This window comes from Pelecanus crispus, chromosome 6 (genome assembly GCF_030463565.1).
Source record: "Pelecanus crispus isolate bPelCri1 chromosome 6, bPelCri1.pri, whole genome shotgun sequence".
NCBI classification, from domain to species: Eukaryota; Metazoa; Chordata; class Aves; order Pelecaniformes; family Pelecanidae; genus Pelecanus; species Pelecanus crispus.
The window spans coordinates 23,927,054-24,071,232 of NC_134648.1; the positions used below are offsets into that span (position 1 = coordinate 23,927,054).

The following is a 144,179-nucleotide window of genomic DNA, read 5'->3' on the forward strand; positions in this document are numbered from 1 at the left end:
AAACAGACCTGGTGTGAACAGAAATTGTTCCATGAATGAATCCAACTAAAATTTGGTTTTTGCTTTCTTTAGATAGGAAAATATTTTATCAGTGACTATAAATCTGATGTAATCCCTCTATCCTCTCATATTATATATATACAGGGAAAAAAAGTAACACAGTATGCAGAATTATCATAATATAGATACTAGTACAAAACCAAACACTCTTCACAGCTGGCTTGACTCAAAATTCCTCAAAATCAGTAGAAAACTTCCCTTGACTTTGAAGGGCTCTGGTCAGGTCCATATTAGGCATAAGAGCCCCTAAGGATTTATCTGTAGGTACAGTTAACAGTTTGCTTATGCAAATATCAAGTGTTTCCTGAGTCGTGTGAATATTTGCATTTTATAAAGCTCACCTGCCCTTCTAGAGCTTTAAATGTTTGATTTAATTATTCCAACATGCTGCATAGAAGGGAGAGTGGATGAGAAAGGATGGGGACTAAGGAAAAGGAGAAAAGAGTGGAGACAAGAGAGAGAAGTTGAGGTAGAAATAAAGAAGCAAAATCAAAAGGAAGAGAATGGAAAGACAGTGGGAAGGAGAGTGAGGGACATAAGAAAGAGCACATCCTGGAGACGGCCTGGTATAAGTTTGATTTACCTATTGTTAAACCACAAATGAAAGAAACAGAAACGGGAATACAGAATGCTTAGTGCAAAGATGGCAGCTCATGCTCTGATATATTGGTTTCCAGGTTCTTGTTGTGTGGTGTGTCCTGGGAGGGGCAGAGACAGACTGAAACCACCTACAGAGAAAATGTGTCTCCTCCCCTCAGTTCTCCCTGTATTCCCCCCCCCCCCCCCCCTCTACACAGCTGCTTATGGCTCAATTAGTCACTAATGCATTCAGCATGTCTGTGCTGCATGCTTGGACGTCTGGTGGCAGCTGCTGTGTGTCGGTTTCCTGCCCCATCTCCAACAGCGACATAGTAACTATCTGGGTATAGTGGTGTGAAAGTTGTGAATGGGGACTGGTACTGTGATTTCCTGCCTGTGCTCTGCTGGGAGCCATGTGTGTCAGCCTGGGACTGAGTGCTTTGGGATGGTGCTAGGAACAAGAAAGCTGATGGGGCCACATGGTCTGCTGCAGAAGAAACCTTGCTGCAAAGAGTTTCTTATGGCCTACTTGAGCGATTCTGGCTGCTAAGATTTTTGTCTGTGTTGGATTAGTGAGTTGTTTAGGGATCTGGGGGAAACCAGTAAAACAGGCTCATGAATCCATGCGGTAGGTGCCAACCTGGGTTGCTGCCTTTTTCAGAAGTAAACAACTAAGAGCCATTGTTCATCTTCCTAACTCTCTGCAGGACACAGGCTGTAAATTACATCTAGGAACAAAAGGTTGATGGGAGTAGAACCGGGTGCCCAACTTCCCAAGGGAGTGCTTTGCCCTCCAGCCAAAAGAGCAGCTTTTCTGGCTTAAACCAGCACAGGCTCTTCTTATCCCTTCCCATCAGCACTCAGAGCTGGGAAAAGTGTGCAGTACAGGATTTGCTACACTGAAGCATTTACAACCGTTTCCATTACAAAACCTGGTTTCAGGGTTGATCGTGGAAATTAAATCTGGTCTGAAACGCAGGAAACATGATTGCAGTCTAGGGACACAGGAGGAAATCTTATTAAAAATACCATATCTTATTGAGATTACAGTTAAACAGGTATAAAATCCTCCCTCCTCCCCTGAAACTGACTTACAGCCAGTCCCCACAGACCAGCTGTAGTCTATGCAGAATGTATGCTGCCATGACCAGAGAGAGACCTAATGATACTTGTGCTTTTTCTATTCACCAAGACTATGTTCTTCAAGTCTCTGTAACAAGCTTAAAATTTCCACCAAAACATGTTCAGAAAAGGATTTTTTAAATAATAATAATAAAAAAGTCTTTCTGCTGATAATAGAAAGAAAAAGTTTTTCTAATTAGGAGCTTCCTTTTTTGAAGTTTCTGATTTTTACAATAGAAATGCCAGCTATTTTGACAGAAACAAAATTCCATCCTCCCCCCCCCCCCCCCCTTCAATTGTTCCCATTTGATAGTGAAACCAGTCTCCATTGGTGTCATTTTTTGTCATTGTAAGTTCAGGTACATTCACTTTCTGGTCTGTCCACATAATGAAATCCAAATAAATATATATTATAGGGAGAGGATGCCCCACTGAATTCAGTGGAATTTTGGCCTTTGACTTCAGCTAGGCCAGAATTTCATCCTCGATGGTGATTCCTGAAAAATCATCTCTTTATATTGCTGTAAGCCATGCATATTCCTTTTCTAGGGCTCCAACACATGTACTCCCTAATAGGATTTTTATCAAAATTAATTTGTGCTGGCTACAGTTCACCTATGCGATAAAATCACAAATGGCTTATTGTGGTGTTCCTGTCCTATATTGCACCATCATAGATTCAGTATCCGCTGTGTCAAAGGCTTCACAGAAAAACACTTTTTGAAATTCTGGGGTTTTGTCAGTTTTAGTTGTATTGTTTCATTCTCTTTTGAAAACTTAATTAATTTGGTACCATTTATTATTTTAAAAATTTTTTAGTGCCAGTAATTTAACTGCTCGTTGCCAAGGGAGCAAGCAAATTCCAAAACCTCAAATATTTAACTATGTGATTTGTATTGTTAACAATAATGTCATAGGAACAAATCCGCAATGGGAATAAACTGATAGGCTCAACTTAAAGCAATGCCCTGCTGCATTTCCTCAGCTGAAGACTTGTTTTAGGATTTTTCTGTTCCTATATACTAAGATTATCCCAAGCTAAAGGAAAAGTTATGTATTTCTCACAAAGAAACACCCAAAACAAAAAAAAAAAAAACTTTTCCCAGACCTGTACATCTTCTGTGACTAAAATTTCTGTGTAGCATCAGGCCCTGCACTGAGGCTAAATTTGGACTGCTGTCTACCTCAGGCCAACATATTTTAGGGGAGAAATTCCATGTTTGGGTGGGAAAGAAGGAAATATTTTTGTGTCAGCTTTTTTATTTATTTGTTAGTTGCAGTTCTTTGAAGTGCTCAGTGCATTGGAATGCAAGTGTGTGTGTCCTTAGGCTGGCGTGTAAGCAGGCAGATGGCATGTGAAATGGACAAACTTACTTGTTATATACATACAGTTCATTAATTATTTCTGTGGTTTATCACATGAAATTACATACTGTGGTGAATTCTTTTTCTTGTATACATCTGTGTTTTCCTTTTGCATTAGGTACTAGCACATCTATGCACCTGGTCTCAACATGCCTAATCTTAGCCCAATTTTACAGGGCAACAAGCAATAGAGAGACTTTCTAAAGTGGAATAACACCCACCCCTGCCAAACACAAATAGAAGTACTGAGAAGTCTAAGATGCATATCGAATAATATTCAGTACTGAGAAAACAGCCTGTTCATAATCTGATGTCAGAAGGGCTAGAATTAGAAACTTCAGACCATGAAGAGACTAGGAATTTCCACTCCTGGTAAAATAAGACTTTTGCCTCTGTAATACTTGCCCACATCCCTGAAATGGACATTATTCTTGATTTACCTGTGCCAAAGAAAACTTATTTTCATTTTTTCATTCCATATAATTGTGAATACAGGACATTAACAGAGAGGTATTTTATGCTCATAAAAAAAATAAGACTCAAAGGTACCTAAATTTTAATTAAGTATTGCATTCTTTTGTTTCATCCATAGGGGTGGATTTTAAAAGTCATTTAGCAATCAAAGAAAAGCATATGCTTAGTAAACTTACAACATGCATTAACTGTGCACCAACATTTTAAATCCCACTAAACCTCATTCATATATTTTGATGCCAAAATATCTATAGCTACAAACATACAGGAATTCACAGAACTATTTCTTTCCACTACTATAAACAGTAAGGTGTATAGGAGATTGGTTTTGCCTTGCTTTTAAAGCCATTTGTTTCAAAAGAAAAAGTAGTGTATTCACTAAATAAAATGTGTTTTTTCTGTAATTTAAAAGTTGCTAGCTTCTTAATAAAAAGATTTTCTCTTTAACCTTGTCCCATCAGATATTCTAGACCTGTAGGAAAAGCCTGTTGGAACCTATTGCTAAAAATTTGGCTGATTGAGGAAAGGATAGCCAGCCATCTCTAAGTCAAAAGTCAAAGAAAAGGCAAAGTCCTGAAAACTTCTTTGAGTAATGTTCTTGTGCCTGTGGCTGGAAAGACCTGTCTGTATTTTTCCATTGTTTGTGTTAACAGAGATTAAAAATTAATTAGTAAATTCTTTCAAGTGGGAGGATTGACAAAATGGTAATCTGATATAGAACTATTCATTTAAAATTTGCCGAGTGAAACTGAAATCAGGGCGTTACTGGCTGTCAGTCATTGCCACATGTTGGTTGTTAAAGGTGACGTACTGGCTTTGGTGATCCCTGACCAACCCCTCATTCCACTGCACACAAACTACAGTCACAATTCTGCAGCTCTGAAGAGAGGCCAGTATGTATGGAGACACCACGAGAAATCGCTAAGGCACACAACAGACATGCCTTTCACTTATCTACAGAGGCTTTGAGATTTTCACCAGGGATTTCATGTGGCATCTAGAGTCGCACAAAACCCCACAGTGCAATGAATATATGTCCCTCAAGAACTGAGACCTTGTCTGAATGTCAAAGACTGTCATACGTTCTCATCCTGTTTCTCTGCTTTGCAAATTGGGAATAGCAGGAATAATTCCTTCTGTACCTCATACCATCAATATAATAAAATAGCAACCTTAGTCCTCAAGTATCACTGCTGGCACTGGCATTAGTTACCACTTCTGTTGGAGCAGCCTGTGCAGAGAAGCCAAGAATGGGCTGTGGGAGACTGAACTGCCTTGACTTACCTTCTGCATGAGGTTATCCTCCAGGGATGAACAGAAACATTTTAGAAAGGTTCATTGCAGACCCAGCATTTTGCTTTCTCTAAACTGAACTGCAAAAAGAGAAAACAGTGAGATGGGACAAAATTTTTTTTTTTTTAGTCTAGTCTACCCTTTTTAGTCTAGTCTACCCTTGATTGGTTTAGAGTGGACTTGGTAGTGTAGGTTAATGGTTGGACTGGATGATCTTAAAGGTCTTTTCCAACCTAAACGATTCTATGATTCTATGAAAATAGGCAAAATATTTTTGGGAAACATCCAGGCAGTTGTAGATGCTTTGCTGGGGTTCAGAAACTCTAGTGCTTTATGTTCACGTGGTTTGCAATAATGAGGACATTTTAAAATGCAGGAGGGGAATCTTATAACAAACAGTGCCTTTCTGAGCTAACTCAGAAGAGATTACACAAATTTTCTTGCAAGCACAAAAAGTATAACTTTTGACTGTACTTGTGTAAGAAGAAGAGGTTTAGTGCCTCTTTAAAAAAACTTGAGTGTGGCTGCTTAGTCAGAACTAGCTCCCCTCCCACCCCCCTTCTTCAACTGCTGGGTAACTTTTGTTGCAATATGGGTGTGACTTTTGATGGAGCTCCCCCTCCCAGTTATGTCATTACTTCAGTTCCTTTGAATCAGAATAAAAAGTGCAGCAAACTTCAGACTCATTGACTGCAGGCTTAACAAGCGTCGGGGCTTTTCTCTCCGCAGCTTGCAAGAATCTCTGGTTTTTGCAAAACAGTTCCAAGAAAACAATGGCCAGCTTCTCATTATGGGCAACTTTTGGATTATGTTTGCTGAAGCTTTGTCTAACAGAAACACGTAAGTTTTTTATGAATGAAAACACTTATGGTTGCTAATAAGTTTATGCTTCAGACAGCAAGAGCTCCTCTGCTAGATAGCTAGCAGCTGTCTTGCATCTGTCTTTATATGAAGTTTTATTATTTGTAAGAGTTATCAGAGATGCTTTAGAACTGTAACTTCAGTTGTCGTGGCCTGTACAATCACGGAAAACTATGTATTGCTTGTAAAGGGCAATTCCCTCAATAAAAAGTGAACTGTAGATCATTGAAGTTAAGTTTAAACTAAGAACAGAAGTATATTAGGGAATTTAGAATAGCTCTGGTAAAGCTCAGTTCGACAATGTGACTGCTGCTACGTACTTAGTTTGCTCTCCCAGCTCTGTTTCAGACAGTAGAGAAAAGAGGGGGGATGGGGGAGATGGGGATGGACACCGCCCCACCACCACCATACAACAACTGCATTCTTGAGTTTGCATGGGCTGAACTAACAGCTAATACATACTGCAGCCTTGCTGAACAGAAGCAAAACTGCAGTGACCTGTGACTGAAATTTGGAGAGCTTTTATGCCAAGCATGCTTGTTTCTGACTTCCTAAGGTTTCTTTGGGGTTGACTGACAAGATTTTGGAACAAAGGGGGTTAGAAGTGACAACAAAATTCAGTCGTTTATCAATTAACTTTCTGTAGCTTGGTTATCTGCTTAAAATATTTGTATTTAAAAATGAAACATTAATACAGAGGGAAAAAAAAAATTGTATGTCCGAAATGACAAAACGTTTTTGAAATTTCACATGGTGCAGGCTCAACCATGTTTGAGGGAAATGACCATGCTTTTAACAGACTCTCACTGTGACAGCAACTGCCTCGAGGCATTTTGTGGTTAGGGATAACAATTACACTTCTACATTATTTTTCTACTCATCAGTTCCAGAGTCTAACAAAATATATTTTTCTTGGCCATTGTCACCCAAGGGCTCTGTGTGTGTGTGTGCATAATAAATATATATCTCATTTGTTTGAGCAGCAGTGGATACTTCTGTAATGGTTGCAGTGCTGCCGGGCTGTGAATGGGTGTGTCAGAGTGAACAGTTCCCAGTACATCTGTGATAGCTGAAGAACTCTTACTGCTTTTCTTTCTAAAATCATCTGTCCATTGTACCAAAGTGCTCTTGCTAAAATCAGGTATATGGATAAATCCCTTAGAGAAAGGGCAGGGGTACTGTAGGCAAATAAAGTATGTCTGAGATGTGTTTAAAACCTTGGTTTAGTCCAAGTCTGTATGCTGTATAAGTATTATAATTATTTGGTTACTGCCTGCTCAACCGATTTCTCCTTTTATGAGCTGCCAGGAGCGTCCTAAAGAAGCAGAGTCTGCACTGACTCTGGGAGTAATGCATTTTTACAGGGAGACATAGCAGAAAACCCCATCATATAGTCTTCAGCATAGTTACAAAAAGTATGTCAAACCTCACATATGCCCCACAGGGAAGTTTCTTTAATGGCTTAGCAAGGTATTAGACTATAGCTACAATATATTTCAGTTGGTATGCGGTATATTCCATCATGACTTTCAAGTCAGTAAGGACTTCAAAACAGCAGTTGATGGTGGTTTTATTTTCTTTTTTAAACCAGTGGCTTTGCTGTGTATCACAGAGTTGTGGCCATTGCTGTTGGGAAACACCTTGCTTGAAAACAAAATTAAGATCTGCTCCTGAATTGGAATTTTGATTCTTTTACTACAGAATTTGGCAAAATTAGAAAGGACCTGGGGTTACTGTTAACGTGATTACTAAAGGAAAGATGAAATATAGAGAGCAGCTGAAAAACTTATTCATCCTGTTGTGCTGTTGTGACCATACTGTCACTGACATGTGAGTGAGGTGTACTCATGGCATAGTCATGACTTTTCTTGTCTAAGAGTTTTCTTGTCTAAGGAGTCTGGATCCAGGAGGATATAGATGCTGACATGATGATTCTGGGGGAGATTTTCCCCTCTGAGCATTATGTATTTGTAAAAATATTTCTCTCAAAGTTTTCCTTGATTAACACAAAGCAAATCCTATAATTTTGACCCCCAAACTGGAAGAAGCTGAAATAGAAGTAGTAGTAAAGATGAAATGAAAAGAGGGAGAATGAGTCCACCAGTGGGAGGGAGGAGCTTAGCTATTAGCACTGCAGAGGTTGCCAGAGGCTCTGTATGAGGTAAGGCTCTGAGACAGGGCTACTATAGCTATCAGTCAGTCAGAAAGGAAGGGACCTGTCTGCCTCTTGGCTTGTATATCCATCATGCAAATTTGTAAATAAAGCAGTTTGAAGAAGCTCTTTGTGCTAGTTTGTTTTCACTTAGTCCTTACAGTGTGTATCTTGGCTATTTTCCCAAAGGTGCAAAGTAACTAGACTTTAATAAAGTTCACTTGAACTTCCATCATCGTTTAATGGAAAGGTTATGTACCTGCCCTTGAAATACTCTCACACATAGAGCCAACAAACCATGGCAGAGGATTATCTTGCAGTCTTTGGAGAAATGTTTGTTGATTCCTTAGTTACTGATGTTCACCACAATGCAGAACCATTACCTTGAAAACAGGAAGTCAGAGAAAGGCTTAATGAGGAAAGATAGCATCATACAATCAAGGAAGAACTTTTTAAACTAAATTCTTTTAAAACCACTGGTAGTTCTAGCCAAGAGTAAATGAAATGTTCCCCCATACCTGGTGTGTCTTTCTTTCCAGAACAGTTCCCACGACTTTTATAGGCCAGGACTTGAAGACAGTGTTAATATTGCATTTACTCATCTAGCACCTCAACATGCATGAGGTTCTACTGTAGCAAGAATGTGCCAGCAGAATGAGATGTCCCAAGATGCTGACAGACAGGAATAAACAGCAGAGAGAATCATGAGCTCATTACTGCTAAAATACTTGTAGAAAAGTTGGGTTCTCAAGAATTTCATGAAGGGGTAAAAAAAATGCTTTCATTGAAGGATCACTGTCATTTCAAATGAAAGAACTTATGGAAGAAAGCAGGAAAATATAGCGAGGAAAAATGACTTATCCTCTCCTTATATAAGAAGCTCTACATATTTTTTTCCCTGCTTCTCTACAATGTATTCCACCTTTAAAGGACTGCTTGGGTACTGGTGATTGTGCTACTGGGTAAGAAGATGGAGTAGAAAACCCCTGGTAACTCTGGTTCTTCTTTGATAAAAGGATAATTTGAATTCTGAATGTAGTTGACTGGTAGTGGAATACCTTGTAGAGAAGCAGGGAAAAAATGATGTAGAGCTTCTTATATAAGGAGAGGATAAGTCAGCCCAAGAACTTAAAAGTTCTTTGTTATTCCAGAGATGCTGTAAGAAGGCTTCTCCATTTGCTTTCTGATCTTTTTGCTTCACATTTCTGTTCCTGCACTAGTGGATAAGTGTTTGAAAATAACACTCAAGATAGAAGATGATAATTCTCAACTTCATATGACATATATTCCTTTATTTACAAAACAGTGATTTTTTTTTTTTTTTTTTTAAAGAGAACCCTGTGTGATGGAGTCAGGGAAGGTGTTCTGCCAAACTCTCCTCTATAAATTGCTTTTTCCAGGACCAAGGCTAAAAGTACATAGTTACCTGTGAACTGTAACTTTCACAGAGAGGGTAATCATGAAACAAACGTGACCCACCACAGTAATTTTACCTAGTTTGAAAACAATACAACTTTGTACTGGAACAATTCATGGTGTTCAAAACATGTGATACTTTAGCATCAGCTGGTAACTGAGAGCTTGCTTTATCAAATTTCATTTTGCAGCACTAAATTCTTAGACTAGAGAAGTTCAAACTTCCAAGTGAAGGCCAGCAAAGTGAGAGGAGCAAGACAGAGGTTGGGTTTGTCACCAACATGTCTCTGATACATACATCATGGTTGCTACCAAGTAAAATCCATATCCACAGTCTATTTTGTTCTTTGCCTTTACCTGTAAGGGTTTCGTTGCAATATATCTGGTGGTTTGGACTGTTCTCCGTGGGTTATCACCAACTGTAGGCATGAAGCCAGTTTGGCATAGCTGCTAGTCATTTTCCAGACTAGACCAGAAGTTCATCAGCTGTTAATACACAGCAATCTCACACTCCCAGGGAGGTAATAATCATTTCAAAGCCATCAGACACTGTAATTATCAGTGACCATTATGGCTGCTGCTAATACTGGTGGCAGAGAGGATTGTGTCAGTCCTAAATGTTTATCAGTTTCCTCCCTGCCAAATCACAGGCCTCCCTACAGTGGCATCAGCAGTAATATCAGGAGCAGCTGGCTGTGATTTTCCTCCCTTGCTGCAGCTGCCAGAGCTGACCCCATCCAAGGGACAACAGAGCAGCTCATCATATGAATGAGTTTGCAGGCTGTAATGTGAAATGGCAACTGAGAGAAAGAGGGGTTTTCCTTGGAGAATCTTTTCAGTCAGACTGAAAGTTCAGCTAATTGCGATTTAAAGTTCAAACCTCTGTGACTGTTTCCTACCTAATGAAACCTGCAGTCATTTTTTGAGTCTGTGCTTACAATTAAGAACGTATTTGAACTTCCTTTTGCAAGCACTGGCTTGGGACTTTCCAGTTCCTCTATGTGACAACACTGGCTGCATTATATAATGCAGCAATCTTATTTCAGTACAATAACCTTCAACCCACACATTGTGAAACAGAAAAAAAAAAGACAGAAAGGAGTTGAAGAATAATCTACAATCTTAGCAATTATTAACATGGAAGCTCAAGCAACCACGCCAATTCAAAGTAAAAATCACAGAGAAGACCTGAATTTTACTTACATTTGCAGTTTGAAAAATACATTGCTTCACTTTTTTCTTTCCTTCTAATGATGACTGAGCTAGGCTAAGTAGCTGGAAGGTCTAAGAGCCTATGTTGTGCCTTGCAAAGAAAAAAAAAAGAAAAACAATCAGACATGCAGCAGCTGTGGTAAAACTTCCGTCTCCATTTCTGCTAATGATACAGTTCCAAAAGCAATGTGAGATGGTTATAAAAGAGGTTGCCAGGCTACAGGCTGACAGCTGCCTCGGAAAAGGGCATTAGCCAGACACCATCAACTACACGATTAATATCTGTTTTACTGAATATGTGCTGTTGTAAATAAGCAGCTGTCCTTGACAGAACATATAATAGTAAAAAAATCTGCTGTGTCATAGCTTTTGTTGATTATATATGTTTCACAGTGGCAGCATGTTAGCAAAACAGGTTCTCAGAAGTATGTTTCCCTAGGGGGCTTTTTTATTGTTATTTTTGTTAATGGATAAGTGTCTGTAAAGAAGGAGGGTGCGGTATGTATGAGTAGATGTAATGAATAGTTTCTTGCAGCATTCCCATACAGAAATGAAAAGTTAACTGGAGCTCAGCATATGGTCTATGGCCACCCAGGACCCTGTGGGCAGATGTGAGTGACCTCTGCCCAGGCAGCAAGCAAGATGCTATCCAAATCGGGGTGTAAAAGTCAAGCACCAACCTTAAGTTGGCAGCTTCTCTGAGAGAATATATCTTGCCACCAGGGAGGCTTATCAGCAATCACACTTGCTGGAGCAGCATGACTGCAGCCATTTTCAGAGAGCAGGCAGAGCCCACATGCCCACTCAAAATAGACTAAGGAAACTGGCAGCTGCTTTTTCTGCAGCATGTAAAGGCAATAGTTCAACTGTGCTGTAGGGGTAATTGTGATGGTAGTGATTAGTCGTTTACCTACTCTTTGCCATAGGCCGATGCACATCATCTAGGTAAGATGGAGTATCCCTATTGTGGAATGAGGAGACTAAGTCACTGCAACGGGCAGCCAGGTCTTCCCACCTCCATCATGGTGCTCTGGGTGAAGCTTCTGCACAACGAATATGGAATAGTTAACTGGGCAGGTTCAAGGGAAAGTAGTATTTGCCAATTATAAAGAAACATGATTCATTAATAATGAAGACACTGAGGATGAGGCCTGAACTCATCTTGATGTTTTGCTTTCACTCACTTCCCTATTCTTCCTCCTCTTGCTTGATTAGGTGCCCTCCATTAAGTCACATGTCCTTTCTTTTTTCCATCATTCACTCAGGCATGTAAGTATAGAAAAAAAGCCTCTTTTGCTAACGAGTCTTCATATTTATAAATGTAGGTTTTTGTTTTCTGTTCCTATATATTGCTTATGCATAAATTTGACATATGGGAATATTTAAAACATGGAAGTGAAATAATATGTGTTCTGTTCAAATCAACTTCTCCAGTAGCAATTCTATAAAAATCAGATTAAACTTTTCTTTGTCACTGTCATGGTTTAGCCCCAGCCAGCAACTAAGCACCACGCAGCCACTCGCTCACTCCCACTACCCGGATGGGATGGGGGAGAGAATCTGAGGAGTAAGAGTGAGAAACATTCCTGGGTTGAGATAAGAACAGTTTAATAATTGAAATAAAGTAAAATAGTAATGATAATAATAACAATGTAATAATTATGATAATAATAACAATCTACAAAGTAAGTGATGCACAATGCAATTGCTCACCACCCGCCAACCAATACCCAGACAGCTCCCGAGCAGCGATCGCTGCACCCCGGCCAACCCCCCCCAGCTTATATACTGAGCATGACGTCATATGGTATAGAATAACCCTTTGGTCAGTTTGGATCAACTATTCTGGCTGTGCCCCCTCCCAGTTTTTTGTGTACCTGGCAGAGCATGGGAAGCTGAAAAGTCCTTGACTAGCATAAGCAGTACTCAGCAACAACTAAAAACATCAGCATGTTATCAACATTCTTCTCCTACTAAATCCAAAACAGAGCACTATGCCTGCTACTAGGAAGAAAATTAACTCTATCCCAGCTGGAACCAGGACAGTCACTCTGACATTTTTATCCTGTTTACTTGTGCGTGTGCTATCTATACACACATTGAAGATTGGCAGTTATTTTCAGTTCAAAAGCACTTGATTCCTGTTAGACAATAGCAAATTTTATTAAAAAGTTCTTATTCAAGGCTTATCTTTTTATGATTAGGGATGTTTGAAGCTGTTTGGCAAATGAGAACTGACTTAAATCTTTTGTCTTACTGTCAAACTTAACACTTCTTTAGGTTCAAGAGCTTTAAAATTGATTTAATAATTAATGGAAGAATGATGTCTTAAATTTAGTCAAGTTTCTCTCCTGTTTGAAGCAATACTTCCTAGTGATAACTATCAGCTACCTTCTTGAGATCTTGGAGGTATTTGTACATAAAGGCTTGATACTTCGGGAGAGCCAAGTACTGAGAGACATAAAATGACCCAGCAAGTCAGAGGAGGAGCCAAGAGTAGACCTACTGTCTCTAACCTGTAGGTGGGCCACCTGGTTCACGATGCCAGAAAGTCATGTGGCCAGAATTCTACAAGTCTAGAGAATTTTGAGTGTCACTGTGCAGCAACTATGTGTATCCAGGTGGTACCCAGGTATATCTTTTAAATGTCCACTTCTTCTTTTGAACAACTTTTTCTGTTTCTCACACCTATTTACTGTTTTCCCCACTAACACATTTCCATCTCTCTGCAGCATCTGGTTGAAGCAATCCAACGAATCTGATAGACTCTTGTCAGCCAGTGTCTGTGATAAAAGGTTATATGCATTTGATCCAGTAAAACTTCTGCTCAGCAGCTTAGTCATTCTCAGGCAAAATGAAACGTAGAGACTAAGTTCTTCTTCCAAGAGACAGGCCTCAGAGAAGACTCAAATGACAAGAAAATTCTCTTATTTTTTATTATTTTCTTTTGATTTTGGCCTACTGTGCTGGCAACTCTGACTTACTGTCATTGTGTTCAACATTAGGCTAATAGGGCAGGAGCATCCAGTGATTGGTATTCAGAAGATTGGTATTAACAAAATACCGCTAGCAAGAGTCACTTTGCCTTCTTGTGAGGAGCATAAACTTTTCTAGCACAGCAAATAATACTTTTCTTGAAATCTCATATCAAGCTCTAAACTCCTAAACTCTTGTTTTCCAGAATGTAACAAAATTGTTTTATAGCCTACAGAGAATAGATACTTGGTGGTTCCAGTTCGTCACTGAATGGGCAGAGCTAAGGTTTTAGACAAGCAGCTATCCAATTCACAATTTTTGTATTAAAAGCAGTAACAAGCAGATGTTGTAAGCATGTGAGACACCTTCCCATGGTGACTGCCTAGAGAGAAGTTTCTTTCCTGCTTTTGTGGCTTGCCTTAGAAAACCCTGGATCTATTTGCTTGCTGTTGTGGTGTAAAATGTTGCAGAGCTCTTCTTAGAGTGTGTATGATGACTTTTGTGTCTCCTGACATTTCTATTAGATCAGTCCTATTCATTCTTTTTCTTATGACTGTATTTCATGGCTGCTTGTTTGGTGGGAAAAGATCACAGTAGTTTTGCTTTATTTTCTCAACGTCTCCTTGACCTGCCAAGTCTCACCCATTATCTAGTAGGGATATAGTTTGTGTTCACGCTGAACAGAGCACAATATTAACTGACTTTTAAAACAGTGAAACAGAGGCAATCTTAGAGCATCATGGAAAGGTAACACTGGCACAGTTATTCATTTTTTTCAGAGCATCTCTAGGTGTAAGTGCTAGACAGCATTTTCTGTCTCTGTGGGTTCATGTGGATTAGAGAAAAGCCCAGTCATCCAGTTTTCTAGGAGGAGGCATGTCCTGTGACTTAGAGATTATTAAGACCAATGACTGAATCCAAATTTGTTTTCTGTTAATTCTTTGCTAAGAGTATATTTTTATCCAGGTAGTTCATATAACAAGTAGTTTATGTTTCTTTCTGGAGCTGGAGATCATTTTTCTTCTTTTATATTTCCAAACAGCTCCTATTATTTATATACATGCCAGTGGGGGTCAGCCCTATCATAAATTAGTGTAGAGTACACAATATATTACATACAGAACAATGCAAGACTGGTAAAACGTTGCAACAGTGCCGTTAAAGATCAGTGGAATTTCTATCCAAAATTTTGCATTTGCAAATGAATGAATTCTTTAATTTCCTTTGCTGAGCAAAGGAGGAAAAGTTAAAAAAATTTCTACCTGGCTAGGTTACCCCTCAGAATAAAATATAGTCAATGTTATTTTCTTCAATTGCCTCTATGTTGTCACAATTCCATTTAAAAAGTGTAGCATAGACATAGCATTGAAAGTCTTGGGCCCAACAAGGGGTATATCCATCAATAACCTACAAGTGTGTTTGTTGATAACATCTACTTGATGATACACATCCACATCTTCAAAGCTCAAGGTGGGCATTAGTAACAAAATGCAGTGGTCTCTCCTCAATATATCCTACAACACCTTAAACATTTGAACATTTCAACATCAACATGTATCTGAGATGTATTCCTTCCACTTGTCATCTGCTGGATTCTTCCGAGTACCATAGAAGAAGAACTTGAATTCTTCTTGAAAGAGATTTGACGTCTTACAATTTCTCAGTGTGTCACTTCAGAAACAGGTGGTGTCTCTGATGAAATTTTGTTCTGTATAGTGTTTCTTTTTCTTGCATTACATGGAGTTCATATAAATATTACAACACTTGGTCTAGAGGGGGTTACTATCTTATCTGGTGCCTTTCACCAACACATTCAACACACTTGGAATCAAGCTGAATGTGTTTAAATTACTGTAGAACTTCAAATTTCAAGTCTAGATATAGTGTTATTTAACAGAGCAAAGATGATCCCAGCTAATGAGAAAGAAGTGAACTGACAAATATGCTGATAGCAGACAATAATAACTAGGTTTTTTTGTAGCCCTTTGGAAGTCAGTGATTTTATCCCCACCTCACAGGTAGGGAAACAGAGAGAAAACAAAATAAGTCACCCAGCAATGTAGCTGTAAATAGAATGTTTTCTCCTAAGTTCCAGCCTGGTGTTCCATCAACAAGATTAGTGCCTGTTTCACTTGAATTTCAGAAAGCAGCTATGATTTCACACACAGAGCTCTTTTAGCTGAAATAAGCATTATTATTATTCATAAGAAAAAAGTCCTTGTGCAAACATTCTTCTACTGGTGCAGAAGTGAACAAGAGTACAGAGGACCGGAGCATTCTCTGAAAGCTGTTATCTTAAACCCAGGAAACTCTCTTCAGTTACTGTTTGGTAATCCATCATTGAGCCTGGGTATGCAATCCTTACTTCAGCTGGGCAATCCATATGAGGAAATACTGTTTGTAAGTAAGAGCTAAGTATTTTCCTAATTTTTTAAACACCCTTACAACCCATTGTTTGCAGACCTGCACCAGATTTATTAACAGCATCAGTCAAATACTTTATCTGACTTTATTACTCATAGCGCTCACCTTATGGCAGTTTATTGACACCAGTCACAATCATATTACTGTTGACTCACAGCAATTGCAAGACAACATATTAACACCTTTTTTCCACCCCTGACATGATACAAATATATCCACAATGATAGTCATAGTAACATGTTCAAGTCCTAATGTAAATCTGCCTTTTGCTTTTTAACTTACTGGTTTGATACCTTCAGTTGATTGCTATATTGGGAGATATCTCAATATCTCCCATCCTTACAGAGCAAATAGTTTTAAGAATCAGCTGAATTAGCAGTGTTTCAGGAATCAGTATAGTAAAGTGTGTCTAAGACATGCTTTCAGACTCTTAAAAGACAAATGTGATCTATACACAATGACTTGTAGCAGATCATCTGGAAAAGTGGTTCAACGCTGTCCCCCCTACTTCTGCTGTTCCTAAGAGAGATCTCTGCTTTGTTTAAAGAACTTCCTGCTTTTATTTTTTGCAAGTACGTGATGAGATCGCCTTATTACTGATTTCAGGGCCCTTAACTGGCTTGCTTTCCTTTTCAGCTCTGATACAAGCTTACTGGTCTCAATCCATCTTTTGTACTGTATATAGCTCACAGTTAATAGTCATTGTCATGTGGTAATAATGGGCTACACAAGATCAGTTTTTTGCTTTGTCTAGTGTACTTGACAGACAACTCAATGAATTTTGCTTCAAGAATGTAATTAATTTCCTTGAGGGGGTAAAAATCTTGTGGTGCTTTATTAATAATAAATTACTACCTATCTAGGATTTTCTATTTATTAAGATGGCTTATTCCTGATTTGCTATTTGAATTGACTCTTGCTCAGAGTGAATCTGACTTCATGATGCTTTCCAATGTTATGAAACTCACAGTACCTGAACTGAGGTCTATCACTATATCATTTGCCCTTCAAATATTGATTTAATTCTGGATATTTTTGTCAATCCTAGAAGACTACTAGAATCAACGAGCATCACAGCAAAATCACTGGCTTCACAATGATTCCAGCACTTTTGGGAGACAATGATGCTTCACTGTTTGAGGATGATTACATACAAACAGTAGTGCATTGCCCTTACATATCTCCACTGCCTAAATACATGTAAGATTTAATGTACTATTTGAATTTACAGAATATCGAAGCCATGCTATCAATGCCTCTTTCCCATTCTTCCCTCACGCAAGTGAATCTTCACTGCCTCTTATGAATTGTTAAGTTTATTCAAAATTTTTTAAAAAAATAGGAAAAAATAATTAAACCCAAGGCATATCATTATTCTCACCACATTTGTGATAGCAACAGCATTGTGTACATGCTAATGTTAATCACAAACTCTAGTTATTAAACATACCTTTTTACTAAACCAATTATAAAAGATTCAAAGACATTAATGAATCAAAGAATTATTAAAGAAATTTAACTGAACGTCTAGCTTGGGATTCAAATAACCTGCATACATCTTAGGAAAGTTTTTTGCTGGTCAGTATTTTCAGTATAAATCTCAAGATTCTTGAAACTGTAGTGTATGGATGGATAGAGTGACACTGAGTCCAGAAAATGGAAACATTTTGCCACCAAAAAATTCCAGTAGAAGTTGCCTGCTGGCCTAGGTAACCTGGTTACAGGCTATGGGATCCCTGCCCTTCTGGTATTAGGGCAAAACAGAGGGAAAAGTGGGTGTGACAGTGTTTTCATCCATTGTCAGAAGCTTGCACTGATTTAAGATAGTGTAAGATATTTCCCATTGATTTCTATACATTCTAGATGAGATTTGATTAAGTAGATTGTGTTAATCATTATGATCACAAAGTGATCATTTCCACAGGTAGCTTTTGAACCATGCTTAATTCAAATCCCAAGCCAAGTCTTTCTGACAATGAAAATCTTAAGTTTGGGGTTTTTTCACTCTTAGTCTGTCCTAATACCTCCAGAGTAAAATTTCAAGGCAAGTGAAAATGAAATGTGCTTTTCATGAGTGTTATTTTTTTCAATACTGTGTGTAGTATGCTTCCCAATGATCCTAAAAGCACCATGGTTGCCATTCCTCTGTTGAAAATGTACTTATGGCTGGGTACTTCTTGGGTTTTTACAGAGAGGAACAAATTGCGATCAACTCACTCTCCATCTCTGAAATTGTAGTAGCTTGTACACACAGCAGGATATGCAACTTTCGTCTTTCATTATTGCCTGTGAATTAAGCTCTTCAGACTTCTTCTGTGATCTGTTCTTCAGAGAATGCTTTCTTCCAAGACCATTTCTTTACTTTCTTTTTCATATTCAGCATTTCTGATCCTTCAGATCACACCATTTGTAAGGTCTTGTGGATAGCAATGACCAGACAGCACTGCTAGCAGAAGTTACTCAAAATTACATTGTGGAAAGAAAGCAGGTTTTAGTGTAACATCACAAACTGAGTTAGCTGCTTTTTGCTAACCATTGATTCTAATAAGTAACTTCCTTCAGTTTTTGGTTTTGATTTGATTATCCCTCATCCAGGAATTCGTTAGGACTTAGAACTCTTCCATATTCTGGAGACTTTCAGAATGAAGATGATACTATACCTTATTCTGCTTTTTTTGGTGAAAATTAAAAATATACAAAAGTAGCATTTTATCCATGTTTAAAACTGCAAATTTCCATACAAAGGTTACAGCTGTATTCTTAATCTGAGAAATCTGAATTCAGTATGAGTCATTAAATCATGCATTAAATAGGAGTTTTTAGTCCTACAGTTTGATTTCTAGCAGACCAAATTCAACAGATTATTGGACAATATTCTAATCAATATGCAATTAACTATGATCCCTGATTTTAGTGTTAAATATTATGCTATTTTGTACTGTTCTGTAAGGTACTTCCTTGTAAATTTGTACAAGAAACTTCTACAAAAAGGTTGGGTTTCATCTTAATTTTCCCAGACACTTGAAAAAAAAAAATTGAGAGGGGTTGTGAAAGAAACTGGGAATGAGTTCATCTGCATTGTGGGGAAGCTGAGTTTGGAATAAGTACCGATATGTCTCCTGTTTGGGCAGTCCTCTCCTGCCATTATTTGTTACTAGGAAGTCTGCATGGATCATTTGTTCTTTGACATGACTTACATTGTGAGGCATATTCTAAGCAGCCACCTTCTTTTTAGTATGTCTGCCAGACTAATGTTATCTTTAACTGGCTGGCTTTCAGAGCTTTTAAAAAGATTCTTGGGGTTCCTATCTCTGTTGTTTTCTTGCAAAGTGGCCTTGCTAAAGTCAATAGACATTCTACTTCTTATTCTACATCTTTTTTTCTCTCTTTCAGTTTTGGTCATTGCTTGCTTTTCCATAATGAACTTATTGTACAAATGAGTTTAAAATGTTGAGAATACTTATTAGAGGTTTTCCTGTATAACTCAGAGGAGCAGAGGAAATACAAAAAGCATAATTTTTTAGTTTAGAAATTGTTTTTTAAAAAAAATTTCAATATCATGTGAAAATTAGATTCAAATCACACCTGGCATTATTATTGAGCATACTGTAAATAATTAAAATTCAAAATCTGTCATTTAATTGGACTTGTTAATCATAGGTCTGATTTTGTATTAATTTCTTATCTAAATAACCACAGAACTTAAATCAGACTTCCTGTGAGTTGTCAAAGCTTAGATGGAGGCTGAATGTAAAAGCTGTAAGAACACAATGAAATAGCAATGTAATAATTCTTTGTTCTTAGGTCATTCTTTATCAGTAAATCTAAAATTGCTTCATTAAGGAGGTTAGTTGCAAACTAAGGTAAAGAGAGCTGAATTGGCTTATCTAGTTTATATCAGTGGGTAAATGACAGAGCAGGGAATAGGCATAAGGTCCTTTGAGCTCCAGGCTGGGGATCTGTCTGCTGAGCAGCGTTGTGTCTCACCTGCTTTTATCCCAAATGACTAAAGAATTTGCTTTCAGTCAAACAATGAAAATCTGACTCCAACAATTATTCACCAGCTTTGTTTCATGTATGTTTCTTCACCTGGATTGCATGGAACTGATCCGAACTGATTTGCTTCACAGTCCCTGCTGCTCAGCCTTTGGGGTTAGACTACTCATTGTACAGCCTGAAGCTTTCCTAGTATCGACAATGATGATTATGTTTTCATCATCTCGAGGGGGGCATATCTGATAACTGTCTAATTCCAGGACTATGATTTCACTGCCTGCAATTTTTCCACTGAGGTGCCACACAGCTGTACTATGTTCTAGTGAAGTCTGAAAACTTTCAACTCACTATTTGGTGAAAGTATTACAAAAAGAATAATATTAATGTCAGCAGCAAGGAAGTTTATTGTAAGTGATGACACTGTATAGGGTCACTCAGGATGTTTACCAGAGCAACAGTTGCCAAGCAGATAAAGTATGTTTGGAAGATGCATTCGCAGGCTTTTTTCTTCCCACAGCAACTGCTGAGGAATGAAATATATTTCTTGTACTAACTTGCATTTTGAGTGGCTCTATGCATACTTGATTCATTAATAGTGCCGCCCCCACGCCCACTTTTTTAAATTAGTAGCCAGGAAAGCTATCAGATTAAGAGACTGAAGATTTTTGCCCATTAGTGAATGGATATAGAGACAATGACTTTGGTGGCCAGTAGGCAGATTTGTTAAGAAGAACAATTTAGAAAGCAGTCAACTGCTTGAGCTTTGTCCCACATTCCATTTCCAATGTGCACTTACTGAAGTAACACAGAAATGTAAGGAATACTTATTACCATTTGGTGGAGAAAAGAGAACCTCCTGCTGCTGTGTATCCCTCTCTGGCTACTGTCTATATCCTCAGCCACATCTGTCCTTTTCATTTCAGAGATCCACTTGAGCCCACTTGGATCACAGGGTTAGCATGGCTACATCATGACTTTTCATGTAAACAACATACAGGAGAGTGAGGAAGCTACTATCTTATTTGCCTTTTCAGCCCAAATTACTAGGTACCCAAATATAACTGGGTATTAGGAACAGCTTTGGCACAACTTCAAAGAAAGGTCTGATTTTATACCTTTGGATCTATGGAGAGACATCTTCATTTTCTTGTCACCACACCCAACTACTAAGAATATGTTGTCTTTATTTATAGAGGTACTCCTTGCAACATGCAGGTAAATTCTTTTAAAGTGTTTTCCTGGACTTTACTGTCTTTAAAAAGCCAGGTGTGCAGAGAATTTTTTTTTTCCCTGGATACCAGCAATCTATTAAGGCTATAACTATGTTTTTTTTCCTCTCCTATGAAAATTTTCAAGACTTAGAACATTTTCCTATGCCAAACTGAAAAGAAAATATGAAATTTTTAAAAATTCTACAGGGAAATTTTGGACTGGGTTCCTTAAAGCATCTACTTGTATTGCAACATTGTACATGTTTAAACTTAACTTTCTTAAGTTGTCTTATTTTATTTTGTGCAAACTAATTAATTAAGTTTCAGGATGAAAGGCAGTTTCAAACTGAAAGTTTTTTTGCTTTATTTAAGTATCCACAAGAGATACTTCGAAAACTGAAAATATAGTTTATTACCACTAAATATGGAAATGTATTTTCTATAAATCATTTTAGGTTTCACAACTTGGCAGTACCCCAAGGAAAGTATTTCATCTGACAGCTCCCAAGAATCTGTAATGACTTACTTTCACTGTCACTATTTGGAGAAGCCTCACTTATGGTGTAGGTGGCTTATTTCCAGGGTTTTTTCTCTACTTTCTGTAGAGAATGGTGGCTAGCAGAGCAAGAATATCATAACTAGGAGAACAGAAAACCATCACCCAGCCACACTAAATGACTATACATATTGTTTGATCCTTGGTGCTTTTTTGTTGTGATGGTAAAGGACTGCAGCCTCATATACACATGCTTGCTTAACTCATGTGGATCCTGAAGAATTTGACTCCTAAATTTTGATCAGTGTGTAGTCATCCCAGTTTAGAGTACAATTTTGCCAGCACAATTTTCCTTTCCTCATCAAGCCCTGAGGGATTCAGGTATAGGTGTATTTTAATGATGTCAACATATGTCTATTAGTGACTGGGGCTGGGGTTAATGAATCATTTTACATAACCTAGCAAACAGCTATCCAGTGGTTTTCATCACTACTGACCTGGGCTTCAGTCTGACTTCTGACATAAAGGTGGAAGCCTCTGTATCCTATTACAGTTGTCTGGGCTGCAAATTGAATGGTTTTACTAATAGCCTCTAAAGAAATGGTGGAATACTCAGCAAATAATACCATCCATGCCCATGTGTATCATACTGTATTAGGTAATTGTTGAATTATATTTTTGTACATTCAAGTTCTCCCATATGTCAAAATGGCAGTAATTGGGCTATCTTAGCATATCTGTTGACAAAATGTCTTGGATCCTGAAATGTTTCATGAATCCATCCCATATGAAATTTTGTACTCAGAGGGCATTTCTGCTAGTCAGGAGTAAAATATACATTCTTATTTAGCCATGAAGTAGTTTTCCTGAGAAACATTTAAAAAAAAAAAGCCATCAACTGAAGATAAGTCTGAACTGAGAGCCGAGATCTGAACTGTCCAGACCTCCTCAGATCTTAGGACTCATATGGCTCAATTTCTAGACTTGCCTGGAGAGGAACTGTAGTTACTAGGAGTCTCTTTTAAACAGATGTTAGTCTGTTTCCAATATGCCACTTTTGTCTACTTCATTACTAACATGCATTAAAGCAGGTGCTAATATTCAAAATGTAGATATCACTGCTAAGCTAATGATTGTTCCTGTTCAGAACAGAATAATCTGTGATTATAACAAAACGTTTACCCATGTATATCTGCCTAGAGCTTGAAATCTGTTTAATAAATTTAGAACAAAGTTCTTAAAATAAATGTAAAAACTATATTCTGTTAAAGCAAACAGAGAATGAAAACTATCTGCACCACCAAACCCCCCGTTCTGTCCCTGTTTTCAGCCCCAATTTATCACATCCTGGTGATCTATCAATCATCTTGAACCACAAACCGAAAAGGAAAATCCCCATGAGAACAGCACACTAACATTTCCTGGTTGCCATGCAATACAGACTGTGGTTTTACCAAGAAGTCTGTTAACAACCTTGTGTCTAAGTATTCTTCTACAGGTTTCCGTTGAAGGGAGCAGGGTTTTTGCAAATCTTCCACTTCATTGCTTTGATGTATCTCTGCAGTTGTTAAAATAACATTTTTTTTTTTTTTAATATAAGACAGCATCCACTTTGAGAATGAAACCTCTAGGTATTGTCTTGAAAACAATGAAAAGCAGGGAGCAATGCATGAAACAACCATACAGTGGATCAAAAATCTTTATGGAAAATTGACTGTCGTGGTTTAGCCCCTGCCAGCAACTAAGCACCACGCAGCCGCTTGCTCACTCCCTCTACCTGGATGGGATGGGGGAGAGAATCGGAGGAGTAAGAGTGAGAAACACTCCTGGGTTGAGATAAGAACAGTTTAATAATTGAAATAAAGTAAAATAGTAATGCTAATAGTAACAGTATAATAATGATAATAATAATAATGATACACGAAGCAAGTGATGCACAATGCAATTGCTCACCACCCGCCGACCGATACCCAGACAGTTCCCAAGCAGCGATCGCTGCTCCCTGGCCACCCCCCCCCCCCAGTTTATATACTGAGCATGACGTCATATGGTATGGAATAGCCCTTTGGTCAGTTTGGATCAACTATTCTGGCTGTGCCCCCTCCCAGTTTCTTGTGCGCCTGGCAGAGCATGGGAAGCTGAAAAAGTCCTTGACTAGCATAAGCAGTACTCAGCAACAACTAAAAACATCAGCATGTTATCAACATTCTTCTCCTACTAAATCCAAAACAGAGCACTATGCCTGCTACTAGGAAGAAAATTAACTCTATCCCAGCCAAAACCAGGACATCGACTTCAATGGGAAGAGTTTGCATGAGTCAGTGTTACTCATTATGTATAAGTGTTGCAGAACCAGGGTGGACATGGAGATTGCACCTAGTTTCTAACAAGCCTCTAGTATTAATAATCAGTGTGTAACTCACATTTTCATGAAAGGACAATGCTCTTTAGTCTGTCTCAGCCAATTCTATCACACCAGTGGGCTCTAGCTAGCAAACTGTCTGTGGAACTGGAGTTAGTGATTTTGGCTGAAAAGTATGAACTGAACCTGGTTTAGATACGTGAGTGGCAATAGCAGAGTAGGGCTTGCATCCAGCTGCTTGAGACAGAGCACCAGAAATCCCAGGAAAGACAGGCAGAAATGCCCTGTGTGAAAGTTAAAGTTCTCCGTGCTCATAAAACTCAGTGCAGGCTTCGGGGCATTCCATGGCTTTGAGTTGAGTCACCCAAGTCTCATGGTCTGGATGAGGTTAATGATGATGATAACTCAGGCATGTCTAGTACTTTTTGCCTTTTTTAAGAGCTATTATTAAACAATTTTGTCTTTCAGCTGTAGCAAATCATGTGAATGTCAGGGAAAGATCATGGTCTGTCAGCTCCCAAAGCCTGCCAGCTATAAGAAGGGGCAGAAGGGAAGGTTTGGGTGCTGTTTGTGATTCTACTGTGAGTCCACCCTGAATCAGCTCCTTTGAAACTTCAAAAGGATTGAAGGGATCAACAATATTTTGGCACAAAGCATGAGTTTTGCATTGCCTTGTCTCTTGAAACGGAGAAAAAATCCATCTTTGCATAACTGTGTTCAAGCCAACTAAGTAATATCAACATAAAATGAACAGATTAGACCTTCCTGCACTATGGGAAAAGGTGGAATATGTGTTTAAATTTGGATTTGGGAATCATGTTTCTTCCTTAACTCAAAATCAGTCTATAAGCCGCAGCATGGAAAAAAGAACTGAAGGTGTTAATTTAGTTTGGACCCTGTCTTTTATTTTTGATAACTTTTGTATTGATATGACTAGAAATATTTTCATTAATTCAGTTAAGGGTCCCCATTGTCTGGATGTTAAAATATGAGATCACAGAGTAAAATCTCTGGTTTCCCTGACAGCTCTGGGCAGTATGGTCTGCATTCGTATTTTGCCATTTTTAAAATGTGGTAATTGCTGTCTTCACAGAGGAGATGCTGGGTTTATGCAATTTGCTTGGACTGTGAAATGTCATGTGAGTTTTAGGTACTGCTGTAGTCCTTTTTGCATGCTCACTGCTTCACAAACAGCAATGTTACAAACATTTTTAATAGTAGGTGTAGAAGATATCAAAATAAAAACAAAGCATGCTGTCTCAACATTACTTCAGGGCAAAGTGCCAACTAATCAGATGGCCTCAAAGCCAGTTTTGAGAATTTGATTGCCACATTTTTGCCTGGGGTTTCCGAGACACCCACATGATCTCCCACACTGCATGAGAGAGGCTTCCTGCAAGCTTTGGCCCTTTTGTATGTGCGTGCAGTGCAGTTGGTCAGCACATGTGCAATAAGCCTGATACTTTGCAGAAGTGTCCTGGTGTACAGTATGTACACTGTAGAACCAGGCTGAGCATTTCCATGGAAAATATATATGCATGTAACTGTAGCCCACAAGTATTTCTATTAAGCCTATTTGTGTAAATAGGCCTATTTATTTTCAACAGTTGGAGTTTAAGCAATTGGCTGCCTAATAAGTGGGATTGTAACTACGACTGGATCTCTGGGTAGTAATAGAGCATATATTGTAGTGTTTTAAAACCAGGAATGGGCTGAGGTTTGGTAACAGCTGAATCAAATTCACTCTAAACAAAAGTGAACTTCACTTATCTCAGTGAATCTGGGGTGAGCTGTGAGGTTCGAATGCAACACAAAGCAAGTGGATGTGGTATCTGCTTTTATAGTAAAAATTCTTCAGAAATTAGCCTAAAGTTATTGGAAGAGATGTTGATGTTCCAAACAAATCTAGTTCCAAAATAACCGAGCTTGTTACTTTTAAGTAATCAAATAGATCTTTGTGATCTGATCCCCAAATTTAATATTAAGTCTTGGGCTTCACAGAGTATGTTTATTATTAGCAAATTTAGGCCTGCCTTGTTCTACAGGGAAGAGAGAATCAAGAAGGGAAAACTAAAGAGAAGCCTTTTTCCTCTCTAGGTCATTTATGTTTAATACAGCTACTGACTGGACAACTTCTAAAGTAATGTCAGGCTTTGAATACGGAACATTTGGAGCCAAAGTAGAAGTCACTCACATGGCATCTGTGAGAGCAGCTCCATCCCATAGCAGTAGTCATGGGCCACATCCTTCTGTGCAGAGTAGCTATTCATTGTGTTGTCCTAAGAAAACATCTATTGAGATCTGCAACCTGAACATCTGTTGATTACATTTGTGACTTGTAGGTACATGTGGCGATAGCTTTGGAGCATGTGGTGCTGTTCAGTGAGGGGTGTGGCCACAGAAGGTCTCTAGTCCACCAGCTATCCCCAGGACCAGCGTTGTGCACATCTGCATCTGGCATTTGTGGAAGCACTGTGACTATTTCACAATCATGTGTGGGAACTTGCTGAGACTATCATTCTATGTTACTCTACTAGCTTCTTCTCAGACTGTGAAACTAAGCCCTGTTGCAAAACATTAAGTCCTCCAGGAAAGAAAAATGCATTTGTTAGTGCCCTCTTCCACACAGGTTCCTCATTCTTGCCTTCAAAACCTCTCATCACATGGCTGTTATCAGAGAAATTTTAATAGAACTATTTTTCCCTGGAAAAAAACAGCTGTGTGAAAATAAAGCTGTTGAGAAAACATGTTAGTCTTGCATAAATTTTACAAAACTAAAAATTATGTCCTCTTGGTATTTTTTTATAACATATGATAATAAAAATACTAAGAACTGTAATCATCAAGACTGTTAAACAGCTATGCAATGTATATCAATTTTGTTTACATTAAATGTTTTTGTCAGCCTAAATAATTGGTGGGGCAGATGGGAGAAAAGATGTTTTTTACATTCTTTTTGTGGAAAGGCAATCCAAGTAACCTTAATGATTAATTCTGTTCCCATTGTAAAAGTATTTAAGATTGGATGCACAGCTTTTGAGCTCCTTTGGACAAGCAGTCATCAATACTATTGGACTCCTACCTATACTGTGAATAATGGTTGTCTTCTCATACACCATACAGTCTGGATCTGATCTGGTATTATATCTCCTTGATTCCTGTTACCTGTGGAAAGGAACATTCCTTGCAGTTTACACTGGGTAGATACACTGTAGATAGAATAACCTCAGTTTACTAATGAACAAAAGCAATTGAAGGAAGAGTGCATGCCTTAATTGCTGTAATTTGCTTTCACATCTCTGCTATAGAAGAAAATAGACAGTCAAGCAAAAATGACATTAGGAAAGTTTCTTGTTATTTACACAGAATGCGTCAATGCAAATGTGCATAAATTGCATTTGGGTCTTTTAGGGAAACAGTTACTATATGGCATCTTTTATTTCAAATAGATGGTACAGACACCCCCTTTCAGTATTTGGAGAGGACTGTTCTATTTTTCCCTTTCTTGCAGGTGGAACTCCCATTAAAATTAAGATAAAAAAAAGTCATGCTCTTCTCTTCTCTTCACTGGGAATAATAGGCTACTTCAATTAAGTGTGCTTTGCATTTGTCATTCTGGTCTGGAGTTGCAACCACTTTTTTCTCTTGAGGGAAAGGTGAATCAGGTGCAAAGTTAATTCACATTGCTTTGAAGCATCCTGATCTTTCCCCATTTTCTTCATGCACATGCTTATTCTTATTCATAGTATTAGTATTATTAACTCTTTCTTAGCTGTTCCTGTTAAAAAAAGATGGTAAACAAATGTTTATTTTTCCTCTCATTTTACTCAGTCACAGACTTTCCTTGGATTATACCATTTTCCCACTGTACTTGTTACATTGTGTAGGCAGTATCTTTCCAACATAAAGATAAACGGAATGTGATCTCCTCAGAGCCTCTAGCCCTTATGCCTTTCATTCAGTGTCAGTAGTGAATTGTATGAGGCACTCCCCTCCCCTCCCGTAAGCTTTGCATGTACTGCTTGTTCAGAGTTCCCAGGCTGAAGGCCAGAAAACAAATTGCACAACATAATTATGGCACCTAAATTTTTTTTTATTCATTATTTTTATCCTCATACTGCTTAACATGGAAAGTTACTTCCATGTGCAAACCTTTACAGTATTATTAAATTAAACTCCATCTAAGACGTCCTTTAACATTAAATAAGCTTACTGCAGTGCATATTGAAACTGACATGGATTGGCATGTTTGTGTGTGAGCGTGAGCTCAGCAAGAGGAAGCCTTTCAAAATGGAGAGAAATACTGTCGAATGAACAGGGAGCAAGAAGTTCATTCATGTGAATTCTTATATAATCTGTATTTGATACTCCTCTATCTGCCCCAACAGGCTGAATAAGAACAACTTAAAGATTATCTTTCAGGGAATATTTAACACCATAATGTTATTCTACCTCAGAATATCTGTGCAGCTCACTTAGCTTTTGTCTCAGGTAGATCGTGCAACATCAAACCAATGCAAGCTTTCTCCTTTTGTCTAGCTAATAATAGGAACACATGCTTGAACTAGTTCTGAAACTGGGGATTGATGTATATATTCATTTAAAAGGATTCACTATGAACGGATCACAATAAGATAATTAAGGAATCTTATGAACTTAAAGGCTCTGATCATACACCATTTCATCTTTTAAAAAATCTGTTATGAATTAAATATTTTGTCTTCAAATACATTTGAATATTCAGTTAGTTTTGCAGTAATGTGGTTTCCAAGACTTTCACAATGTATTTACATCTTCTGCACGTTATTGTTAATGGTATGTTAAAAGTGCTAGATACCTCACAAAAACATTTTGTATTGCTATTTTTGGAAAGGCTGAAGATTTGGCTTGTGTCTCAGCCAAAAGAAGGGAAGTATGAAGAAGGTCATTGAAAGTGCTAGCTCTCTTTCTGAATTAATTGGTAGCTGCCACTTGCTGGTTTGCATTGAAAGCACTGTACTTGAAAATAAATAATTTCCGGGTCTTCAATGAAGCATTAAGTCCAGAAATTTGTAATTCCTTTTTTTTTCTTTTCTTTTGATAACAGAATTCAATGTAAGTTGCAGATATGGCGGAGTTTTTCATGTTGAGAAAAACGGTCGCTACAGTCTCACACGATCTGAAGCAGTCGAACTCTGCAGAGCTCTCAATAGTACCTTGTCAACACTAGAGCAGTTGAAGAAAGCTCATGAACTTGGATTTGAAACTTGCAGGTAAAGAAATTCTTGAGATGATAATATATCATGACAAGTCCATCCATCCACCCATGCTATTGTGTGATAATATCATGTTGACTTCATATAGCTGTTAATTAGACAGCAGTATCAGTCCTCGAATTATATTCTGTGATGAACAAAACATCTTTGTGTATGTGTGTGTTTCCTCTGGGTCCAGTAATAAATAAGTCCTTGACTACATATACTTTTTACTAATTATCTTTAAAAAAATCATAACCTCTTACAGAGAAAATCTAAAGATAATAAAAGATTGACAGTATGATAAACTAATTAGGAAGATGTTCAGATCATACTGTATCACTGACTAATTAGTAAGATATGTATCTGAAAAGTATTTATGATTTTTAATGACCTGATGTAAGGCCAAAGACTGAAGATGGTATGTACAGTACAGGGACTTCTGTCTTGTCAAGAAATGGTAAAAAGCAGCAAATGGTACTGTGGGGGATGAACTCCTGACATTCTAGTGGAAAAATGGCCACAGTATTAGTGCATTCTTATAATGTGTGAATGGAGAAGTTTCAGAAGACAGCCATAAAAATGATTAAAAACCCCAAAACCGTGCTGTCAAGTGACACCAATTAATTAGCCTCTGTAATTAATGATGTATAGGACAACAAATGCAGGTAATACAGACTCTTCAGTTTAGCAAAAAATAACTAGACCAAGAGACTGGAAGTTACTCACAGAAAATTTTGGATTAAAAAAATTAAGTGAGTACTAATACAACCAAATATGTAAGGATAATAATTATTGGCTGAAACGACTTACAAGGGTTGTAGTACATTCTTTGTCACACCAAAATTTCATCAAGATGAAATATCTTCCCCAAGAATGCCTTCTGTTCAAACAGTAATCAAGTCAGGACAGTCTTATGGTCTGTAAATATGTCAGAGTAGATGATCATGTCATCTTGCTTTACAAAATACATAATACACTTACTATGCAAGTCATCCTAAATATTCATATGCACAAAAAAGATTGAACTTAGGAGCTGTAAATTTGAAGTTTGTTTTGTTTTGTTTTGTTTTAAAATCAAATAACATCAATTCATGTTGGTAAACCATTATGAAGTTGAAATAAATTTCAGTAGATTTTCAACTTTAATGAAATCTCAAATAAACAGCAAATATGGAGAAATGGAATTTATCTTCTAACTGACTGGACTAGAAAAGTTCAGTGGACATTTCTCCAAAATTTTAAGACTTTCATTCTGGTACCGTTAGAAATAGTACTAGCATCAATAATGCTTGCAACTGTTTCCTGTGAATGATTTCATTTCAGTTTAGTCAGTGGTGCTTTACTTTTTTAACACCTAATGCGTGAATGTTCTTTCCCACTGCCTTACAAGTCCATGAGAACTGAATAAAGCTCCTTTCAAATTAGTAGTATTTGTACAAAGTAATTTGTAACCATGGAAAGACACATGTGCAGTGCCTTGAAAACACTCTTATACATATAAATGTCATGCACTGCCGTTGATGACAGCATATGGCATGTTCATTTTCACAAGCATTATGCCCTGGATGGTGGTGAAAAGAGGTGGGTAATAGTGGCAGGGAACAATGGACAGAAAATTCTTAGACGATTCTTCTGTGACAAGTGGGAATGTCATTTAAAATTGTACCACATAAAGACTAGACACAATTCTTTACTCTGAGGGGAAAGTCCTGCATAACATAGTAGGCATGTTCTTTCTCTAATGTTAGCATATGAACATACTTAGCATTCTGAGTTGTCCAGCACTACACAATATGGAGAGAATAAGGATCAATTCCTAACTAAAAGCCTAGGGGTAGACATTTCTAGTTCTAGCAATTATGAGTATTCTGCAATGTGGAAAGTATTTTCTGAAGTTAAAATATAAAGATAATTGAAAGAAGGATTAGAGGGAAATGGTTTTTGCAGTGGGGAGCTGTAGTTTTTCATTAATGTTACAATTCTCCCTAATTCACAGTGTAGCAGAGGACAGGTTTGGACATGTAAAGCATGTAGATAGGATTTGTTCCTCCTTTGCTTCTGGCCAGCCGTCCTACCCTCGTACTTTCATTTGTTGATCCTGTGCTAGAAGCCCTTGTCAGTAAGGCTAGGTTCTTATCAAGCTTTAGTAGGAGAGAAAAAATATACTGCATATAGTCATCAAAATACATGTGGAATGGTGAGTGAATAAGATGAATCAACAGACCATAACACAAGTAAGTGATTAATGGATTATAAAGTGTCAACATCGTAGGCTCAGTTGGAAGTGTGAGTAAAGCAGTTTATAATTCCACCTACAAGAGAGTTTCAGAATTGCAAGTTTTCAGAATTGCAAGTATCTGCACATTAGACATGTAAACGGAATGGGGCTCACAGATAAAAAACTGCAAAGCTATGAAATTTACTCCTCCCTGATAAATTGTATCCCTCAAGAAGTAAAATAAAACCCACACCAAGCCCCCATTCTCATTACCACTCTATCACACCTCCCAGCTAAATACATTGGAGTTAATCAGGTGTTACAAGATTGCAAAATAGTAATATCACATTGTGCATTATGTAGCTCTGTTAACCACAGTCTTCACTGAAGTATGTGAGCTCTGTACACAACAGCCAAGTTGTTCAACTGAAAGATACAGTAAGAATTTGTAGATGAAAGAGTGTTGTATCTGAATATTTTACTAACCTGTCAGCTTTTTCACAGTGATGTGTCTTACAATCATTCCCTATAGTACCATTTGCTCAGGTACTATAAACTGAGCCCCCAACATTTCTGTGTGAAATATCCCTGAGCAGTATGTTATGCTCAAAGCAATGAAAATGTGACTTGTGAAGAAAAAAGAAGCCAGTCTTTAGTGTCATGTAATACAACCTCACACTGAATAAAAAGTGCACTTGCCTCCCAGTCTCTCACTTCCACTGCCTTGCTCTGGAACTGATTGTCCTAGCTAATATGGTGCTCCCTTAATTCAAATGAGTTTAGCTCTAGAAATTACATGCAAAATGGTGTTGAGTGGCTGGAGACTGATGTAGCTACATGTGAGAAAGGAACACCCTTCATATACAAAAAGTATGCATAAATGCATGCACTTCTAAAAAATAATGCAAGATGAAAATAATGGCTTCTTTGTAGCTTCTTCATGTTTGAGATACCTAGACCATTTATGCCATCTGCTATAATATGTAATATGGTGTATTTTCCTCTGTTCTTCACAGGTATGGTTTTGTAGTGGGAAATATTGTTATCCCACGAATCAATCCCTATCATCTTTGTGCAGCAAATCATACTGGTATTTACAAACTTTCAGCAAACACAACTGGTCGGTATGATGCATACTGTTACAATGCGACAGGTATGTATAGGCTTTTATGATGTATTTTAGATATAGATTAACTAACAATAACATACATAATCTCCTATTTAAGGTACTGGAATGAGGGTTTCTATATTAAATATCACCTAGTTTTCACCTGAGAAGAAATACATTTTGTCAGCCTCTAGAAGTGTATCTATAATGCCAGCAATGAATTTGACCCATTTTGTCATTAGTGTGTTTTGAACTGAACCAATTTCTGCCCTTGGGACAAACTTAGTAGCTTCAGAACGGTTCATTATAACATCTTAGTGCAGTGAACCACTGCAGCAGTGAATCTAAAAGGCGTAACTGTTGTAGGCAATGGCACTCAGCTCTTCTGTTCATGCACACACGAGCTTCTATAGCAAACAACAGTTATTTGTGTTAAGGGATGCTAGCAGTGTCTGCCACCTGCAGCAGCTCCAAGGCCTGGAGTGGCCATGCCAGGCCCATGGACAGGGCTTCTGCTCTCCTGTTTGCAGGTTCATCCAGTATTTTCTTTCAGGCAAATCTCCATTCAGACATTAGGCATAGCGATTTGAGTCAGCAGCAGACCAGTTTCTTCTAAGGTTTTGAACTTTTTAATAGTTGAAAATATTTTAATAAATTATTAGGAAAATGTAGATAATCTTGTGACAGATGCTGAACACAGTATTTGAAGATAAAATCTGAATTAACTTCCAGTGTCTTGAATTTCAGTAGATTATTACATTCACAGTGGAAACAGACAGATCTTACAGAAAGCTGTAGGCAAAATTCATTGATTATTTGAATGGCAGTGACATTTTTTTATTTTGTTCTTGGTGGTAATATCATTAAAAACCATCTTTGCATTGGCATAGTATCAGGCAAGTTGCCATCCTCTGTCACCCATGGGTGACTCTTCTGCTACAGCGATGTCCATCCCCACCAGAGCTTTATAACTCCTCCCAAGTCTTATTCCCTTCTGGCACTATGAGCAGGTGGCTCACACACTGGACATGAGCATGGCACTGCAGCCTGCAAGCAGTGCTCACCAGACCAAGGCACACTCTGCCTGTGCAGAGCCCTCCATGGAGAGGACAGGGTCCCTCTGGCTAAAAAGGATTAGAGCTGCCACTGCTGCCATGACAGTGGGGCTTGTCTGCATTGAAACTGGGTCATAAAGCTATTTTCACTGATGTTGATTGCAACCATTTCCTGGAATGGTTATGGAAATGGAGAATCTCATTGTTAGCTGACAGAATAACCTTGAAGTGCCCTACCTGGGAAGGAGCAAAAAGGGAACATAGGCAGATCAGTGAATAATGTTTGATTTGGAAATTTGTTTTCAGTTGTCTACATCTGAAGCTGATGTTTTGTGATTATGTATAATTAATATGGGTATACACATGACTTTTTTCTCAATTTTCTCAAATTAATATTTTCTATTTTCTTCTTTTACAGAAACAAGGAACAAAACATGTGAGCCAATTGAAAGACTAAATACTTCTTTCCTCAACAATCAGGGTGAAATAGGTACAGTATTGATTAGAAAGACCTGCCACTTGTTTCATTTTTAGGATCTGGTTACCTTTTTTTACATAAACATTTGCTAATATTAAAAATCAAGCCAAACATAAGAAAAAGAAGTCTAGAGATGTTCAACACCAATAAAGCAATTAGTCACTTGTGTTCCTCTAAATCCTGTAGAGCTTGGTTTGTCTCAAGGTGCTACCAAACATTTTTTATATAGGTATTTGACATTTTTTAGCACCTCAGAACTGGTAATGTTTCTCTGACATATAGGAGTGCTTAAGACAGCAACCTTTCTACATCTCATTTGAGCTGCTGGTTAGAAAAGCAGCTGAAAGTGGAAGAAAAATCTCATAATAAATTATTTGTCCCGGTTCTAAAATTCTGATTGACTTTAAAGAGGCCAAGATTTTATGTTCAAAACCAAACTGTCTCATCAAAATATCAAAATATTTGATGGAGAATAGGCCCTATATGTTTGACAAATTGTTGTGGTTTAACCCAGCAGGCAGCTAAACACCACACAGCCTTTCGCTCACTCTCCCCCTCCCCAGTGGGATGGGGGAGAGAATTGAAAAAAAAAAAAGGTAAAATTCAGCTGTTGAGATAAAGACAGTTTAATAGGACAGAAAAGGAAGGGATAATAATAATAATATACAAAGCAAGTGATGCACAATGCAATTGCACACCACCCGCTGACCAATACCCAGCCAGTCCCCAGGCAGCAGTCGCTGCCCCCTTGGCCAACTCCTCCCAGTTTATATACTGAGCATGACGTCATATGGTATGGAATAGCCCTTTGGTCAGTTTGGATCAACTGTTCTAGCTGTGCCTGCTCCCAGTGTCTTGTGCACCTGGCAGAGCATGGGAAGCTGAAAAGTCCTTGACTAGCATAAGCAGTACTTAGCAACAATTAAAACATCAGTGTGTTATCAATGTTATTCTCATCCTAAATCCAAAACACAGCACTATGCCTGCTACAAGGAAGAAAATTAACTCCATCCCAGCTGAAATCAGGACACAAATATATACATCAGCGTATGTGCATTAGGCATAGTTTAGTGATGTATGATCTAGACAGATTAGATAGGATAGCAAAAATGGGTGAACTAATATTAATCCACAACTGTTTCTCTATTTTTTTTGTTATAGGACTTAAACTGTTTAGCATTACTGAAATATAGCTACGTAGCTCCTTGATACTATCAGCTGCTTAATTTCCTCTTTCCAACAGTCATTGACAATGCAGATGGCTCACGTTATAATGCAGATGGCACGCGTCATAGCGAAGAGTCCCCAACCTCAGGCGTGGATGATGAAAATGTAGGTAGTGGATCAACACATGACACAACTCCCATGGACATCTCCGTCAGGAGATCCAGCCCCTCATATTACGGAAGTGCTACTCCAGTCTCACAGCTGCCAGATCATTCTTCTGGAGGGGGTGAAAAAGAAATTCCTAGAAAAGATTCTGGTAAGGACAGTAGGTTGCCACTGTACCCCCTTTAAAATAACTGAGTGAAGGATTACATTGTTAGGGATATCATGGGGGAATGAGAAGCACTGTTTCTAATTTTTGTCCTAGAGAAGTAAAACCAGAATGCATGTCTTTGAAAGAAAACAGAAGCATTCTGAATTTCCAAGGATTTTTATGATTGCACAGGAGTACAAAGCAGCCACACATCAGCATAATTTCCCACATAAACCTTCCCAGGGTGTTGAAAATAGATGGTTCTAATAATTTGTGCTTGTTCTTATTAAAATATTTATTTCATTAAAGGCTCAAAAACATACCTAGCCATGAACACAGAGACATATGGGTATATATCCATAAGGATAACATTCTTATCTGTTCTCTAAAAGGATGAACTGACATTAAGTAATAAGAACAAGGAGGAGTTTACAGTACAAGTGATTCCTCTTCGTACCAATACGGGGCGGGAGGTGGGGGGGTGTTTAGGACATCTTACTACAGCATATTACAGAATGCACAGAGATATAAAAATGTCAAATTAAAATGTTATTAATATCTTCTTCCTTTAGGTGGTAAAGCCAAATTCTGTTCTCATGAAGCCCTACCAAATACAAATGCCATACTCTTTTCTAGGGCATTTTGTAGGGTGGCAAATTAGTGAATTAGAGTGCCTTGCCTGTATCTTGCTTTCTTCTGAAAGTGACAAGTATTTTATTTCATCTTTTATGTTGCTGTGTGGCTGAAATTATCAGAGGTCTGAAAGACTAGCTCCCATTGAACCTAAGGGATACAAACATAATTCATCTTCTAAGTACAGTACTGTGTGGCCTTTGACTACAGGCTTTTTATCAAATCACCAATAACTTACCAGTGAAGGATGCCAGTAGTTTGCATCATTATCCTCAATAAATACTGAAATGTAAAAAAAAAAAAAGCAGAAGCATTAGGATTATAAAATGACTTTTCACTGGTGGTATACTCATGATATGTTATGCTTGTTTTTCCATGTAGTTAGCATCATGAAACATAAATCCTAACATTCTCTTCCTAAGGAACTACGATCAGAGCCATTCCCCAATGTGTATGCCATGTATTTCAATTACTTGCTGTGACAACTCTTATCAACTCTGCTTACATGCAGAGTTTAGATTTTTGGACTAAATCTCAGAATATACCTCAGTAAAGAGGGGAATACAAATAACTTCACTCATTCCTCTAGAATCCCTGTCCAGATGGTATTTAGGTACAATTGGAGCTTGAATCACATGAACAGATCATTGCCAGAATGTCCATTATCACTGTAATACGTACTTCTCTTGAAATAATCTGTTTTGGTGATATCCTTACTATGTTAGTAAAGTAAGGCTATTTGGGGCTGAATTATATGAAGAACCTAGTCTGTATCTTTCTTCTCTCTTGGACCAATAAATGAAGGAATGAAGAATAATTGAAGTAGTTGTGAGTACTGGGTTGCAACTCAGTTAATGAAATACTAATGATTCATCCACCACCATACAGATGATGAAGTTTCTCCTGTATCACCTGACATCTCTTTAGTGACGGCAGCTGATGATTCCCCTGAAAAAGATGGAGGATGGTATCCTGCGAGTACTAGTAAGGTTTATGTATTATAATAACTACATCAAATATAGATTGCATTAAAACTGCTTTCTTCTTCCAGCAGGGCATTCTGGTAAGTGGTGAAGTATACATCATCTCCAATTTTGGAAAGACATTGAAAGACAGTACTTTGCAGACTGGTTAAGTCAGAAATAAATTTCCCTGCCTGGGACAAGGGGAGCAAAAACATTTGCTGTATGCTTACTTCAATGTTTATATATGAGTTCAGAAAGATTGTTGTTTTCTGTTTCCCACTGATTTTTATCACACCTGTTTACTCTATGAGGCGCCACAAATTAGTGCAACCAATTATCACTTGAAGTCCATTTATTTCTGAGGTAGAAAAGGACATTTTTGTCACTCTGTGATGAAAGTGTCTGTGATTCTAATATTAATATTTATGGTTGTGAATGTGGGTAATCCACATCAAAAAACCATGGCCTTGCTCACCAAAGCAGTGCTTTAAGTGGCAGTTCCAATTGCCAAGCCACTTGTGCACTACAAAAACTAATTTTGTCCTTGTTGGCAGTATGCATGAGAAAAAATTGGGGCCTGTCATGGCTCCACAGGCTTTGAGGGCTCAAAAGAACAGTAGAGATTTTCTCTGCTTTGTCCTTAAATAGCTGTACTGAGTGGGAAAAAATGCTTGTGATATTTTTATCAAATATGTAGTGCACAGCAGCTACAGTGAATATAAATCTTTTAAAGTCATCTTACATGTTTTAAAGTGGGACTGTACATATATTCACTCTAGTTCTTAAGTTTAGAGTGATAAAGATCTTTGCCCCAGAAAATAAAGTGAACTAAAAGGGAGCACATGTTAATTATACAGAGGAGATCTACAGAGACATGTTGTAGTAAAGACTGAACTGATAGAAATGAAAGTTTCTTCCTGCTGACTCTTTTTTTCCCACCCTGGAAGCCTGTGATAGTGAGGAATTTGCTTAATTGTTTGTTGGTTGCTGATAGATGGTCAAATAGTCTATGTGACTTGGGGGATGGTGCCCTTGTTACTGTATTTAGAAATCACAGGACAGAGTAAGAATGGTTGTATGTCTTACACAGCTAGCAAAAACTTTACTGAAAGACAGAAATAATTCAACCAAGCATCTTGTCTCAGAGGATGTGAAGGTTAGTAACACCTTATAAATATGTAGGTGGAAAAAAGAAATATCAGGTTGATTTTCCCCAAACCTTGAAAGAAAGTAGAGAATTTTCTGGTGCTTGTTTCAAGTGAAAGGTTTTGCTACAGAGTATTGCCTTGTGGGCAGGGAGAATCCCACCTGCTAACAGTGGGGAGTTTGTCTGGTTGACTCTGGTGGTGATTTTTCCTTCGTATTTATTTGCTTTTGTATGCATGTGTGACTTAGTGCTTCCTTGTACAGATGTTTCTGTACCCATTGCAAAAACCTGTGCATTGCTCCTAGGCAGGAAAGCTTTAGGTTTTCCTTTTACTACTTGATTATCAAATGTATTGATCCTAAATAAGTATGTCCCTTCCTGTTGCTAACAGTTCTCTCTCGTGGGCATGACTATTTTACAGAGGGAAAATTAGAGTTATTTAAGATTTTAAAAGATCAAAATAACTATAGAGCTATGTAATAAAAGATGTCGATACTGATATATTTGTATCATAGAAGTGATAGCATTGGCATGAATGCTTATTGGTTTAGGGTTGATAGTTTGATTCTCTGAAAAAAAAAGATCATGAAGATACTGCACCTGGGCTCTTCTGATAGTTTTAACTATTACTCAGTAACATCACTTTAAAGGCAAACAGACTCATTGCATTTAATTTTATTGCATTACAAAAGAATGAGTAATTTAGCACTCCTTTCAGAAGTTAAGTATAAACCATGCATCTCCATGAGAAGTCATCAAATATTCAGTAGCATAGGAGAAAGCTACATGGAGAACAAACAAAAAAGAAAATAAAGCCATGCCCCAGTGTCTGCTATATACATTGTGCAACAGTGCAGGCTCATTGGAATATTCCAGCCACAATTTAATTTCCCAGAGAAAAATCCCACAGACAGGATAGTAGAAAATTAAGAAATAACTAAAGAAAATTATTCAGCATATATCTTCAAATAGATGGCTGAAAATATATCTATCTAATTCTATAGTGTGGATTTTCCTTTGGTTTGGTTTGGAGCATTCCCTGAAAAAAATCTCATCACTGAAAAAAGTCTTACATCCATACTTTGGCTGATCTGACAGGAAAGCATCTGCATTGGTATATTGTATGTGGAAGGAAGCCATGAATACATATTCAACGCTTAAGAAAATGAGCTCCTAAGGCTTGCTGTAGAAAGCAGGTAGAGGTGAGAATTTTGCTGTGATTACAGCAAGTCAGATGGCAATTATTTAAATATTCATTTATTTTCTTGTTAACAGTTTTTGTGGCATTATCATTTTGTTCACAATTCTATCCCAAAGCTCCAAATCTGAGACCACCTGGGTTTTGATGGTCTGTCACTCAGAGATCAGATTTTAAATGTCCAGGTTTCCCATTTTCTGACATCAGTGTCGGAGTAGTACTAGTAGTACTAACTTTAGGGAGCAGGTAGTGACTGTGAGAAGAGACAATATTTATTCAGTCAAGGACAGCTTTTTAGAATGGCAAAATCTGTTCGGTTTTGCTGCCAAAATAGCTACACCTTGAAAAATTGCAGTTCCAAGTTTAAGTCCATACCCTTTGTACACTTCGCAGTTAACAGATAAACAAAACAGCTACTGCAGGCTGAACAACATTGGTTTATCCTGTCTTTATCCTGTCTTTATTCCTAGGTCTTGTATTTTCCAATGCTTTCATATATTGCATAAAAATTGATCAAAAATAGTGTCTACGATGTTAGTCTTCAAGGTATTTTTCTAAATTAAGTATTTATAGATTTTTTTCTGAATGAAAAAGAGTACATGATATCTTTTTTTCATCTTCAAGATATAGAAGTAATATGGTCTAAATGCTGATAAAAATACTGCTTGTGAGGAATGGCCAGAATAAAAATATTTCAAGAGAAACATTTTGAAGTATATTTTGCTTTCTTTTGGTGAATATATATATGACTTGAACTGCAGCTCTTCTTGCAAACTCTGCTTCTCAGTTTATTGATGAATACCTTTCTTTGCACAGAGAAAGGTTAAACTATCAGCTGGCTTGCTTGAGGGATTTCAATTTCTATGGTGTGCATGCCTCTATTAGCTTTGAATGCTTTTTGTCAAAATATTGGAGCGTATTTGACATAGATACATATTTTGATCTGTCACACCTAAAGATGCTATGCAGAATTAATTGACTTTACTGGACTTTCAGAGCTGGTAACACAATTTTATACTTTAGTATAATGTTTCAAACTTCACTTACACTAAAAGCATTGGATTTTTTTGCTGTTGGAGGAATGTAATGATACCACAGGTTCATACATTTGCCCTGCAACTCACATCCATCTCAGTGGCATAAGCATACTCAGGGTGCCGGTGCTGGTGGACTTGACTTGCTGGAGGAAGAGTGCTTCTCAAGAAATAATAAGATCTTGGTTGAATGAACCATGTCCTAACAGCTCCAGGGCCTCATCATGACAACCTGGAGAAAGCCACCACCCAAGCTCAGTGGAATGTGTTCTCAAACCACTGGTGGTGGTCAAATCCTGGAGAGAAGACGCAACAACACATGCAAGCAACAAAGGGTAAAGAATGTCAAGCTAAAAGGGTGCTTTCATTAGGGGCTGAATAACCAGAGCACCAGGGCAGCAAGCTTCAGAAGCATTAAATGGAGGGGGATTGAATGTGTAGTATGTGACACATTCTACACATTCACACATGTGAATGTCACTGCTTTTCGTTACCATGTGTTTGAAGCAGAAAAAGCAAAGTAGTGGGCTATCTCTCACTGGCTGTACATTTGGTAGCGATAGAACAGTTGTCCACATTGTTCATGTACTTGAGAGGTATTATGCATGTCCAAAAGGGATGAGTATGTAAGTACTTTTATGAAGGATATACTTGGATTTTTCTTTTTTCTGGTTCAGAGGCAATTTAGAAGTAGACTATTCCAATGAGAAGGACTTGTGGGAGAAAGGAAGAAAATGTTTTCAAGCCAGTACGCTATGCTCACTCTGCTAGAAGAGACAGAGTATGGTTAGGGCTGTGAGCATGCACAGCACACTGAAATGTAGCTAAGAGCCACATTGGGGCATCTTCAGCAGGGCCATGGCAGAGTGATGAATCCCTTGGGCGTGGAAGAACCGTGAGGGGATATGGACCATGGGAAGCACGGTTCTGTACACTCTCATCTGTGATTGTAAGGCTGCATGTAGGGGAGACAGGAAAGCACAACTGCTGTCAGCAGAAGACCTTGTGGGTTAGGGCTTCATGGCAGATTTAACATCATCACAGCAGATGTGACCTCAAGTGGCAATGGTTCAGATGACGAAGACTCTTCAGAGAAGATGATTCACCCAACAGTGCTTTGAGGCTGGGACAGGAGTATGGCCAAGGACCAGTATGCTCCAAGTACTAGTAAGGAACTTCCTTTCTCTTTGGATGGTTTCTTTCTTCTTTTTCCTGTCCTACCCGACGTTCCTCCTCCTTTGCCACACATATATTCTGTGAAAATTGGATGCTCTTCTCATCAACTGTTCCTTCAGAAATGTCTCTTTTGCAATTGGAAAAATCATGTGAGGTCCATATTGACAGAATTAATATTTCTTCTACCACTGCTTAAAATTCACTTCTCCATGCCTATTTGAATGCATGCACTCAGTCACGATTTTCCAAGGAAAAAAAAAAAAATCTTTTTTCCTATGTTTTTCTTTTTTGGGAAAACTGTTAAAATAATTCCAGTTCATGTTATTTAAAATCTACATCCATACAACAGTAGAATTCTTGTCTGTGGAAGAAGATGCTCAGCCACAATTTAGGGAGGCCAGACCCCAAGTGCCCTTTTCATGGGCAAGTGTCAGCAAAACAGTCTCATATTTGCTACCTTCCACTCATTTGCTATGCACTCTTCTAGCATCATCTCATTTGTTTTTTCACCTCAGATGTGTAGGCATGATGCAATCCCGCAACTCGATATTTTAATCCATAGCTTTATTTTCCTGATATGAATAGTCCCACAGTGATCATCCGATAGCTCTTTTTTAACTAAAAAAGCCATCCATACCTAAAATAATTTTGTCTCAAAACCAGAAAACCACCACATATGAGAATCAAAGCCAAATGTTGTGTGTCACTGAAGCACACAGTCTGCTACTTGGCCTTATGACCAGGGAATGGCCCCAGCCCTGGAGGTTTTTTTCAGTATAGATCTTGCCATTAATGAGTATATTCTAACACTCTTACTTGTACAAAGATAATAATCTGTTCCTTTTTGGTAATTTTAATTAATTAATTAATCAATCAATTAATTAATTAATGTGTCTTTTGTCTGTGCACTTATTTACTCGGTAGTGTTTATAAATCACTGTTTATAAGCATTTTTTATTTCTGAAGATAGTGGAATATTTGTGTTTTTTCAGCAGTGGTCTTTGTTTTTAGAAGAAAATACAAAATAAGCAAGTCATCTTGTTTTGGGATTTTTTATTCTTTTGCCTAAGTTTGGGGTATTTCTGATATTAATTTATTTATTTTTGAGACTCTGTATTGGTGACTTATTCCACATGGCGTATTGCATTCCATTCTATGGCCTAGGGGTGTCTGCATGCTCCATGGATCAAAATGTATACAGTCTCTGACCATAGACTCCTGTGGAATTTTTATCTGTTCAATTGTATTATAACTTTCCTGACTAATATTAGCTTCCTGGTGGCTGTCAAGGCGCTTTTGGTTTTTGCCGACCATAGCTTTTGAGCTCAGTGGTGGATATTCTAACACGAATCTGAGTACATCTTGGGTACTTAGCAAGTATGTTTTACATGTATTCAGACACCTACCATATTCTTTAGGTCCAGCATTATTCTTCAAACTTGAGTTTAAATGTCTATAACTGCTGTAATGGTTTTGCACTCCTTCTGCTACTCATTATTCTTCTATTGCTTGTTTTCCCCATTCTTCTTGGGAAACTTTGCATCTGCCCAATGCAAAGAAAAGAATGACTGGTTTGATGTGAAGGGATTTGATAAGAAAAGTAGAGACTACAGCCAAGCTATACATGAATTTCCATTTTCCATCACCCTTATGGCACACACTAACACTAGAGTAATTCTGGTAGATGTAGAGCGTAGTCAGCACTGCATCCTCCATTGTCCTAACAGCTGTGGACTTGCAACATGAAACACTTCTGGAAATCCCCACACAAGATCATTGGAACCCCACCTATATATAAGAGGAGCAGTATCCTAGCTCTGCTGGCAGGGGTAAATCAATTAAGCATTTCAGATAATATTCAGATTTGTGACATAATTCAGTGAAGTATAACACTGTTAGGGGTGCAGCTGGTTGTAATTCCCATACCATTAGCCCTCAGTTCAGTATAATACCTCTATATTATTTGTACTAGAGCCATCAGAGGTGGCATCTATAGCATTCATCTGTCATTACAAGTCTATGTTTTGCATCTAATCTTCATTACTTGCCACTTCTCCTCATTTCTCTGGGATTTTTAAACTTGCACTGCCAGTAGTGTAATAAAACTGAGCAGATTGTAACATTTGGTGACCCACCTTGGTGAGAAAAAAAAAATTCCTTTTTCCACTTCAAAATTTCTATTGTAAAATCTGAAAAGAAAAGATGAAAAAAAGGAGCTAGTGATTCAAACACATGAAATGGTGCTACAAAGGATAATATTCTACCTCCAGATGAATGTGAACATTTTGCTATCAGTGCTAGTGCCAGTAGCCAACTGAGACACCGAAAGTGTGTTGATGTTCTTCAAGCCTGAAAACCTCTGTAGACAAAGGCTTACAGAGTGCATTCTCCAGCTATTTTTGCTGTATACTTAAATAGTTTCCAGTGAAAAATTTTTTGAAAAGCATAGCTGGATATGAGCATTGTTTTTAGGATGTTTTGGCTATAATGCACAGCTTTACCCTGTTGAGGGGAGGTGCAAAACTGAATAGCTGGAGGCACAGCTATATACAGCTGGATTGGGGGCCAGCCTTGTAATTGCATAAAATTAGATTGTACTGAAAAGAAATACATTTCACTGGGACTTGTGGAAAGCCTTTTTATACCTCTGTTAAAACAAGCCTTTTCTACATCCTGTGGTAGTTCTTTGGATTTATACAATCTGCCTCCAATAGATAGATACCTGTCTTTCTGGTTCCGAGATTGTGTTGAACAGTGAAAGTTTATACAGTTGGCATCAGAACAGGTGCTATAATCATGCAAAAATAATTTTTGTGATAACTTTCTGTTAGTTCTGAAGTGTTGTTAGATCAGTTGTATTCATATATTAGTTAATTTAAACTTTTTTTTTACAAGATAATCTATATGTGTTGGGTTTAATTACAAAAATAATGCATTACATTTGCATGAGTTCCCTCTTTATGCCAATTTCATTGCCTGAATATGAAGATAAATATTCCTCCAGTTTTGCTCTTTTTTGGGAAATAGCATAGGTTTCTCTAGCTGGTGACTTATGGCATATGTGACAGGTCCATCTCATTCTTTGCATGCTCTGATTAAGGATGTTTGCTTTACGTTTAATATATCACTCATGGAAACGTTTGATACTTAAGGCAAATATATTTCAAACTGAGTTCTAATGCTCATCTTAGTGTTATAAGTACTCTTTTTTTCCTGGTGTATCTTTTCTAAGCCATTTAATGTTCATCAGAAAATCTCTTATGGTGGTGGTACTCCAGGTGATTTCTGACTGCATCTTCTGCTATGTAAACAACAGCAAATTAAAGAATGAGCAATTAATTTATTTTATCAGTAAGAGCTTTATTACTGACTTCAAAACAAGTATGCTTTTCAACTTCAAATACGTGAACCTACTTATTTCATTCATCCAGTCCCAGAAGAAATGACAATTTCTTGTCATTTACAAGCCAGCCTTGTAATTGTGTATTTGAGATATTAACTCAAAAGAGAAAGTTCATAATCTTTTTCACTTTTAAAAACCAGAATACACAGACTCAACAGTTAAGTTAGTATTAATAAATATGAACTAGAAATGCAAGTTTTTGTTTCTATGTGTTCTTCCACTGCTTCTCCTATAGCTTTTCTCTGCCCTTGGTCATTGGGATACTTTCTAGCACACTTAAATCTTCTGGTCCTGGTGATGCTTTTGTGTGATAGGGTTTCCGAAGGACTTTTGTTTTCTTTCATCTTTTATTTCACATGAAATGCAAGAATGAAAAGAAAAAGCCAAAACACAAAAGTCAAGCACCCTTGTTGTGTAGATCATGAAGATGAGAATAATATGACTGGTGTTGGGTATTTTGATCATTATTGATTCAATCATCATCTTATCAGCACTAGTTACAAGTGAAAATGAAAAACATCAAGGACCAACCCAACATCCACCATTACATAGTGTTCATTCTGGATGGATCAGACAAGAACAAAATCCTGCAAATACCACTGGAAGTATTGAACAACATGAATATACTGTTGCAGGTGAAAATGATAGTGAAAAGGAATCTTCTCATACAGGTAATATTACAGGTCACATCTTAGTAAACTATCAGGGTTTACTAAAGTTTTAGCTTTAGGATTTTTTTACTACCAATTTTGTATTCTGAGGCCATAACAGAGGTTCTGTGAATAAACCTAAGCAATTCTGATGTTATATTAAATTCTTTTTTTAAATTATTTTATTCTTCAGACCTGTTCCTGGAGGTTTGTTTTCTCTCCTATTTGGATTGCCTGTCAATACCTATAGTAGATTAATTCCATAACTGTCTCCTACATTTTGTGTTCTGTGTTATGCAATCACAAGGTTTTAGCAGGCTATCTGCCAGGGTTATATCTGTAGGAAACAGTGAAAATACATGGGAAAATAATAATGTCAGTTGTATTTTTCACATATCTGGGAGCTGTGTTCACTCCCCTGTTGCAAGTCATTATTAGACCTGGGTTGGTTTTTTTTAGTTTTTGTTAATATGGCAATTATATCTAAATTTTTTTATCTAAAATATCTACTCAACCCACTTTTGAACAGAGACAAGATGATATGGGTCATGAAGGGAAGAAAACAAAGCATAATGTAGAATAAAAGAGAGGCTTCTCTTTTCCATCAGTTGAAGCACTTGAAAAATAAAAGATCAAATTATGCTATAAAGCTAGTAACTGAAAATTGACATATATTAGTTTCTGTTCCTGTGAGTGTACTCAGTTTACTAGTTAATGACTGATTTGCTGTACTAAGCACTGCCAACAGTGAATTTAACACAGTCATCATCTGCTTTTGCAGATTATTAAATACAGGCCACTGAAGACAAACATATCATGAACTTTATTTGAGAGGCTGTATAACGTGGATCTATTCCTTCAACTAAATGTGATCTTATTAGCAAAAGTTTTGTGTAGCTCACTGCTTCAGCAGTCCCTAAACCCACATTCCTCTAAGATACAAAACCCCACGTGTTTCATCAACATCCTTTAAAATCTGGTGATGCAGTACAATGCATTACTGGTATATATATACAAACACTGTACTATACTATTCTATACTATACTACTATAGCAGTATAATTTGGCCTATTTGCAGTTAAAATTTTAACATGCTGTGGCAATTTTCTTGGGTTTTTTTTTATTCGGTTGGGGGGGCTAAGGGGGGGTTACGCTACTTAGAAGATTTGGATACTCTTTTGCTGTGATTATCTAAAAAAAGGCTACAGATTGGTTGATTTGGACAATATCATATTTTTCTAAATAACTGCAATATCAAATATTCTCCAGTTGAATGCTGTCTTATTTACCATACACAAATCTGCAGCATGTGCTAGCCTTCCCCTCTGTCGGACTTCCTTGTCTATTTTCCTGGAGATGCTGTAACTCATAAAGCAATGAAATTTTGAGGGGGAAAATTGGATATAGTCAATACACTCAAATTCTGTGATTACAATCTTGCTGATGGGTCATATTCTTGCAGTTATTTCTGCCTTTGCTGTTCTTAATTCTGCATCAGTGGATATTGGTTTGATATTCAACCAATACAAAGTCAACAGCATGATTCAGGGAAATACTTTTGAAAAACAATGATACCTTGATTGTGAAAGGCATGTGCTCAGTTTGTGGAAGGAGTCCATCCTATTGGTGACAGTAGGCAGCTTTTCTAAACATCAACCAGAATGAGAAGCAAATCTGCTTTACTTCTCTTTGCCATTAAATGTAGTAGACATGTGAGCAAGGCCTGTCATAGAGACAAGAACCGAAGAGGAGAATAATATGAGAAATGGATCTTTATATACTGAGTTCATAATTGCTTCACCATCATCATAACAGCTATGGCCTCCAACAATGGGGCCAAACAGAACGACTCAGCACAAGACCCATTGGCGTACCCAGGTTGGGACAAGGGAGAGGATTATGCCACACAACCTGCTATAATGGATAGAATTATTCCTTCCAGAGAGAATAATCATGAAAAAGAGTCTTCCACTACAGGTACTAGTAATAATGTCAGTTATGTATATTTCATCACTTCTGTCTCTCAGATGACCTGTCATGGAAATATATTGCATCAACTGGTAGAGAGGAGTAACTTACTGATCTCTTTAAGACAATGATATAAATTATAGAGTGATTAATTTTCTCTGTGCTCTGCCTGGATGGTGGTGAGATAGAAGTTTTCAATTTTAGCTCTGTATAAAACATTTATGTTTCACTTACCAACATCACTTTTAGTGCTTTCTGTTCCTTAGTGGCGCATGACTATGGAATTGCATCTGGCTCATTACATAAGTTCTATTATTTGGTGCTGCCAAACTGTCTTCACCATAAAGTTGAATTTGTACTTATTTATATTTGTACATCAACAGGTTAATGCTTTTAATTTGTGAATATTCATCTGGGGAAAGAGTGTTCTTGTCATAGATTTTATCAAAACATTTGTCCCTCTGGTTCGTAGAATGATGAGAGAAAGGAATTTACAAAACTGGCATGACACAACATCATGATGCAGTCTTGTATAACAAATACCTTTTCTACTATCTGAATATTCTAAAACATGATATAAGAAACACATGACTTATTCCTGAAATAAGAGGAAACGTAACGTTACTCCTTTATTAAATGGACAATGCTCATAACATATTTATGATTTTGTGACAACTAGTTAAATTTCTTTTATGGTTGCTGTGTGTTCCTCTGGTGGTATCTCTTCTGTCTCATTGCTCCTGCCATTATACAGCATTAGCCAGCTATTCTGAAAAAGCAGGGCAACATAGGTTACAAAGTTGGAAAGCTGATGAAAATGAAAATAAATAGAAAAGCCTGTTTCCTTTTCTTCTTTATGATCCAATTAGAATAAAAAATATAATGTCTACTCTGCATATGAGGAAGAGAAGAACAGTGTGGGTGGTGGGTTCAGTAAACACCATACCACAAAGTAATTCTAATAGTTAAAAATCCTTCAGTAATGCCAAAACTTGGAACTGATTCTGGGAAGAAACCTAGTCTTATAACTACCATGAACACAACAATGAATTATAACCATTTTCTGTAACTTGTCACCACTCACAGAGTCTTGAGCAACAAAGGAGAATCAGTGCCTGTAGAAAGGGTTCTTTGCTGTCAGTACTGATACCTGTAACGTAAAACACACTGTAGCAGCACTTGACAGTGTCCCTGAAAGCTGAGGATCTGCGGTCAGCCTGAGATGCAGGTCAGGGACTTCTCCTGACTGCTGTCTCTATGTCCTTTCCCTGTGTCCACTGTCCTTGGGAATCTTTTGGATTAAGTAAAACAGTGGATGAGAATAGCAAATGAAAATACCTCATCAACACATTGAGAGAGCAGTGATGGTGTACGGGAGGACAGAAGGTCTCCCTTTCCTTCCCCTTTTTTTGGTGAGAAAAGGGTAGCAGTGGTTTGAAAAAAAAAAAAAAAAGAAATTCTAAGGAAAAATTAGCATTTACGCTTTCCTTTTCTTCTTCAAAATCCATTTTCATCAGGATTATTTAATCCACAACACTTAGGATTTGCCAAAGAGCTATGAAAATGAAAGATTGTGTGGATTAATATACCGTTCTTTTCTCTACTCCCTGCTCCTGTTTTCTAGATATGGAAGAGATCCTGTAAAGCTTCACAGTTTGTTGTCATCAGCCTGTTAAGCTTTACATGGTTTGACAGATCAATTGCAAATATGAAAACCCAAGTACGATTTTGCAACTTATTCAAATGTTTTCAATCAAGTCATTCTAATTATTCCTATGTAATGACAGGCCTTCTTATACTCATTTTATTCTGAAAATAATATTTTTATTTTCTCCCTTCTAAATAGTGATTACTAGGTATTTTCAAAACTGACACTTTAGGCTACAGTTGTTTGGAAATGCATCCTTTGGTATCTCATTTTTCTTAGTGATATTAACTTTTGGTGGTGTAATTCTGAATGAATATTAACCTTTATTATTCAGTTAATATTTTGGAGCGCTTGGAAATTCTGAAAGTGCATTTAATTAAGCTATGCCTATTTCTTAGCATGCTTTTGTGACATCCTTACTCTTTTGCATCAGCAGCAGTGTTAGCACTGCCAGAATAATGTGTGAAGGATGTTCATTAAATAATTTCATTCCTTAGTTTTCCATTTGAGTTAATTTTAATTCCTTCTCCTGGGAGACCAGCACACATTCTTATGATCATCTCATGGAAAAAGAGAGATGCCTAAGTAAACTTTAAAAGACATTTTTTAACATGGTGATATTGTGAATCTCAAATAGTCAGGTCTAAGTGGCTGCTACCTACTCCTTGGAAAGCCTTTAGGTGCTTTAATATACACTGAAATTCAGGAAATGAATAAGCAACTATTGAAGTGATCAATAGAGTATTAGCGAAGGAACAGACAAACCCAAAATAATATGACATATACCGAAGTTCTTGTTTGCTTGTGGCTTTTTTTTTTTTTTTCTCACTGTATATTCTACATAGGCTAAAAAAGAATAAGGTAGAGCTTGTTAAATAAAAAAAAGAGGGAAAAATACATAAGGTGGCGTTTTGTAAACATCTTTGAAGTTAACTTAGCAATCATCACAACAGTCGCAGCCTCCACTGATTTTCTGATACCAGAAGATATAACCCATGAAGCGGGGGCCCCTCGCACCATGGTAACAGCTGTTGCCTCTCCTGATGGTGCCCAACACAAAGACCCAACTCGGCCACCTCTGCCTTCAGATAATGAAGCAGGACAGGGCACTGAAGGCATCACGCATCCCACAGATGCCCCTGGGGATGAGGTCCTGCAGAGGAGCACAGCTAGCACGAACAAAGCTGGTGATGACTTGCTTCTGATGGGTACCAGTAAGAATCATGGATCATACTCATTTCCCATCCCTGGTGCGAAATGAGATGTTACTTCTTCTGAAATTTACTCCTTTCCCTGTCTTTCTCATCGTGGGGGTCTACATTCTCAGTGTGGACTTGCAGTGCAAAAATCTGTGGTGGCTTCTGTGCTGCTGACAGAATTACCTTCTGGACAAGGCATAAGGGACTCCTTGCTGGTGCACTTGGCAGTTTCTGTCCTTTGCTGAAGCGTGTTTCTGGGTGACCTCCTGACTATTCTGCAAGACATGCACTTTGGTGATTCTGAATCCCTGGCCCCATCTTGCGCATCGGCGGGATCAGGCTTGATATGCTTTGGCAGCATGACTGGTGTGGTGAAGGTGCTCTGGTGGGTTAATCAGACGGCTTGCTCCTGTGACTCAGTAGCAGCACCATCACCGGGGAGTGCCGTCCCAGTGGTGAGGGCAGGGCAATCATGGAAGAATTATGTCCCATAAATTCTGCCTTCAATTCCTTACTCCTCCTCACTGGTGGATTGCCAGGCAAGACCACCACAGATCGGGCTGCAGTATGGCCACTCACTCCTGAGTTACAGGGTCAGGTTGTTGCTGCTGTGGTCTCTTCTTCTGAAGGTCTTCCCTCTCCATCTGTCACTGGGATCTGTATATGTAGCCAACATCCCCCTCCAAAATGGCGAGCATATATATGTGGTGCTTAAGGGTCACTCGGTGGCAGTGTGCAAGAAGAAGGGGAGGCCTTCATGTCTTCTCTCCTTCTGTGCTTTGAATGAGGAAGACGGACATGCTTTCTGGCTTGCTGTGGTACAGGAAAGAGGGAAATAATGTGGGTGGTGGTTTGTGAGCGCTCACTTTTAAAGCTGATCATGCTGTCGTCATGGCAGTCACAGAGTCCGTGGATGATGCTAACCGAGAGAAAGCAACCAAGGAGCCACTGGCACCTAGCACTCCGTCTGGAAGTGAAAGTGAACAAGCAAACACCGCAGATGGTTCCCATGTCACTTGGACACCTGGAGTTTTTCCAGACATTGAAGATCATCTTAACCAATCGCAGACCCCTCTTCCTACTAGTAAGAAGAACAATTTATAACCATTTTCTGTAACTTGTCACCACTCACAGAGTCTTGAGCAACAAAGGAGAATCAGTGCCTGTAGAAAGGGTTCTTTGCTGTCAGTACTGATACCTGTAACGTAAAACACACTGTAGCAGCACTTGACAGTGTCCCTGAAAGCTGAGGATCTGCGGTCAGCCTGAGATGCAGGTCAGGGACTTCTCCTGACTGCTGTCTCTATGTCCTTTCCCTGTGTCCACTGTCCTTGGGAATCTTTTGGATTAAGTAAAACAGTGGATGAGAATAGCAAATGAAAATACCTCATCAACACATTGAGAGAGCAGTGATGGTGTACGGGAGGACAGAAGGTCTCCCTTTCCTTCCCCTTTTTTTGGTGAGAAAAGGGTAGCAGTGGTTTGAAAAAAAAAAAAAAAAGAAATTCTAAGGAAAAATTAGCATTTACGCTTTCCTTTTCTTCTTCAAAATCCATTTTCATCAGGATTATTTAATCCACAACACTTAGGATTTGCCAAAGAGCTATGAAAATGAAAGATTGTGTGGATTAATATACCGTTCTTTTCTCTACTCCCTGCTCCTGTTTTCTAGATATGGAAGAGATCCTGTAAAGCTTCACAGTTTGTTGTCATCAGCCTGTTAAGCTTTACATGGTTTGACAGATCAATTGCAAATATGAAAACCCAAGTACGATTTTGCAACTTATTCAAATGTTTTCAATCAAGTCATTCTAATTATTCCTATGTAATGACAGGCCTTCTTATACTCATTTTATTCTGAAAATAATATTTTTATTTTCTCCCTTCTAAATAGTGATTACTAGGTATTTTCAAAACTGACACTTTAGGCTACAGTTGTTTGGAAATGCATCCTTTGGTATCTCATTTTTCTTAGTGATATTAACTTTTGGTGGTGTAATTCTGAATGAATATTAACCTTTATTATTCAGTTAATATTTTGGAGCGCTTGGAAATTCTGAAAGTGCATTTAATTAAGCTATGCCTATTTCTTAGCATGCTTTTGTGACATCCTTACTCTTTTGCATCAGCAGCAGTGTTAGCACTGCCAGAATAATGTGTGAAGGATGTTCATTAAATAATTTCATTCCTTAGTTTTCCATTTGAGTTAATTTTAATTCCTTCTCCTGGGAGACCAGCACACATTCTTATGATCATCTCATGGAAAAAGAGAGATGCCTAAGTAAACTTTAAAAGACATTTTTTAACATGGTGATATTGTGAATCTCAAATAGTCAGGTCTAAGTGGCTGCTACCTACTCCTTGGAAAGCCTTTAGGTGCTTTAATATACACTGAAATTCAGGAAATGAATAAGCAACTATTGAAGTGATCAATAGAGTATTAGCGAAGGAACAGACAAACCCAAAATAATATGACATATACCGAAGTTCTTGTTTGCTTGTGGCTTTTTTTTTTTTTTTCTCACTGTATATTCTACATAGGCTAAAAAAGAATAAGGTAGAGCTTGTTAAATAAAAAAAAGAGGGAAAAATACATAAGGTGGCGTTTTGTAAACATCTTTGAAGTTAACTTAGCAATCATCACAACAGTCGCAGCCTCCACTGATTTTCTGATACCAGAAGATATAACCCATGAAGCGGGGGCCCCTCGCACCATGGTAACAGCTGTTGCCTCTCCTGATGGTGCCCAACACAAAGACCCAACTCGGCCACCTCTGCCTTCAGATAATGAAGCAGGACAGGGCACTGAAGGCATCACGCATCCCACAGATGCCCCTGGGGATGAGGTCCTGCAGAGGAGCACAGCTAGCACGAACAAAGCTGGTGATGACTTGCTTCTGATGGGTACCAGTAAGAATCATGGATCATACTCATTTCCCATCCCTGGTGCGAAATGAGATGTTACTTCTTCTGAAATTTACTCCTTTCCCTGTCTTTCTCATCGTGGGGGTCTACATTCTCAGTGTGGACTTGCAGTGCAAAAATCTGTGGTGGCTTCTGTGCTGCTGACAGAATTACCTTCTGGACAAGGCATAAGGGACTCCTTGCTGGTGCACTTGGCAGTTTCTGTCCTTTGCTGAAGCGTGTTTCTGGGTGACCTCCTGACTATTCTGCAAGACATGCACTTTGGTGATTCTGAATCCCTGGCCCCATCTTGCGCATCGGCGGGATCAGGCTTGATATGCTTTGGCAGCATGACTGGTGTGGTGAAGGTGCTCTGGTGGGTTAATCAGACGGCTTGCTCCTGTGACTCAGTAGCAGCACCATCACCGGGGAGTGCCGTCCCAGTGGTGAGGGCAGGGCAATCATGGAAGAATTATGTCCCATAAATTCTGCCTTCAATTCCTTACTCCTCCTCACTGGTGGATTGCCAGGCAAGACCACCACAGATCGGGCTGCAGTATGGCCACTCACTCCTGAGTTACAGGGTCAGGTTGTTGCTGCTGTGGTCTCTTCTTCTGAAGGTCTTCCCTCTCCATCTGTCACTGGGATCTGTATATGTAGCCAACATCCCCCTCCAAAATGGCGAGCATATATATGTGGTGCTTAAGGGTCACTCGGTGGCAGTGTGCAAGAAGAAGGGGAGGCCTTCATGTCTTCTCTCCTTCTGTGCTTTGAATGAGGAAGACGGACATGCTTTCTGGCTTGCTGTGGTACAGGAAAGAGGGAAATAATGTGGGTGGTGGTTTGTGAGCGCTCACTTTTAAAGCTGATCATGCTGTCGTCATGGCAGTCACAGAGTCCGTGGATGATGCTAACCGAGAGAAAGCAACCAAGGAGCCACTGGCACCTAGCACTCCGTCTGGAAGTGAAAGTGAACAAGCAAACACCGCAGATGGTTCCCATGTCACTTGGACACCTGGAGTTTTTCCAGACATTGAAGATCATCTTAACCAATCGCAGACCCCTCTTCCTACTAGTAAGAAGAACAATTTATAACCATTTTCTGTAACTTGTCACCACTCACAGAGTCTTGAGCAACAAAGGAGAATCAGTGCCTGTAGAAAGGGTTCTTTGCTGTCAGTACTGATACCTGTAACGTAAAACACACTGTAGCAGCACTTGACAGTGTCCCTGAAAGCTGAGGATCTGCGGTCAGCCTGAGATGCAGGTCAGGGACTTCTCCTGACTGCTGTCTCTATGTCCTTTCCCTGTGTCCACTGTCCTTGGGAATCTTTTGGATTAAGTAAAACAGTGGATGAGAATAGCAAATGAAAATACCTCATCAACACATTGAGAGAGCAGTGATGGTGTACGGGAGGACAGAAGGTCTCCCTTTCCTTCCCCTTTTTTTGGTGAGAAAAGGGTAGCAGTGGTTTGAAAAAAAAAAAAAAAAGAAATTCTAAGGAAAAATTAGCATTTACGCTTTCCTTTTCTTCTTCAAAATCCATTTTCATCAGGATTATTTAATCCACAACACTTAGGATTTGCCAAAGAGCTATGAAAATGAAAGATTGTGTGGATTAATATACCGTTCTTTTCTCTACTCCCTGCTCCTGTTTTCTAGATATGGAAGAGATCCTGTAAAGCTTCACAGTTTGTTGTCATCAGCCTGTTAAGCTTTACATGGTTTGACAGATCAATTGCAAATATGAAAACCCAAGTACGATTTTGCAACTTATTCAAATGTTTTCAATCAAGTCATTCTAATTATTCCTATGTAATGACAGGCCTTCTTATACTCATTTTATTCTGAAAATAATATTTTTATTTTCTCCCTTCTAAATAGTGATTACTAGGTATTTTCAAAACTGACACTTTAGGCTACAGTTGTTTGGAAATGCATCCTTTGGTATCTCATTTTTCTTAGTGATATTAACTTTTGGTGGTGTAATTCTGAATGAATATTAACCTTTATTATTCAGTTAATATTTTGGAGCGCTTGGAAATTCTGAAAGTGCATTTAATTAAGCTATGCCTATTTCTTAGCATGCTTTTGTGACATCCTTACTCTTTTGCATCAGCAGCAGTGTTAGCACTGCCAGAATAATGTGTGAAGGATGTTCATTAAATAATTTCATTCCTTAGTTTTCCATTTGAGTTAATTTTAATTCCTTCTCCTGGGAGACCAGCACACATTCTTATGATCATCTCATGGAAAAAGAGAGATGCCTAAGTAAACTTTAAAAGACATTTTTTAACATGGTGATATTGTGAATCTCAAATAGTCAGGTCTAAGTGGCTGCTACCTACTCCTTGGAAAGCCTTTAGGTGCTTTAATATACACTGAAATTCAGGAAATGAATAAGCAACTATTGAAGTGATCAATAGAGTATTAGCGAAGGAACAGACAAACCCAAAATAATATGACATATACCGAAGTTCTTGTTTGCTTGTGGCTTTTTTTTTTTTTTTCTCACTGTATATTCTACATAGGCTAAAAAAGAATAAGGTAGAGCTTGTTAAATAAAAAAAAGAGGGAAAAATACATAAGGTGGCGTTTTGTAAACATCTTTGAAGTTAACTTAGCAATCATCACAACAGTCGCAGCCTCCACTGATTTTCTGATACCAGAAGATATAACCCATGAAGCGGGGGCCCCTCGCACCATGGTAACAGCTGTTGCCTCTCCTGATGGTGCCCAACACAAAGACCCAACTCGGCCACCTCTGCCTTCAGATAATGAAGCAGGACAGGGCACTGAAGGCATCACGCATCCCACAGATGCCCCTGGGGATGAGGTCCTGCAGAGGAGCACAGCTAGCACGAACAAAGCTGGTGATGACTTGCTTCTGATGGGTACCAGTAAGAATCATGGATCATACTCATTTCCCATCCCTGGTGCGAAATGAGATGTTACTTCTTCTGAAATTTACTCCTTTCCCTGTCTTTCTCATCGTGGGGGTCTACATTCTCAGTGTGGACTTGCAGTGCAAAAATCTGTGGTGGCTTCTGTGCTGCTGACAGAATTACCTTCTGGACAAGGCATAAGGGACTCCTTGCTGGTGCACTTGGCAGTTTCTGTCCTTTGCTGAAGCGTGTTTCTGGGTGACCTCCTGACTATTCTGCAAGACATGCACTTTGGTGATTCTGAATCCCTGGCCCCATCTTGCGCATCGGCGGGATCAGGCTTGATATGCTTTGGCAGCATGACTGGTGTGGTGAAGGTGCTCTGGTGGGTTAATCAGACGGCTTGCTCCTGTGACTCAGTAGCAGCACCATCACCGGGGAGTGCCGTCCCAGTGGTGAGGGCAGGGCAATCATGGAAGAATTATGTCCCATAAATTCTGCCTTCAATTCCTTACTCCTCCTCACTGGTGGATTGCCAGGCAAGACCACCACAGATCGGGCTGCAGTATGGCCACTCACTCCTGAGTTACAGGGTCAGGTTGTTGCTGCTGTGGTCTCTTCTTCTGAAGGTCTTCCCTCTCCATCTGTCACTGGGATCTGTATATGTAGCCAACATCCCCCTCCAAAATGGCGAGCATATATATGTGGTGCTTAAGGGTCACTCGGTGGCAGTGTGCAAGAAGAAGGGGAGGCCTTCATGTCTTCTCTCCTTCTGTGCTTTGAATGAGGAAGACGGACATGCTTTCTGGCTTGCTGTGGTACAGGAAAGAGGGAAATAATGTGGGTGGTGGTTTGTGAGCGCTCACTTTTAAAGCTGATCATGCTGTCGTCATGGCAGTCACAGAGTCCGTGGATGATGCTAACCGAGAGAAAGCAACCAAGGAGCCACTGGCACCTAGCACTCCGTCTGGAAGTGAAAGTGAACAAGCAAACACCGCAGATGGTTCCCATGTCACTTGGACACCTGGAGTTTTTCCAGACATTGAAGATCATCTTAACCAATCGCAGACCCCTCTTCCTACTAGTAAGAAGAACAATTTATAACCATTTTCTGTAACTTGTCACCACTCACAGAGTCTTGAGCAACAAAGGAGAATCAGTGCCTGTAGAAAGGGTTCTTTGCTGTCAGTACTGATACCTGTAACGTAAAACACACTGTAGCAGCACTTGACAGTGTCCCTGAAAGCTGAGGATCTGCGGTCAGCCTGAGATGCAGGTCAGGGACTTCTCCTGACTGCTGTCTCTATGTCCTTTCCCTGTGTCCACTGTCCTTGGGAATCTTTTGGATTAAGTAAAACAGTGGATGAGAATAGCAAATGAAAATACCTCATCAACACATTGAGAGAGCAGTGATGGTGTACGGGAGGACAGAAGGTCTCCCTTTCCTTCCCCTTTTTTTGGTGAGAAAAGGGTAGCAGTGGTTTGAAAAAAAAAAAAAAAAGAAATTCTAAGGAAAAATTAGCATTTACGCTTTCCTTTTCTTCTTCAAAATCCATTTTCATCAGGATTATTTAATCCACAACACTTAGGATTTGCCAAAGAGCTATGAAAATGAAAGATTGTGTGGATTAATATACCGTTCTTTTCTCTACTCCCTGCTCCTGTTTTCTAGATATGGAAGAGATCCTGTAAAGCTTCACAGTTTGTTGTCATCAGCCTGTTAAGCTTTACATGGTTTGACAGATCAATTGCAAATATGAAAACCCAAGTACGATTTTGCAACTTATTCAAATGTTTTCAATCAAGTCATTCTAATTATTCCTATGTAATGACAGGCCTTCTTATACTCATTTTATTCTGAAAATAATATTTTTATTTTCTCCCTTCTAAATAGTGATTACTAGGTATTTTCAAAACTGACACTTTAGGCTACAGTTGTTTGGAAATGCATCCTTTGGTATCTCATTTTTCTTAGTGATATTAACTTTTGGTGGTGTAATTCTGAATGAATATTAACCTTTATTATTCAGTTAATATTTTGGAGCGCTTGGAAATTCTGAAAGTGCATTTAATTAAGCTATGCCTATTTCTTAGCATGCTTTTGTGACATCCTTACTCTTTTGCATCAGCAGCAGTGTTAGCACTGCCAGAATAATGTGTGAAGGATGTTCATTAAATAATTTCATTCCTTAGTTTTCCATTTGAGTTAATTTTAATTCCTTCTCCTGGGAGACCAGCACACATTCTTATGATCATCTCATGGAAAAAGAGAGATGCCTAAGTAAACTTTAAAAGACATTTTTTAACATGGTGATATTGTGAATCTCAAATAGTCAGGTCTAAGTGGCTGCTACCTACTCCTTGGAAAGCCTTTAGGTGCTTTAATATACACTGAAATTCAGGAAATGAATAAGCAACTATTGAAGTGATCAATAGAGTATTAGCGAAGGAACAGACAAACCCAAAATAATATGACATATACCGAAGTTCTTGTTTGCTTGTGGCTTTTTTTTTTTTTTTCTCACTGTATATTCTACATAGGCTAAAAAAGAATAAGGTAGAGCTTGTTAAATAAAAAAAAGAGGGAAAAATACATAAGGTGGCGTTTTGTAAACATCTTTGAAGTTAACTTAGCAATCATCACAACAGTCGCAGCCTCCACTGATTTTCTGATACCAGAAGATATAACCCATGAAGCGGGGGCCCCTCGCACCATGGTAACAGCTGTTGCCTCTCCTGATGGTGCCCAACACAAAGACCCAACTCGGCCACCTCTGCCTTCAGATAATGAAGCAGGACAGGGCACTGAAGGCATCACGCATCCCACAGATGCCCCTGGGGATGAGGTCCTGCAGAGGAGCACAGCTAGCACGAACAAAGCTGGTGATGACTTGCTTCTGATGGGTACCAGTAAGAATCATGGATCATACTCATTTCCCATCCCTGGTGCGAAATGAGATGTTACTTCTTCTGAAATTTACTCCTTTCCCTGTCTTTCTCATCGTGGGGGTCTACATTCTCAGTGTGGACTTGCAGTGCAAAAATCTGTGGTGGCTTCTGTGCTGCTGACAGAATTACCTTCTGGACAAGGCATAAGGGACTCCTTGCTGGTGCACTTGGCAGTTTCTGTCCTTTGCTGAAGCGTGTTTCTGGGTGACCTCCTGACTATTCTGCAAGACATGCACTTTGGTGATTCTGAATCCCTGGCCCCATCTTGCGCATCGGCGGGATCAGGCTTGATATGCTTTGGCAGCATGACTGGTGTGGTGAAGGTGCTCTGGTGGGTTAATCAGACGGCTTGCTCCTGTGACTCAGTAGCAGCACCATCACCGGGGAGTGCCGTCCCAGTGGTGAGGGCAGGGCAATCATGGAAGAATTATGTCCCATAAATTCTGCCTTCAATTCCTTACTCCTCCTCACTGGTGGATTGCCAGGCAAGACCACCACAGATCGGGCTGCAGTATGGCCACTCACTCCTGAGTTACAGGGTCAGGTTGTTGCTGCTGTGGTCTCTTCTTCTGAAGGTCTTCCCTCTCCATCTGTCACTGGGATCTGTATATGTAGCCAACATCCCCCTCCAAAATGGCGAGCATATATATGTGGTGCTTAAGGGTCACTCGGTGGCAGTGTGCAAGAAGAAGGGGAGGCCTTCATGTCTTCTCTCCTTCTGTGCTTTGAATGAGGAAGACGGACATGCTTTCTGGCTTGCTGTGGTACAGGAAAGAGGGAAATAATGTGGGTGGTGGTTTGTGAGCGCTCACTTTTAAAGCTGATCATGCTGTCGTCATGGCAGTCACAGAGTCCGTGGATGATGCTAACCGAGAGAAAGCAACCAAGGAGCCACTGGCACCTAGCACTCCGTCTGGAAGTGAAAGTGAACAAGCAAACACTGCAGATGGTTCCCATGTCACTTGGACACCTGGAGTTTTTCCAGACATTGAAGATCATCTTAACCAATCGCAGACCCCTCTTCCTACTAGTAAGAAGAACTACAAATTCCGAGCATTTTCGCTTATCCATCAGCAGGTTCTTGTTTTGGATAATGGCAATCGTCTAAAAACATGTCCACTAATCATAATTGCGAATTATTGTCATATTATGATTTCCTTTTTGTTTTTTATTATTGTTTATATCCTGCTTATAAGATGTCTTTAAAGGGAATCTCTTCCTGTGCAAAGCAGAGGTCATTTGCTAAGAGGCTTAAAATAGTGTTCTGCAAATAACCTCTTCTTATATTCTGTTATCTGTACGTGGTAACAGAACTATTACAGTGAACAAGTGTAAACTTTGTCTCATGACCATACATACATGATAGCATTTTGTCTGTCTTTTTTGCTGGGCACAAATGATAACTATGTAACACTTACTGTATGTCACTTTTCCTCCCATCTGTGTTCCCTCTACATTAGTGGAATATATATCAAAAGGAAGGTCATTCTCTGTGAAACCTTTTTTTTTCTGGGTGTATTTGCTGTTGGTATCTTGCCAGTTATGAATTTTAGCTATGTTACCAGGCTGTAACTGACATTTCATTTGTGAACAACTTTTTTTTGAAGTATTATTATTGTGATAGAGGTAGTGCAGTTAACAGTAACAGTGTTTACTTTTTACATTACATATAACCTTTCGTATTTTGTGTGTGTGGTCACACGCTTATAGTACAGGAAATGAAGGGACTTTTTCTTATTCCCAAATGCAGTTTCCATACAAATAATGATCCTAACAGTAAGGTTTTTTTTTCCAAATGTTGCTTCTTATGCACACTAAGCCAAACACTATTTTCATGCACTTTCTTGGATGTTAGTGGAACCATCCCTGGGTTTATTATGGCCAATACTCTGTGGACATTCTTTGCACATGAGCAGGATTATGTACCTATATTTTTATAGCATTATACAGCAAATCCTTTAAAGATAATCCTATTATTAATAAATTAATTAATATTAATTCATACCTTGTCAGGTAGAATTTGGCCTACTTCTTTTTATTATTATTATTTTTATATAAACCCAGTAAAATCAACCGTATCAAAGTTGCTTGAGTTATAGTATTTTGCCACAGGCACAGAGATATAAATGCAAAATATGTATTTGATAGAATTTTATTGGAAAGTTAAATCTATTTTCAATAATGGTTTCCTACTACAGCAAACTAATTTTTTTACTTTTGCTGCCCTATTCACTGAATTAATCCAAGCTACCTCCTTAATTTTATGTGCAGACATTACACACTATGAAAAAAAGTTTTCTACCTTTCCGTTTTGAGCACATAAAACCTGTAAGAGCTGGTTTGAAGATCATTTTCAAGGTGAATGTCTGTGTTGAATCTTTGCATTGTTAGTGCCCTGGCAAAGGCTTATAAGACCATATTTCCACAACTCTTCCTTTTTTCATTTATCTTCTCTTGGTGCTTTCTAAAAACACAATACAATGGAACTACTAGGACACTACCATCATCATAAAAAAGTTTATTTATTGAAGGGTTCACTCATTTGTAACATTGCGCATATAGCTGTAATGGAATGGAAACGATTCATTAATGTACTGGCAGACTATAGTTAAAGGCTTTCTCTGAACGAATGAATGGCTTAATGTAGTATACTACTTTCTTTCATTTGTTTTTTCTCTACAGCAATGTTTAAGCTGTGGTCTGACATCACAGTAATGACTGATCTGTCATCCAACTGTACATGGAATAACAAATCAGTCCACTGAAGGAACCAAAAAAATAACTGTCAAAAAGAAAAAAATCTAGTATGTCATCAAAATGAAACATAGAGAGCTTTGGAGGATCCCTCCCTGCCACTTTGCACCTCCGTAGAGCCAGAACAACAGGGGACATGACTGAATCCTGCTGCTGCTTCTCAGTGCTCAGGGGAGGGGAAGGACGAATGCAGCAGTTCTCTAAGAGCACGAATTTTAATAAATGTCTGTGTGGCTTTCTAAGGGACTTTGTAGTGGAAAAGCTCTGGCATTTCTCAGTGATGATATAAAGCACGGTAAAAAAAAATGCTGAGATGTGGGGTAGACATGTGAGTATGTTCCTCTTGGTCAGCTTTCTTGGAGACTAGATCAGGCCCCTTAGTTGCTGAATTAATGCTGTGTCCTTTGTGGTGAGGTAGCACAAACCAACTCGCCAGTCAATAAGTTTCGTGTTAATAAAAATAATGAAAACATCTGGAAAATTCATGAACTACTTGCTGGCTAAGCTTAACAGAGGGGAACAAAACATGCTTCTCAGTCTTGTATTTGCCAACTGCTATTACAAAATGAGATCAGAAATGCTAGCTAGAAATTAGTTGCAATGTGTGTTAAAGAACTTTACAGCTGATTAGAATAAGTGCTTAATTTGCTCTATTAGAGTCTGGAAGAATCGAGAGAGGTGGAGACCTGTAATATCTTTTTTGTAGTTATAATGAAGTAGTAGTCCCAAATCAAATCACTGTATCTATAGTCTGCTGATAATTTTAGACTTGGCATACCCATATGACAACAGCGTGGGCCAGAAATATAATTGCATAGAAGTCCAAGCAGCACGGCCAGCATAGCAAATACTTGAGACTAGAAGCACATATTTTGATTTAATATCTAATACCTATTAAAAAGGGCAAGGGGAACCACTTCTAAGTTACAGAGAACATTTTTTTCTATTAGGAAAAATATTTTTAATTTTTAAAGTCCCACTCTATGTATAGCTATCGAATTTGAAACCATTCAGAGAACTATCCTTCTATTTTATTAAAGCATTAGAGTTTTAGAAATTGAGATCTATCCTGTGTAAGAATAAAATTAAAAGTTTCAAAATTTCTCCATATTGGTCATTTTGGGTTTAAATAGAAAAGTAAGGATCTTTTTTTTCCCCCCCACCTCTCTCTCTTTTCTCACTCTCTCACAACAGACAAGATGTTTGACTTGTATGACAAAAACCTCTTCAAAAAGTTGCCAACATTCACATGTCTACATTTTCTCCAGAAAATTTCTAGGCAATTGCATAATTGCATCAAAACTGGAACATACGAGAGAGGCAAGAGGGGAAACACATTAATTTTGTTATTCAAAATACTAAAACTAGCCATATTTCAGATGAGTATGATGATTATAGTCTATCTAATAGTTTTCAGTATGAAATACTTTTTAATGACCTCAGCATGAACTTTCTAGAATATGTTTTTTTAATTGTGAAAGTCATAGTCTTTGTACCTTGCTGTTAAATATTCACTAAGCATATTTGGCCTAATGGATAGTTTTCTTCTTTAGGATCTACATCCATTCTATATGGTAATCAAGGACCACACAAGGGACATTATGAATCCACTACTTTCCCTGGAGAGACCACAACAAAAATAGTTTCACAACCAAGGTCAGCCCAGGTACCAGGTAAGATTTTGAAGTCATATGTTTTAGCAATTTAAGCACAGAATTGTATTAATGTGAACTGAAGTAAGAGATGAAAATGTAGGCCAAGTATAGTTGTTCAGGCTTTGTTCTGAATCAGATAATATTCATAATCTTCACTAGTAGTCTGAAAAATGGAGCATATTGTAACTCATATAAATTTCAAGCAATATCAAGATGAGAGAAATCATGCATTTGGAGAATGGGACTAAGATCCAAATAACCTTTATAAATTGATATGAAATCAGGCAAAATTCAGTAAAGATATATGCAAAGTATCATATCCATGATACTTGGTGTTTGTTGAAAATAATAGCTGAGACGAGTGTTGCAGAATAGGGCTTGCAGATTAAAATGGAATAGAAGCCACACCATGACACACTTGCAAAACAATGCAAATATATTCAGGGACATACTAACAGTAAAGTAATTTTTAAAACAGAGAAAGTAATTATCCCACTCTACTTAAGCCTAACAAGTCCAGAGCTGAAGTTCTGTGTTCAGTTCAAGGCATTGCATTAATCACATAGGAAAAACCAGAGAACAGCACAAAGAAAATTTTGGAAAGGTAACCTTTGAAGCACCTTTTGAAGATCTCATCATTTTCAGAGAAAACTGAAGGGAGATATGAGAAGAGTATGCTAGAAAAAGAATGCTTATCAGTTTTTCACCATGGAGTAATAATAGTTAACTAATTAGAAGTAGTAATTTGTTTCAAATGAAACATAGGAGACTTGTTAAAAAAAGGAGATTTGTTTCAAACAAACAAAGGAGTTAGCTCAGAGAGGATCTCTGTCTGTAATGGTAGTACAGCATAAGAAATAGGCTACTGAGGAGGCTGTGAAATCTCCTTTTGTAAAAATGTTAAGAGCAAATAGAATATTCCTCAGCCATCTTCTTATTGACCCCGTTTCACTGGAGTGAAATGTAACTGATAGAACCTCTTGGGATCCCTTCCAGTTTTGTAGTTCTTTGGGGTTTTTTTTAGAGTTTTCCCCCAAAATAGCCTTTAAAGTAAGATTTTAAATGAAAAAAATTAACATTTCACTCTACCTGAAAGTCATCCTGCTTTTGCGCCTGGGATTGCAGGTGTATCATTGCTAAGCCTTTTCTTTTGGTCTTGGAGTAAATCAGTGATACAACTCCTCTTTACCTGTGCCCACAAAAGTACAGTGCTTATAGGTCCTAACAGTGATGGGATATTTAATCTGGGTTGACCTGTGTATAGCTGAATGATGCAAATGTATTTGATTTGCACAGAAGCACAAACAGACATTCATGCAAGCTAAGAAAAAAGTCTGACACTTCAAAGAATGTAAAACAGTTTGTGTTCTTGCAGTTCCGGGAAATAGCAAAACTACATGAGATATGTTAACACACTCCCCTCCCTCAATTCTCCCCACAGAATGGCTGATCATAGTCGCTGCTCTTGTGGCACTTGCATTGATTCTTGCAGTGTGCATTGCTGTTAACAGTCGGAGAAGGTAAGGTAGCCCCTTTACTTTTTCAAAACACACTGCCTTTCTACTTTCTTCATTGAGAGGCTTCAAAGCTTTGTGAAAGAGCAGAGTAACATAACACAGGAAAGAGGTTCCTCTGCAAAGGTCTGTGACTTGAGGTGTGAGAGCCCAGGTCACTATGTCCTACACAGGTCACACATCAGTCTTCACACACATGTGAAGTCAGTAGCTGTATAAACCATTTGGTCTTTACTTGTAAATGGAAAGTAACTGTATATAGATCACAGAGAATTAATTATTCTCTACCTATTACTTATTAATAGGAAAATCCTGTCCACTGAGAGTGAAAACTATGTGAGATGGACATAGACAGCAGCAACCACAGGATGAGCTGAGTATAATGCTCCACCATTAACAGTGTTGTCTGCATACAGTGTGAAGGGCTGTATTAGACAATTGCTGTCATAGGATTAATTTGTTCCTTCCAAACAAAAGGCAGTAACACAGTTGGCAGTCACAGGGATATATTCTTACATTGCTATTTGAGCACTCAATAGCTTTATTTACTCCACTTTACAGATGAAGAAGGTGAGGAATAGAAAGTTACAGTGATCTGTGCAAAGTTAGCCAGGAAATTTGAACAAAACTCTAGCCTAAAGGATAGGCTATAATGTCCTTAACTCTTTCTTTTCTAATGTTCTTAACTTTTTCTTTTCTCTGGGTGCTGTTCTGAGGTTACTTCTCATTTGTCTTAAAGGGCTTTTTGTTACTTGAATGTTGAACCCTTTAACAGAGTAACTATTTTCTACTTGAATGTTGAATTTGAACTTTTTTTATCACTGTAACCATATAATATGTGGAGATTGTTGTTCAGGAAGCAGTGAGCAAATTTATTCCTAGTCTGTTTGTTGCAGGAAAGCACATTTTAATGTTTCTGTGAAATATTGTTCTCCAAAGCATGGCATGGATGCTAGAATAAAGTACTGCCACTGTGGTGAGGGAGCAACACAGGCAGTCCCTGCCCATCATGTGGAAGGCTTCTATGAGACAAAACAGTGCAAACTAAATGCCACATTGGCAGACAGAGTAAACTGATACAGTTTTGCTCAAGTCAGTAGTGAGATACCACCTGGTATGTTTGCCCTATGACTGTATCCACAATATCAGTGCTTCTTTAATAGTATTATTAGAGACCTGTTGAAATAAGAAAGCAATCAAGCATATGGTGAGACAGAAAATTCTATAACTTTCTTTCTGTGAAGTGATTTTGGAGTTACACAGCCTGAACGGCATGGCTTATTGATTTATATGTTACTCTGTTATGCCTTTAAAAATAGAGACTGCCATTGTTTATTCCCCCATAACCCAGAGTCACCACAGGAACAGACAGGCAGGGCCACTATGGCTAATTATAGATTGCATCTGACAAGAAATGAAACAATCTCAGAGCTGTAAATTATGCCCTAGATACCATTAATGGAAACCATATCTTTTACTTCGAGCTTCTATGCAGCTGAGAGTGAGTTGCAAAGGAAGAAAGTTTATGTGGGTACATATATGTGTATGAATGCATGGATTAGACCCTAGTAGTATGTGTTAATCACTGTGAGGAAAACTTTTTGAAGCAGGGATGTACCCTGATATGCTTGAAACAAGTGAAATTCTTTCTTTCACTTTAGCAGGATCCAAATGATAACATGAATAAGTCAAGAATCCTTTCTTCATCTATTCTGATAAGTGCTGAAATATGCTGAAAATTCATAGAAAGTTGCTGTGCAGTCAGCATACTGCATGTTGAATGCCAACTAATCCAAAACTAACACTGCAGCACTGTTATCAGAAAACTGGATAGCTGAGAAAGGAGGATTGAACATTTCAGTGTTAGCTGAGCAGTAAGCTGAGAACGTTTCAAGCATTAGTTTATTTAAAAGGTGAGAACGATCTGTGTTTTTATTTATGTAATGCTGTCAGTTACACCATTTTTTAAATGAATGCAAACTGCGGCATCTCCAGTTTCAGTCTCATTCTGATTGTCTGAAAAAGCCTAATGAAGTGTAGGCCTTAGTTTCAAGGTAGTTAACTTCCTGATTCAGAAATCAATAGATTTAGCCATTCTAGTTAGGAGGTCAGTATGGCAGAGATTTCCAGCATTTCAAACAACCAGTTGGGCCTTCTCAGTAACTAGAAAATTGCTTGGCTATAGTATTTCCTTTTTTTAATTTTTTTTTTTTTTTTTTTTTTTTTAAATTGGTGTTGACATAAATTATCTTAACCAAAACCCAAAATGGCCAAAGTTCAGTGTGGTCCTATTTAGTTAGTTATTCCTCTTGTTGCAAAGACAACTGCTTCTGCCTGGTGCATGGTGTAAAAGTGTTAGGATCTCCTTCCAGGGTCCAACAAAAGATGCTGCCAAGCCTGACCACCACATCAGGAAAGACACTCTGAGCTGCTCTTTTGAGAGGCTGTGGAGCTCTACAGCTCCTCGCTGGCCTCTTTCATCATTTCATGGCTGCAGAGCAGGAATCATTCCCAAGAGTGTGTGTTACATTAGCACAGTGAACTGAGCTTCTTCAGATAAAATGACCCTCATCTATCAGTCAGTAAGCATGAAAAAAGTAATATTTCAGAAGGATAATAGTATAACTGAACTGCCAGATTTGTCATTCATATTGAGAATACTCATTTCATATTGAAAATATGTGTCATTTAAGAAAGCATTTTAACGTACAAATTCACAGAGACATTGTCCCTCTTAAGAGAGCTGTGCTTTGTATATTCAGTTTACACAAGGCTGTTGAAGGCCTAGTAGGATGTTCAGCACTATGTAGCCAGAGAACCATCTTAAGAGTCTGGGGCAAATCTGACAGATGTGTACCTTTTTATTACCCTGAAGAATACTCAGCCCATGTTGACCAGCATGCACCAGTTTTGGACTGTGACTTTTAAAAAGACTGACTCTGTGTGTGTGTTTTCATTCAGAACTACATATAGAGTTTATTGGGCAGCACTGCAGTGCATGTAACTTTGAAAGCACAGTAGCTATTCCCTACCTTAATATCACAAGGAGCTATGCTGTTGATAGTAGCAAGAGTAGTTCTCTGTATGTCCTTACTGTTGGGAGGCTTCTAGGCCTGACATGCTAATACAAAGAAGGAAAAAGTTATCTTGTATAATGAGGTGAGACCTTGATCCAAATTTTCAGCTGTCTCAAGAACTTGAGCATTTTCAAAGGTGTGGTCCCAAGTCTGGATTTAGAATGACCCTGTCCTTATAGTGGGATATATACAAGGTTCATAAATGTAGATATATCCAAATGTTAGAAAATCTTTTCCAGCTTTCAATAATGAATGTTATCCCTATCTGTAACGATAGATACAAATCAAATAAGTGAGCTCCTGCCAAATTTTCTGCATGTAACGGTGGATGCTTTCAAAAATAAAATATGCAGTATGGAGAAACTTTGCACTTTACATTGTATAAGTCTGCACTGGCAGACGCAAGTTTCACTTCCAAGCATCTTAAATACTGACTTTCAGCCTTTTTCTTATTTCTGTTAGTCTCCATTTATAGTACGTATTTTCTTTTTCTTTCTTTCTAGATGTGGGCAGAAGAAAAAGCTAGTGATTAACAATGGCAAAAGGGCAGTGGAGGACAGGAAGACAAGTGGATTAAATGGAGATGCCAGCAAATCACAAGAAATGGTGCACTTGGTTCATAAAGAGCAGTCAAATGACCGAACAGGAGCATGTGACGAATTCCTGACCGTTAATGAAACACAAAATCATCAGGAGCTTGACATGAAGAGTGGAGTGTAATGGCACCAAGTTGCCAAATAGATCAGAGCTGGGGAAATCAAAATCACATGGAACTTGGACAGGAATTCATAGATGCACTCTGCTACTGATGCCTTTTGAACATAATTAAACATAAATTTTATTCAATTTTTAATAATTTTAAAATTATGTCTGGGTTACAAAATTGATATTTGCTTTCTGAAATAAGCCCCCAAGAGTTGCATATTGTTTTTAGTTCCCAGTTCCTACACAGAGGACACTCACTGTGTCTTGGGTGTTAGGAGGGATGCAAGTTTACATCATTGTTCCCCAGATGGAGGGTCTTCACTGTGCGGAGCTACAGAAGTATCCAGTCACTCCATCTTACAGGCATCTAAGGTACTAAACTTGCCATGGCACAAGAATAAGTGAGGAACAAATGTGAAGAGCAAAAACCAAGTTTAAACCAAAAAGGCCTCCTATACAATGTCTAAAACATCTGAATCCTTCAGAAATGCCTTCCAGCCAGGAAGAGCAGTAGGTGCATTCAGAGTCTGCCAGTATAAAAAAAAGTGACATTTTATAATGATTTATGGCTTGGTCTGCAATGAGGGAAACCCAGAAGGACAAAATTTATTTATCTCTATTTTTAAATGTCTATGGGCATACAGCAAGTCTTCTTGGGAGGAGGAATAAAGAGATGAAAACATGAGCTGATGCATAATAAACTTCCATACTTTATTATCCTAACAATCTGTACAGTTATCCTTAAGTTTTTGAGGTGTTCATTGCACTTCCCCCTCGCTCCTTCATTGGTCATAGTTTGTGCATGTTTTTAATGAGTCTGTTAGTTAGGTTAATGAATAAAACAGAATGACCCCAGCTCTATCACACATGCACAACTCAAAAAATTGGAGATCATTAGGGAAGGTGACAGTATTTTATTCCTGAAGAATAGGTCTCTATCTTCTTCTGCTCCATTTTACTTAGGAGATGCTGAGCCTCATAAAACTTGTTTCCCCTATAACTATAAACACCAGTTTCCTGATATTTTAAAAGTTGTCTTTCTGTGATCTCGCTCACTTCCTCTAAATTCTATTTCATCCACGTCTTCCCCTCTGCTTTTTAAAAATACCGAAAGAAACATTGCTTGGTTATTGGTACCTGAAGTTCAAATTCTACAGAAAAGATCAAAGGAAATTAAAGGAAACTCTCGCAGCCATGTAATATAGTAAAGTAGCTGCAGCTGCATTGTTATATGCTTTTGTTTTGTTCTTATGTGTCTGTTATGTAAAGTATTTGTATTAAACTATGATGCTGTGCATTATATTGATATGAATTGTCAGAAAGAAAATTATTTACTACCAGCGGTCTGTGCCATTTTTAAGAGAACGCATTGGAATGGAGAGAGAATGTTAACTTCTAATTGGGCTGCCTCAAAAAAATGCAAGTAAAAACGATCTAAGGTAATTGCAACCAGTGGTCTGTGTCAGTTGTGGGATGGGGAATGTCCTGTAGCAGGGTTATTCAAGTGTTCCTGCTCAGCACCTGTCTCTGAAACTGTTCTGCTAAAGCATGTTATTTTATGTTCTCCATCTGAAGTAATTTGGAGGATGAGTATTCAGCTGGCTAAATACTAACATTAGCTAGCACAGATCTTTACTGAAACATAAAGCACAAGACTGTTGATTATATTTCTCAGTCAGAGCCCTCCAGCAGTTTCCTATGTGTTTCATTGAGTTGCTTAGTGCTCTGGTATCTGCAGGCAGATCTCAGAGGCAATTTACACCTGGGCAAAAGGTCCCAAGGTGAGGTGTGATTTTAAAGTACATATAGGATCTTTTCTGACTTTATGTAGGTCAGCATGTTTCAACTATGAACAGTCACACAGCTCGTGGTCCAAAGGTGTTCAAACAAGCTGAAGTTAATAGGGTCAAGGTGATTTACACTATCAGTACTTGTGGTCCACTGTCAAACTTCTCAGACCTTTAATGTATTTTAATACTGAACTGTGTAATGGGAAGTCTGTTGACTTTGTGCATTGATTTTTGTTTAATTCCTGTAATATTTTAAAGCAAGCTTTTCTATTTGTCATTATAAATCAAAATGATCTGTTGAAGGCTGTGTTTAAACTGGTGTTATGTATTCATTTCACTAAGTATGGTGAACCAGAGGAAGACTTATTCCTCTCTCTAAATCCTAATTAAATATAGGTCTCAATCAAAAGGAGATATTTCATTGTCTTGAAGGCTAAATTTTTCTTTAAAAAAAAAGAAAAAAGCTCTGGCATGTTATTTATCTCCCTATTCAGATGTTTAATGGAGAAATCCACAGACTCCTTCCTAGTTTATCTAATGTTCAGTAGCTATAAATGCATGGACAACACTGGTTAGATTCTTTTTATATTTTTAAATAGGGAGATGCTCAAGTTCTTTTTACAGAGGCAATGACATTATTTTATATATGCTGATTCTTTTTAGATTATGTCATGTGATCCATGTGTAATTAAGTTTCATTATAGTTACAAAACTAGATGGCTATTTCATGTGTGTAATATAGTACATATTTTTATTAATCTTGGATTTATTATTTGAGGGGTGGTTTGTCGTGTGTATGTATTTTTTATATAGAGCACTTGATACTTGCATATTTATTTAACAGATTAATCAGAATGGAAGAAAATATAATCTATAAATTGTAACTAGAAATAATATTACTAAAAACACATTGAACTGTAAAATAAGCTTCCAAAAATAAACTTGATTCCACACTGAGGATAAAAAGTAAGAAAGGCATTATTAGTGGGAGAGCATTCAGCAGGATAGTCATGTTTAGTACTGGTGAGCCAGGGGTCATTTTTTCTGCTTGCAAACTCTAAGCCAGGCTCAGCTGAATGCTGTGTGACCTTGTCTGCTCTGCCAGCTTCCCAGATTACTCTGGGACCTAGTCATTAACTCAGCTTCCCCACAGAAGCAGACTGCTTGGTCCAATTTAAGATCAGCCCAGTAAAATCTTGAAGACTATTCCTGGCTCATTGAACCAATGGCATTTGGGAGAGCACAGCATCCAGCAAGATCCAGCCCTTCCTTCAGGGTGCTGACAAACCAGCTGGGTCTTGGTATACCTTTGGTGCCTGGGAAGAATGAGGATCTCTCCTGAAAGTGCTGAGGAGACCAGGCTGGACTTAGAACAGACCCCACAATCAGCTTGTGTTATTCCTTTGTCTTGAACAGTTTTAAATAAACGTAATCCAGACCACCTCTTTCATGGAAATACTGTCTAAAGCAGTAAGCATATTTAAGAGCGGGATTGTAAGTTTTATAAGAATATAATAATTTTATGAAACAATCCGGGGTGATTGTTTGACCTGTATTTCCTTGAAGACTTTACAAGGAATATTTGATTAAAGCAGAGAGAGGATATGCAGCCATCATGTCTACCTGCATGGATGTTTTAAATTCTTTCTATAACATCTGTTCCAAAATTGTATTACTGCACAATGTTTTTCACATGATAGGGATGTCTTTTGTGTGTCCTTTGTCAACAACAACAGCCTCTACACTAAGTAGAAGCATGTTGCTGGAATATTGGTAGAAGACAACTACAAGTGTCTCTTTAGCACATAGAAACAATGCTGGGCAGGGACAGAGGTCAGTATATCATCCTGGTTAGGGCTGGTCCTAATTACTCTTTTTGTACATGAAGGAAGAAAATTGAATCTTCTGACAACTGTGTTCTTCCTCATCATACACAGATGCCAGGATATTTTGTAAGCCAGCAGTTAACGGGTTTATTTTATGCTATATTAGGCCACTAGCCAGTAATTATTTCTTAGCCTTATTAAACAATTCAAGGTTCTGGCTTCTCTGCTTGCAAGAGATTTGATTAGTCAAATACAAACTCTTTGGTTAACCACAGGTGCTGATTAGTTTTCCTGTGTGGAGGGGAAAAGGACAAAAAGGTGGCAGGAAAAGTGCTGTGCTGTGCTGTTCCTTGGGGTGCAGTTCCAGCTGTGTGGGAGTGGGTGACAAAACTCTTGTTCCTTACAGGGGGCAAGAATTGTGCAAAGGTATTTTGGGGGTGGGAGCTCTGGGGGATTAGGGACAGAGGGAGGATGCAGTCATTGGGAGACGAAGTAAAGTGAGAGTGAAACTTCTGGAAAAGTCTCTTCAACACCCCCAGGACACTGGCACTTGAATGTTTCACAGCTCCAAGAAGGAAAAAAGAATTGGCCTTTTCCTGTGAACCCCCCACCTCCAAGTGACCCTCTGCATTCACCACCTCATTTGCAAACTGATTTTGAATAATTTTCCCCTGGTAGCTTATTTCTCATTATTACTGTGCCATGCTGCATGTGGCATTCACCAACACCATGCTGAGAGCAAGCAGCTGTGATGATGAGAAATGAGAGGCAAAGTGCAAATTTAGCAAAGATGAGTAACAGTGTCTTTTGCACAGCACAGAGACAGTACTTTTTGTCTTCCCTGTCTCACCCATTTGGAGTAAGGTTAGCAATGGCAAGATTTTGAGAACATTTCTCTTCTTGCTCATCTTCCTGTTTTTAAAGTACCAGCCTTACATGAATCTTCACAGAGGCCAAATGTGCTGCTGCACAGTTTTTTGAAAAGTTGAAATTGAAGAAGTGAATCCATCATCAAAGAAGCCCTCCTGACCTCAAGGGAGCTGATTATTGTAAATTGTATTGTAGTGCAGGTAAAGCAGAGGCAGTGAAAACTTTACATGCGCTTTAAACACAGCCTTCTTTGAATTTTGTCTGGATGGTTCTTGCAAGCATTAGAAAGGTTTTGCCTGAGCAACAGCTTCAAGGAGTCTCAAACTTTCTATTAAAACTTCTTACTCTACAGTCAAAAGTGTTTTGGATGAACAAATGAATGGATTAAACCCATTTTCATACATTCTTTGCCACACAAATCTGCATTGAACGTTGATGTGAATGTCATTAGTTTTGTGTTTTCTTTCAGAAAAAAGAAAAACAAATTATGAAGTTTTGGATCAAAACAAGTCCACAAAGACTATCAAATGAGAAGATGAGTATTTTTTGTTTTCAGAAATAGACATAGTTTTAGCTGGTTTTAATATCCCAGATAGAAGATCTAGCTCTGCAAAATTACTTTTTTTTTTTTTTTTTTTTTTTTAAAGATTCACCATGCCTAACACATAATACAGCTTTCCCTTTGTACTAAAATGAAATTCTTACAAGCAATTTATTTCCCATTGGAAAAAATGTCTGCGTAAATTTACAGTAAAATAGGATTTGTCAAGTCAAATAGGATCTGATATAAATTTAAGTGCAAGTATCAGAAAACCCTCAAGCATTTTCTTATTAGGTAAAAGTCTAACTCTGAAACACCCACTTAACTCAGACTTTAGCTCAACAGCCGCTTTCTTCTGGTGCTGAAGCTGAGGCAAGAGGCTGCCTTGTAAGTGATGCCAAAGGCACAGCTGAAGTTAAAGGCGTGTAGGGTGGCAGTGGGAAATCAACATACAGCTCATAGGCAGTGGAGGCTCTGTACATCAAGCAGGTCCCAGGTCTGCCGAGTTAGTCCTGAAGTCCTTCAAACTCCCAAGGCAACCCAGGTCAGAGGAGGATGAGATAAGGCATTTTCCACCTCTTCTCCAGAGGCTGTAAGTTTTGAACCTGGCATCTGAAAGCCTTGCCTCAGGCAATCATGTTAGGGTGGTGTCAGCTTTAACACCCATATACTAGTCCCATGTTGCAGTTTATAAATGGTTTGGTTTCAGCAGAGTTGTAGCTTTAAATCTAAATTTACTTGCAGTCATTGGTGTACATCTAGCTACTCACACCACATACTCAAAAGGCTTTTTTTTCCCCCCTGGCTTAATCCGGGGGGGAAAAAAAAAAAAAAAAGCCTAAATAATTTTCATTTCACTGAGACTTCACACTTTCATTTTACCCAGAACAAACAGTAATAAACTGGGTATTTTTTGACTTGTGATTGGACATTAAGTCTGAGTTTATATTCACCACTTTTTATTAGCCTACTCTTTTCAATAACAAGCATCTGGCTCAGGGCTGCTGCTGCAAATTGCTAGCAGCACCCTTACTGTAACTCAGGGAGAGAGTTTTCAGCAGCTTTCAGCCTGAGCCTGTAGGATGAGTTTTTCTAAGGTTAGCCTATCATAGCTGAGCCCTGTATCCAAGACACAGTGATCTCAGCTGACAACAGCATGACAAGGGAGAGAAAAGTCTTCCTGCAAGTGCTCTGGACTACAACTGTCAATGATACAAGCCTCACAGCAAATCTCTAGAAAAAGTATGTTGGGTTCATTTTACTTTTTGGATCTACAAATGATTCACTGTTTTGGCTTTGCTCAAGCACTGGCAATGTATGTCTAAATGCTGCCTGTCTATCTGTACCCTACTGTGCAAGGACATGGGGTTTGTTTTACTGAAAAACTGTTTTACGATCATCCACTCAAATTAAGCATATTTCGTTTTGCAGCAGTAGGTCATCAGATTCACCAGTGGAGACATGTTTATAGTTATCAGGTATTTCCCTGCAGTTCTTTGGTGGTTCATCCTCTAGTTAATGTTTCTTTCATTCGTCAAGAGAAAGTCTGAAATGAACTCTTTGATGCTTGTTTGTTCAGCTAGTGACTTAAAAAACAAACTTACCCTTTGTTCAAGGAGGGTGACTTCCTGCCCCTGTGCAGAGGACAGATATAAAGCCTACCTGCAGGTTACATGCCAGTCAAAAATGAGAGAAACCAGGTTCAGAAACAGCTCACAGGGTCAGTCTGCTACTCATTAACTGTGAGTTAAAAGTGCGGGTCTTCCTCAAGGGAGCCTTTTTTAGAGCAATCGTCATTCATATGGAGAAATGCCTTCAAAATCCATTGCTAAAAAGTAAGCTAACAAAGCTTATTTGATCCTGGCAACTTAGGTAATACTAGTAACCTAGGTGAAACAGTGGAATGAATCTTGAGTAAATTTCCTAGCCCGGGCCCTCTTCTTTCCCCTTCACAGATTTGGGAGTCAGCTTTTCTCGCTTGCACATCTCCACAGCAGCATTTCTTAAGTGGTGTCCATGGACCAGGGGAGAGCAATCCATGGAGCACCTTTGGGCACCCAAGTAAGAAAAGAGCCAAGTGGAGGTAGATCAGTCTTACAAACAACTATGGGAAAGGCAAACATATTTTTAGTTCAGTCACAAGTGAGAATGAATAGCACAACACTGTGAAAGACAGACCCTAGGTTTCTTTTCTAAATACTTGTCCTTGTACTACAGAAGTGCCATAAACAGTGTGAGATCTTGTTCCTCTGGATCCCATCCCTGCAAGGTTTGGTGGGCAGCAGTCAGCCTTGTAATTTGTCTGTCTACGCAGACACATTTTGCTTATCACCACAGAACCTGCCTGCCTTGCTAACGCCACTGTGACCACAAGACATGATCTTGCGTGCAATCTAGTTTCCTTCCTGCACCTGCTGTAGCAGGAGAGTGCTTTTCTTGCATGCTGTCCACGTGAGACAGCAGACAGCTGCCTGCTGAGGCTGTGAAGCTGCCTCAGTTTTGTGTACCTGCACAGGACTCTGCACAGCTCGGGCGTGCTTCGGCAGCACAGTGGCACTAAACCCTGCTGGGGTATTTGTACATTCTTGCAGTATAAGTGCTTGTGGCAAATAACTCTTGCTAGCCCAACTGAGTGTAATTTTTAATGTTTTCCTCCTAAAGCACTGTAAGTTGGGGCCACCTGTTTCTTTCATATCCTTGTCCTGTTTACATGTACTATCTAATAGAAAGGAGAAGACTGTTTAAGGCTTAGCAGCCCTGAAGTGTTCTCTCAGGGGTTTTTTCATGCCTGAGACCGGATATAGAAATATTTGTTAATATGGGTCAATAATTCATGACTTTTATAGCACCTTATAGCAGATGTTTTCCTGTAGAGAGGGACACGTTCCAGATACAAAGACACTCCTGCAATAATCTGTTTCGGTAAGGCTGAGGACATGGAGAAAGAGGGTCACACAAGGGGTTTGCAAGGGCTTAGAGAATCAGCCTTTGGGGTATGTATTTTCAAAAGAGACAACTTCATATAATTGCAGAATTGGGTCCTGCATGGGTTGGGTTTTTTAGGTCATTCTTGCAGAAACATTGCTTTGAAAAAAGCAACAAACAGGTCACAGTGTCGAGCCTTTCATTTCAAACTTTTTCATATGATGTGTAATAAAAAAATAATCACCTTTTATTTGAAGGAATTCGAATGTACACAGTGCACATAAAATTATGTGAGTGATGGAGAATCCTGAGCACAATAAACTTCGGGAGGGAATTTTACGTCAGCAGCGTGCATTTATTAACAACATTTGTTGACGAGGCCAGATCAGGACGTTTCTGCTTCTGGCAGAAAGCAGCAACGTGGTACAGAAATGGCAGGAGATAGCTGGGGCCTCAGATTTATCTTTTGCCCAAAGATCTTTCTACTGCTGCATTAGCACTTGGTTTGTTACTGACTCAAAGGGCAGACCGCCAGCTGAAGCACTGCCAAAGCCACTTCCTGCTGTGCCTGGATTTTCTTTGGAAACTTCTCAAGTGGATGCTGGCCTCAGTTAGACTAGTAAGAAGTAAGCCCAGGGTTGTGCAGACTGTTAAACCTGACAACCTGGGTTTCAGCTATGTGTCTTGGTCACACAACGGTAGTTACGCTATTTCCATAATGTATGCTACTCTAAGCATAAATGTTGGAGCTTTCTCTCCATACTTGGCAACTGCCAGTCCTCTGGGCCATGGTTCGCTCCATGAGCATCATGTACTAAATAGAGTTGATTTCTTTACAAAGTGCTTCAGGGGTTCAGCTACAGGCTTTATTTATTACTTGTTTAGAAAGGCTATGAGGAAGAGATTTATTTTTTAGCAGCCAGGGGAGGGAAGTAGGTTTCTAAAGCAACTGCAACCATTGCATTGTATCTTCCTACTCTTCTAACATCTCTTCCCACTTCTCTAGACTTCATTGCCAAGATCTGTAGTTAGCGCATCCTGGCGTTTGTGGCAAATGAGCTCAGTTGCAGCTGGCACCTTGGAATATTTGGAGGAAACAGTGAGGGGTGAGATTTCTAACACTTTGGCAAAGTCGGGTCCATCTTCTACCCTGCCTGCAGTTTTCAGGACATGCAGCCTCTCCCATCAGACTGCTTTATGTAAACTTCTACCCAAAGTGTTCCCACATTGAGCCCAGGCTGACATTAAAACTCATGGATATAAGCCATGAAAATTATGAATCAACATTTATTGATGATATGTACATAAGGGGTACAACACTTAGTGAAATATTATATTCACAACTATTTCCAGTACAGAAAGAATGTCTAGTTTGTTTTATACATGAAAGTTACATAAATCAGTTCACACTGTAAGAAAGCATTAAAAGCAAATGACTGCTGATTGTTCTAAGGAGGAAAGGAGCTGAACTACAAAAACAGACTCAGTCTATGAGGCATTCCAACTACAATAGACAAGAACAGGGTACAGAGTTTGGAGAAATTTTACCATCTGCATTTATTAGTTTTTAAATAAACTGTGCTATAGATACCGTACAGTACATGATTTCAAAATCTGGGGAACTTTCTGAGTGTAAGGAAAAGACCAGCCTTATCCCTCTTCCTTTTTATCCTTTTTACATGAAACATTTCAAAACATTCCAGCTTGTACCTGGTCGCTTTGAAAAGGGGGCAAGGGATGATGAATAGGCAGTGCACAGAACTGTAGTGTGCAGTTCATACTGAAGCATCGTAATGGGTCTCACCAAGCAGGATACTTCCTGTGCTTTGGGGCCCGATTTTGATCTCTTTCCATTTACAGGGGATGATTATATTTATGAGAACCAGGCCCAGGGTATCTAGGAACGAACCAGCTGCTTCTTGCTGTCCCAAGCTCTTTCAGAACCACCTTCAGGTTTTGCCCCAGAAAGGTCTTATTTTCTCACAGATCTGAACTGTAGTCCTGATTTCAGAAGATTTTTGCCACTGACTATATACTTCATATGTCTGTTTTATGATCAGAGATACTTTTTATAAATAACACACCTGTACAACAACCACCACAGTAGCTCAAGAAGCATTTAGTTTTGCATTTAATTCCCAGTAGCTATTAATATCCTTTTTTAACAACGGAAGAAACAGTGTACCTTTGCCCATAAGTGTATTCATTTTTCTCAAGACTGCTCCTGCCAAGGGGATGAATCAGAGGTTCCTACTTTGACTTCTTGCGCACTCTGGAGAGAACCAGCAGCCCCTGCTGCCTGCAGCCTTGCCCAGACACAGCTGTGTGACTGCACTTGCTTTGCTGGCATCTGTGGTCAAGGAGGAACGGGAAGTGACTCAGAGGGATCCTGTGATGCCATGACGTGACTGAGCGTTGAATGAAGCACAGTGCACAAAAAGTCAAAAGCAGCCAGAGCATCCAGCGGGAATGCAGTTAGATGGATTTCCCCTGATACATTGTGCCAATTTAAACAGTGACTTACTAAACTTCTGGTGATAGAGTCCCAACATTTCAAGCAAACAAGAAGAAAACAAACCAGAAACTAATCTTTCTATGTGAATATTAATTCTTAATGTCATAACAACTGCATTCACACTGCAGCAAATCTATGCTAGGATCACTTTCACTCACTGCCAGGGAACTACACACATGCAGGTACTAACACATACCACACTGGTTAGATAGCTGAAAACTAAAAATAACATATTTACAGTAAGTTGGCTGCATACATGATTCTGAATGTTATCAGAACAGGATACTAAGCTGTGGAACCTAATCAGCTGAATGGCCAAAAGGAAACAAATCCAGACACATATGAAAAACAGAAAGTAGAACAAAATTTTAAAAGACAGTCTAATTTTCTACTATGGCTCAATACACAGAAACCAATTAAATTAAATTAAAACACTGCTACGCATATGAACCATTTCACTGAAATTACATGTTCATAGCTACATTATCTACTCTAAGTGCAGAGAGGCACTGGACATCATGCTTCAACAAAATGTCAAAACTGGTATCAATAAGGTTTTGCAGCTATTAGTAACTCAGCACTATCCTACCTGTGGTTCCTATTAAGATAATACCTGGTACATATGATTTAAAATACAATAAAAAGATTAAAATACAAGTGTATATCAACAGACTTCCTACATGTATATCTATTAGAAATTTAGTCTCTGAAACCTCAGCAGAATAACATGGCCTCACAGATTTCTGAATAGTTGAAGAGATACCCAGTATCAGTCACACTGGGACAGCAGTACTTGTTATTCAATGTTTTCTTTGTTTTGAATCACAGTCAAAGAGCTAGTAGGCTATAAAAGATTTTTTGTGATATAATTGTTATGAATATTTATATTAATTTCTTTTTATTCTTCTAAAACCAGTTCCTTGTTAATTAAATAGAAATTATTATAGCCACAGTCTTAATGCCAATAGATATTTACCTAATGGGAACAGATGACCATAACAGAGGAGCAACTCTCACTTGTCCTAGTCAAAAAATATAGTGGTTGTTCTCTTTAAAATACATAAGAAAGCAGGAGGTATTTGTATGGATGCTACCCAGTTACATTGGTCCCATGGTAGTTCTGTTGGTCCCTTTTCAAGAATGCAAAGGTAGGTGGCCAAATCATGAACTCTTTCCACAGGCTGAACTCATATACACTGTATTGTAGCAAGATGGACTGGGTACCTGCTAACATATTTTTTTTTTGCCTACCCAGATCTCCGGTTTTCTATAAACTGTATTCTGAGTTAGTCAATTACACATGATCAGATCCTAAGAAAGAACTGCAGGATTTGGCAAAGGTAACACAAGGAAAAATGACAAAAATGGGGGATGATTGCCCAAGACAGTCAATCTAGAAGATTGTTCAGATTATTATAACATTGTTCCATAACAAACTGCAGCATTTAAGGACATCTTGAAATTCCTATTTGCTTCTTGCATTTTGTGCTTTGTTTATAATTCATCACTAAACATAACAGAAAAATATTTCATCGATCCTAAATGTTATAAGAAAACTGGTTTTATTCTAAGGTACAGATCATCTTTAAAGGATTATCCCCCTACCTTATACTGTCATATAGAAAACATTATAAGAAAATACGTGTCTGTAAATTACAGATACTCAGTAATTTAGTTCAGTCTACACTGTAGTTTCTAGAGAACTAGTATAAACCCCTAAAACCTATATTAATAACTAAATCAGTATTGAGCATATAATATTTAACAATATAAATATATATGCTTTTTTTTTTTCTCATGCATTCTACAAGGTAGAGTTCACACCAGATATTTAAGATAGGAGCAGGATATGTTGGATCGAAGTGTATGCAATTATCTTTAAGAAAGAAGGACAACCTGTATTACACAAGAACTCACAAGCCCATACAAAACACCAAAATGGAAATGCTATAATCTACAATACTGACTGCAAAATCAATTTGTAAACAGAGTTTGCATACAGTCTTTGAAAAACTGTAGGAAAAAAACAGAAAAGAATGATACAAAAATCCCTGCAAACTATACTATTTATGTACAAAGCAATATACAGGTACCAGACAATCCAGGTTGTACGATGCTGCCTATGACAGTTTCCCTTTGTATAATGGTGCATTATTAAAAACAACTGCAGAACTCCTCAATTTTGAAAAATCAGACTAGAAGGATTGGGGACACTGGCATCAATCAGCATTGGCTCTGCAGCAGAATGTAGTTAGTACTGAAAGGGGATCAAAGGTTGGGTGAAGTGATCAATCTCACAAGTCTTACCTCCCCAAATCCTGCATTAGCCTGTTGGTTATTTCCATCCTGGACTGGAAGATACCTACTCAGTGTCTCAGTCATATGCTCTACGTTTATTCAGTGTCTGGAGCCTGGGTTTTCCATAAGATTCATAGTTGCAACTGCACAACCACTTTATCTGTTAGAATTTGTATCAACCGGTAGTGGGAAGTCACCAGGTTTCCCCCGAGCAGAGGAAGATGTCTCTGGGATAGTGGGCACATGCGAGGGATGGTTCCTTAGAGCCTTGTGCCAGGGAGCCCACTCATACAAGAAGTAAAAGAATTACCAGCGCCTGGGCACCAGCAGCAGGTTGACTCATTCATAGCAGCAGATTTCAATTTAACATCAAACATGATCAGGAGGAAAAAATAAGGGTACAGGCTGTACCCAGGCACTGTTGCTGGGGACTGTACCAGGAGTCCTGCTCAGAACTGCAGAGTCTGTGCTTTGTCTGAGGACCATGGAGAGATACAGCCTTGGTGTCTATGTGGGAAGAAAGATCAATGACTTTGGAAAGAATATGCACTAAATACATTGTTTCAGGTAAATTGTGAGCAGGAACATAACACTTTCAAAAATAACATGAAGCTGAGTAATTTGTTTACAGCTGGACTGTCTTCTTTGACACTTCGGTATTGCAATTTTTTTTTTTTTTTTTTTTTTTTTTAGTACTTGAAGCTACACTCTATATATCGTTATTCAGACAAAGGAAATCAGGTAAATATTTTCCTTCAAAGTCATCAATATGACTGGAGAGAATAAAATAACTCATCTTCCTGAGAGTGCTTTCTGCTGGGAATGGGAGCTTCTACATAGTCTTACATGGTGATTTATAGCTGCAGTGAATTGTCCCAATGGACTATACACTTATCATAATAACTAATATGAAAAATACCTTAATCGTGGCCTTAGAAGTCACAGTAATAAAATGAAGGATAGACTTCTGGCTCATAACAGAATAATATTACAGTACATTTTTATAAAGTGCCCTTATTTATCCTTCTGTAAATTAATTCAAATGCAGCAATAAAAATAATTGAATGGAACTTAATGAAATGAGAAACAGTTACACCTTTACATCTCCACAAAAGGATTCTTCTGAGCCCAGCACTAAAGCTCAGAGCCTTTTGAAAGATAATTACAGAAGTGAATGTCAGAGGTGAGGTTTAATACTGCCTATGGTTTTGGGGATTTGTGCGATTGCTGCTGTGTTGCTACAACAAGGCTGCAACAACACAAGTGAAGGCAAGGAAGCAAAGAAAATCCGGGCAATTGCCAGAATAAATTTATTCAAACACTGTCGCTGCAGCTTCTCAGATGAACAGTCTGCTCTTCTGAGTATCTACTGCTGGAAAACTAATGACCCTGGGAGTGATGGAAAACAAATCAGATATCTGTATTACTCATATGCTTTAAAGTGGCACAAAGTTTGGAATTCCATGTGCTTTGAGAAAGAAATAGAGATCAGCTGTATCTGAGGGGAGAAATGGAAAAAACTGTAATGATAGTGATCCTTATTTTTGTGCTGAATTTTAAATTCACTGGTGGACTCATAGCATAGAAAAAATTAGGCAAAAAAGAAGCATCTTGGCAGGAATCTTTTGGATGTGAGAATCAAGGTCATTATAAATAGCAGGAAAAGACTATTGCCTAGGATGGGATTGTGAAATGTCTTACAACTTAATGGAGGCAGGAAGGGACTTGACCTTTCCTGGAAGCCCATGACTCCCATAGATTTCAGTGGGGCTTTCATGTAGTGAGAGCATTGCAGGCACAGGTTTTACTACAGCAAACACAGGTTTTCAAAGACGTACTGAGTTTCTCACCAATTCAAATAGAAGGAGCACATCCCAAAATATTGTTCAAATAGCTTATTTCCTACCTATTTGAAGCACCTTCCTGTACAAGACCCACGCATGTTTCTAACAACGCTGGTGCAGCCTTTGTCTTCTAAAGGAAGCAGTGAAGAAACAAATTCAGTAGCAAAGTGCTCCACCTCTTCTGTAATTTTAACGTACAGTGTGCTTTAGTTTCAATGAACAGATACTAAGAGAATGCCGACCTAGCTTCAGCAGTAAATGCATCAAGCCAATGCACAAGCATGTACATAATTAAACATGCAATTAGCTGAATCTTTGCCTGGTCTAGACTCTTCCATGTGCCAGTGTGCTGTCAGCAATCCAAAGGGCAAAGGATATCACAGTTGCACAGACAAGGGTGGGGGGAACTGGCAGAGCAGCAAGTGAGATTAATGTAGAAAAAAAATGTCAAATTTGTTTAGTAACTACACAGAAAACTAATCACTTTCCACTGTGTGTTTCCTTTAAGTGTGCCACCCCAGCACTGTGAACAAATACAAAAGATTTGCCAGATGCAAAATGCATCAACACTCCTAGTGAAACTAAAGAGACTGGCCAGTAACCAGCATTGCCTGCTGAAATGTGAACCTTGTATTACTTGAAGTGGCCGGTCCCTGGGTTATTTTCTGTTTATTTAGTTAAGTAGCAACCTAGCCTCATGTGGAATGAGCAAATCGAGAAATGCAAGCCAAGAGTGAGTTACATTTTCCCAGACAAATAGAAAGCTTTTTGATGGTTAAATACAGTGCTGCACTGGAATAACACTATGTTAAATATTCAGTCAGGCTAAAAGCAGAGGAGTATACCAAAACCAACATTCCTCCTTCTCCCACATCCACATTTATATAGAGAAATACCATTGTAATTATCTTTTGAAACGTCCCTGAGTTACTGTATCTACAGAATTACTATTTTAAAATCACAGTCTGCTATTCTAGTCCTATCAAAAGACCCAAATTTATTCTCCCTTACGTGGGTGGGGTTTCTCTAGCATCTCATTCCTTCCTCGCCTAGTCTCCATCCAAAGAAGCACTGTTCAAAGGACAATACGTCCCAAGTGGGTAAGTGTAAGCATATTCTAAGTGTTTCTCAATTTATAATTTTGTGGAGCTGCCTAGTCACATGTTGCTGGCATTCCTATTTGTTTCCAGCTGCTAAACAGTTTCAAATGACAGCTAGAAGCGTATGGACCTGTTTTGTAAAGCTACTTTCAAGGCAAGCAATCGGTGCTACAGCGAAGAGGATGGAAAGTCATCTATTAATGGGCAAGCTGTGCCATGAAACAGCTCAGGAATGCTGGGTATAAACCAGGATAAACATTATGTGTTATTCTGGGATATAACTACCACCCAAGTCACAGCAAATTTCACTTAATGTGAGCCAGCACCCTCAGAGTAGGGAACGTTTTAGAGCACCCACACACCGTTCCAGGCACATTTCTGGCACATAACCCAGTGATAAAAATGTATTTGAATGCAAACTGGGAGAAGCAGTAGCTAGCTATAGGTTAACTCTGGATATGCTAATATCAATGACTGAAGAAAAGAGAAGACAACCTGCCTACCACTTTTCTGAATATCCTACAATTCCACCCTTCACAAAAAAAAAAAACCCTTAAAATGCTTCAGGAGGCCTCTGGAAAAGGTCTCCACCTCTAATACATGTTAGAGGCCTACAGAATTCACAGCGGTTCCACATTTTTTAAATTATATATGCAATTTTGCTTAGGATTGTAGCCAGGGCATGCAAGTGAGGCCAAAAGTACAATGGCAAGAAAAATATTCCACAACAACATATGCTTACATGAAGGATACTCTGACAATGGAGTTGATCTTGCACATCATTAATCATACAAGTAGCCTTGGCTGGCTCAGGTCCGTGTGCTTTTTCAGAGATATTTATATGAATGCAGATGAGCAAAAGCAGATCATATTTATGTTTTAATAGTTTCTACAGAGCCAAATACCACTCTACAGTTAAACACATTATTCCTGTTTAAACCCATGACACATCTGAGCACAGAGACCGAATGACCTATTTCTGTAAATGTTTCAACTCTGTTTTCTGCCATTTTTAAGTTCACCGTATGCTCATATTCTGATTCATTCTGAGAACCTCAGAGAACCTATGTGGCTCAGCTTTGCTATACAACATTGCTAATAGTATAATGGCAATCACCAGTGTCTTAAAATTGCTGACTATTAACAAGCAGCTTTAAAAACACTGCACAAGGTGATTATTGTGACTAATTTCTTCTGACAGGATGAGTCGGCTATACTATGTTGACAAAACACCATCTCGTTAATTCAGATGCCATGTGGTCTAAAGAAACATTTATCTGATATTAGAGAGTTACATGAATTGTTACTCTGCAAAAGAGAGAGAAATGTACATTCAATGTACTGGTCTAAATCCTGAAATTCTGGTTTATTCTTCATTCAGTCCTAACCCTGGCCAAATTCTATTAACCTTATATGGAATTTGTCTTAGCAATGAATCCAGGATTTAGCCATTCTCTGAAATGTAACATACGCTTGAAAGAAGGCTTTTACTTCATACCAAATGTTACTCATGATCACATTCAAAACCTCCCAGTTTCTTAGAGTAATGGATTCAGAATTTGTTTATAGCTCATTATCAAGTACCCAATCATGACATCCGTGATCAATCTTAGTATTACTTTATTTAAGTAGTCCCATCCACATGAGGTATCCCTCTGATATCAGTCGAGCAGGGTGAATTGTAAGGTGCTACCTATTTTGATCAAGAATAACTTTGATTAAGCATAACTGAGCCCATAGTATTCTGTATTTTGTACGTCAGGCATACATTTAGTGAAGGAGCTAGCACCCCTGCAATAATACTGCCTTATATTATATGATGCATTGTGGTCACAAAGCAGCACAGCCCCATCATAAAATAAAGGCTGCATCTGCCCTGGGACAGCTGATAAAAACGTATCACATGCACATACAAATCTAAGGTCTTGTCTTGATGGTAAGTATTAGTTGTACTGATCTAACAAAATGTCTGGGATAATTTATTGACTTCTATAACTTAATCTTGGCCCTGGATCCAAGTTCAGTTTAAAGGACAACTAGGCACAAAAATACAGTGCTTGTTATTATTAAAACAAATAAAAATCTTTATGGACATTTCCAGAGATATTTTAGCCATACAGTGCTAAATAGATCAGGTATGCCACAAGAGCCACCAAAACACTCAAAGGTTTATGTGGTATTAGGATTCTCTTGTATTTGTGACCCTGAGTCCCTGTAGTGAACCGTACTGGCACTTTGATCTTCCCGTTTTGCAGCATTTACATTCTCTGTGTCTTGAATGAAAGGGGAGGCGGGTGAGAGCACATTGCATTGCATGGAGTACTCTCCAGTTGCATCATCGAAAGAGTAACACAAAGGAGACAGGTGGTTACGGATCATTGCTTGGCAAAGACACTACAATGGCTTGATGAGATCTTTGCTAAGTTTCAGTTAAGAGATTAAGTAAGCAGAAACTGTTCATGTTAAACAGAAAAAAGAGAAATCTTCTTTAATCATGATATCGTTTGCCAGAAGATAGCTTCAGGGCTTATTAAAGATGGAACTAGGAATCTTTTCCCTTAGTTGTCACATTTCCAAGGCTCCTCTTCAACAACGCTGAAGTCTGCAGATTTGCCATTGGTTGCCATTGTTACCTGCAAGTAATTATCATCAACAACCGACTTAAAGGCCAAGGCACTTTGACAAGAAAAGTCATGAGTTTTATATGGAAGATAATGATATTTACAGGAATTACATACACCATATCTTATTATATATGTAAAATGTATTTATTCAGAATTCACAATGCTCCCAAATAGTGAGACTCCTGTTCATTTATTATACTGACTAGAAAACATTAGCAGTAGGAAAAAAGTTCCATATTTTCTTAGCCTTTGCTGTAGTTTTTTTTAAAATAAATATTTCAGATTCTACTCCTTTCTATCTCCTATAGATTTCTCTGCATTATTTCAAAAACAGATTACTTTTTTTTAATGTAGAAATTAATATTTTTTCAGTGGAATTCCTTAGCAAAGCAGGATAGCTGATGCAAGGACATGAAAAATATGCAAGGCCAGAATAATCATAGATGTGTATCTATAAGAACTCACCTACAATTACACCACCTTTAAAGAAATGCAGGAAAAGATACACTGTGGAAATATTGTTCATCTTACCACTATTGCTAACAATGTAGTGAAAGATTTTGACTGTAGTCAGACCAAAAATTCATAGTAATACTATGTTTGTCTCACACAAAGTACAGCAAAACATCACTCTTGCCTGTAAAGATAACATGCTAAAATTTTTAGGTTTTAAGTATGGTAGAAGACCTGTACTGATCTACCAACTCACAGTAAACACTGGCCAGTACGTTTCCCAGAAATCACCATAAACAAACCCATGCTTCAAGAAAGATAGCTCCAGCCAAATGACTTAAAAAATTTAAAAAAGGTAAAATGTCAGTTTAACTTTACAACAGTGATCTAGATCTTTATAACTGTGAGAGAACCTTTCATTTAATTCTAAATGGGTGGCTCACTCTTTCCTAACTTACCTTGTAAATTACCATCCTCAGCTTCAAATGAAAACTTAAAGACAGAGCTGAAATCCCCATGCTGGATAAACTGGATGCATGGAAGCATTGGGACATGGAAACATGACAAAATGCACTGCTTTTTTAAATAAAGTCAAGCTTTTTCTTAGATAATTGAAAGGGGGAAACATGCAAATACAGGAATGAACAGCTTATTCAGAAATTAAAATCACATAGAGTCATGTGAAATATGATAATAAAAAAGTACAAAAATATCATGCAATAACAACCACTCTACCCCTATATAAAGGTAGACCTCTTATTAAAAATATACATTGACCATGCAAAATTATAAACTACTAGCATTATACATGGAATTTATTACAGAAAGTAATTAGAAAGGACATGCTGGTAAATTAGCTTTTCCAAATTCTGACCAGAGTTGCAGTGAGCTTTTTAACCCACCAGTGCATTTCACAGGATGAGCAGATGTCTCTTGAGATTTAACAGCTGGCTATTTTGAAGTCCCAAATCCTACACTCTTGCTTTTGCTACTTTTAACACTCGGGAGCTGTAGACCACTTTCAACATGATCCAAATGCTTTGCAAATGTCAGCATATATTCATAGCTTATAAAGTAGACCGTAACATCACATCCTTTTGTCAGCTTACAGACACATGGACAAGACAAGTGACCTGCCCAAAGCCAGTCTTGTGCTCAATCCAGTAAACCCTGGCTCTTTTCATGAATTTCAAAGTGCAAAATGGGACCGCAAAAATTTTAATTAAAGGATGTGCTTAGAATGACATACCGCACCATTAGTCCATGTTTTTGAGGTAAGCTAATGTTGCAACTGAGGGAAATGATAAGAGAAACTGAAGGAGAAAAGAAATTGCAGCACGTATTGCATCAACAGGCTACTACTTTCTAGCTTGACTTGGATGTCTGTGCAAATCTGAGAGACTGGAAGGAGATAAAATTATGAGTATTCTGTTCCATGAACCTGATTCAGACTGATATATGGTAGCTGAATTTGTCTTAAACCCACTGAAATTAGCATAGTCTATTTCACTGAAAAACAGTTTTCCAAAAGTTCCAAAAGAAGTTAACCAAAAAGTGTGTGTGTGTGTGTGTGTGCGCGTGTGCATGCTTATTTTTAATTAAAAAAATCTTTAATCATAGAATCATAGAATTGTCTAGGTTGGAAAAGACATTTAAGATCTTTTTTGAGAAATATAAATTAATGACAATTTTTAATTTTGTGTAAGCATTCCCATTTCAAAATTTTTTTCTTTAATTTTTCTTACGGAAAAAGAGTGCGTCAGAAGAGGAAGGGGAGAGCCATATCAGAACAAAATGCTTGTTTTCATTTTAAAAAAACATTTTATTAGAAACTTGGAAGATTCAGGGAAAAATTGAGGATAAGATGAAAGTGTTTTCTTTCCTGAATTAAGTATGACTTTTTCCCCTGGAAATTCAGGTTTGGCCTGACATTATCTAGAAGTAAGCATTAGAAAAAAATACATTCTAAAGAACATTTCCAGCCAGGCTGGAGACAGGTGAAAGTGATAGAATAAGACTTATATTTCCAATATATATGGTGATCTGCTAATGGACTTAGTATAGGCATTCACAGTTAGATACTGGCTCATTTGTGGCAACTGGAAGATGCAAGAAAATCTGTTTGGATAAATGGCTAAGGTAGGCTCACTGGCAAGTTCACCGTGTCAAAGACAGTGTACAGGATCAGATCAGAGTATTAATAAATAAAAAAAGACTATAAAACGAAAAGTTCCAGCTTGTTTCACTCCCTTTCTCCTTTAAAAAAACTTTCTCTTGCTTTTAAACTGCCCTGTCCTAGTGGTGGGTGCTTAGCTAACCACTAACCTCCCCAACTGTTTTCTCATTCAACTGGTGGGGTTTCTCAAGCTCACTTTGCTCTGATCAAAACATTATTATGACTATTAATAATTCATGTCAGTTACAGCAAGGATTAGAGAGAGAATGTGATATTTGTGTCTTCATGACTCAGGAATGATGACAGAGGCAAAGCGTAAGCATGCTGTAAGTGTGCAGGAGCATTCTGATGCTAAAGTGCATTCAACATGTCCATCTCTGAAGAGCATATCATGGAAGGCAGTCAGAAAATAACACCTGCATCTGAATTGCATCTATCCTTCATTTAGGTTTGCAATTAAGTTCTCTGTTGCCATAGAAAATTAAGTAAATGTCCCTAGGAGGTGATGCCATATTCTCTGCATCTTGGCATATTCCATAATACACTGCATCTTGCCTTTTGATATGTAAACAATGTACATGATTTTTTCCCCTCAAATGACAACTTTTAACAAGAGTGCAAAAAACCCATCTTTTGAACTGCTCAAACTCATTCAAAATGTCTGGAGTTCATGGACCTTGTTATCACATTGTTATTTGCAGAATGATTTGAAAAATACATGCAGGTTAAAAAATAAGATAAAATAAAGCATGCAGTGCTATATACATGTCTCAATATCCATAAATGTGAAAGGTACCTTGCACTCATCTACTATGACTGAGTTGTGAGCTGCAAAAACACATTGGTTTGAGTTGTTTTCCCTATGATTTTTCATGTCGTCATAGATTGACTGAGTCTTGGTCATTTCAATGTCTTCATGCCCTTTATGATGGGAATCAATGGTGTCAAGTTCTGCCTTGGAAAGGTGGTAGACAATGCCAGCACCAAAAGAATCCCCCACTACATTGACTGACGTTCTCATCCGGTCCCTACAAAAGAAGCAAAAGGCAGAGGCTGAATGGCATGAGGAAGAAAAAGTAGGGCATGGCAGCCCTGTTAATGTTACAGTTACTGCATTTATTTCAGAAAGTTTAAAGCATCTTTAGAACAGAAAGATGGGAGCTTTCAAGTGAAATTGAAAAAGCTTGCTTTCCCAGGGGACTTGTTCAGAAAGGGAGGATGTGCAAACTCCCATGTGTCTCAGCTGCTCATACTCATGGATTTTGGCAAAGAACTTGCGCTAGAGACACAGCCAAACTGCAGAGCTGTGCTTGACTGAGATATCTCCAGCACCTGCTTCTGGAGCTGAAGGTTTCAATGTCAGGGTGCCAGGCTCACATCATTGCCCTTTTTTTTAATCTCAGTTTATCAGAGAACTGAACTTAATGCATACAGAGAAAAGGATTTTGAATCTGATGAAGTGTTCTCATCTCTGGGACGGATTAAGAAATGGCCTCTCCCTTTACTCTCAGTGAGCAAACTATAGGGGAAAAAACGCCTGAAATATCTCCATAAGGCTCAGGCCACTGAAGCTCCCCTCCTGGCACCATCTTTACAGACGGTCATCTGTTAGCATGGCAGCATGCCCACTCACACTACCATACGCCAGAGCTCAGCATATGAGCCAACCAAATATAGGTCATGGCCTACAAAATTATGAGCCTGTGCCAGCATTTCAGTAACAAGTGCCCCTTGTTGTAGGAGGGTGCCGACAGAGGCTCACATGCTTCATTACAAAGAAACGTGTTTGTTGGCACTTCCTGGACAGGATGCCATTGGACAGACATGCCATCTTTCTCCTGTCTTCTTTTTAGAATGTGGCTCTGTCAGCAGTGAACTCATACTTGTGGATTTTCCCTGATTTCAGAATTCTGCCCCAAACCTGCCCAAAATTCTGCAAAAATAGGAGGTGGTCTTACAGACCACTGCAGGACTATAGGCTCCTGCCTGCTTTCCTGCTGCAGGTAGGCTATATTACACATGTTGAAATAATTTACAATCTAATTTGCCTCTTCATATCTGAACTAAACATAAGACTCCTAAAAACCTTCTGGCTGAGGGTTGCAATTTAAAGCTACTGCAGCAACTGAGTCTAGCTTTGTGAAATAGGTCAGAGAAGCGATTACACTGATTGATTCTCAGAGGTGTATCCATGAAGACTCATTTACACAAAATGGGCAGGTTGAACAGTGTGGACATTTGCCAAGTGACAGAAAAGCCAGCACCTAAGACCTCATTTCCCATGATGGTGATTAATTTGAAAACACCCTTTCTAGTATTGCTGGTACTAGATTTGTGTGACATCTCCTTTTCCCGTAGAACACTGAGAAAAACACCCTCTAAATATATAAACCCCAAACTGATAAACATTCATTACACATGCCTGTTCGTGGCCATGATAACTTTTGAGCCCTTTTTATCATCTTTGCTCTAAATATCTGTAAATCTGCTTTTCCCAGCTGTGGAACTCTATTGCCTTTCAAGTTCCTCCTCTCCTTCTCTACATTACCATGCTTACATATTTGGAGTTTGTGGTGTAATATCTTAGTTGAAGCAGTTCATTTTTATTCTTTAGTCATCAAAAGAATACCCAGAAAGAAAAAAACCCTCCAACAATCCCCCCAAAACCCAAACAAACTAACAACCCATAGGAGGAAAACATCCTTCCAGTTTTGCTTCACACAAATCAAATGCTTTATACAGTTCTCATCCCATGCCTGTGAAGAGTGTTTTAAACCTGGTCAGTTTGCCAGAATAGGAAAATATGACTTTCCAAGTTTAATCTTTAATTAAGACCATCAAATATACTGAACCCAGCAATATAGCTCCACAAAAACAACACCTGCTTATTTTTTTTTTAATGAGTGGTATTAAATTTTGAAAGGATTCACTGATGCCAGACAATGGAGGGATAGTATAGGATTCAAAAAAACCAAGGTGGAGACAATACATAAATACAATTGAGGCACAATTCAAATTCTGAAAGGGTCATTTGAGGAGATGCTCCAGTCCTATGCATGTACCACTATCCAAGAGATTCAGCGATACAAACTGCACACTACTGCAGAACATGCTCTACTGTGTGAACCAAAGTAAACAAGTAAGTTCCTTACAACAGAAAGGACAAAGTCTCAGCTGTCAGGAATCAACAGCAAAGTGCCACTGACCTCTTTTGGGCCAAAGAACACCCTAAGAAGAACAAAGATGACTGTACTTACTCTTTTGTTAAAAAAACCCCAACCAATTAATTCCAGCTATGCTGGAATGATGTAAACAAAATCATTATAGGAAAGTTGCAGTCCAGTAAATTACTTGCCTCAACACAGCTACTTCTGCATTGTCCATAACAGCTTCTGAGAGGAATAATAGGACTGAAAGTCAAACTTCTCTCTCAAAAGCCAACTCAATATCTGGTAAGAATGGGGTTCGGAATAACTGGGAAGTAATTCTTTAAATCCTGATAAGGGTTAATGCCTAATTTCCTCAAACTGGCATAAAACAGAAGAACTGGAGGATTAACAATGCTTAGAATAGAAATGAGAAACCTAGAATAGAAATGAGAAAACTGAATCAAGCCCCCCTGTTATTAATGTCATACTACCTATATAGCATGCTAGTATGCAAAAAAGTTACTCCTGTTCCCTGAAAGCTTGCAAACCTGGTATATCAACCTACTAGATTTTAGAAAGAAGATTAAAATCTTAGCACACCTGCTAAGTCAGACACCAGGTGACATGTCTAACTTGCCTTATCTCTTTGTCATTATAGCAAAGAGCTCCTGTTTTCTATAGTTTAATTCGATTTATATAAGGCCCTGTTTATAACATCCAGATGTCAACTGGGTCTGAATATTCTGAATTTAGATCTAAGCCAAGGAACAGAGTCAGAACTCAAGCAATCTTCTTCTGAGGTACTGAATGAAGGTTTAAATATTGGATCATCTATCCAAGCCCATTTTCTCTAATTTCTCTCTCTTCACTGCAAAATACCGCTGTATTTGAGGTTGTGCTATGATATTCGCTAAGCTTGTCAGTCTCACATCTGGAAAGTAGCCAGCTTCTGGCTAGAGCAAAAGAAGTTGGTTTTATTCCAGCTGTTGACATATAATTACTGTCATATTAAATGTCACTGCTGTGTTGTGCTTAGTTTTAAACTGAGAAACTATGAGAGTTGTGAAATCTTGGGAAACTTGCCTGGTGAAGAGCTCACACTGTGTATGTACATATGGGAGGGGGAAAGGTTGAGCAACCTAATCTCTAGATATTGAAGAGGCTTGAGAAGAAATTGATACAGAAACCTTTTGGCTCCAATTTGAAGGAGAGAGTGCCAAGTGCCAAAAGTCAGCTTTGTGTTACACCAAATTGTGCAAAACGGGTTTTGGTAAGACTACAGTTTCAGATGATAGTTGTATAGTAAAATCAATTGATGGTCTGATATTTTCTTTCATCAGAAATATTGAAAAACTCATAGAGTAGGACATTTTTTAAAAGCTTTCTTTATCTGGAATTGAAATGTTATAAAAGACCTATTCCAAATATTTCTACATGGTTGGTTGCATTTACACACTGGTCATAGAAAAGTGGCTGGAATTGGGTCTTAAATATTTTATTAACTTTCTCTTCCACATTCTGTTAGAAATACTGCTGTAATGTTATTTGATGATCTAAAGAAATGGAAGAAGACAATGTTTGTAAGTAAAGAAAATGTCTTATTATGACCTTTTGTTTCAGGTATTCTTTAGGTCTGGTTTGTGTGCCCAAAAGCTTGCTCAAAAGTTGGCTTGTGTGCCTTTTCTTAACATCAGCAATGTCAGCAGCATCATTTTCAATATTTCATTAGATCATCGTGGCTACCACAACACAACCACTGGAAGATGGAAAATAAAGCTATTAGCTGTTGACATATGTTAATTAGCACAACACTTCCACCAACAAACTTTGTCTGAACTTCACAGCACTACTGGCATGACACAGAACTTTTAATCTCCTTTTTATCTCTCTTCCCTTTTCTCTCTACCTTTCAATTCTGAATCATGCTGCAATTGCACTGCTGATTGTTGGGCTATAAGGATCCAAACCCAACCATTTGTGTTGAAAGGTTCTTTTGCCTGGCCTTTATTTTGGAAAGATACCTTGAAATATTTCTTTCAGAAGTTCTATCCTTCCTATGCTTACCTTCATCACTGCCACAGCTCCACAGTACAGACATTTTTATTTCCTAAGCAGGGTTGGATGAACCAGTGGTAACAATGCTGCTGAAGCTGAGCCTGAAATGCAACACCTACTAGTGGATCAGAACTGCTGGTAAACTTACAGCTCTGAGGTTTGCTAGTGTGGGCAGAGCTTCTCAGTCTACAGGAATATTTTTAAATGACATTTCCCTAAAAAAACAAACCAACCAACCGCAGGCTTCTTTTGCACATCCTCCTACCAGCTGCAGAAACCTACCTATTTGCTTTACTTTGAGAGCCAGCAAAAACATATATTTAAAATGAGTATGCACCTCCTTTTTGCTCTCCTCCTCACAGCTGCAGATTCCTATGCCGCTTTCCTGTTTTCAGCCATGACCTCATAAATACAATAAACCCACAGAATATCACATTTTTCCCTATGCCAGCTGTACTGACTGCTGAACCCTGCCTCATTTCACCATTCTGAGTCATGATATTATGATATTCAGTTATATATAAAATATGTAAGTCATCTTTTCCCTTTGCCTTCCCAAGCTGTAAATTCCTCTTTCATTTTTCCTTGAAGCAGAAATCGGAGCTGCATGCTATTCTTCACAACTCTTAGCAACAAGATAGGTAATAACAGATAGAGTATTAGTAGATCCAAAATACATGTCAGAGGATTGACCAAGTTCTTGAACTCTTCTCAATAAGCCAACCGATAGTGACAGAAAATTAATTTTCTATTTTATCTTCACATTCTCAACTCTGCTATTCCTTCTTGCATAATTTTAGTAGTGTATCTGGGACTGAAAGCTACCACAAGCGGGCAGCTGAGCCTGCTAGTGTAGGAGGAAATGCACAAATAGTAGAGCGGTACTCGTATCTCCCCGTCTGGGCACCACAGCTGGCACAACAGAAGCATATGTCTTTACTACGTAAAAGAATATTAGGGAAGACATGGCTGTTGACCAGAATATACTGTGCTGCAGTGGTACAGGACAACGTAAAAGCCTCTAGAGGCCAGTACAACTTAGAGAACTACTAAGTCCCTGTCAGCTCTGCACAGGTGACAGAAAGATATTCACATTGTCAAATGACAACTTGAGAAAGGATGTGGGTTGTCATATGCTCTGGCTATATTTACAGCTTCTGTATTCAAACGCTGAAGAACAAAAGCCTTGGCAAACTATCTGTGGATTAGCTGTTTCTTGTCAGAGGACCTGCAATGGCACTGAAGGACTTCAATCTCAACTCCTTGAAAATGAAAGTCAGTCTTTACAGTTTGAGGGATCTGTCAGTAAAATCAAACTAGGGAATGACCTTCTCTCTTTCAGTTGGCTTTCTTATTTGTCTTTGGTTTATATCCTGCCCTAGAACAGTTTCTTTCTTAAAAATATTTTACTTTCTTATGTACAAAAAGAAATAGATTTTCCCCACTACAAGCATAAAACATTTGATACTACAAATGGCCAAATCACCCTGAAACTTGCTGACAATATCCTGATGGAACCTGCATTTTCAGCATTTGTCCTTAATTTTAGACCAGAACTATAAGAAACAGAGTATGAAAGCAAAGATCAGAAAACTGTTCTTGAGCTATGTTTGTGATGAAGAGGCATCATTAGGAAGAAGAAAATATATGAACATGAGCCCAAGGGTCTTACAAGAAGATCCTTGACTCATAGAAGCTGACTTCAGTAGCTCTATAACAATTTGTACCAGCTGTGAAGCTGCTTTCAGGGTCTCCTACTTCATCAAATAACCTATTTCCTCCTTTGCTTCATCTGTAGAGGAGAGTCTTATAGTTCTTTAAGATCCATGGCTGAAAAGCACTACAGACAAGCATTACTTTGGTACCTTTTCTGCACTGAGCAGTGGAGTCAGTACAACTTACAAAAGCCAGTCAACAGCAACAAGCAAACTGATGTCCTGTGTAGGGAGACCCACTGCAGTAAGGATCAGAAGCATAGTGACAAGTCCCGCGCTGGGAATACTGGCAGCTCCAACACTTGCAAGGGTGGCGGTCAAACTGCAAAAACAAAAATCAAATGGGGGTAGCAGCAAAAAGGAACATACACTTTCATTGCATACTCATGTGATCATTAGAAAGGTCTTATTTTTAATGAGTTCTTCCTAGAAAACTAACAAGTATATGATAAATCATGGTAAGCTCAGGCCATAGTTTTCATGCTTGTGTTTCTCAAAAAATATTTATTAGGGGAGGCCAGATCTATGGGGTTTGTTCTGAGAGTTGTAAGAGAGTTGTCTACGAGTTTTAAGTTCTGTAAGTTGGTTATGACATTCAGATCTTTGGCCTGGTGTTTTCTGAGCTCTACCAACATGTCCAGGGTGTTGAATGCTGAGTTTTGATCATCCAGACTTGCTGAAGTTTGGTGGCTAGAGGTTGAATTTTCAGGGTGGTTCATTTCTATTTATTTATGGTACTTGAAGACTGAATTGTGAGGTAATGGCTGAGAGAAAGTGGTTATTATGAAGTACAGAAGAGTAAAAGTCTTGGTATCCAAAACTCCCACAGTACAAGCCAGTGGTATACCAAGCCTAGGTACAAATCATCCTAGATGAAAAAGCAAAATTCATCTGATTGTTTCATAAATCCAAACCTCTCTTTGTTTTTCCCTCTCTTATTTTTTGATGAAGACCAGTAGAGTGAATGTCTGTGCTCCAAATGTTTGTAAGAATACAGCACAGACCGTAACAAATATCAACACCATTGGGCAATCCTAAGAAGAATGGAGAATAAATTTGTCAGAGAACAAGCCAAGGGGAGAAAAACAGGGACAAGAGGGAGAGGGAGGGAAAGGAAAAAGGAAAAAGGAATCTCTGTCTTTTTAAACACAGAGATGAATAACATGGTTGTACTTCTGTGGGTGTACCCAACAAATCTGAAAGTGCTTGCAACACAGAGGTAGGGGGAAAAGGTCTCTGTGGGGGAAATCCTCAGCTGTTAGCCACAGGACTAATCTGTGAGGATGTTAGCCTGATTTAGAGCTGGCAGATGGCTGGGTCTGACCCAGACAATCCAGGTCGCAATGCATTTGTCAGGTGTCTGGGTTAGAGTGCAACCTGGCCTACTAAACACCCAGACAGGTCCAGCAGATATTCAGGCAGGATGCTCTGCTCTGCTGTCAGGCTCTGTGTGCAGTGCCAGTTCCTCAGGTACTTCCAGCCTGAACTGGTAAGGGATTGCTTCCAAGCTCTGTGAGGAAATGCTCCTGCCAAACTTCCCACAGCAGCGCTTACAGGGCTGGAGGGGAATGAAGCTAGCACTGTTCAGGTCTAAACAGAGCCTGGCTTAGCTGCCATATCCAAGATCACCCTCTCCCAAAAACAACAGGAAATCAGAGGATTTACATGACCAATATGAAGCAACTAGGGCTGGTCAAAGGCTAATTAAGTCTTTGTGAGTTTATGTCTGGGTCATTTGAATATCCTCAGTATCACAAACTGGATTTGACAGACAAAACCTAATAACCTTTCATTCATTTGTATTGCCACCTCAAGAGATAGTTCTTGTCATATTGTTGTAGCAAAAATGCTATTCTGCATGAAGAAGAGAACCAATGGTTTTCTTACAGATAGCCCAAAGTTGCCACCTGCTTAGTAAATGTGAGCCACAAAGCTGGCTACACCAGCCTTGAAATGGTGAGATCAGGAACAGCTAATGGGTCAGTCCCTCAGAAGAGGAGAAGAGGAGTAAGTCGGGTTCAAGCGTACCAAATTTCTTGGACAACAGCTGGTTCCTGACTTGAATTTCCCTGTGTCCTGGTTTCAGCTGGGATAGAGTTAATTTTCTTCCTAGTAGCAGGCATAGTGCTGTGTTTTGGATTTAGTAGGAGAAGAATGTTGATAACACGCTGATGTTTTTAGTTGTTGCTAAGTACTGCTTATGCTAGTCAAGGACTTTTCAGCTTCCCATGCTCTGCCAGGTACACAAGAAACTGGGAGGGGGCACAGCCAGAATAGTTGATCCAAACTGACCAAATGGCTATTCCATACCATATAACGTCATGCTCAGTATATAAATTGGGGGGGGTTGGCCGGGGAGCAGCGATTGCCACTCGGGAGCTGTCTGGGTATCGGTCGGCGGGTGGTGAGCAATTGCATTGTGCATCACTTGCTTTGTATATTGTTATTATTATTATCATTATTATATTGTTATTATTATCATTACTATTTTACTTTATTTCAATTATTAAACTGTTCTTATCTCAACCCAGGAGTTTTTCTCACTCTTACTCCTCTGATTCTCTTCCCCATCCCATCGGGGTAGAGGGAGTGAGCGAGCGGCTGCGTGGTGCTTAGTTGCTGGCTGGGGCTAAACCACGACACCCTGGTCTCAATTTAGTTTAATATGTGGCATCTCTGAAATGACTGTTTTCATTCTTAGCAACAAATATGCATCATGCAGGTCTAGCATCTGCCTTCATTAGAAGCAGCCCTGAACCTTTTACAAACCTTGGCTTTATTATTTCAGGGGTTGGGGCAGGAGGTAAAGAAATGAAAAATGTGGAAATAGTATAGCTGGGCAAGAAACACAGAATTAGACACCCCTTTGCAGGAGTTTCTTTAGTGTTAAAAGAGTTTAATAAAAGAAAGGTGGGTGGGTGAAAACTACAGGAAGAAGGCAAACTTGGCAGCCTTCACTTGTGGTTTCCATTTAACTGTTCAAAATGTTAGGCCTCATGTCTTCATCAAGTTTTCCACTGTAAATTAACTTTAGCTGCAGCAGCCATAACTTTGCCATTGTTTTTTATTAGTCACCCTACCTAATAGGTCTTAAAACTCCATTACAGTAAAAAGTCTTCAATCACTCTTATCCATTTTTAATGGCTACTTTCCTTTGTCCTTCCAGATACTCAGCTTAGTCCTCGATATGACAACTTGATACAAAAAGACTAGAGCTAATATTTGCTGGGTTAGAGACAAGTCTGGGAGTATCCAGACCATGCTGCAGGCAATCTCACCCTCAGGCTGGGCTATTCTCAGTCCACCTTGTTTGCCGTTCACTAAAGTCACAGAAAAAGTACACGCAAACATAAATACATAGATACATTTTTTAGGTACATTTTTTTTTCTTCCAATGTATATAAACAGATACATTCTAGGAAGTTAATGCCCCATATATTTGTAGTGTCCCTCTATACTAAAAAAGGCATTGCATTGGAGAGAGAATGCTGTATTTCATATTGTACTGTGAACTGCAAAACTGTAAAACACACCAAGGCTGCAAATAATAGAAAACACACGACACCAGAGAACCAGGACCTATGTGTATGACATTCTTTTGCATATCATTATTAGAAATCCATGGATTTCACAGTGAATCCCATAGCTACTGAGAAGACATCCAACCAAAAGCTTTGCATTTTACAGTCTGTAGAAACAAAGCCTAGAAGTATTTTGAACTGACCTCACAGTAACTATCTGGCCTCCATCCAGCTCAATTCCATTCATCTGTGCTATGAAGATGGCAGCCACAGCTTCATAAAGGGCAGTTCCATCCATGTTAATAGTCGCTCCAACAGGAAGAACAAACCTTGTTACACGCTTATCAATGCCTAGATTTTCTTCGAGACACCGGAATGTGACAGGTAATGTTCCAGCACTGAAGGAGAGAAAGCAAAAATGTAGAGAAGACATAATTACAATATAATATATACACATAAGGTTGAGATATGTCAGAAATTCTGCTCTCGTTTACATTTCCTACTTCCACTTTCTGCAGTGATTCAAGCCTTTTTTAGCCAATTTTAAAATTAAGACTACATTTAGCTGGAGGTGGGACTAGGCCAAGATATGAACATGACTTGAAGTAGGGATGAGAGCTTGAGAGAGTGTAGATGAATTTTTCAGGCTCATTTATGAATTATTTCTTGCATTTTGTTCAAAAACACAGTTTTCAGATGTTTTCTGATGAATGGAACTATGAGCATAGGGACAAATTGTAAATTTCTTTGATTGTGACTTTGCTCTGAATGGAGAAAACAGTGTTGCATTAAAGAATGAAAAAGCCAGGCAAAAAGATACAACCCATGGAGTTCCCAGACACTAGAGGACAGGAAAGGATATGAAACACAGCTGGAGGATAGGAAAAGATGTGAAAGATGGCTGGAAGAGGGGAACAGCTCCTTGCACAGATCCACAGTGCCTTGCCTTTGTGGGAATAGTTCAGGCTATTACATTCACTTGCTCAAAATAAAACACCTTCATCAAAAAATTCTGCTGAAAACAGAACATACTCTTTTTCCTTGTAGATGCAAATACCTTCTACTTCTTCTTTTGCCTAGCAGGTCTACCTGCCTCAGGCAAAGCAGTTATTGCAACAAGCATGAAACCCAATACAGGAACCTGTTTTGGTTCCTTACTGTTCTGTGTTATCTCTGAGGTCAAGTCCGCCACTAAATGAAGTTGGTTGTTGCCTGAGAAGCTGTTCTGAAAACAAAGCTGACCTGGGAAAATTCCTTTTTTTTGGTGTTTCATACATAAGCAGCTGGAGCACATCTGTTGTTGTTTATTGGCTTTTCTTCAGCTGAGTTGGTGAATTTCTCAAAGGTCTTCACTATTGTATCCCACTAATTCTGGTGTCATTGCCCCTACAAAAATACTAATTTGCTCATAGAATAGTAAAGGTCTAGACTCACCAAATTTTCTCAGATAAATACTTGCAGCAGCAAGTTGTTAGTGCCTTGCAACTTCAGGTTCTTTCAAACTCATTCATTCATCCACTACCATAGAGATGCTATTGGGTACAAAAAATGTAATCTGCCCATTTTACAGATAATTAAGCCATGGAAAAGGGAGATTAAGGAATGATTGAGATACCTAACTGTAAAAATGTAGCGTCATAATAAATGTCCTAGGTTATCTGGAACAGGCACCTGAGTCTGACCTATCTCGCTTAGGATCTATGGAAAATTCAAACCCTTCTGGATTGGCAAATGCCTGAGACACTTCCTAAATGATTCTTTTTGTCCCACATCTATGGAAACACGAGTTAGAAAATATGAGCTTCTAGATCACCACCTTGTGCTCAAATGACTGGACCATTCTTTGTTCACAGAGGTGATTTTTTTAACAGATGTTGATAAGCCAGATACATGGTACCAATCATTTGTGTTCTAGCATCTTTACAAATATATTTGTAATTATGATTTATTTTACTGCGTTTTTAATCAAAGGTAATCAGATGCTTAATATTCTGTGGGTTTAGCCAAATCAGAGAGAATTCATACTTTCTAAAAACAATGTAGTATATTCTCTCATAAGTTACTCTAGCAGCTATATTTATAGCAGATAGCAGAAAATATCTAGCATGTCATTAGCCAGTAACTACTAGTCAGTTTTCAAGTCAGTTCCAGGATCACTTTGCCTCCTACAGCAAAGACATCCCTATATCTTATTAAAAGAAAAATAGAATGGAAAATATAATTCACTGACACGCATTGAAACTCAGTCAGATAAGGTTCTTTTTCTTCAGAAATACAAGTCCTACCTTAGCTTTACTGTTACAAATCAGATCACCAGCACAAGGTATATATCAGCCATGGCCTACAATTGCTGCAGTGAACCTTGGTGGCCTCAGCAGGCAGGGACTATGCAAACATCTTCCCCCTTCAGTTCTGCCACCATAAGCAAGGACAGGTGGGCAGGCCATGGAGACAAGGTTTATTTATTAAAAGAGAACAATACATAGATGCCTTCTGCAATTCCTCAGCCTGGCCAAAGAGCTTTAATAGGTCTCTGAGTAGGAAGCATTTACAACTTCCAGAGGCACCAGGTTAAGACCATAAGACAGTCATTGTTGTCATGTGGTCACTAGTCTGGTACTACGAACTGGTCCACTTCTGTTTAGCCAGTAATTCAGATCTCGATAGCAGTCAGGTGGTAAAGCTAGTATCCAGGTAAATCCATATGCTGGAATCACTTAGAATCCCCTACATTTTTCCACTTTGGTACTCCAGCAGGAAAACCTTTCTTCACACTAAAAAAAACCCCACAAATGTTGTGTATGGACACTGTAAATTTTGTACTGAAAATCTAAGTGGAAACTTGAACGCTTCAATGAACAAAAGCCTTAGGGAAATTGTGGTTTAGTGAAACTCCTAACCAGGCTATATCTCCTATAATCCTGCATTGTTTATCACAGAGCCACCGAATTGTTGAGGTTGGAAGGCACCTCTAGAGGTCACCTATTCCAACCACTTGGTCAAGGCAGGGGCAGCTAGGGCCGGTTGCCCAGGACCATGCCCGGGGATGGAGGCTCTGCAACTTCTCTGGGCAATCTGTGCCAGCATTCAACCACGATCACAGTAAATCACAGTAAAAAGATTTTTCTTGTGTTCAGATGGAATTTATTGTGTTTAGATTTGTGCTCACTGCCTCTTGTCCTGTCACTGGGCACCACTGAGAGAGTCTTGCTTTACCTTCTCTACACTGACCATCAGATATTTATGTACATCAGTAAGGTCCCCCCAGAGCCTCTTCTTCATCAGGGGAGAAGTTGTTCAGCAGAGTGGTTTGGGTGACAAAGAGGCAGAAGAATTACAGTTCTTTCAAGGCATTCCTGAAATCAAGACTGCTCAGTTTTCTGGTGGTCAGTTTTGAACTAGGCTTTTTTGTTTTCACCTTTTCAATTAAAATGGAAGATTAAATTTTCTTCAGAAAGAAAACATTTATTGAAGAAAACCACTCTAAAATATGGTATGTAACTGAAAAATATTTTCAACACAAGATCTACTGATTGCTTCAATGCAAAGCATCAATTTATTACTGAGACCTGAGCTGCCTACACACTTTGTCTGTTCCGTGCATTAGCAATGAGTCTAAAATTCTCAGCTCTTCAGTGAAGTCTCCTTACTCTGTCAACATGGATGAAAGAATAAAATGAGAGGTTTTTTCATTTCTTTCTTGAAACATAGCACTTTTATGTCTTCTCCCCAATGCAAGGAGACTGGTCTTAACATGCTTTCAAAATAAATAGAATTATCACTGTTTCCTAGTTGAGGAGACATACAGAGGTAACACAATTTGCGCAAGTCATTTGGCCAGTGCCAGAAAAGAAAACAGAAAGTGGGTCTCCCAACTCTCTGCAGTTGGCTGTACAATCTCTTTAAAAAATACTGAAGGTGTGTGGTTATTTTTATTTATCTCAACACGGCTGGATTAAAAATAGTTTTTATTCAATGACATAAAATGATTTTGCAGTGAAGGTCAGAACAGCAGATGTATTATCTCTAAACAGCAGCTAATAATCTGCTAAAAAATAATGCAAGCTGTTATTTCTCAAGCTTACCTGGAAGCTGTGCCTAGTGCTGTGATCCATGCCTGGAAAATCCCAGCAAGGAATGAAAATGGGCTTTTCCTTGTTATCACAAAGTAGAGCAGAGGCAGGAAGATCCCTCCATGGATGAGAAGACCCACAATCACAGTGACCATGTACATGCCAAGTTGTCTAGCAACTACTTCTAAGTCCTTGATTGCAATGATTTTTCCACAGATGAGGCAAGCAATACCCAAAGGGGAATACCTGGAGAAGGAGAACAAGCATAGACAGAACTAGTCTTTGCAGCATAGTCACAAAAATTGTGCTCAACAGAGTATAGACTGGAGAAAGAGTAGGGGGCTTTCAGCTCAACACTGAAATGCAGATCAGGAACTGATGGAAATTCAATGGATAGCTTTCACATCTTTTTAAAAAAATAATGGCCATCTCCAGCGAATTCCCCATCTACTTCATTTTATTCCATCTCATCAAATGGAATATGCATTTCCTGAATAGTCTTTGATCCTGGAATAACATCACACAAGAATACTATAATGTTACACAGGCTTGGATCATTAGAAAGGGTGGTGTAGTATTTGTTCTTAATACATAACTTTTACAACCCATTGCTTATCTGGTTTCAGGGAGCTGCATTATTTGCTTCAGTTAAACTATTTGTTGAAATGAATTGCTTTTATCTTGAAGGCTGCAAATGTTTCCATTATGTTCTTTCAATAATCTGGACAAATGCTTTTTAGTTTATGGATTCTTCATTAATTATGTGCTTTTCTTACTTAGGGTAGGGTTTTTGTCACCTCAGTCATGTAATTCCCCAATGGCATAAATGGAACTTTTAAGTAGGATGATAATGGTAGCACAGTTTGGTAATAAAAAAATCTGAAATGAATGGATATTATTTAAAAAAATGTAATAATCACCTATAGTGAAAAATGCCTGAAAAATGCCTGCATGGATAGAAGACAATATTTATACCTGCACTGGTAAATGTTAGTATATTAAATGTTAGTATATTATATAATTTCAAGTGACACTCAGTTTCTTTACCAGTTTTATAAAACTTAAGCTGGGAGAAGTAATGTGTGTAACATGGAGAAACAGGAAATAAAATGCCTTTCTGAAAATAAATGGTAATGTATATTTTCAAAAGTGATTAGTGATTTGGATGCTTAATTAAAGACAATGCAAAGGAAACTGATTTTCAGAATAAAAGTGCTTCATGTTTTCTGCAAGAAACATCTCATGGTCTCTCAAGCAATGTGCCCAAAACCTGCAAAGCCCTCAATCATTTGAAATGCAAGGCCAGCTGTTATACCAGTTATCATAAAAAGCCATGTTTCAATGAACTTGACGAGGCATATTTCTTATAAAGAATTACACGTTGTCAGAGCCAGATGTCTGATTTGTTTTATGTTTGTGTAGCAATGACAGGCTCCTGAGAGTCTGGAGTTGCCATGGGAGTTACAGCTCCCTGTCTGTGCAGAGAAATCATAAACCAATGAAACACAGTGTAACTCTGCATAAAGAAGTGCATTTGTCTTTATAAACACACATAAAAAAACCTGCTTAGGGGCACAACAATGCTTTAAATATTCTAGACAGAGATGAACAAGTGAAATTCCCAACATCAATCTCCTTTCTCATGAAAAGAGAAATAAAAAGCACATTAGTAAAAAACTAAACATTTACAGTGAATTTCTTGAAACTTGAATGATTTCCTGCCATTCCAATACTGACTACTAAAGAAAATTTATACTGTAGGCAAGGTATTATGTTTTGGGTGTACCAACTGGTGCTAAGTGAAGTAAGAGTAAATTCTAGCTCTTGGAGTGTTATGAAAGTATGGTCACCATCTCTCTGTAGAGTCGACAGCAGCAGGTTACAGTACCTACTGAAAGCAGTAGGGCTTTGTGAATAAAAATAACTGGGTTTTTATGCAGCAAGATCATCTACCAAAAAGCAGAAGCATAATAAGAATGCAAAGTCATTGCTTCAAGTTCTTTCTTTTGTTCTACACATTTCCACATTGCTGTTGATATCTGCATCACTCTTGCATAAGATTCTCCCTTTGAAACACTGATGATGCTTCAGGCACCTTGCTCCCTTTCCTATGAACTGTGTCCATCTAGAGCCTCAGAGAAGAGGCATACTGCAGCTTTGTAACTCAGGAAATCACTTCCAGGAACACCAGGGAATCATGGGGAGCAATGAGCCTTGATACATGTTTTGTATTGGAGTGGCTATTTCTGCTCTCAAAGGCCTAGGAGATACGAAACACAGTAGTACAATGCCAAACGTAGCAAGGTGGTTTTATGTTCTGAAAAACTGGTTTTGTGTGATATGGCTACATTTGGCACTGCGTACAAATAGCTCTGGGGAAGCCCTCAGAAGAATCATCTCAAAGAAAAAAAAAAAAGAGAGAATCCCTTTCCAGAAATGTAAACAAGGGCTCAGTCTTAATTGGGCAGTCACTCCCTTGAACGCAAGCCAGGCCCCATTATTACAAATGGGTATACTTCAAAAACAGGATGGATACCTTCCAGTCACCCCACTGCACAAGGTTGTAAGACACACATTCTGCAGAAATTATGGGTGGAGGGACTACACATCACTGAAAACCACTGGAATTTTATTTGGTGGTGAACTATTTTTACTACAAAAGAATAAAGTGTCTCTCTAGGCTTCTTTGTAATTATACCTCCTAGCTAATACCTTGGGATTACGCTAACCATCCAGGAAGATTTGGATGTTCTTATGTGGGGCATTCTTGCTTGCTTAGGTATCTTTCTATGTAATGAACTTCCATGATCAACGTGGCATTTGAAGGCCTTTGCTGGTACCTGCATGTCTTGGATTTCAGTAAAAAAAGAACAGAATACCTTCAGAAGTATTTCAGATTGTGTCCTAAATAATCCCCACTGAATAGAAATAATGCTGCTGTGGTTCTAACATACCTGTGAAGGCTTTAAAAAATTAACTATTTAATTACATTGTTTACTAAACAAACTGTGGTCTCTATATGCTATATTAGGGTTTTATGAGGTTTTTTAAAATCTTTTTTTGTTCTAGAAGTTAGAACTTCACACTTACCACATGATCATAGTTACTAACTTCATTACAATCTCATTCAGGATGTTGAAGAAATCCACCATCATCTTGGCCTGTTCTCCCATTTTCCCCATAGCAATGCCAAAAGCAATAAAGAATCCTATCAAACCTATTGGGAAAAAATTGCAAGACAAAAAAAAAAAAAAGCAAGTAAAATCATGGTTTTTAGGAAGCTTTTGCACCTAGTCAATGTCTTGATACTACCCTCTAATCCAGTTTTCAGAACTATAGTGTATTACACATCTCTTGGGACTTTTTAATATGGACTCACACTCAACTTTCATGATCATATTCAGAACACCTTTTATTCTTCAATATTTTACTAAATTCGAATTTCACAGCCCAACTATGTTTTTTTTTCTTTTTTCCTGAATAGATCTGATCACCAAAAAATACCTATACCATAATCTCCTTAGTGCCATGCAACTGTTAGAAACCTCATAGCCCCTGGCAAACAGGAGAGGCAACACAGCACCATATCATGACCCTTCTTTGTTGCTAAAATAGTCGCTAGAGACCAAGAGTGTTTTTCTCAAGCTTTGCAGAAGTCCCTTGACAGATTCAGCCTACAGACTAGTCAGGCCTGGCATACAGGGAAAGGCAAAAGCAGCCCCAGAACACAACTTTCGCAGGCCAGGAGTATTCCAGTTAAATGAAGAAGGTGGGGGTGGGAGGAGAAGGTGGGTATTGCACTTTAAGCTAAACCACAGAACTCCCCTTAAACTGATTAACCTCACTGAAACTGCCTATCAGTGGATACACAATCATAGAATTCAATACAAGTAACATTTGGCTCCTAAATTTAAATGCTAAGGTGTGAAAGTCTGGAGCATTGGACTATCAGTGTGAAAAACCAACTGAGTGCATCTGTCATGTATTACTTTGGAGCTGTGTCTCCAATGCTAACCCTTACCATCCAGCAATTTTCAGTGTCCAGAGTAGGATTATTAACTGATACTGATAGATGGTTTGAATCTTCAGCCACCCTTTGAAGCTAAACTTTCAGTCATGATATGAGTTCAGTATTTAAAAAATATGTGAACTCAGCTGGGAAATTCCTAAGGAAAAACCCATCAGGACTCAAAAGCATTCAGAAGGCAATTTCAGCTACCAGTACTCTGGGAAAAGACTTTAGCACCCAGACTTTCTTTTTTTTTTTTTTTTTTTAATCCAATCTCCTGGATATAAACTCATTCTTTAGAACCAAGCTATCTTTGTTGAGTCACTTGAATAGGGAAGTGAAGTGTATGTTTGTGTGCTGGAGAGCATAGAGAAATGAAGAAAAGCTTTTCAGTCAAAGACCAAGTAACTTCCTGGAATTCAGACTCTGCATCAGAAAATGTAAGTAGGTGGTTTTGTTCGTTCATTCCAAATGAGCTGCTACATTAGTCATAAAAGTCAAGTTGGTTCACATTTGCAGGAATTTGCCTGGCTTGTACAGTTTATGCAAGCTGGATGCCAATTTCCCAACATTTTTGCTTCTTCATTCAAAACCAAACCACACCAAACCAAAAAACTCTGCAACATTTGGGAGTCATTGCTCAAAATACTACAGCAAATCCCCCATCTAAACTGTGTATTTCCTTTCTGTAGGAATCGTATTCAGCCTTCTAGTTTCTTATGCATGACAGAGCCTGCACAAAACAAGTCCAGCACTAAATGTAATGCATCTCTCACATTAGAAACACTGTTTCATTTTAATGCATAAGCAGAGCTCCAGGAGGGAAAAAAAGCAGGTGAGGGTAACAGCATGAGCAATGAGCTGCTGCCTCACACAGGGTGCAAAATGACAATCTGCAGCTTTGAAAGAAAGCGGCTCCTCTGCCCACAGATGTTGAATGGGAGGAGGAGCCGTGGAGGCAGGCAGAATACAGTGGCTCCTGGCTTTTGTAGAGCAGACTGCTTCACAGAGAAACAAATAATCTCTGATAGTTTACTGATGCTATCTCCCCTATGTCTAAGCAAAGCAGCCACAGCCAACCAACTCACCAACACCTGGAAAAGCTCTGCAGGTACAGCAGCCACTGCGTCAGCAGGAGCAGTTCATCAGCTGTAAGGAGTCTGTAAGGGGCCATTTGCCCCTAAAAAGTGAAGGCCTAGTGGTGAGATAAAGCAGCAGTTTAGGTACTGCCACATACTGCCCCACTTTGAGGGCAACACCTGTAAACACAGGTGTCAGCCTCAGCCCTGTGGACAGGTTGCCCCAGAACATGTGTATCTTCAAGCGTAGGTGTGCCAATGTGGCTACAAATTGAGGTCTAGTTTGTGACTGACATCACCCACATCCAGAAAGTAAGAATGTGAAGCAGGAGCACTCCTCTCTGGGCTGACAGAACAGTGAGTCTAGGCACAGAGGGGAAAACAGAAGTGGTGTGGCAGCTCTTCATTCCCCCGTGCCCCCACCCCAGTCCGAACAGGTGCTTCAGGAAAGGGGTGGGAGATAGGCAAAGCCTTCATACCACCCCCACCTGCTGGCTTGTCCAGATAAGATGGCACAACAGCACTTCTTCATAATTTGCAGCTGGTAAAGGTCAGCAGCCAATATGAAAGAAGGAGGGAGTTGTGACTCAGAGATGTGTCAAGCCTCTCTGGGATTTTTCTTGGGTGGTGTGGTTTACACCCCACCTCTCACTTCAGGCTCTGCCTCAAGCCAAATTCTAGTTCAGCTTGCCTGAGACACCTACTGGAAACAACTGAGCTCAAATTCATCAGGGGGTGGGTAAAGCAATGGCTCTTGAAGCTCTCCCCCTCAGTTTTGCCAATATGCGTTAGTATTAGTCTAGGTAGGCTACTTCTAGGATGAAAGAATATTTTGGGTATCTCCTACATGCTTCCTCACTGTACTCCAATTAATACCTGCAAAGCTGCTAATCCAGAATAATTCACTTGATTGTTTTTGTGACACAGTCATGTTTCTAGTAAGACCATTAGATTTTCATCTCAGAGACCAATGGACCAGTAGGTGATAACATTTGATGATTATTTGGGGAGACTAAACTCACACTGAAGAGCAGATCAGACAACACTGGCTAGCAGTCACAGCCAAAAGCTGTGTCATACATATGATGTACATATTTGACAGGCAAAAAGTTTTCCTACCCAGGACATTCATGCCATCCTTAAATTCAAGTCCTTTCTTAATGACCAGCTGGGCTTCTGGTGGTGCTTCATGCACTGTCTCGTTCATCATAGCAAAAGCGGAGTCAGTGACATTAGGTGGTTCTTCAATGGGTGGTGGCACCAGCACTTTCTTGGTGACAGTTTGGATCTGAAGGCAATAAAAAGGGAGGATGAGAATGGAAACAGACTGAATGTAATCCATATGGGAGATCACAAAATAACAATAAAAAAAGTCTTCATTTGAAATTCGAGGGAACTATATTTTTAAAGGATTAGACATTCATTCCACAACCTCTTACCCCCTCTTCCAAAAATAAGTTTGTTTTTCAATAGTTCCAAGTGTCAAAAAGTCCTGGGAGTCTTCCTCATGACTCTAGTGTGAAAGAATGGCAAATACTTGTTCCTTACCACTACAATGTAACATTACAGATAGTTAGCCCCTTTGTCCAGATGGTTCACAAATGGTGCTTCACAGATTGTATGTTACATCTTGATACCATTTATTTAGCACCAAAAGGCAGGCACCTCTAAGATCAGTCACAGCAGCAACTCTGCAGTAAGGCTTGTTATTCAGGACAGTCTGCCCAGCTCAAGTTATCATAGTTTGATGGTTAACTTGAATCAAAAACTTAGGACATTTCCAACACTTCACTTGGTGACTGCAAGAGCTCAAAATGGAATACATAGAGTCCCCTGACTTCTCTAATCTATTGTGAGTGACAGATAACAGAAAATTATCAAAGCTGCCAGGAACCTATTAAATCAAATCTGACCACGTCAAAAAAGAAGGCACCAGCATCTGAATGGATCTGGACCCCTCCTGGCACATGAAAGGCAGAATCAAGGGAAAGCTGGGAAGGAATGCTGGGGGGGAAATGTGCTTGAGTTTATGGCTAGGAAAAAAGGGAGGAGGGAATGGAAAAAAGAGAGATCTGTGACTTGCTGCTTTTAGAAGGGATGTTTTCCTCCCACTTCACACCTTGAGCCTTTCCTGCCTCTTCATGGCTCTGGGACAGGCAGAATGGTTAGGATGCTATGACCAATTTACCATGGTTTCCCATCTGCTCCCTATGTTCCTTTTTCCTAGAAACATGTTTGAGCAAGGCATCAGAAACAGCGCATTAGCCTTTCAAAGAACATTTGCACCTCTTTCGTGTTGAGATGGACATTGTAGTACTATGGTTGATGTCCTGGTTTCGGCTGGGATAGAGTTAATTTTCTTCCTAGTACCTGGCATAGTGCTCTGTTTTGGATTTAGTAGGAGAAGAATGTTGATAACACACTGATGTTTTTAGTTGTTGCCAAGTACTGATTATGCTAGTCAAGGACTTTTCAGCTTCCCATGCTCTGCCAGACACACAAGAAACTGGGAGGGGGCACAGCCAGAATAGTTGATCCAAACTGACCAAATGACTATTCCATACCATATAACGTCATGCTCAGTATATAAACTGGGGGGGGTTGGCCAGGGAGCAGCGATCGCTGCTTGGGAACTGTCTGGGTATTGGTCGGCGGGTGGTGAGCAATTGCATTGTGCATCACTTGCTTTGTATATTATCATTGTTATTATCATTATTATATTGTTATTATTATCATTACTATTTTACTTTATTTCAATTATTAAACTGTTCTTATCTCAACCCAGGAGTTTTCTCACTCTTACTCCTCTGATTCTCTCCCCCATCCCATCGGGGTAGAGGGAGTGAGCAAGCGGCTGTGTGGTGCTTAGTTGCTAGCTGGGGCTAAACCGTGACAGATGATGATCCAGATTCAATCGATATACCTTACGTCTCTCCTTTCAAAACCTGCTCTCTAAATCTAGAGAGGGGGATGCAGACAGAAAACCTACATGGCTTTGTATGAGAAACTTTTCAGTTGTCCTGAAACAACCCAACATGCCTGCATGTTTACATTTTTTTCAGAGTTAAATTTTATCTGAGTGATGTTGTCAACACAGTATTTTTTATGTGAGGTATCCAGAATGTAAGAACAGAGTCACAGAAATTAAACTTAAAATACAAGACTCTACACACTCACAAATTCCACTACAGTCACTTAAGTCAAAGGTCCTCAAGCCCTTCTTTGCACAAGGCCACAGTCCCTAAAAATGCTGAGCCTATTATCAAGTTTAGATTCTGACAAGGTCTGAGGCCAGAAAACTATTTAAATGTCAGTCTTATTTATAGATGATAGTCCCATTCTCTTTCATGGCACATAAGATCTTAAGTCTCTGCTGGAAGAGCAGTTTTCATTATAAATTAAGACTTTCTTGTGGACCATATAAAAATTCAATAGATATTGAAATCCCATGATGGTTCAGAGTTCAGTCTGCAAATGAATTGTCTCAATATTGCAAGTGAATCCCTTCATTGCTTTCTGCCTGGTCGCAAGGGAAGGCATGTAAAACTCCCCCACAGACCACAGCTACACAGTACCATTGCTGTGCACCCTTCAAAATCATTCTCCACAGGATTTCTGCAAAAAATTGCTTCCTCCTGAGGCAACCTGGAAACACTGAATGCTCATGGAGAGAGCCTGTATAAATGCAGGAAGAGAAAATATACAGAATCATAAAATTGTTTAGGTTGGAAAAGACCTTTAAGATCATCAAGTCCAACCATTAACCTAACACTACCAAGTCCACCACTAAACCAATTAAGGGTAGCATAACAATTAATTTCGTGTTTCCTGGCTTGGTGGCTGGATTATTTTTTAATGAAAGTAAAACTAGGAATCATTAAGGTTCCTGAGCACCATTAAAAGCAGTTGATTTTCCTCCTAAATAAAGAGACAAGTAAAGCCTAGCTCCTTACTGAGGAGTTAAGGGCTAACAGAAGGCACAAGTTCCATCTGGAAAGGAATGTTACTTACTTTGCAAATGAAAGGTGGCATTGTGGCAGAGGCTTTCACTGGCAATTAGTTTGGAATCTGATAAAATTAAACATTGAAAAGCCAAAAAGTTCAGCAGCTTTTTGACTAAGTTTAATAAACAATCAATGGAATTGGTGATCCGTAACTAGTGAAGTGACCTGAACATTGATATTACACGCACTGAAAAAGCAATATTAAGGTTCCAAGAAAACTGACACAGGTACCTTAATTCTACTTTCTCCCGCTTTTTGTCCCTTTGTCAAGATATTTGACCACTTTCAACTGGCCAGAAATTTAATTCTCCTCTCTTCCACAGTTGAAACTAGGGAAAGAAAACCATAAGCACCCTGCTCTCCACTCGCTCAATTTTGCAAAAATATATTTCACGTTACATGTGATGTTTAGCCACCCACAGTTTGACCATGACTGACATTCCCATGATGATTTGGAAATATTGAGAATGTTCTCTCTTTAAACCCCCAAGGACTATGTGTTTTTATGTGGAAGTCAACGGAACAAGTGAAGCAATCCAAGCCTTTTTGGCAGCTTAGGTTGCTCTCCATTCTTCCACTCCCCATGGCCTCTTCTCCCTTCCCCCTCTTCTCTTCACTTTACTCTTTGGCCATAACCACAGGTCCAGCTATCATGCCATTTCACATAGGAACACTTAAGAACAGGTTTGGCAACAAACCCTGTTCCATAAAAAAAAAAAAAAAAAGTCTGCATTATTGCCAAACAATTCAGTTGTAGGAAAAAGCAGATTACGTACAATAAATATGCTTAAGCAGAAATTAGGAAGCATGCATTTTTCATGTATTTTACCCCTCAAAGTGAAGCCGTTTTGATTAAGCATTGGTAAAAAGCTTTTGGACAAAATTATCTACCTATAGAGCAAGCAACACATGGTGCAAGCATCCCTCTTTCCCAGCATGCTTCAAATGTGGCCTGATGGAGCCACCTGTAGGTGGGACAGCCACTTGACTGCATTATCCTCACCTAGTCTGGACTCTAACATAGCAATAAAAGTTATGAGAGGTTGGGTTTTGGGGTACATTTCCACTGGCAACCAGCTGGAATGAAGATCATCCATATCTTAGAAACAGGGCATTGCAGAACCATCAGCTCTGTAACTAACAACCAAGATCAAACTCAACCTCAGTGAGAGATCCCATAATTCATCAGCTGTTCAGCCCCAAGCCAGCATTCATGACCATATATATTGTATAAAAAGTGAGGAAAAAAATTTAAGTTTACTTTATAACAAACTAAAAATCCTCTTCTTTAAAAAAAACCTAGGAATTTAAATAACAACTACTACATAAAACAAAGCAGCTATAAATAATGTTCTTTCATTTACCTGCTCAAGACTTAAGACCTGTATTTCTCTTTGTATCATCAGTTCTGTTATTCACCTAAACAATGACATTAACTCTATAGACATCCCTGGTAAGTAAAAGATGTAAAAAATATTACCAAGGAGCAGAAGGATTTACCTGCTGAAAGCATGCTTGGACTAGATTTTCAGGGAACAGGTTTCGGATCAGATCCAAGAAAGCATCCAGACTAGATACTTCATCATTCTTCTTCCCTTGACCAAGCTGTTTCTTGAGTTTTGGATTCCCTGGATGGATGGCTAAAACCAAAATCACGCCCAGTACAGCGGCAATAATAGTGGTGGACATGTAGTAGACCATGGCTCTTGTACCCAATCGGCCACTTGCTTTAGCATCTAAACCAGACAGTCCTGCAGGTGTTTTATTTTAAGACACAAACAAATATATTGAGACTCAATATCCAGTTCAGTAATCACCAAATAAAATCCTTTATAATTTGCAAAGCTTAACGACTGCTTACAGGTGCCTACTTCTGTCCTTATGAAATTCTCACCACTAGATAGAGCACTGAAGCTTCTTCCTCCAGTTCTTATGTGAATAATGTCTGCTGCTACTAATCTCAAGAGAACCATCTAAGATTCCATCTAATCGCAGAGGAGGCATTGAAAAATAGAGAAGATATCATACTATCTTTTGCCCTTGATTGCTGCAAACTGGTCATGGTCTGGCTGACACCACAGCTTTAAGAAGGCTTGGCTCACTAGTGTCATGCCATCTTATTTGCAAAGTCCAGTCCAGGAATTAGGTGAAACAGCATATTAAGAAATCTCTGATGTTCAAGAATCATAGAATTGTTTAGGTTGGAAAAGACCTTTAAGATCATCCAGTGCAACCATTAACCTAACACTACCAAGTCCACCACTAAACCAATTAAGGGTAGAAGGTAGCATGTATGCATGTGTTTGAAAATAAATTCACTGAAGCATCTACATATTAAAGCCAATGAAGTTAATCAGAAATTAACTCTGAAATACACACTGCAACTGCAAAATCCCTGACAGAATCACACTATAATTCTTCCCACATCGCAAAAAGCAAACCAGGTGATACCTGTAGCAAGCATCTTAAAGTATTTATGGCTAATAGATCTTACCTGTGATTAAACTGGAGATAATTAAAGGGAGGATCAGCATTTTTAGCATCCTCATAAGTATATCGCCTGGGAAGGCTATTAACATGATGATGTCAGGGTCAATAGGTGTTGCTAGACGAAGAAGACCCCCACACAGTGCACCCAGAATGACACCTGGAAGCAGAATAAAATAAAGCAGGTAGGTAACATAAATATACCTGAATATGCATTGATTACCCAGAAGAACAGCCTAGAAGAAAAACAGTTGCACAAGGCAGCTGATTTTTGGTACAGAGACAGATTCTAGAAGGCTTAGCCTTCTGATTAATATGAGGCTGTAACATGCTTACCATGTATCTCATGATTAAAGAGAAGTGGCCCTGATGTAGAATCTTATGGCAGCTGAGCTTACACCTAATGTACTATTCTGCATCTGCAAATACAAATTTGCTGCAAACCACAATGTTATTGAGGTTTACAAATACTGTGTAGGCCTTGTAATACATTGAAGGACAGTCAAATATAATTCATATCATCATTCTACAGCTGGCAAAATTGGAGCACCAATTGGTGAAGTGATTTATGTAAGTCCATACAGAACTGACAGAAAAGCCAGCGTTAGGACCCAGCTCTTCAGAGTATGACATCTAGCTCTCAACATAAGAATGGTACCACTTGAAAACAAGGCCAGCATAAGTAGCTATTTTACAGCCTAAGAAAAACCCTGCAGGAAAGCTAGAATAGTCTTGTGAGGAAAACAGATTCAAGTTTCATTTGGGGGGGGTTTTGAATGGAGTGCCAGATCTGGAATACTGCACATATCACTGAAGAAAACTTGATTCTTAGTACTCATTTATTACTCCTTCCCTTTGATGGTCTGCATCCTTATCTTCTCTTTGTGCTCATTTTCTCAAATCACAAACAATTCCTTAATTACTTATTTAGATTTGTACAGTGATAACACCTAAATCCCTCTTTGAGGATTGAGGCTGTTAAAGCACAGTCTAGGGAACTTTATGAACTATTTTCATAACATGGTGCTTGTGAATGGATATTTTAGGCTTACATCCAGGATGCCTTTGTTTTCCTGATCCCGAGCTCAAATCTCAAGTGTAATAAAACTTGACAGCAAAGCCTGAGTTCTGACTTAAAGCAACTATGACTCTTTGAAGTATCAGTTTGATACAATAGAACATATACAGGTATTTAAAACTATTTCTGGAATGGCATCAGGCACCTTCTAAAGATGATTCAAAGCAAATACTATCTAAACACTTTAGCAGTATGGGTTTTGACGGCTGAAAAATACGGATGTGAAATTTGCAGCTCAAGATCAGCTGCAGCTGGTCTTTCAAACAGTAACAAAATAGAGTATGTCTATGAATTTGCTGCATTTGGCTGTTAGGCTTTCAGTGAAAAAGAAAGAGGCAAAGAGCCAGTGAACCACAATAAAATGTCAAACTGTTCTGTATTTGGAAGTTGCTAAAGCCAGAGGCAATATTCAGGATGAGATCATGGAGCATTGGCTTACAGCTACAGAGAGGGGGAAAAACCTTAAAAGCAGTGGAGCGTGAACCAAGAGATAAAAGATGAAGGAAAGGAGATTTTGAAGAGCTTTTGTCTTTTTTTTCAATTAACTGAGAGAAAAAATGTGTAGTGCATTTAATTCTACTGAATGACATCAATCTGAATGACATCAATCTGACTGGCCTTGGGACTTAGATCACACTCCATTCAAAGCCAGATATAAATGTATCTCAGTGGTGTGGATTTGCTCTGTGTTGTGTCAGTAATACCCTGCACACCTGAATTAAAGCGACAATGACTATGGGTTTCCTATTTATTCTCTGGAGGTTTAGCTGGAACAGCTGATGACCATGGACAGGGTCTGTGATACTACATGAACAAATATAGATACACACAGCATGTCCAGACCAGCAGATGTAGCTTACCGAATACAGTGAGAGTCAGGAGTAGGTTCCTATGGAGCGACTGGCAGAACTGCACACATATGTTCCTGGATCTGTGCTCCATTGGACTTAAATGACTTTCATGCATCCGCACTTCTACTTGCTTAGGCATATTGTTGGCACTAGAATGAAAAACGAAAATCAAGTAAAAAGTTACAGCACAAGATGCCAAAAGTGAGAGGAAAGTCTGGATTACTTCCATCATATAAAACTGGGGAATCTGATGCATATTCCACTGCTTCCCACATTTCACAAACACTGTATATTTACTGCTCTGAAGAAGTCTCTGAAATGGCAATGGTTTGTCCTTCTGAAGGTGTAGCCTTAAAGGTATTTTTTGCGGTTATCTCTCAAATGGTGGAGATTTTAAAAAAATTAATTCACTGGACACATTATCCCAACTGTTTCATGGACTAAACTATTGGTCTGTAGCTGAAAAACTCCCCGAAGATCATGGCTGTCTACTTAAGTAGGAGAGATGGCTGAAGAACAAAGTTTCTATTAGCAGGAAAATGCAGATTTTAATACCTTATTTAATTCCAATGCAGGAAAAGAGTTTAAAAATTAGGATTTATTTGCAAAATAAAGCATTCCAGAATATTTTGCTTAATCTTCCCAAAACATTTCATGTCAACATTAACATTTTATTGTAATATAATGAGAATGCTGAGGTCAAAATGATCTTCTTTCAACTTGGCTGTAATGAGACTTGAACAACTGCCACCGAAAATTAGTCAGAAAACTATGCATCCCCCAAGAAAACCTTTGGTTTCATTGAATTGGCAGTGTTTAGAAGAAAAAGGTTTTTTGACTAACTCTGGTTTATATCTGAGTAAGTGTTATGCACATGAGTGCAGGACTTTGAAAGCCATGCCTCTAACTTTCTCAACACCTGAGAAATCATTAGCAATGACCCTTTTTTATATACACGATATTAAAATGTACTTGAAAAATACTACTAAAAATACTACTACAAACAAAACATAGTTTCCCTAAATGTTAAGGCTGTCCAACTTAAATGTGAGAAATGGGTAAAGAACAGATTTTTTTATTATCAAGAAAATATATATTTTGAGATCTGATCTTATGCCAGATTAGGACAAGATTTTAGAAAAAGGAAACCAAGTCTTCCTCTACAACAGCAGACTGAGGTCTACAGACCTAAAACAGGTCTGAAAAGATATAAAAGGTTTCGATGTTCTTAGTACTAAACCATTTCCAGGGAATCAAAACATTTTTTTGTTATATATAGTACAGCTTGCTGTCTTGATAAAGTTTCTCAGCAGAAAGTTATGATTAGACCTGTAATAAAAATTCAGTCATTTTGATGCAAATAGTTCCATGATTTTCCCTTTCAAAGTGAAATGGCATTTCTTTCCAATACATTTGGTTGTTAAAAGGTAGCACCAGCAGAAAATGCATTAGAGAATACTTTTTGGTTTTTTTAAAGGGGGAAAAAACCCTCCAAGTGTTGTAATTTACCCTTTTAAATCTTTTACAGTGGTGGTTGCAACAAAATGTATTGCTGATGGTAGAATAACAAACAAGAACATCAGTATACATTCTGACAGCTTAAATGTGAGGCATGCCTACTTCCTGAAGACTCATGAATGCAAGTATCAGAGATACATAAGGATTAGCCAGGGGATAATGTGCATAGCAGTTATTTGAGGAATTATGAGAAAGATGAGACAGTGTCTGCAGTTTTCATGCACATGGGCCACAAAGCCGTGAAACTACTGCTGAAAGTGTGCCACAAAATCAAGGAATGGGATCCAAACTTTGCAACTGGGGATTACATCTAGTTTCAGTTGCACTCTGAACACAAATGTGTAACTTGCTTAGACCTATTATTCACTACAGGTTGATTATATATTCCTCTGAAACTCTGAAATATGGACAGCTGAAATAAATTCAAAAGAAAACCTTAGAGGCTCTTCCATTAGCAAAGAATTAGGCAGAACTGGAATGGATCAGTAAACAGAAGCACCTGATGATGTTACATCTTTCTAGGATTTTGCTTTGGGCTAGGTTTAGTCTGGTTTCCTAGACCCTTTCCTACCTGACACCATGCCTATACCTTCATACCGTCCAAAGGAAAGCCACCTCATAAATATCTGCTTCCTTAGCTGTGAGCCTTTTGTCTAATTCACAGACAATGGAAGCATATCATTCTCCTGACAACATTGCTGAACTAAGTTCTCCCATGCAGAAGCAAGCCTCTGGTCCTGCTCTTGTCTTCAAGCCTTATTTCTATTCCCATCCATTTCTAAGTGACAGCATGGTGTTTGCCCCCCAGATCCCCCTTCCCCTCCAAGTCTGGTCAGCATACAAACAAAGGTTCATGAAGGGAGGGGATGGTGGACCTACTCCCACAGCTGCAGTGACTACTTCAGGATTATACTCCAAGTGAATTGAAGCTAGCCCCGCTTGAGGTGGTCAAACAACACAGAGCTTTTACATGATAGCACCATCTTCTTCAAAAGTTCAGCCATGTAAAATGTAGATATCCAAATACCCTCTGAGAAGAGAAGGAAATGAGGACACAAAGCTCTTTATGGACATTCCTAAATTTCCAGGAACTTCATGCTGTATTGTGTGCTTCCCTCAAGTGCAAAATACGAGTTTTACACTCTCCAGCTGTTCAGGATTGTATGTGAACCTTCAGCACGGACTGAAATTCTGATTGGTATGTGGTTTTTAAAGAAAAAGACCGAATACTAAAATATGCTAATCATGCAGATCTGTTATAAAAAGCACTGACAGATTAATATAATCACATGAAAAATGGTACCTCAAAGGACCATAATCTAAGCTGTTAGCACTGCTCTTAGCAATGAGATTTTTATCACCAGACCAGAGACAAACTATTGTTTCAGGCTTTTGAGTATGTTGTGGGAGGGAGAGGAGGGGAAACAATAATGAAATAAAAACCTTCTGAGAAGGATAAGAGAAACTTCTTGTGTAGCATACGACAAAATCAGAAGTTTGCACCAGAAATTTTCTATCCAATTACTAGAAGATGAAAATCTGTTTGACCTCTGAATCATGGAAATGAGATTTTGTCTTATGGACTGAGCCATCTTCCCTGTGCTGTTTTTGTGCCTCTACTTGCATCTTGTAAATTATATTTAGCTCCAGAAGAATGCAGAACTTTTTGGACCTGAAACCTGCAGTCACATAATGACATAACTGCAAGAAGTTCCTACTGAGGTCAACGGAAGATGCACAGATGTAAATTAGGGCAGAATCTGGGCCCTTATGGACCAGATACCCCTGGTTCTGTCCTATTCCCCTGCTTTCTGTCACTGACATTACTGCACACTCACATGCACAGCTTTCTCCATACCATGAAGGCCACAGTGCCACGTTAAAGCATGCAAGGAAGGGGCTTAAAAATCTATAAGGCTTTCTTGTGCTTCAGATTTTCTTGCTGAAGGAAAAAAATAATGCATGACAGAGTGGAGCTTGGCTGCATCCCAACTCATGGGCAGCGCTGGGACTCATGCAAGGCCAGAAGTGTATGAACAACATGAGCCCCTAATACTGCTAACATAATCTATGTTAATGGTACCTCTGTACATAGGTAAGTATCACAAAACAGTGCAGAATGCATTTCAGCAGCTGTGATCTTTCAAACATGCAAATTATGACCTTGGTTAAATAAATCATTGTTCCACTGTGCTGAGCTTCTATGGCTATTCAAACAAATAAAGCGTTCTGAATGCTCGTCCTGAAGCCCATCAGACCAAAACCTCTTTTAGGCTAACTTCACTGAAGCTGGAACATGATAATATAAATTAATTCTGCTCATTATTTTCATATGTCACAGTGACAAGCAGCCAAACAACTAAGCTCCAGATAGGCGCACAGAGAACTGTAAGAACTGAGACCTTCAAAGAAGATAATATTTTCTGCCAACTACAGGCACTTGAAAACATTGACAGAACTTAAAAAAATGAACCAATATTGGAAAGTGTGCAGTCACATGAAACAGCACATACCAAGAGCTAGACATATGTGGTGCCTTTTGAATGATTGAGCATGATCATCTGCCTAGCCCCGTGTCACCTATTCTTCTCCCTTTTGAGGCAGTACTTATCCCTAGGGAAGGAGAGGAACTCCTTTGAACCCAGGAGATTTGATTTTTATTCACCTTAGGAGAGTACAGCAGGGTCTCAAAGTGAACACAATCTGTATTTTCACCAACTTCAAATATGCTCTGCTCTGCCAAGGTAATATGTAAGTGCATTAACAGAAATTATCAGAATTAAGCTGCAATTTTACTGCCTTTTAAGCAAATAAACAGCCTCTTGCCTGAATAATCAAGAAGTTAGCTGCTTGCTCTTTCCACTGTCCCTCATCCCCACAGTATACACAAGGTACAAGAAAAAAATCTGCCCATAGGCACTTGATTTTAGATTATCTAAATATTTACAGTTAGTTTTGCATGTGAGATATACAGTGCTATATGATGTAATCTATTTATCTGCAATTTTTAAGCTGTAGTGTGTTTCTCTTGCTGGTTGCTATGCATAATGGTGTCAAAATACGGGAAAACAATCATTAAAACACCAAGGTCCCTGGGATTTTTGTTCCTATCTCCTCCAAGCATTTTTCTTAGGTTTTATTTTACCTCCCTCTGGGAAAGTCTGCTGTTCTATTTCTTTTCAACTGCTTCTTTCTTTCTTGTATTTCCACTGAAGTTTCTAGGCCTAAAAGGTTCAAAAAACTGTTTGTTTCTTTTCCTTGGTTACCAAATGTAACTCCTTTCCTCACAAAAGCTAAGGGTTAACAATTTCCACAGTGCTTGAGTGAAAATGCCCTTTTATTTTCAGTCAGTTACGGGGAAAGAACTCTGCATCTCCCAAATACTTACCCACCTTGGCATAAACCTAGAGTAGAGACTAGAGGGAAAAAATAATCTTCCATCTAAATGAAAAATGTAGGTAAAGATCATAACAAGGCTACTGAAAACAGATGCTGTGAACAGGGTAAATTAGGAGAAGACTGTGTTTAATTTGTATAAGGTATTTCAGCTGTGTCAATTAATCAAGCAGGTAATTCTCAGTATGAAAGTCTGCCTTGGTTAGCACTGCCTGGAAATTAATTTGGTCTTTAGTCTGGGGGGGGGGGTGGTGAGCTGTTCAGAGGAGAGATTCTTGTTAGCATAGCAAATGGCTATTTTAGAGTAGAACAACAGAATGAGGATAACCCTATTTTTGGGACCTGTCAAAATAGCTCTTGGTGTTTTATTAAGGGTTATTTAGTAGCGACTCCGGGTTTCAGCAAAATATTTAGGGAAATAGCATTTTCTTCATGGAATACCATGCAAAAAGCACCAGTTTATGTTTTATAGCAATTACTTCAATCTAGGTAGCAAGATTTATTCTTGAGAAAACAACCTTGGACAGACTGGCTTAAGTTTCAGTTCAGGGTCTAAGAATATCTCTTGAGCTAGATGTTTGCTGTCAAACTAAATACCGCTCTCTTCTGAAGCAATGAGTAAACAGCAGGCATAAATGTCAGTAGTTGTTCCTAGGAGGAATGGCCTTCTTAAGAGGAGGGGAAAAAAAAAGGCAGGGAAGGGGGACAGAAACTTGAACTAGCTTTCTTGACCTCAGAATAAAAAGTGACAAGCTGCAAATGTCTTCTTGCCAACCACCTAATACTCAGACAAGTGGCTCAAATGTAGTCACAGCTGAAGTCATGAAGTTTGATGCATAGTAATCTTGGTGAATCCTCACTGAGCTCATCCTAGCAATCAGTGGAATTGCATGGGAGTAAATGAGAGCTTAATCTGCCCTGAAGAATATTTGTTAGCAGCAAGGCTTGAATCAGGGTTGTACCTCTTCCCATTTCCCTGGAGAGAGTGTAACACTGATGATTCAGGATCATGTGCTGTGTTCATGACAGGGAGAGGGACTATGGATCTGGTCCACCACACACAATCAGTTTACTCCTATCCCATATGTAGGAAAGGGTCTACTCTGGTTGCTAGATAAAAGATCAGTGACTAGAAAAACTTATGGAACATCACCAGGACAAGAGGGATTTCACTAGCTGGATGTGAGGATTCTGGACTGTCTGCCACAGTTCTTGTGAAATTAGGGTTCAAGCATCAGCTTACCAAGAAACTTCTAGTTTGAATTAAATTAGAGTTCTCTGCTGCTTAAATTAATTATATCAAGACAACAGCTGCTGAGCTTCTTTTGGGAGACAGTCTGGGACTATATCGTTCCACTGTGCCATTGCATGTGCTGTAGCGTGGGGGGTTATTTTCTTTAGATTAGATACATTTTTCAAACCACAGCGGAGCTGGTAAAGCTCATCATATACAGCCACAATATGACAGGCCATGCAGGGGAAACAGCTAAAATACCTTTATTGTGCAAAGTATACATTAGCTTTGGCATCACTCCTGCTGTGTGATGTGGTGTTGTTAAATGTTGTATTTTACATCAATAAAATACTCTGGTCAGGTCTCAGCCTCTTCACAAAAATAAAAGAAAAATGCAACAACAAACACACAAAACTAGTACAAACAAGAGTAACATAAGCTTTAGTCTGCATTAACAAGGGGTTTATTTTAAGCCTCTTGTGGCCATTAAGCCCTTCTGCTGAGTTTTAACTGCATTATGTAGTTTTTTCTTGTTATTGACATTAATGAATTCTGAGTGGAGATTTAGTCATTTACCATGGAGCCTGACTTGGCCTAGGGACTGGTATTACAACTAACACCCTGAAGCATGACTTGCCTTTTTGCACTGGGAGAAGAACTTTTCCACCTGGATCATTTTACGACCATGTTGTTTCCTCTGAGTTAGCATTTAGCATACATTCTGGGAGTTTAACATAATCATATGAGTGAGTTTAATCATAATCATATCAGGACAACCAGATGATCAGGCCCAGTCAGCATGGGTTCATGAAAGGCAGGTCCTGCTTCACTAACCTGATCGCCTTCAGTAACAAGGTGACCTGCTTAGTGGATGAGGGAAAGGCTGTAGATGTTGTTTACCTGGACTTTTGTAAAGCCTTTGACACCGTTTCCCACAGCATTCTCCTGGAGAAACTGGCTGCTCATGGCTTGGACAGGTGTACTCTTTGCTGGGTAAAAAACTGGCTGGGTGGTTGAGCCCGGAGAGTTGTGGTGAATGGAGTCAAATCCAGTTGGTGGCCAGTCACAAGGTGTTCCCCATGGCCAGTTCTGTTTAATATCTTTATCAACAATCTGGATGTGGAGATCGAGTACATCCTCAGTAAGTTTGCAGATGACACCAAATTGGGTGGGAGTGTCGATCTGCTTGAGGGTAGGATGGCCCTGTAGAGGCACCTGGACAGGCTGGACCGATGGGCTGATGCCAACTATGAGGTTCAACAAGGCCAAGTGCTGGGTCCTGCACTTGGGTCACAACAACCCCCATGCAACGCTACAGGCTTGGGGAAGAGCGGCTGGAAAGCTGCCTGGTGGAAAAGGACCTGGGGCTGCTGGCTGACAGCTGGCTGAACATGAGCCAGCAGTGTGCCCAGGTGGCCAAGAAGGCCAACAGCATCCTGGCTTGTATCACAAATAGTGTGGCCAGCAGGAAAATGACCATCCCCCTGTACTTGGCACTGGTGAGGCTGCACCTCAAAAACTATTTCAGTTTTGGGCCCCTCAGTACAAGAAAGACATGGAGGTGCTGGGGCGTGTTCAGAGAAGGGCAATGAAGCTGGTGAAGGGTCTAAGGAACAAGTCTTATGAGGAGCGGCTGAGGGAGCTGTGGTTGTTTAGCCTGGAGAAAAGGAGGCTGAGGGGAGACCTTATCGCTCTCTACAACTATGTTCCTGTGCAGGGGCATCCTACCCCCGAGCAGATCGACACTCCCACCCAGTTTGGTGTCATCTGCAATGAAAGGAGGTTGTAGTGAGGTGGGTGTTGGTCTCTTTTTCCCTAGTAGCAAGTGATAGGATGAGAGGAAATGGCCTCGAGTTGCACAGGGCGAGGTTTAGATTGTATATGAGGAAAAATTTCTTAACTGAAAGGGTTGTCAAACATCGGAACAGGCTGCCCAGGGAAGTGATTTAGCCACCATCCATGGAGGTATTTAAAAGACATGTAGACATGGTGCTTAGGGACATGGTTTAGTGGTGGACTTGGCAGTGTTAGGTTTACAGCTGGACTTGATCTTAAGGCTCTTTTCCAACCTAAATGATTCTATGATGCTATGATTCTATATTTAAATAGCTGACCAGCAGCATCCTTACTGAACCTGCAGGGAAGAGTGGTTTGCATGAACCCACTCCTGTCTCCGAATTAGTTAGCAGTTACATGTATCTCTTTCTTCTGATTTTTTAAAAATATTGTCCCATGAGGTCATTTAGGAAAACAACCCTTCATGATCTACCTGAGTTTGCAATCTTTGAACTTAGGCTCCATTTGTTTGTTTTTTTTAAAACCCTATTAGAATTGGCAGGAAGTTTCTGCTCACTAAATGCTTCCTTTAACAGTTTCTCCAGCTTTTGAATCTGACTTAGGAAGCTTAATTCTATAGTGAAGAAAGGGTAGTCTAGAGGCCATTTGAAGCAGGAGCAAAGGAAAATCAAGTAAAATGTGACATGATTATTTTACAAGCACATGGTCCTTTCTTACGTATCTATCCAGGTCTTTCCACAAATACTTATCACCATGGAGCAGAGACTTCTTTTTTATTTTTTTTCCCTGGGGTTTCTTTATGTCTGATTGACTAATGTATTGACTTATGCATTAACTGGGCTGCAGCAATACATCTGAATAATAAGAAAGAGAAGTAAAGCTGATGGATCTGCTGGGCAGGAAGGAATTGTTTTCTACTCACAATCTGTGTATGTCCACATACATGGCTTTGAATAATCCCTTTAGACAGACTGCAGTGCATGGGTAAAGCCCCTTCCTGTGCAAGATTATTCCTATTAACTTGCAACTTAGATTTCACATAGCATTTTATGGCATATTATATGAAAAAGAAAATTAGAACCTATGGAGAGGTTGTGAACTACAGTTCACTTTTCATGGAACCCTGCATCGTAAACCACATGAAGCCAACGGATCACATTGAGTCACGTTGGTTTTGTTAGAAAGAAGATAAGTGTATTTTACACAAACAGGTAACTGCATATGTTGAAATGCTTTGGGAGTGTCTGGTAGGCAGGGGAGAAGCCAATCAGGATAACACCTAGGTGTCTGAAAGGAAGGGAGATGGAAATTTGTGCAGTAAATTGCAAAAAGGAGATCTGTAACACCAACTCTCCCCCCACCACATGGTGGGTCTGATGGTAGGGAGCCATGGGAAGCTTTATAGGTATGCTTCCACTGGGAAGCCATGAACCCACTGGCTGTGGGACCCCACAAAGCAGTGCCTTCGGGCAGTTCTTACCTAGTCATATGAAACCCGATTTTAACACCTCAAAGAGAGTGTGTGTTGGAGTGTGTGTGTGTGGACACATTAGTGAGGTAACTAACTTTCTAATTTAGTGGCATGACAAAGCCTGTCAGAAAGAGATTAAGTTAAAATTCCTAAGAACAAAGACAAGGTAGTTATCCAGACCTCACACAGGACAGGTGTCCTGTGGACTTCCATGGTCCTTGGCAAGGAAGATCCACAGCACTTTACTAGAACAAAAGTTTAGTGATCAGAAATCCACTCCTTGCAGAAATATCTGAAAGACCCAAAGGTGCTTCTTGCATCTGCACGCGCTGACCAGTCTACAAAGCGACCAACTACTTATGTTATGCTCCTCTCCTTGTGAGCACCTCCAGGGAGAAATAACACTGCCTTGGTAGAGATTAGCTGTTTGTAGGAAGACATAATTTGTAATATAGCTCACATTTTAGCAGACAAAGAAAAAGCTTCCATAATTCCTCCTTTTTGTCAAGTCCTCTGATTCATACCAGCTGAGGATCTGGACATGAACTTTTCTTTTTAACAAGTGTTTAAATTTGGCACTGGCATATTTATGTGTACCTCTTGCTCTGTCTGTTTACTATCTCTGCTTTCCTGATCCTGAATCTCAAGCCTAATCAACCTAAAAAAGCAAATCCTACTATGACAATGTAAAGATTCAGATTTACTCTAAACTTCAGACCTTAAAGTGATATCAGTTCTTGGTGGAAGGAGGGCTGACAGTTTGTTTCTTGTTTGGAATAAACAAGGTGCATTTCTATCTTCAGGGATCGTATTCTATCCATCATCCAGAGCCTAAAGCAAGAAAGTGTGTTTTAAACCATACAGTATAACACTGACCATAAAGATGATCATTTATTTATGTAATGATGCACACATGGAATATCTTTTTTAACTGTCAAATTTCTGATAGGGCTTTACAGTCATTTAAAAACCCTGGAACTTGCATGCTTCATTTCCCCAGAATTATGTACTGAGTCTGAGATGAAGAGTAACAGAATTAAGGATGAATCATATTATTATTATGGCAAAGGACAGAATAGTGATGTGCTTTGTGCAAAAAATTGTCGACTTACACGCTCAGAAACTCAGAGACAAGTATCATGATCTTGCATTTGCTTCTACCCGGGGTGTGCCAGGCAGCACAAAGAAAAAGTCTATGAAATGATTGGAGATAAACGTAGTTTTCAAGGGCACTGAACAAAGAGTAAGCCAGTGAGAATGTGAGAAGATCAGAAACGTAGCGGGCCCAAGGCATGCTGGCTAGGAACAAAAAGGAGTAGAAGTGTGGGTGTTTTTTACATACCTCAGAGTAGCTCACAGAAAGGCAAACTGAACAAGGAGCTCTGGTTGAGATAGTAAGAATTAATTTTGTCATGACAATGGGAAACAAAATGCAAGATCTCCTATGAATTTATTTCTTGAGTGATGGCTCTTGAAACGCTTTTTCCTGTGGTAAATTCTTGCAGGTTTGTCCCTGAAAGCAGCTACACCAGTGATTTTGGACCACATGACTCATACAGAACAAGTTTCTAGTGGCCATGTAAACCCCCATGGCTAAATTGGTGCATCAGAGCTCTACAATTAAGTAAGTCTTAACTAAATCTGAACACAGATATTAACATTCTTCTAAACATTTTTAGGGATAAAAAGACCCAATCTTAATTGTTTAATTTTTTTCTCACCAAATCTGTATATTAAGCATTTATTAACAAAAGTACAATATGTGTCAATGAACAGAAAAAGTACAAAAATGAGGAAAACCCTTCTTGCCTCTCCCGTAATGACTATTGTTCTTGGTATCCACTTTGAAAGTTCCCTATAGCTTTGATAGCAGCATGGAGATACCCATTGGATGCACTGGGAGTCTTATTAATGCTGTGCTGTAATAAAGTGATGTAAACTTCCAGGTGATTTCAAGAAATACAGGTCCAAAGTATCTTCCAACTGAAAATAGTGACCACAGATGATACTGCTTTAACCTGCAAACAGAGTTCCTTCTCATACCAAAGCTTCGTCTTTCTTTTCCAATATGCTCTAGAAGCTATATATCCAACTAGCTGCTTCTCAAAGTACTAAAAAACCTTTAGTTGTAAATGTTTTCAGAGAAGTGACTGGATAGTACTAGGTTTGCTGTATGCATTCAGCCAGAAAAACTAGAAAAATCAAGATGGGAAAAAAAAAAAATCAGAGCTCCTCTCTGACTTCCGGTGGCTAAAGTCTGAGATAGCTGACCCTTCACATTTTCAGCATTTTACTGTAAACCCTGCAAAGGGCACAAATTGATCCAAGTTTGACTAGACTTCAGATAACCTTAATAAAAAGCAACCAATTCAGTTAAAAATGCATTCAGTTCCATGGGATGTTTGTCAATGGGCTAGCACATAACACTGAATCCAGCACTAATTCTGTTCTAAAACATTTCTCAGTGCTTCCTGTGGGGGAAATCTCTCTTCCAGAAAGTATTCTGGATAGAGTCAGAAACTGTTTGCACAAAGAGCAACTTCTAAGGAGACTACAAGAAAACAGTTGAACTTCTATGCAGAAAATATCAGAATTTGGATTCGTGTATGGAAACTCAGAGTCCCAATTTATTCCTATGTACACTAACAGATGTTAATTCTGCTTTGACTATAGGTAATGGTGTTTCTCAGCTGTTCTCCAAAATCTGACTTATAAGGAAATTTTAAACAACTACAAAGCTAATTTACCACTGCAATCTCTGAGTGCCAGAAACCTCTATGAAAGTGCAGAGGCCTTGTAGCGTAACATTATAAACAGACTATATTTGTTCACCAGTACAATGTTATCTCACAAGCTGAAAAACAAAGACGACATTTTAAGCTTTTTCTCTCACCATTTTGCATATTCTTTCTTATAATGCATCCTGTTCAAGAAACTTCTAGTCATTCTTTTCTGTTACTCGTTTTGTTTGGGGTTTTTTTTCCAGAGTCCTTGCTTCTCTTTTTATGCCAATATGCTTTTATTATAGCCAGACATTCAGATTGCTTTAATCACAACTATTGTTCTGACAAAATTGCTTTGGCCAAACTCTGCTCATGTTCCTTGAAAAGAGGATCAACAAAAATTACTTGGGCTGGGCCCTGAAAAAGCAAATAAACTTAGTTTTGAAGACATACTAACTTCCTGCAGTATGTTAAAGAGATTATAGAAATCAAGTGTAGCATAATAGAATCACTTGTGACATTATTTTAGCTGTGCAGCTCAGCATGCTCCTTGGAGCAGTATTTATGATCACACACAGCAAGATCTGATGAGTGCATGCCATCTGCTGGAACCAAAAAGACTTCTTACAGAGGAAATCCTAAAAGGCAGCAATAATTTTCACCCAGTGTAAAGCATCTTCTTCATTGTCTCATGTGCCTTTTTAATTAGGGTCACACTGCAACCACATGCTTGGGAAAGGAGGGAAAAGTTTCCTATTCACATGGACTAGGAATTTATTCTAGTAGCTGTATGAAATGGAATGGACATTCAGATAAATATGTTGCTCAGGTGACCTGTTTTTTCCCTCCTTACCAATATACCAGAGATGTCTGCTAGGAAACTACACCCAGAAAGCCAACAGTATTAAGATGGGAGATCATAAATACAAAATAGCTTTCACACAGTGGTGTATATTTAGGATTATGGGCCTGAAGATGGGTGATTGGGTTGTTTTCTATCTTATATATTATACATGTGATGCCCTCAGAGCATGCACCACTCCGTCAGAGGATCTGCCTTCTTTGTCTCCCCCAGGTCTGCTTACACTCATTTTACAGATGAAAAAGAATTGAGCGAATTTCACCACTGGCAGGAACAAGATTATTTTTGGCATTCCATAAGTCTCTATCCTAGCAAGACATTTTCTTGAACATTTTATTTTTGCTGCTTATTTAGTATTGTCCACTTGATTGTAGCATAACACTTTGGGTAGCCTTGGCTGAACTACTTCAGTTCAGCCTCATGGTGCCTTCTTAGGGAGATGCTCCACTTCAAGAGAGAGCAGCACAGTTACTATATATATATAGAAGATAAATCTTTCTGTCCAAAAGTTGTGAGGCTCAACAGCAGGATGCATTACCCTGAGCTGCAGCAGCTGTTTTTCTGCATGACACAACTACTGTCACTGCATGAAGATGCAATAGCTTCTGTGAAAACTAGGATGGATTTTCTAACCTTGGCCAAATTCAACCATGGAAACTCGAATTTTTCAAAGTTAGTGGAAATCTAAAAAGGTTAATTTTCCAAATTATTCAGTGCTCCTCACCCTAATGGCTTTTAGTCTGAAGACTGACGCAGGTCAAACTAGAGGGCTCATTTATCCCACTTTGAAATCTCTGACAGTGACCAGCTCTAGATACCCAGGACATGACTGTAAGACAAGCATGTAGCACAGTATTTCCCAAGTATCGTCCTGGCATTCATCAGCCTGTGGGTTGTGGATTTGAAGTGTTATCTGGACATAAACTGTAAGAATCCTTCAATACAAAGTTAGAAAAAGAAAGTACAAGCACACATCACAAGCAATTTTTCCCATTCTTCCTTGTGAGACTTGTAATCCAGATTGCTTAAGGAGAGACAGAGTCTGAGACGGCATTGGGAACCTTTGTAGAACATGCTGTACAGGTAGAAAGCTTGCAGAGTTTTAGCTTGAATTATGCTCAGTTACATCTCAAATCATACATTACAGAATGATCTTAACCCCAACCACATTTGCTATGTCTATGTTTTCCATGGTGAATTCCAAAGCCTATTATGTAAACATCATCTCCAGCAAAATGGTGATATATTGCACGGTGCTTTAGTCCAAGGAATAAAAAGTCTAAGCCCAATAATGAACTCCCATGAGCTACATCCTAAGGCTTTTATTGATTTTTTACTGACATTTCTACTAAAGTCACTTGAATGTTTACCTAAAGTTGGAGCTATGGAAAAATCTCATTCACTTTTACAGGAAATTATTGCCAAGAAATAAAAAGTCCACTCCACTAAATGTCTAAGCAATGGATGTCTTCAAGTGAGCTTGAAAAGGGCTAGTAAAACTGTGAGAAGCATGACACCCCTCAGTGTCGACTGGCCTGTCCCTGGGCCAATGTCAGGGTAAACACACAGAACTGGAGGCTCACTTTACAGCACGTCACACCCAAACACAATCTTCTGGTCTTTTACTCTAATGAATAGTGATCTCCTGGGATGCAGCTGTGTGTTAACCCAGCAGCTCTTACATGTGTCCTTAAAGTTAAGTATATGTTTACCTGGTTGACTGAACTGGTCCCTAAACAATAAACCACAGGAAGATACAGCCCTAGAATTTACTAGGCTATTTCTTGTTAAAAAAATCTTAGAATAGAATTAGAATCAAATAATAGAATCATAGAACCGTTTAGGTTGGAAAAGACCTTTAAGATCATCCAGTCCAACCATTAATCTAACATTACCAAGTCCACACTAAACCAATTAAGGGTAGACTAGACTAAACCCCATGTCCCGAAGTCCCATGTCAACCTGTTTTCTGAACGCTTCCAGGGATGGTGACTCCACCACCTCTCTGGGCAGCCTGTTCCAATCCTTGACTGCCTTTTCCGTGAAGAAATTTTTCCTCATACCCAATCTAAACCTCCCCTGGTGCAACTTGAGGGCATTTCCTCTTGTCCTGTCACTAAATACTTGTGAGAAGAGACCAACACCCACCTCACTACAACCTCCTTTCGGGTAGTTGTAGAGAGCAATAAGGTCTCCCCTCAGCCTCCTCTTCTCCAGGCTAAACAACCACAGCTCCCTCAGTCGCTCCTCATAATGCCTGTGCTCCAGACCCTTCACCAGCCTTGGTGCCCTTCTCTGAACACGCCCCAGCACCTCAATGTCTTTCTTGCATTGAGGGGCCCAAAACTGGATTCCAGGTATTCCAGGAGTGGCCTCACCAGTACCACGTACAGTGGGACAAACACCTCCCTGCTCCTGCTGGCCACACTATTCCTGATACAAGCCAGGATGCTGCTGGAATTCTTGGCCAGCTGGGCACACTGCTGGCTCATGTTCAGCCAGCTGTCAGCCAGCAGCCCCAGGTCCTTTTCCACCAGGCAGCTTTCCAGCCGCTCTTCCCCAAGCCTGTAGCGTTGCATGGGGGTTGTTGTGACCCAAGTGCAGGACCCAGCACTTGGCCTTGTTGAACCTCATAGTTGGCATCAGCCCATCGGTCCAGCCTGTCCAGGTGCCTCTACAGGGCCATCCTACCCTCAAGCAGATCAACACTCCCACCCAATTTGGTGTCATCTGCAAACTTACTGAGGGTGCACTCAATCCCCTCATCCAGATCATTGATAAAGATATTAAACAAGGCTGGCCCCAAAACGGAGCCCTGGGGAACACAGGTCGTGACCGCCGCCAACTGGACTTGACTCCATTCACCACTACTCTCTGGGCTCGACCACCCAGCCAGTTTTTTACCCAGCAAAGAGTACGCCCGTCCAAACCATGAGCTGCCAGCTTCCCAAGGAGAATGCTATGGGAGACTGTGTCAAAGGCTTTGCTGAAGTCCAGGTAGATGACATCTATCTCACCCCTCATCCACCAGGCGGGTCACCAGGTCATAAAAGGAGACTAGGTAGGTCAAGCAGGACCTGCCTTTCATGAACCCATGCTGGCTGGGCCTGATGTCCCCGTTGATCTGCACTTGCCTGTTGAGTTCACTCAATATGAACCGCTCCATAATCTTTCCCGGCACCGAGGTCAGGCTGACAGGCCTGTAGTTCCCCGGGTCCTCCTTCTGGCCCTTCTTGTAGATGGGCGTCACATTGGCAAGCCTCCAGTCATCAGGGACCTCCCCTGTTAACCAGGACTGCTGACAGATGATGGAAAGTGGCTTGGAAAGCTCCTCTGCCAGCTCCCTCAATGCTCTCGGGTGGATCCCATCCAGCCCCATAGACTTGTGAGCATCCAGGTGGCGTAGCAGGTCGTTAACTGCTTCCCCCTGGACTATGAGGGCTCCATTCCGCTCCCCATCCCTGTGTTCCAGCTGAGGGGGCTGCATACCCTGGGGATGACTGGTCTGGCTATTAAACACAGAGGCAAAGAAGGCATTAAGTACCTCAGCCTTTTCCTCGTCCTTAGTGACAATGTTCCCCCCCACATCCAGCAAAGGATGGAGATTCTCCTTGGCTCTCCTTTTATTGTTGATATACTTATAAAAACATTTTTTATTATCTTTTACAACAGTGGCCAGATGGAGTTCTAGCTGGGCTTTTGCTTTTCTAATTTCCTCCCTCGATTGCCTAACGAGATCCCTGTACTCTTCCTGAGTTGCCCGCCCTTTCTTCCAAAGGCGGTGGACTCTCCTTTTTTCCCTGAGTCCCAGCAAAAGCTCCCTATTCAGCCAGGCCGGTCGTCTTCCCCGCCAGTTTGTCTTACGGCACATGGGGACAGCCCGCTCCTGCGCCCTTAAGACTTCCTTCTTGAAGAAGGCCCAGCCTTCCTGGACCCCTTTGCCTTTCAGGACTGCCTCCCAAGGGACTTTCCCAACCAGTGTCCTGAACAGGCCAAAGTCTGCCCTCCGGAAGTCCATGGTAACAGTTTTGCTGCCCCTCCTCTTTACATCGCCAAGAATCGAGAACTCTATCATATCGTGGTCGCTAAGCCCAAGACAGCCTCCGACCACGACATCTCCCATCAGTCCTTCTCTGTTTGTAAACAGTAGGTCAAGTGAGGTACCTCCCCTGGTAGGCTCACTTACCAGCTGCGTCAGGAAGTTATCCTCCACACACTCTAGGAACTTCCGAGACTGTTGCCTCTCTGCTGTATGGTATTTCCAGCAGATGTCCGGCAAGTTGAAGTCCCCAACAAGAACATGGGCTGGCGATTGCGAGACTTCTGCCAGCCGCTTGTAGAATGCTTCATCTCTCTCTACATCCTGGTTGGGTGGTCTATAGCAGACTCCCAACAGGACATCCACCTTGTTGGCCTTCCCCCTCATCCTTACCCATAAGCACTCGACCTTATCATCACCACTGTTGAGCTCTGTACAGTCAAAACACTCCCTAATGTACAGAGCCACCCCACCGCCTCTCCTTCCCTGCCTATCCCTTCTGAAGAGCTTATAGCCATCCAGTGCAGCACTCCAGTCATGAGAGTCGTCCCACCGTGTTTCTGTGATGGCAACTATGTCATAGCTATCCTGTTGCACAAGGGCTTCCAGCTCCTCCTGTTTGTTGCTCATGCTACGTGCATTGGTGTAGATGCACTTGAGATGGGCTATCGATTTCACCCCCAACGTTGCCATGCCGCCCCTGGGCTCCTCAGTAGCGAGCCCGTTTATATCCCCTTCCTGCTTCAGGCCTAGTTTAAAGCCCTCTCAGTGAGTCCCGCCAACTCATGAGCAAGAATCCTTTTCTCTTTGGAGACAGCTGATCTCCATTAGCTGCCAGCAGGCCTGGTGCCATGTAAACCTCCCCATGATCAAAAAAAACAAAATTCCACTGGCGGCACCAGCCTCTGAGCCACCTGTTAATCAGGTGAGTTTTCCCATTCCTTTCAGCATTCTTCGCTGCCATTGATGGGATTGAGGAAAACACTACCTGCGCTCCCGATCCTGCAACCAATCGCCCCAGTGCCCTGAAGTCCCTCTTCATTGCTTTAGGACTTCTCTCTGTAATCTCATCACTGCCAACCTGTACAACCAGCAACGGGTAATAATCGGAGGGCCTTACGAGATTGGGGAGTTTCCTAGTAACATCCCTAACCCGGGCCCCAGGGAGGCAGCAGACTTCCCTGTGGGATGGGTCCGGATGGCAGATTGGGCCCTCAGTTCCCCGCAGGAGGGAATCACCCACCACAATTACCCTCCTTTTTTTTTTTAACAGGGGCAGTCGTAATCCGTGGGGGTGACTGACTGGCCCTCGGCAACCCTGGCTGGACCTTCACCTTGCAAACTGGAAGCAATCACTGCCTAAGTAATGATCAAGGGAAACATGGATTTTTGACTAACAGCTGTACGTATCCTAGCTTATCTTTTTAATGCTGACTAAATACTAGGCTTCTAAGTACCTAGGGACTTTGAAGCCAATGCTACTTTAAAAGACCCTGTTTTTTTCATCATATGAAGATCATCTAGAAAATTCTGACTTTTAGGACTATGGGAAGTTTTAGCTTACATTACTTTTATTTACTGCATTTGTATTTTGTTGCTTGAGAACTTTAATAGCAAAGGACACTTCAAACAGTAATTTATTGCCATCATATTGTTTGTAGCCAGAAGTGAGCTGGAGTCCCAGCTGGCCGTACTGCTTCTGACTCCTGGCACTCTCACTCAAGCTCTGGTTGTAAGTACAGCATACCACAGGTGTTCTCAGTGCAAGCCAGTAGATGTTTTGATCATTTACATTTACAGCTTATTCCTCGCCAACAGAGTTTATTCTGTCAAAAACAACGAAGTGGGGAAGCAGCCACAATGGACACACTAAATATATGATGGACTAGGTAATGGTGTGGTTGTGCCCATGTTCTAGGGCAGGATGATGCTCAGGCTGAATTTGTAAATAGGCATAGAACAACAAGATCATGTGCTGAAGTTACGATGCGGAGTTTTATAGCACCTTACAGCACTTGCATGTTACTTTCAGATTAGCAAAGAAATTGGTATTAAAAATCCACAGAGTACATGACTTATCTCTGTGTCACTGCAAACAACACAGTATGTGCTAGTTTAATTGCTTCTCTTCAGCTAAGTATCTACTATACAGATGTAAGTGAGAAAATTTGACACTTTCTTTTGCTTAACAAACCTAATTGAAGAAGCATTCTCTTCAAATGCCCTTTAAAACTCTGCTGCCCTTTCCATGTACCCTGCAGTAACAATGAGTCTGTTTAATCTCTGGTACTTTCTGCCTGATTAATTAACAGGTGACACCAATCAAAGGACAAAAGTTTGTAAGACTTAAATACTTGAAAAACTCTAGGAATGAAAAATCTGTGATCATGCATTTGTGTGCCTTTCCTCAGGCATCATAGAGTCACTGACTTGAACTTACCACCTATTTCTGTTCAGTTCTCTTCCCCACTCCCTTTCTGCCCAGCTCAAGTATCATACACTAACCTCGCTACTTTCTGATTACATAAAACTATAGTTTTTCATGGTTGTATTTATTGTAACACAATTAAACAGGCCTGTCTTGCCATTCTTGAAATAATTAACTCTGTTTCTTCTGCTGTTACTGCTTCTTTAGGCTGTTGGTGCGGCCCAAATACCACCCTACTCTGTGAGTGGCCAGAGGTCATTACCCAAGCAAATGTTTCCCATGACCATATGCCTTTTCAGTCACTGCACCTTTCATATGGCACTGATCACAGTGTGTTTCAAAACACACAAATGTCCTTGAGGACTTTACATGAGCACTGTGGCCATCCCCAAATGTGATGAGCAAGCTCCTTCAGCTGGTGGAAAGTAGCAGATTCATCAAAATCAAAATATTTGTCCCAGAGAAAATACCAAAGGATTAACTTCTTGAAAAGGCGCTCTCAGCATTTTCCCTGACCAATTTATCTCTCTGTCTCTTGTCCCCTTCATCTGTCCCCATTACTCTCCTCTGCAGTAGCAGGTGGCCATTCCCCCACTGCCTGCCCGTGGAGAAACTCCAGCTGCGCCATGCTGCACGTGCAGGCAGGCTTCTCAGCACTCAGGTAGAAGTCACTTTCTAAGAGTGTGTAAGAGCAATATTTGGTAAATTTCAAGCCAGAAAACAATGCATTGCAACTCTTACAATAATTATCACATTTATTATACTTCTTGACAGGTTCGCTTGACCTTTCAAGGGGCAAGAGTACAGTTTGTTTCAATTGGCTGCAGTGAACTCTCCCTGCCAGCTGCAGTAAAGATAAAGTCCATTGGAAACAATACTGTCTTCAGCTTTCCTGGCATGGTATGAAGTTTTACTTCTAGCAGTCTTCAGAAGGGTTTTGTCTGGCAATCATGGTACTACCTACAAAGAGAAAGATCTCTTCTCCCTCTTGCTACACAGTAGAAATCTGTTGGAGATGAATGCGTATACCTTTTGCTGGTAAAAAATGATGTGTTTCTTCCAAAACTAGTATCTTATGCATTGATATACAGTGCCAGAAGGCAAACCTGGCTAAATCAAAATACAGTTTCCTAAGGACTGCATGGAGCTAGAATTTTGGCCCAGACTAATATAAATTTGTGGACACTCAGGACTTGCTCTATTTTTTTTCAGTTCTGGGCTTTAATTATCAGGTGACAATTAAATAATTTTATAATACATTTCACTTTATTTTAATCTTGGGTTTATTCCTATTCTGCCTCCTTCTTCCTTATTCTGCTTTCAACTCTCCAGCAACTGGAGCTTAAAATACCTAATGAAAAAAAGCATCTACAACTGAGACGGAAGACATGATTCCTTCTAGTAACCTGAACAGCACATTTCAGAGGAGACTGATCCGAAACGGGCCAGGTAATCCGACATGTCCCCTTCTAGAGTGACAGGAGCTAGAAAACATGATTTATGGTGAAGGTATACTCCTGGCATACCTCCACGCTTCATTCCCCACAGTGGTTTGAGAGCTGGCGCAGACATGCAGAAGGCAGAAGAGGCTTGGGCACAGTGGCACTGAATAGCACCTCACACTGCCACACTTATTGGTGTCACATGAGTCCAAGTTACCTAGCAGGCCTTGTGTTCACAAAACCAGGCAGTGAAGAAGGATTGCAGCTAGTGAGAAAAATAACTAAAGACCTCTGCATTTTTGCCTCTGGCTCTCGGTTTTAGCAATTTGATCACTTTCATGGCAAAGACTAACGGAAAGATTTTTATACCCTTAACATTTTCCATGCATTTCAATACTGCCTTGATTGCAAAGTTATTAGTAGCACAAATAATGACCCACAGGTGTTTTGCAAGTGATTATAACAGGAAGCATAAGTGTTAGACAAGAAAATACCAACATTCTTCACCTATGCTTAAAAATAAACATGAAATGTTGAACAGTAAGGGTGAACACATGCCACAGGCAAGTAAGTGGGAAAGTATACAACAGCAGAGCAAAGTTACAAAACGGGGCCTTACCCTGTTGTATTCATGTGTGAAATCCCACCTTTGAATGACAATATAGGACCTCTGCATTTTAGCTGTACATTTTTATCAAATAAAATGTTTCTCAGCTTCTTCTTGTAGCTATTCATCTCTAGAAACATGGAGCTTGACTATCCACTATACTAGAATAGCTTAGTGCTAATGATGGAAAAGTCAAAGGCCACAGGATGGTTGCCAACAACCCACTCCATTAAACAAGACCAGAGGAGTACCTCTGGTGCTTCCTTACCACTGACATAATAACCTTGGCAATTCCCCAGGCTCTCCCTGATCTCTCTTTGGGTTGCAGACTGAGAGCCACTAAGGTCTCTCCAGGGTGCAAAGTGATATGTTGTGTGCCTCAGCCCTGTGCCAGCTGAGGACAGACCATGCTCAGTTCTGCCAGGACGCTGCTCAGAGGTTTCCTTAAGGCAGCTTAACATCCTCTTGTTGAAGGTCTGGCCATGCTACACCCACTCAGGGACACACAACTCATTGTGAACAAGCAAAAAACTACTCAGAGAAATAGAATAAATATTCCTGAGAAATACGTTAAGCAAAAAGACTTATTCTCTCCATGACTAATCCTCTCTATATCTGTAGTCAAATATTTGCATCTTGCTCACCATGTAATACAAAAAGTTCCCTAGCTAACACATTCATTTGGATTCACTGGGACATGTTCTAGTACAACACGACAACGCTCTGCAACCAAAACCTGGCCTTGAACTTCTCTGAGAAAACAAAGCTTTATCCCTCTTCCAAGAATGACCTTCCCACTCTGTCATTCATTTTTGTTTTTGACTACTTTCACATTCCCAGGTTCCAGAAGACAGACTGGAGAGCCACAGAATCTCTTGGCAATGCCTGAAGGAGCTGGTTCAGACCAAGCAGCTTCATCGAACATCACAACAGTTTCCTTCTACCTAAACCCCTGAATAATTTGTGCTCATGCATCCCAAAGCCAGACAGAATGGAGGTATGAATTTTCCTGCCCTTGCCTATTTTGGCCTTACTTGTATCAAGCAGAACTTGGAGCCTGAGTTCTGCTCAAGTTACATCACCCCTTGCAAGCCTCTGTGTAGGGTAACAACTCTAACCGGCTCATGCCAGAGCCTGTTACACAATTTCCTGTATTGTCTATATGAAGACAAAAAAACATTATTTTGATTGCTTACACATCACTTGGGTTGAAAACAACTTGGCTTGTTATCATGCTTGCAGGAAGTGTGTTACAGATTGTCTGGGATGATGAAATGCACACCTACACTACTTTTAAACTCATTAAAAGATAAGTTGGTTTGCTTTGTTAACACAGTATTTTTCTAGCACAGACACATTTTTTGTCACACATGTTAAGCCCAGGTTTGTTTTTACATTTAAGTAGGGTTTATCTGCATGTAGCCTAAAAGAAGGGGAGGGCTGGGAGAATTCAACAGAATATTAACTACAATTTTTAAGGGTAAAAAACCACAGCTGATACCTATCACTCACCCATTAGACACATGTGAAATACTGCAAACACCTTACAGACCTTAAAACTGCTAAGACGCTCATATCTGACTTGCCTGTTGCTAAAATTGTTCTCAAAGAGGACACAGTCTGCCCAGCCCATCTTCTGCTAGCTAATGATGTGCCATCATTACTCCTGGAAACTTTATACCCTTCACTGTGGTTACATCTGGCAGGATACAAATTGATAAAAAACAAGCCTACATCTTAAAGGCATAGGCCAATTATGCTTTACCATGAGCAAGGATGAAATGACATTCTTTTGAGTCCTCCACAACTGTTTGACAGAGATGGTTTCTTGCACCTTTCTCAGGGCCACTCCTATGGGCTGACATCAAACATTGATTTAAGCAGGTACAGCAGTAAATACTTCCTAAAATTAAAGGTGTTGTTGGCTATAAAATTTTCCTTCTATTATTTTCTCAGAACTAAGAACAAAGGGAATATTTTACAGTTCACCTTTGTACTCTGGGATTGCTAAAGCCTGCATGAAGCTATCCAACAGTAGCTTGGGCTTCTTTTCTGTGGGTACAGTTGAGGCCTATGCTGGCTTTTCTATCTTTGAGGAAATAATCTTTCTCTGACTTCTTTGCCCCTGCCCTCCTCTCTGCTCTCAGATCTTGTTGGCATTTCTGGCTTTGGCATAATTAAAGTGCTTAAGCAGTTTAAAAAACTTAGTGCAGGATGTGCATGCATACATGTATAATGCCACTTTTCGCTTTCAGTAGAGGATGTAGTAAAAGTAAAAACACATCTAATTCAGCACACAATCAGTACAGGGAAGATTTTGCTGTACTCCAGTGTCCCCCATATTTAAGCCACCAGTGTTCTGGAAGGAAACCCTGACAGACCCAGTGGGATTATTCATAACCTTGCCAATTTGTATTGCCATTTATATTAGTGTGAGGTAGGTGCAAACCATTCCTGGGTTCACAGTTCTCTGTAGGTTTACCCTGGTGATACCATTTTGTTTCCACTGTGCACTCCCTGAAGCCTTACTGTTGACTATAAGAGCATCCCCATCACACTAGATCTGATGCATTAGAGCTTTCCTTAGCACATACAAAACTTCCTCAGAAGTACTTCATACTGCCACATATCAAGAAACTACGGAGAGGAGAGGAAACTATGCTAATCTAAGCCCCTGCAGCTATTCTTGATGCCAACAGGTTCTGCCCTGATTTTACACTAATTACCATTAAAATATTTGCAGAAGTTTGGGCAAGAAGTAGAGTTCAGAATCTGCTTTTGACACCTGCTTTATCAAGATCTGCTAAATGCCAGAAGAACCAGAACAGCATTTGAGAGACACCTTATAAAAGTGCAAAAGTTTTAATGTAATTCTTAACACTTGATTGTTGCTGGGTCTTGCGCCTCTTACCCTCCTAACAAACAAAATTTTTTAATGCTGTTTCCCCCTCGCTCCCATGTCCTAGACCACTTTTGTCACGATACTGGGTCCAGATTTCAGTACTGGGTTTGCTAACAGCCGCTGCAGCAATCAGCAAGACACAGTCTGCTTTAAGCAGGTGCTTGTTTTGAACGAAGTAAGCATGGACAGACCACACAGTATTTATCTTGTGAAGGCTATCTGGACTTCTTCCCTGATACACATTTGTACAATACAGGGTCCATTAGGCATCAAAAGAGTTTAGCTAAATTCCAGTATTTCATGGGATCAGACTGTGCCCTGAATGCAATTTTAAGTGCTCTAGCCTCAGAGTATCTCCTTAGTGTTAAGTACAACTGAAACTGTCTTTGGTCATTTCCTATATCCTTTCTTTCCTCTCTGTTACAGGTGATAGAGCTACATGTAATCTTGTAATGAGCCAGAAGGCTCTTCATTGAAAGCACAAAGGATTCTTGAACGGTAACAGAGATCATAGAATCATAGAATCATAGAATCGTTTAGGTTGGAAAAGACCTTTAAGATCATCCAGTCCAACCATTAACCTACACTACCAAGTGTACTCGAAGCCAGTCAAGGGTAGACTAGACTAAACCATGTCCCAAAGTGCCACATCTACACGTTTTTTTAAACACTTCCAGGGATGGTGACTCCACCACCTCTCTGGACAGCCTGTTCCAATCCTTGACCACCCTTTCTGTGAAGTAATTCTTCCTAATATCCAACCTAAACCTCCACTGGCACAGCTTAAGCCCATTTCCTCTCGTCCTGTCGCTAACTACATGGGAGAAGAGACCAACACCACCTCACTACAACCTCCTTTCAGGTAGTTGTAGAGAGCGATAAGGTCTCCCCTCAGCCTCCTCTTCTCTAGGCTAAACAACCCCAGTTCCCTCAGCTGCTCCTCATAAGGCCTGTGCTCCAGACCCTTCACCAGCTTCATTGAAGGATTTCTTATACAAAATGAAGCAACTGTCCTAACTGGAAAAGGAAAGCTGACTACACAGAGCCCCCTTTTGTTTAATCTGTAAATGGCCATTGTGTCTAATTCAATGACTTGTGGTACACTGATATAGTAAGAGACTACCAGTGAACTGAGTTTATCAACAATAAAAATAAGAAAAAACAACTGTTAAATAGCAGCAGCTGATGTTTTTGTAGAAATATTTTAAGTCCAGCACACACTTGTTTTCAACATATTTCATTATTTTCCAAAGGCCAACTCCTATGTATCCTGTGCCCTGACCGCCTGTTCCCTAGGCAGTTTCCCTAGATGACTGGTAAGTCTTATTACAAGTTTTTTATGCTGCATTTTATGTCATTTGAAGGGGAAAGGCACTGGAAATCAAAGTTTTTAATCTAGGCACAAGATAAGTGTGTAACCAAAAAGCCACTGCAGCTCGTCTCAAACAAAGTGCTTCAAGTATCTTCTGGACTAAAAGCCTATTCTTTAGACTGCATATAGCCAATACGAATTAGTCCATGATCACATGTTCCTCTCCATATCAGCTATCCCACCAACACTTTCTATTAGCCCTTTCTGCTGGTACTACATTTGGGTCATTGCTCCAAAGACTGAAAATTATTCTACAGCAGCAAATTGATCGCAATGACTACCTTGTGGCATAACCTCACCCTCTCTATATAAACCAGTCCTCTGCTGCCCATTTCAGTATTCCTGGTAACATCTACTTGGTTCTT

General features: G+C 39.2%; 2 protein-coding genes across 2 annotated transcripts; one reads left to right on the plus strand and one right to left on the minus strand.

The window, feature by feature from the left end:
* Positions 1-5,601: 5,601 nt before the first annotated feature.
* Positions 5,602-71,811, plus strand: CD44 (CD44 molecule (IN blood group)). The gene is made up of 9 exons (XM_075712664.1): positions 5,602-5,733; positions 29,086-29,251; positions 32,471-32,607; positions 34,036-34,107; positions 35,339-35,578; positions 37,097-37,192; positions 63,643-63,762; positions 65,186-65,264; positions 68,839-71,811. The coding sequence occupies exons 1-9, from the start codon at positions 5,667-5,669 to the stop codon at positions 69,053-69,055; spliced, it is 1,194 nt and encodes a 397-aa protein (XP_075568779.1). The 5' UTR covers positions 5,602-5,666; the 3' UTR covers positions 69,056-71,811.
* A 15,496-nt stretch (positions 71,812-87,307) lies between these two features.
* On the minus strand, positions 87,308-118,162 carry SLC1A2 (solute carrier family 1 member 2). The gene is made up of 10 exons (XM_075712104.1): positions 118,033-118,162; positions 116,102-116,254; positions 115,108-115,358; positions 110,723-110,891; positions 107,606-107,732; positions 104,528-104,761; positions 100,646-100,840; positions 97,109-97,243; positions 90,799-91,030; positions 87,308-87,382 (listed from the first exon to the last, which is right to left on the minus strand). Exons 1-10 carry the CDS (start codon positions 118,160-118,162, stop codon positions 87,308-87,310), a joined length of 1,701 nt encoding a protein of 566 aa, XP_075568219.1.
* Between the last annotated feature and the right edge of the window lie 26,017 nt (positions 118,163-144,179).

What these genes read in the sequence shown, in the direction of transcription:
- CD44 (XM_075712664.1), top strand. Translation starts at nt 5,667, where the DNA reads ATGGCCAGCTTCTCATTATGGGCAACTTTTGGATTATGTTTGCTGAAG. An exon ending in GCTTTGTCTAACAGAAACAC is followed by an intron (nt 5,734 to 29,085) that starts GTAAGTTTTTTA and finishes TTTTGATAACAG; the next exon opens with AATTCAATGTAAGTTGCAGA. An exon ending in GCTGTTAACAGTCGGAGAAG is followed by an intron (nt 65,265 to 68,838) that starts GTAAGGTAGCCC and finishes CTTTCTTTCTAG; the next exon opens with ATGTGGGCAGAAGAAAAAGC.
- SLC1A2 (XM_075712104.1), bottom strand. Translation starts at nt 118,162, where the DNA reads ATGCCTAAGCAAGTAGAAGTGCGGATGCATGAAAGTCATTTAAGTCCA. An exon ending in TCCAAGCATGCTTTCAGCAG is followed by an intron (nt 110,892 to 115,107) that starts GTAAATCCTTCT and finishes TATTGCCTTCAG; the next exon opens with ATCCAAACTGTCACCAAGAA. An exon ending in TCATAGTAGATGAGTGCAAG is followed by an intron (nt 87,383 to 90,798) that starts GTACCTTTCACA and finishes AATTACTTGCAG; the next exon opens with GTAACAATGGCAACCAATGG.